This window comes from Thalassophryne amazonica, chromosome 16 (assembly GCF_902500255.1).
Source record: "Thalassophryne amazonica chromosome 16, fThaAma1.1, whole genome shotgun sequence".
Taxonomy (NCBI): Eukaryota; Metazoa; Chordata; class Actinopteri; order Batrachoidiformes; family Batrachoididae; genus Thalassophryne; species Thalassophryne amazonica.
In genome coordinates this window covers 81,097,239-81,241,417 of record NC_047118.1, presented here as the reverse complement: position 1 = coordinate 81,241,417, position 144,179 = coordinate 81,097,239, and the positions used below count along the sequence as shown (strand labels likewise).

Here is a 144,179-nt window from a genome sequence, read left to right as displayed (position 1 = left end):
TGGATCGCACAGAGTTTCAGGTTAATCGCGCATCCTGCATCGTTTAGTATACATGGAGTAACGAGCTGCGTTTAACATCAACCACCTCCTGATCGCCGATCGTATGGTCAGATGAAAATCAAACCTGTTTGATATTCTGGTGAGGGTATCCCGCTACTGAAGAGCTACAAGCATCCAACCTCTCACACTGTCCATGTGCAAACACTGCAGACCTGTCTTGTAATGTTTTTGTTTTTTCTTTTCTTTTGTGTTGTTTTTTTTAACCTTTGATGTCTCCCATAGAGACTTTTTGTAAATTAAGTTTGAAAAAAAAGCTTCTGTTTACATTTTGCTTTTGGAAACACAAGTCCAACGTGTGGTTTTTGAACATACGTGTGTGAGAACATAAATCGTGCCCTCTGAACTTTTACACCGTGCAGTTCTGCCGTACAGCTGAGCTGGAACCGAGTACAGTGATTGAAAATATCATACAGTGTCTGCCCAGCTTCAGTTTGAATACTGCCACGAACACTGCTGGCCAGTAGATGGCAGTAGAGACCTTGAAAACTTGCCAAAACAAAATTCCAGATAATCTGTGTTGCTACTTGCTACATTTAAGATGCATGGAACTTAACAAACGCAAACACAATAATGTCTATAAACCCAGAGAATATATTCACGAGAGTTTTAGGCACTAGAGTTTAATGCTGTTGACCGTGGACCCTGATCAGAGTGTCAAATCATTTTTCCTGTCGTGAACATACTGAGATTACCCTATCACCCATAATGCACCTGGACACAGCATGTCCACACTAAAACCTTAAAAATTAGCACATTACTTTAAAACTAAAACATATATCTGATATTTTCACTTTTTAAAACTTCAGATGTGACGTTAATTTAAATAACTTGTCCGAAATAAGTTTTGTTAAAATTTGAACCATAAGTTAAAAATGTATGCCTCTGGTTGACTTGGGTGATATTGGCCGCGTATCAGTATGGGGTTAAAAGAAATTAGGTTTTTTTTTTGTGACCAGTTCTCCTCCTTTCTTCTAGAAGCAGCTCCTCTGTTTGCAGAGAGTAGAGCTACACATCTGTTCACCTTTGTTTATCATGTTAACGTCTAAAAATGATCAGACAAAAATTTATCGGAAGATAATTAGTCCGATAATGGTTTTCAAAGTTATCTGAAAAGATAATCCGATAATGAAAACTTTATCTTCGATAATTATCGGTTATCGGATTATCGGAACTGTGCCCACCACTGATGGCTGGTCAACAACTTGGATTGTTGCCCACTGGAACTTGGCATGATTTTGTGAGGTGGTAGACTGGGAGAACACACAGCTCCAGTGTGAGCTCCTTCACCTGACCTGACCTTGGTGGGAAAAGGCCAAGAAAGAACATATAAAATTTTGGCATGATTCCAGGTACTATCCCAAGTGGGAGTTTAAGTATCTTGAGGTCTTGTTCACGAATGTGGGGTAAATTGGAGTGGGACATTGATAGATGGATTGTTATAGTGTCAGAAATTTTATGGACGTTGTACCGGACCATCGTGGTGAAGAAGAAGCTGAGCCAGAAGGCGAGGCTCTCAATTTACCAGTTGATTTATGCTCCTATTCTCACCTATGGTCATGAGCTTTGGGTAATGACTGAAAAAAGAAGATCGCAGGTAAAAGCAGCAGAAATGAGATTCCTCCGTCGGGTATCTGAGCTTACACTCCTGGACGGGGTGAGAAGCGGAGTAGAGCTGCTAATTCTGTAGCTTGAAAGTAGACAGTTGAGGTGGTTCCGGCATCTGGTGAGGATGCTCCCTGGTCGTCTCCCCAAGGAGGTCTTCCAGGCACATCCAACTGGGAAGAGGCCCTGGGGAGAACCCAGGACACAGTGGAGAGATTATATTTCCCATAAGGCTTGGGAACTCCTTGGGATCCCCCCGGAAGAGTTACAGGACTTGGTCGAGCATAGGGTGAGCTGCTTGCGCTGCTGCCACTGTGACCCGGACCCAGATAAGCAGCTGAAAATGAATGAATGGCTCCAGGTCACAGGACAGATCCAGGAGCTTTTGTCAACACTTGGACATGGACATCAACCTCAAATAATAAAATAAAATCAAAGTCTGTGGACATAAGGTTTTTTGGTTCTGGTTTTCCAGATTCCCAGAGCGGCACATGAACATGTTCAAATAAAATACCAGGATGTTATATTATGAAGTGAAGAAACACTTTGTGCAGTGTAGAAATGTGTTGTCAATAAATCTTTGTCTGTGTGGAACTGCCAGGCTGAAGAGTTGATGAAGAAGATTGAGAAAGAGGAGGAGAAACTCTCCTATGACAAACCAGACCAGAAGGTTTTCCACCACTGCATCGTTAACCTGGTCATTGGGTGAGTTCCAACACACTGACATTAACTAGTCCCAGCTACCCAGAATGACTTTGTCACTCAGGTGGAAGGTTCCCGGTTCAAACTCACCTCTGCCCATTCTCCATGTAATATGGGATTGTGTCAGGAAGATGCTTGTTATTGTTATTATTATTGTGGATCACGTTAATCAAACTGCAACTACAGTAGAACCAAATGGTTCTTTTGAAATTATTGATATCCAAAACCGTGTGGCACCAAAAAACTGCTTAAAATCCACTTATGAATATGCAGTCCATCAGATGACACCAGCAGGTTAGACGTTATGGTTCCGTTGGAGTCTGATAGTTTTACTACGTATAAAACACAAAGGTCTGCACCTTTCTGAACATTTGTGCTGCATGTTGCACTCGGTCTTGCAGCAAGCTGCAGCTTGTTGTTCTGAAACTGGATCCAGGTTTGAACTCCTACCATTTGCCTCAGCATATGATTTCACCAACAAAATCCTCCTCTCTGGTGTCAGTCGGTACCATAACCTGGTGGACAAAACCTGTGTCCTGTCAGTGCTTCATGGAACCACTTTGATGCCGTTATAAACACCTAGGTGTTGAGTTACTGCCACTACACAAAGCATGTTCACACTCACATCATTCAGCTGTAATTTGTGGAACACTGAGGCAGAGTGGTCTGTTAACCACCTGAGAAATCCAAGTACATTCAGTATATGTGTGTGTGTGTATATGCATATATATATATATACACACACACACACACACACACACTCGTAGATGGATGAATGGGATTTATTGTCATTGTCATTACACGAGTGCAACAACAACGAGATTACGTGCACACTCCAATTACCATGTTCATGTAATATGTCTATTTTTGGCTCAAGCCCAGTTTGGACAGGAATAGTTTTGCTCATTTTAAATTGGCAGTTAGTGAATGTAATTTTACCGCAGCACATCTGTAATATTTCTGTGTGATTTTCACAGGCTAAGAAATTCAGTATAAATGACAGAGATGGGAGTGAATACTCAATAAACATGCCTGACAGCCAGCTGTTACTCCTTAAAAACAAACAAACAAAAAAAAAACAAGAAACAGAAAGAAATTTAGAAGGCTTCTGCCATTCTTTCTTTTGTCTTGGCTCTGTGACAGATTGGACTTATTTCTGCAGTAATTTACTTTCAGTTGTCTTTGTTTCAGTCATGTTAGCTTCACATGTTTGTTTGCTCTTTTGTGTTTACTTCTCATAATGATTTTATCCTAATGATTTTATCCCACCTCTGCATGTAAAACATCTGTACTCCTGTTCGAATAGGTTTTCAAACAAAGCAGAACTTAATTACCTTCAGAAAGAGCAGCGGTTTGTGATCGCCTTTATTTGTGTGAAGGCAGGATATCTCAAAAAGTGATTGATGGATTTCTATTAACCTTTGTTCAGTATTCCTTGAGTTAGGGAAGACTTGATTAACCCTTAGGGGTCCATAAACATAAAGAAATTGACGTGGATGTGTCGGTGAATCCGTGGACCCTTGAGGGTTAAAATTTGCTGTAATTTGAAATTGGCTGACACATAAAATTTGGTGTGATGGAAGAATCTGTTTTTTATACTTTTGTTTTGTGTTTGTTTCAGAACGCTATATTGTTCCAAGGGGAACTACGACTTTGGAATCTCTCGTATCATAAAGAGCCTGGAGCCTTACAATAAGAAGGTTGGAGTTTGTTTGTTTGTTTGTTGGTTTGTTTATGATTTGTATATAAGGTTTGCAGCAAATTACCTACAACGGCTAACATGTTACTTTTGACATATCAGTCAAGATGTTTGCTTTTAGTTTATATAGAGAATACAACCCCTGGCAAAAATTATGGAATCACCGGCCTCAGAGGATGTTCATTCAGTTGTTTAATTTTGTAGAAAAAAAAGCAGATCACAGACATGACACAAAACTAAAGTCATTTCAAATGGCAACTTTCTGGCTTTAAGAAACACTATAAGAAATCAGGAAAAATAATTGTGGCAGTTAGTAACGGTTACTTTTTTAGATCAAGCAGAGGGAAAAAAATATGGATTCACTCAGTTCTGAGGAAAAAATTATGGAATCACCCTGTAAATTTTCATCCCCAAAACTAACACCTGCATCAAATCAGATCTGCTTGTTAGTCTGCATCTAAAAAGGAGTGATCACACCTTGGAGAGCTGTTGCACCAAGTGGACTGACATGAATCATGGCTCCAACACGACAGATGTCAATTGAAACAAAGGAGAGGATTATCAAACTCTTAAAAGAGGGTAAATCATCACGCAATGTTGCAAAAGATGTTGGTTGTTCACAGTCAGCTGTGTCTAAACTCTGGACCAAATACAAACAACATGGGAAGGTTGTTAAAGGCAAACATACTGGTAGACCAAGGAAGACATCAAAGCGTCAAGACAGAAAACTTAAAGCATTATGTCTCAAAAATCGAAAATGCACAAATGGGAGGAAACTGGAGTCAACGTCTGTGACCCAACTGTAAGAAACCACCTAAACGCAATGGGATTTACATACAGAAAAGCTAAACGAAAGCCATCATTAACACCTAAACAGAAAAAAACAAGGTTACAATGGGCTAAGGAAAAGCAATAGTGGACTATGGATGACTGGATCAAAATCAAATCAAATCAGTTTTATTTATATAGCGCCAAATCACAACAAACAGTTGCCCCAAGGCGCCTTATATTGTAAGGCAAGGCCATACAATAAAACCGGAAAAACCCCAACGGTCAAAACGACCCCCTGTGAGCAAGCACTTGGCAACAGTGGGAAGGAAAAACTCCCTTTTAACAAGAAGAAACCTCCAGCAGAACCAGGTTCAGGGAGGGGCGGTCTTCTGCTGGGACTGGTTGGGGCTGAGGGAGAGAACCAGGAAAAAGACATGCTGTGGAGGGGAGCAGAGATCAATCACTAATGATTAAATGCAGAGTGGTGCATACAGAGCAAAAAGAGAAAAAAACACTCAGTGCATCATGGGAACCCCCCAGCAGTCTAAGTCTATAGCAGCATAACTAAGGGATGGTTCAGGGTCACCTGATCCAGCCCTAACTATAAGCTTTAGCAAAAAGGAAAGTTTTAAGCCTAATCTTAAAAGTAGAGAGGGTGTCTGTCTCTCTGATCTGAATTGGGAGCTGGTTCCACAGGAGAGGAGCCTGAAAGCTGAAGGCTCTGCCTCCCATTCTACTCTTACAAACCCTAGGAACTACAAGTAAGCCTGCAGTCTGAGAGCGAAGCGCTCTATTGGGTTGATATGGTACTATGAGGTCCCTAAGATAAGATGGGACCTGATTATTCAAAACCTTATAAGTAAGAAGAAGAATTTTAAATTCTATTCTAGAATTAACAGGAAGCCAATGAAGAGAGGCCAATATGGGTGAGATATGCTCTCTCCTTCTAGTCCCCATTGTTATGTGTCGGACGCAGGACGGAGAACCGACCAGCGTTTGAAGGACCCAGTATAAAATAAGCAGAGCACGGTACAAAGGATAACTGAATTTAATAACATAACAGTGATGTGCAAAATACAAACAAATAAGTGCGCGGTCTGGCGTGGTGGAATGCCGGTGTGCTCCCAGCAGCACTAACGGTCCGGAGCCAGAAACAGTTCAGACCCAAGGACCCCGCCGACACCCCCCAGGTGGCCGCGACAAACCGAGTCTGTGAAAGAAGAAACCATCATGTGAGTCCACACTCCACACACAGAGAGACCACTCAAAGGTGTACACAAACAGCAAACACTTCCTGGCTTAATTACCAATCAGCTTCCCACCCTGCAGGCATGGAACACCCAGTTCACAGTCTCACTGCAGTGGAAGCTGATTAAATGACTAACATAACAGCTCAATATAGTAAGGTGTGAGGGACACCACATTTTACTGACTGTACTAATGTTAGTCACAAAACCTAAAGTACCTCAGGAAGTATGCTGACGAGCGTGAGACCTCACCCCCTCCTCTTTCCCAGACCATGGCATCAATCCTGGACGGTCTCTGCATCCATGATGATGAGATGGCTCTCAAGACGACGATCTCACCCGTCTGGTCACAAGGTCGAGTCTCTGGCAAATACACACTGTGTACTCCAGACTTAAATGCAACCATGCTCCAATCCATGTAGATGCACCACAGCTGTGAGTCCTGACGAGCTGCACATGACCAGCCTCAGGTGATCAGGGTGAGGTCCTGATAGCTCAGCCACTCAGTCCTGACGCAAGCCACCTGGAAGGAAAAACAAAAGACAGAACAGAAGACAGAAACAAAAGGTAGCCAGGCACCCCCAGCCATACAACACCCATTAGTACTCTACCTGCAGCATTTTGAATTAACTGAAGGCTTTTCAGGGAACTTTTAGGACAACCTGATAATAATGAATTACAATAGTCCAGCCTAGAGTAAATAAATGCATGAATTAGTTTTTTCAGCATCACTCTGAGACAAGACCTTTCTAATTTTAGAGATATTGCGCAAATGCAAAAAAGCAGTCCTACATATTTGTTTAATATGCGCATTGAATGACATATCCTGATCAAAAATGACTCCAAGATTTCTCACAATATTACTAGAGGTCAGGGTAATGCCATCCAGAGTAAGGATCTGGTTAGACACCATGCTTCTAAGATTTGTGGGGCCAAGTACAATAACTTCAGTTTTATCTGAGTTTAAAAGCAGGAAATTAGAGGTCATCCATGTCTTTATGTCTGTAAGACAATCCTGCAGTTTAGCTAATTGGTGTGTGTCCTCTGGCTTCATGGATAGATAAAGCTGGGTATCATCTGCGTAACAATGAAAATTTAAGCAATGCCGTCTAATAATACTGCCTAAGGGAAATATGTATAAAGTGAATAAAATTGGTCCTAGCACAGAACCTTGTGGAACTCCATAATTAACCTTAGTCTGTGAAGAAGATTCCCCATTTACATAAACAAATTGTAATCTATTAGATAATATGATTCAAACCACCGCAGCGCAGTGCCTTTAATACCTATGACATGCTCTAATCTCTGTAATAAATTTTATGGTCAACAGTATCAAAAGCAGCACTGAGGTCTAACAGAACAAGCACAGAGATGAGTCCACTGTCTGAGGCCATAAGAAGATCATTTGTAACCTTCACTATGCTGTTTCTGTACTATGATGAATTCTAAAACCTGACTGAAACTCTTCAAATAGACCATTCCTCTGCAGGTGATCAGTTAGCTGTTTTACAACTACCCTTTCAAGAATTTTTGAGAGAAAAGGAAGGTTGGAGATTGGCCTATAATTAGCTAAGATAGCTGGGTCAAGTGATGGCTTTTTAAGTAATGGTTTAATTACTGCCACCTTAAAAGCCTGTGGTACATAGCCAACTAATAAAGATAGATTGATCATATTTAGATCGAAGCATTAATTAATGGTCCTTGAGCAGCCTGGTAGGAATGGAGTCTAATAGACATGTTGATGGTTTGGAGGAAGTAACTAATGAAAATAACTCAGACAGAACAATCAGAGAGAAAGAGTCTAACCAAATACCGGCATCACTGAAAGCAGCCAAAGATAACGATACGTCTTTGGGATGGTTATGAGTAATTTTTCTCTAATAGTTAAAATTTTGTTAGCAAAGAAAGTCATGAAGTCATTACTAGTTAAAGTTAAAGGAATACTCGGCTCAATAGAGCTCTGACTCTTTGTCAGCCTGGCTACAGTGCTGAAAAGAAACCTGAGGTTGTTCTTATTTTCTTCAATTAGTGATGAGTAGTAAGATGTCCTAGCTTTACGGAAGGCTTTTTTATAGACCAACAGACTCTTTTTCCAGGCTAAGTGAAGATCTTCTAAATTAGTGAGACGCCATTTCCTCTCCAACTTACGGGTTATCTGCTTTAAGCTGCGAGTTTGTGAGTTATACCATGGAGTCAGGCACTTCTGATTTAAAGCTCTCTTTTTCAGAGGAGCTACAGCATCCAAAGTTGTCTTCAATGAGGATGTAAAACTATTGACGAGATACTCTATCTCACTTACAGAGTTTAGGTAGCTACTCTGCACTGTGTTGGTATATGGCATTAGAGAACATAAAGAAGGAATCATATCCTTAAACCTAGTTACAGCGCTTTCTGAAAGACATCTAGTGTAATGAAACTTATTCCCCACTGCTGGGTAGTCCATCAGAGTAAAAGTAAATGTTATTAAGAAATGATCAGACAGAAGGGAGTTTTCAGGGAATACTGTTAAGTCTTCAATTTCCATACCATAAGTCAGAACAAGATCTAAGATATGATTAAAGTGGTGGGTGGACGCATTTACATTTTGAGCAAAGCCAATTGAGTCTAATAATAGATTAAATGCAGCGTTGAGGCTGTCATTCTCAGCATCTGTGTGGATGTTAAAATCGCCCACTATAATTATCTTATCTGAGCTAAGCACTAAGTCAGACAAAAGGTCTGAAAATTCACAGAGAAACTCACAGTAACGACCAGGTGGACGATAGATAATAACAAATAAAACTGGTTTTTGGGACTTCCAATTTGGATGGACAAGACTAAGAGTCAAGCTTTCAAATGAATTAAAGCTCTGTCTGGGTTTTTGATTAATTAATATGTGGAAAAGTTTTAGATCTTTGAGTTCATCTCATACAAAATGGGAGCAACACCAAAAGTGTTGCGTTTATATTTTTGTTGAGTGTAGAAAACAAGGGTATATTTTTGGTTACGTTTTTTATTAATCAGCCATACAATGCTTTAGAACATTGACATAAATGTAACTAAAGAAAAGAGCATGAGATTATAATGTCATGACCTGATTGATGGTGACGTAATATGATGTCATCACGTTGAATTATCTCATAGTCGATAATTATAGGGATTTTCACTGGAATGTTGAAGAACCACAAAATACTCTTAAAAGAGGACGTTATACAATCCAGAATACATGCTCTATGCAATCATTCAAACTTGGGGACTTGAGTTCACAGTATAGCATTACAGTTCGAATCAGAATGTGCCTACATGAAACGTTATTAAGGAGATTTGCGTTTCTGTGGGTAAAACTCATGGATGAAGTCACATTCATCAAAATGATCCTCATCAGCCATCTGGAAATCAAATGTTTCATTTTTGAGTACCAATGAATCGGAATTGAACTCATTTTGCTCTCGGCTCTTCATCAGTGTCTGATACGCAAATGTCTGTTTTTTCTGAATTACAGCGGCCATTTCCAAGGCAATGGCCACATAGAATTGTAAAGAACAGACCTGACTTCTTGCAGCCACACAATCGCTCAAAACGGTGTCTGCTTGATATCATAATATAATATGTTTTAATTTTGAAGCAGTCTTGTCAATCTTGTCAAACAATGAAGATTAAATGATGAACATGTGTGAAACACTATTTTTGACATCCATGACACTCATGGCATCATATCAGGAAAAGCTCAAGGAGGATACATGGGGACTTTTAGTTTGTTGTTTAGGATGGTTAAAGGATTGTATCCAGCAATTTTCACCTTTCTCCTAATTTTTTCCAACCTTGGCCAAAAAATGACCAAATATTACTGGACGAAGAGAAAGGGGACTGATAAAAAGAAGAGGGCTGTACTATGAAGCCAGTTTATGGAGTTAGGGAGGTATGTTAAGCCTGAAGTGCATTAAGTGGTATAAATGGTAAATGGACTGCATTTATATTGCGCTTTTCCATCTGCATGAGACACTCAAAGCGCTTTACAATTATGCCTCACATTCACCCCGATGTCAGGGTGATGCCATACAAGGCGCTCACTACACACCGGGAGCAATAGGGGATTAAAGACCTTGCCCAAGGGCTCGTAGACCATCACCTCCCCTAGTTGTAATAACTATATTACAAATTCTCACAATCAGTGATAAGTGAGTAAATAAATATGCATCACATACGAGGTCTATTAGAAAAGTATCCAATCTTATTATTTTTTTCATAAACCATATGGATTTGACTCACGTGTGATTGCGTCAGACAAGCTTGAACCCTTGTGCGCATGCGTGAGTTTTTCCACGCCTGTCGGTTGCGTCATTCACCTGTGAGCACGCTTTGAGTGAGGAGTGGTCCACCCCTCTCGTCGTTTCATTGCCAGGAAATGGCGGAATGATTTGGGCTTTTTTTCCATCAGAATTTTTCAGAAACTGTTTAGAGACTGGCAGCTGGAAACCATTAGAAAAATTTATCTGGCTTTCGGTGAAAATGTTACGGGCTTGGTAGAGAATAAGGAGTGTTACTGTCGCTTTAAGGACGGCCCCCAGCGGCTGTGGGGCGCGCCGCGTTCTCCGAAGCCACAATCGACAGGATGAGCATTTATGCAGAACTGGAGCGCGCAAAAGAGCGATTTTGCATACAATAACCGACAAACACAAAGTTCAAAGTTGGATCACAGATGTCAAAAGGAAGGCAAGCATTTAGGCAGAACTGCAGCGCGCAAAAGAGCGATTTTGAAGACAATAAGAGACGACCACAAAGTTAAAAGTTGGATCACCGATATCAAAATGAAGACGAGCATTTACTCAGAACGTAAGCACGCAAAAGAGTGACTTTGCAGACAGTAACAGACGACCACAAAGTTAAAAGTTGGATCACCGATATCAAAATGAAGACAAGCATTTATGCAGAACTGGAGTGCGCAAAAGAGCGATTTTTCAGACAGTAACAGGCGAACACAAAGTTAAAAGTTGGCTCACCAATGTCAAAATGAAGACGAGCATTTACGCAGAATGCGAGCGCACAAAAGAGCGATTTTGCAGACAGTAACAGACAAACACAAAGTTAAAAGTTGGATCACCGATATCAAAATGAAGACGAGCATTATGCAGAACTGGAGTGCGCAAAAGAGCGATTTTGCCGACAGTAACAGACGAACACAATTTAAAAGTTGGATCACCGATATCAAATGAAGACGAGCATTTATGCAGAACTGGACGCGCGCAAAAGAGCGATTTTGCAGACAATAACAGACAAACACAAAGTTAAAAGTTGGATCACCAATGTCAAAATGAAGACGAGCATTTACTCAATGTGAGCATGCAAAAGAGTGACTTTGCAGACAGTAACGGACGAACACAAATTTAAAAGTGGATCACGATATCAAAATGAAGATGAGCATTTATGCGGAATGGAGCGCGCAAAAGCGTGACTTTTCAGACAATAACGGATGAACACAAAGTTAAAAGTTGGATCACCGATATCAAAATGAAGATGAGCATTTATGCAGAACTGGAGCGTGCAAAAGAGTGACTTTGCAGACAATAACGGATGAACACAAATTTTAAAAGTTGGATCACCGATATCAAAATGAAGATGAGCATTTATGCAGAACTGGAGGCGCGCAAAAGAGTGACTTTGCAGACAATAACGGACGAACACAAAGTTAAAAGTTGGATCACCGATATCAAAATGAAGACGAGCATTTATGCATAACTGGAGCGCGCAAAAGAGTGACTTTGCAGACAATAACGGACGAACACAAAGTTAAAAGTTGGATCACCGATATCAAAATGAAGACAAGCATTTATGTACATGTAATAAGAAATATACTCAAAACGTGGATTAATCTTTTTAGTCACATAGCACTACTATTATTCTGAACACTACTGTAATAAACCACATTTCAGTGCAGTCAATGCTGAAAGTTTGCATTGCAGATGAAATTCATTATCTGCCTTCAAATCCAATAATCTGTGATTGACAGCTAAAACAGTAAAACTCATCACTGCCCAAATACCTGAGCTGCCAGTCTTCATTCCCCTCACATCTGGATGCAGCAGAACTCCTGTTTCAAATCACTACTTTGTTACCTTTGGTCCTGTTTTCCGAATGTGGATGTTGTTGCAGAAGGAATATGATCAAAATATGTTGGAAAAGGTGAATTTGTTATTCAAAACACAAAGTAAACTGTGTGTATGTGTGTGTAGCTGGGAACAGACACGTGGTTCTACGCCAAGCGTTGCTTCCTGTCGCTGCTGGAGAATGTGGCCAAACAGCTGATCATGGTGACGGATGCTGTGGTGCAGGAGTGCATTCAGTTCCTGGAGCACTGTGAAGGCAAGCGGCAGACCCACACCGAAAACTGTGTAGGGACACAGCCATCATAGGTCACAGACTGAGCACGAACGCCCCCTCGACCTCACCTTCATTCCACATCTGCACACTTCACCGTCTGTTTAATGCAGTGTTTGAAATGAAAAGTAGCGAAGCTCTTAGTTTATCAACACTGAACACATTCTGTGTGTACATCAGAGGTCACTGTGAGATGAAGCCAACAGTTTAGAAAGATCCAAAACCATTAAGACAGAAAAGATTTTACATCATCAGCACAACACACACAGAAACGACAAAATATTACTGCTTTGATTTATTATTAACATGTGACGTTAACAATAATATTAAAGTGACAATGATATCGGCATGTTAGAAATGCCGTCACTTCTCAGATTTTTTTTTTTTTTTTTTTAATCAAACATGCATATGTGTGTGTGCGCACACACATTTGTTAGTCCATTAGTAACGGTGCCAATTGTGTCCTTGTCTAAAGTGTACGGTAAGGAGGTACCAGCCATCATTGAACAGCCGCTGGAGGACGACCACCTTCACATCGGGAAGAACACCGTCACCTACGAAGCACGAGTGCTCAAGGCCCTTTTCTGTGAGGTCACTGGCTGGAACATGTGACATCATCATTATCAACACACTGGTGTGACTTTGACTTTTCACACACTGCAGGAAGTTTGTGAGAATGTGTTTAATGTTGATGGGTTACAGTGAACAAAACATGAATGGAGACGGACGTTTTAGCACAACAGAAACGCACACAGCTTTTACTTTGAGGTTCAGTAATGTCAGGAGGTATTTTCCAAACATGTTCCATAATTAGCTTGTGTTCTTTTCACTTTCCAACCAGTGGATCAAGTACAAGCTAATACCTGTGTGACAAAGACTACAATGCTGAAATTTGTACTTTCTTCTTTTGAGTCCACTTTTCTTACTGTTGGATAAAAGTAGATTTGAAGTATATTTATCTGTGGCACTATGAGCTGTTATACAGGATTAAAATGTACTTTTGTTACACTGATTGGTTGTTGGTGTTGTTCAGACGGACGTCCTTCAGTCAGTTGGCCAGCTTCTTTGGGGCCTTCCAAAACTTTGTGGCTTTTATTCACAAGATAGTATACCGTGTTTTCCAGAGTATAAGTATAATAAGTATTGTATAAAATGCTTCTTTCAGAGGAAAAATAGTATACAAGTTGCACCAGAGTCACTCACTCACTCATCTTCAACCGCTTATCTGTGATTGGATAGCGGGGGCAACAGCTCCAGCAGGGGACCCCAGACTTCCTTTTCCTGGGCCATATTGACCACCTCTGACTGAGGGGATCCTGAGGCGTTCCCAGGCCAGTGTGGAGATATAATCTCTCACCTAGTCCTGGGTCTTACCCGGGGTCTCCTCCCAGGTGGACGTGCCTTGAACACCTCCCTAGAGAGGCGCCTAGGAGGCATCCTTGCCAGATGCCCGAACCACCTCAGCTGGCTCCTTTCAACGCAAAGGAGCAGCGGCTCTACTCCACGCTCCCCACGGATGACTGAGCTTCTCACCTTATCTGTAATGCCGCGTTCACACCAGGCGCAACACGAGTGACAGCAGCAACAGGTTACCATGTAATCCCTATGTAAGGACGCGTTTTGGCGCCAAGTCACGCAGCGCGACGCAGTGGACATGAATGAAGCGACGTGAGTGAAGCGATTTTGAGCGATTGGCAAGTTTGTGGCGCGATATTGCGTGGCGTCACGTTGCGTTTCCCTCCTCCCCAAGTTGAAAAATCTGAACCTTTTTTGTCTTGTCGCGCCGCGATGAGCAATCAGGGACTGAATATGTAGTGACGTGGAGATGTCTGGAGTTTGACTGAAGATGTGAACATGTCCTGTCTCTGGTAGCCAGGCTGTGAGCAGGACGTATGTCTCTTTTGTCCTTTATTTCACAATTATGACAGAGTTTTTGGAGCGAGCAGCAGGGGGAGCGGAGGTTTTTTTTTTCTTGTATGTGCATGCGCGAGCGAATCATCCGTGGAGATTATTTTACTTATTAACTACATAGATGTATAATAAAACAAATGGTGACTGGCTTCTAAACACAATTATGACAGAGTTTTTTGGGGGGAAGAGCGAGCAGCAGCCCCACAGGAGGGGGAGTGGAGTTTCTTTCTCTTTTTTTTTTTTTTTTACGTGCACGCACGAGTGAATCGTCCATGAAGATTATTTTACTTATTAACTACACAGATGTATAATAAAACAAATGGTGACTGGTTTCTAAACACAATTATGACAGAGTTTTTTGGGGAAGAGCGAGCAGCAGCCCCACAGCAGGCAGCTGAGTTTTTTTTTTTTTTTTTTATCGTTTACATGTGCGCACGTGAACGGGACAGGAGGTCCTCAAACTGGGTCCTGCAGAGGCGGAAGGTCCGCTGAAAGCGGCCGTCATCCAGACGCAGCTCCTGGGAGCTTTCCACAACAACTCGCTCCGTGTGATCAAGGTCTTTCTTGTTAACTTGACTGACAACCGCAGCAGGCGAGCGGAATGGAAGCTCCTCCTATTTGATGACGCACTGGGGCGAATTTTCACAGCAAAAGCAGAAAGACACACTGGGCGATGGTGGCGCGTCCGTCGCCACGCGACCGAAGTGAATTTGTGGCGTCTGGTCGCGCCCGGTGTGAACACGGCATAAGACACCAGCCACCCTCCTAAGGAAGCCCATTTCGGACGCTTGTACCCGCGATCCAATTCTTTCGGTCATGACCCAACACTCATGACTAGGGATGCGTATCGAGAACCGGTTCCTTTCGGGTATCGTTAAGAAATATGCTATCCACCGACATCAATAAAGCTTTGTGCTTAACGATTCTGTTATCGGTCCTTCAGAGTGGCCGTTGTTTTGGGGGGTGTTTGTCAGGAAAATGATCATTTCTCTACATTGATTCCAGACCCTGCAGCGGGTCCGTAATCAACTTTTCTGCAGCGCGGCTTTGCTTTGAACCTTGAGCCAATCGAAGCAGTGGTTCGCAGATAGCAATGCTTCAATCTATTGCTTCATTTATTCTTTCTTTCTTTCGCTTAATTCGCTAAAACACTAAAGAGCATACGTCTGTGAGTATAATTTACCTTTTCTATGTTAAACCGACCTGTATGGTCTTCTGAAACAGTGATAGATGTATTTTATAACTTAAAAAGGGGCGATGCTAACGCGTTAGCATGTCTATGGCATTTTCAATGTTAAAAGTTAGCATTAAGCAGTTGCAGCTGTCATCATGTTCGGGTGCATTTGTTTTCAAATTGTAATATTTCTTAATTTATTTTTGTTATATATTAATAATATAATGATTATTATATACAATATATACTTATTATATACAATTTTAGAGAAAGAGACATAAAGAACCTGAATAGAAACACAACAGAAAATATAAAAGCAACTAACAATGAACATACATAAATAAATAAATACATAGAGAAATAAATGTTTCCTGTGAACACCTAGTGACTCTTACACCTTCATTTCATCCCTGTCTTATTTAAGTTTAATGACAGTTTGTTTCGGTCAAACCATATTTTCAGTTTGTTAATTTCTTCAGTGCTGCGACAGACTGGCGTCTTGTCCTGGGTGTACCACGCCTCACGCCCTATGACTGCTGGGATAGGCTCCAGCCCCTCGCGACCCTTAATTGGACTAAGCGGTAGCAGATGAATGAATGAATTTCTTCAGTGATTTCCTCCAGAACTATCTGCCAAGCTAGAAAACTGCTGCATCCTTGTAAGAGCAGAATACTACTGGAATGAATTTGAATAAGGAAAGTTGTTTTTTTTTTTCTCTCACTAAATGGATGCTGCTCTCACTCCAGTTTATCGTCTGGAATAGTCCCAGATTGCATTTCAAAGCTTCTAGAATTGAAACATTTTCGTGCAGGTGGTGTTGGGGGGTAATATTGGGTTTCAGCTTTTTTTGTTTTTCCACCACTTTCATCCCTGAATATGTCAATCGTGAGTCACTTTTGTGCGGATTAAAGTTACTAACTGGGACTCCTGTCTTGTTGCGAGAAAGAAACAAGAATCGTCCTATGTTCTGTTCACACAGCTCCAAACGTTGCGCGGCTCTCTGACGAGTCAAGTTAGAACGATAGAATCCAGTCTGAATTAATAACTTCAACGTGAAACACCATTTTGTTTATTTTATTTATGTCCAGAGATCAAGGATACAGTGACCAATTTCATATTTACTTTCATTATTTACTTTAAGACTCAGTGACATACATAGAAAACCTGTAAGGCATACTTTTAGTACAAAATTCACGAGGTATCGATAAGGAATCGGATCGATAAGCAGAATCGATAATGGCATCAATATCAATAAAATCTTATCAATACCCATCCCTACTCATGACCATAGGTGAGAGTAGGAACGAAGATGGACCAGTAGATCAAGAGCTTCGTCTTTTGGCTCAGCTCCCTTTTCGTCACAGCAGTACAGTAGAGCGAATGCAATACCGCCCCTGCTGTGCCGATTCTCTGACCGATCTCACACTCCATTGTCCCCTCACTCGTGAACAAGACCCCGAGGTACTTGAACTCCTTCACTTGGGGCAAGACCACATTCCCTACCCAGAGGAGGCAACCCATCAGTTTCCTGCTGAGAAACATGGCCTCTGATTTACAGGTGCTGATCCTCATCCCAGCCGCTTCACACTCTGCTGCGAACCGATCCAGTGAGTGTTGGAGGTCACAGGCTGATGAAGCCAACAGGACCACATCATCTGCAAGAAGCAGTGATGAGGACCCTCAGCCCACCAAACTGGAAACGCTCTCCCCCCCAACTATGCCTCGATATCCTGTCCATGAATATCAATACAAGATTGGTGACAAAGCACAGCCCTGGCGGAGGCCAACACCCACCGGAAATGAGTCCGACTTACTGCTGAGCACCCAAACACAGCTCTCATTTTGTAAGTACAGAGATTGGATGGCCCTGAGAAGGGACCCCCTCATTCCATACTCCCGCAGAACCTCCCACAGTATCTCCCAGGGTACCCAATCATATACCTTCTCCAAGTCCACAAAAAACTTGTAGAATGAATGGGCATACTCCCAGGCACCCTCCAGGATCCTCATGAGAGTGAAGTGCTGGTCGGTTTGTATGGCCTTGCCTTACAATATAAAGCGCCTTGGGGCAACTGTTTGTTGTGATTTGGCGCTATATAAAAAAAAAGTTGATTGATTGATTGTTCCACGACCAGGACAGAACCTGCATTGTTCCTCTTCAATCAGAGGTTTGACTATTGGCCAAACCCTCTTTCCAGCACCCTGGAGTAGACTTTACCAGGGAGGCTGAGTAGTGTGATGGCCCTGTAATTGGCACACACTCTCTGGTCCCCCTTTTTAAATATGGGAACCACCACCCCAGTTTGCCATGCCTTCGGCACTGTCCCAGACATCAATGCAATGTTGAAGAGACGTCTCATCCAAAACACTCCCTCCACAACCAGAGCCTTTCAGCATTCTGGACTGATCAACCCCACCCGGGGCCTTGCCACTGCAGAGTTGTTTGACTACCTCAGTGACTTCCACCAGGGAAAATGATGAAAATCTTCCATCAGCTTCCATCTCTGCCCCTACTATAGAGGTCTGATGCAGGAGTTCCTCAAAGTGCTTACATCCTCAGTTGAGGTAAACAGAATCCCATCCTTACTGTAGACAGCTTGGATGGTTCCCTGTTTTCCCCCTCCTGAGGTGCCTCATGGTCTGCCAGAAGCACCTTGGTGCCGACCAAAAGTCCTTCTCCATGGTTGCTTGGAACTCCTCCCACACCCGCTGCTTGCCTCCCCCCACAGCAGAGGCTGCCGCCCTTCGGGCCTGTCGGTACCTTACAACTGCCTCCAGCGTCCTCTGAGATAACATATCCTGGAAGGACTCCTTCTTCACTCGGTCCCTGGCCACTAGTGTCCTCCACGCTGTTCGACAGTTGCCACCCTTGAGGCACCTAAGACCTTCAAGCCACAGCTCCCCACTGTAGCTTCAGCAATGGAAACTTTGAACATTGCCCATTATGGTTCAATGCCCCCAATCTCCACAGGGATGCTAGAAATGCTCCACCTGAGGTGTGAGTTTAAGATATGTTAGATAGATAAACTTTATTGATCTCACAGAGAAGAAATTCACGTTACGTCAGCTTTTAAGAAAACACACAAGGTGGGTGCAAGTAGAGGAAAATGTTCATCGAACAGAGCATGCAAGGATAAGCAATAATAATACTTGTAACAGTACAAGACATAACAAATGAGGTAGAAATAGAATATATATATATATATATATATATATATATATACCGTATTTTCCGGACTATAAGTCGCACCGGCGTATAAGTCGCACCAGCCACTTTATCCATTATAAAGAAAATAAACCATAAATAAGTCGCACCGGAGTATAAGTCGCACCCAGCCACTTTATCCCATTATAAAGAAAAATAAACCATAAATAAGGTCCACTGGACTATAAGTCCCATGGACATACAGGTATGTTAACATGAAAAGTTCAGATGATAATATTGTGACGGCTACCGTTTTCGGATGCATATTTCACTAGTCGTAACTTGTAATCTGCAGAGTATGATTTTCTTTTTGGTGGCATTTTTTCGGGCCTTCTCCGTTGTCTTGTTATGTTATCAGTAACGTTAAATTTTTTATTTTTCTATGGTAGTCAGAAGTCGCAGGAACAGTCACACAAGCCTCGAGTGCCCTCTCATGAGCTGCATTTTACCTACGGATATGTTTGTATTTTGCGGACCACACTGCGAGCTGAACCATGCAGCACCTACCTGCGCAGCTCATGACCGCTCAGCGGTGTCAGTACAGCTCCTTCCAAGTGCAGACGCTAATCCTCCGCCGTCGCTCAGTGCTCCCATGCAGCTCTCAGCGTCAACTCTGCTCACACTGATATCCAAGGGTTGAAGCTGTTTTGTTAGCCGTCCCGGATAAACACCATGTTCGTCTGCTTCAACGCTTTTCACAATCATCGACGCCAACTCCTTCCAAGTGCACACGCTAATCCTCCGCCGTCGCTCACCCAATGCTCCCACGCAGCTCTCAGCGTCAACTTAAACACTCTGCTCACATTGATATCCAAGGGTTGAAGCTGTTCTGTTCGCCATGCTGGAATAACAGCAAGCACCGTGTTCGTCAGCTTCACACGCTGTGGGTGAGGAATACGCATCCAAAGTTCTGTTCTCTGATTGGTTATCGCGACCAGCGTGAACTATAGGATGGCCGTCATACTACAGTGCCATGATGCATTGCATTTCCTTTTTCCGGTGGCCATTTTAAAACATAGATCGACTCTGTCACGTAAAATTGTTTTGTTACAGTAATTAATTGAGATCCTACCGGTATATTTTTCATTTATAAGTCGCACCGGAGTATAGGTCGCACCCCAGGCCAAAACATGTAAAAAAGTGTGACTTATAGTCCGTAAAATACGGTATATATTTACGAGGTCTGTCCGTAAAGTATAGGTCCTTTTTATTTTTTTCAAAAACTATATGGATTTCATTCATATGTTTTTACGTCAGACATGCTTGCACCCTCGTGCGCATGCGTGAGTTTTTCCATGCCTGTCGGTGACGTCATTCGCCTGTGAGCACTCCTTGTGGGAGGAGTCGTCCAGCCCCTCGTCGGAATTCCTTTTGTCTGAGAAGTTGCTGAGAGACTGGCGCTTTGTTTGATCAAAATTTTTTCTAAACCTGTGAGACACATCGAAGTGGACATGGTTCAAAAAATTAAGCTGGTTTTCAGTGAAAATTTTAACAGCTGATGAGAGATTTTGAGGTGATTCTGTCGCTTTAAGGACTTTTCACAGTGCGAGACGTCGCTCAGCGCTCTCAGGCAGCGTCATCAGCCTGTTTCAAGCTTAAAACCTCCACATTTCAGGCTCTATTGATCCAGGACGTCGTGAGAGAACAGAGAAGTTTCAGAAGAAGTCGGTTTCAGCATTTTATCCGGATATTCCACTGTTAAAGGAGATTTTTTTAATGAAAGACGTGCGGACGGGTCGCGGCGCGGCGGCACAGGAAAAACACCTCCGTGTTGATAACCATTTGTTAAAATCCAGTTGGCTTTTGATGGCTTTCAGTGGAGTGAGTATATGATAAATTGTTTATCAGCTGGAGATGTTCCAACTTGTCCTCAAGGCTTCCAACAGAGGTGTTTTTCCTGTGGCGGAGCGTCGCGGCGGCTGCGAGCCGACGCTGCAATCCCCCCGCACGTCTTTCTACCTCTGTTGGAAGCCTTAAGGACAAGTTGGAACATGTCCAGCTGTTAAACAATTTCTCATATACTCACTCCACTGAAAGCCATCAAAAGCCGCCTGGATTTACAAATGGTATCAACACGGAGGTGTTTTTCCTGTGCTGCCGCACCGCGCCGGCTGCGTCCCGACGCGCGGACCCGTCTGCACGTCTTTCATTAAAAAAATCTCCTTTAACAGTGGAATATCTGGATAAAATGCTGAAACCGACTTCTGAAACTTCTCTGTTCTCTCACGACGTCCTGGATCAATAGAGCCTGAAATGTGGAGGTTTTCAGCTTGAAACAGGCTGACGACGGCGCCTGGGAGCGCTGCACGATGTCTCGCTCCGTGGGAAGTCCTTAAAGCGACAGTATCACCTCAAAATCTCTCATCAGCCGTTAAAATTTTCACCGAAAACCAGCTTAATTTTTCGAACCGTGTCCACTTCGATGTGTCTCACAGGTTTAGAAAAAATTTTGATCAAACAAAGCGCCAGTCTCTCAGCAACTTCACAGACAAAGGAATTCCAACGAGGGGATGGACGACTCCTCCCACAAGGAGTGCTCACAGGCGAATGACGTCACCGACAGGCGTGGAAAAACTCACGCATGCGCACGAGGGTTCAAGCATGTCTGATGTAAAAACATATGAATGAAATCCATATAGTTTTTGAAAAAAATAAAAAGGACCTATACTTTATTGACAGCCCTCGTGTATATATATATATATATATATATATATATATATATATATATATATATATATATATATATATATATATATATATATATATATATATATATACGCATACCCATATGCACACACATACCTATACACATACACATATACATATGCATATATATATAAACATGATTAGGATTGAAAGGGAGATAGGAGCATCTTCTTTACTATATGTGAAATGGAGTTTAGATGTGGTAAGGTGACATTAGTGCTGGGATTTGTAAACAAGTTGTTATTGCACATGATATGTGGACATATTAATAATATTCCACGTGATTTGTGGACATATTATTGCATGTGGTTATTTCACAGTGTTATTATACAGCCTGACAGCAGCAGGGAGGAACGACCTGCGGTATCGTTCCTTCTTGCACTGAGGGTGCCTCAGTCTGTCACTGAATGAGCTGGTCAGCTCCACTACAGTCCGGTGCAAAGGGTGAGAGGAGTTGTTCATGATGGATTTGAGCTTGGTTAACACCCTCCTCTCAGCCACCTCCTCCAGAGACTCCAGAGGACAGTCCAGGACAGAGCTGGACTTCCTGACCAGCTTGTTCAGTCTCTTTCTCTGCCGCTCTGTGCTGCCCGGGGCCCAACAGATGACAGCATAGAGGAGAGCTGAGGCTACAGCAGAGTTGTAGAAGGTCTTAAGCAGAGGCCTGCTCACTCCAAAGGATCTCAAGTCTCCTCAGGAGGTGGAGGTGACTCTGACCTTTTTTGTACAGGGCGTTAGTGTTATGAGTCCAGTCCAGTTTGCTGTTGAGGTGAACACCCAGGTATTTGAGACTGTCCACAGTCTTTATGTCTTCCCCCTGGATGTTCACCGGTGGATAAGGTGGTGGTTTCCTCCTGAAGTCGATCACCATCTCCTTCGTCTTACTGGTGTTGAGATGCAAGTGGTTGCGCTCACACCAGTCCACGAAGTCTGTGATGACCGACCGGTACTCCAGGTCGTTCCCCTCAGACACGCAACCCACAATGACGGAGTCATCAGAGAACTTCTGGAGGTGGCAGCTGTCCATGTTGTAGGTGAAATCCGTGGTGTAGAGGGTGAAGAGGAAAGGCGACAGGACGGTGCCCTGGGTGGCCCCGGTGCTGCACCTTACCACCTCAGACTGACAGCCGCGCAGCCGCACGTACTGTGGGTGGTCAGTGAGGTAGTCAATGGTCCAGGCAGCGAGGTGTCCATCCACACCTGTGTCCTCCAGCTTCCCCCTCCGCAGTGCCGTTGTACAGTTGGCTCCTCTAGACGTTCACCCGCACTATCCGTTTGGGTTTACCAGTTCTGTCCAAAGTCCTCCCCCACCCTCTGATCCAAGTCACCACCACATGGTGATCATTTGACAGCTCTGCCCCTCTCTTCACCCGAGTCCAGAGTATGTGGCCTCACATCAGATGATACGATCACAAAATCAATCATTGATCTTCGGCCTAGGGTGCCATGTACACTTATGAGCATCCTTATGTTTGAACATGGTATTCGTTATGGACAGTCCATGACTAGCACAGAAGTCCAATAACATATGACCATTCAGGTTTAGATCAGGGAGGCCGTTCCCCCATCACGCCTCTCCAAGTGTCTCTGTCATTGCCCACGTGTGCATTGAAGTCCCCCAGCAGAACAATGGAGTCCCCCACTGGAGCCCCATACAGGACTCCATTCAGGGACTCCAAGAAGGTCAAATACTCCAAACTGCTGTTCGGTGCAACTCCAGAGAAGAATAAGGTCCAACCCCTATCAAGGAGAGTGGTTCCCGGAGCTGAGGCTGTCCGTGGAGGCGAGGCCCACCAGATCTAACTGGTACTGCTCCACCTCCCGCACAAGCTCTGGCTCCTTCCCCTACAGCGAGGTAACGTTCCACACCCCCCGAGCTATCCCCTGCTGCCCGGGTCTGGTCTGCAGAGGCCCTCGATTTTCACTGCCACACATGAGACAGCGCACCCGACACCAGCGGTTCCCCCTGCGGGTGGTGATCCCACAGAGTGGAGATGGAAAGTCCATGTGTCCTTTTCGGGCTGTGCCTGGCTGGGCTCCGTGGCAAGCCCAGCCACCAGGCACCCGTTGACAGGCTTTACATCCAGGCTTTGCTCCACACAGGAGCCCCGGGCTTCCTCCGGGCCGACTCACATTTCCTCTGCCTCATTCTATCATGGAGTCTTTTTGAACCATACTTCTCTCCTCTTGCCTGAGACCAATTTGCCAAGAGAGACCCTACCAGGAGCACAAAGGCTCCAGACAATACAGCTCTCAGGTTCATAGCAGCACACAAATCTCTCCACCACAATAAGGTGATGGTTCCTGAAGAGACGCACTGGAGTATAAGTCGTATTTCTCACTTCGTGCAAGAAGAAGCAAAATTGATTTAATCACCATATTATTCATTCATAAGGCACATATGCTGTTAAAGAGCACAGCTAACAAGCTAATTAATGTCATTAAAAATGCGAGTAAACTGCTTCTTTTAGCCACCGTTCATCTCACATATTGTCACTTTCCTAAAATAATGGCCTAAGTCATGTTTCCAAAACATGTGAGATGAACGTACCACGAATGTACCGTACAGTAAGTCCCTTCGGTTGCTCCCTTGTTTTCACTGGGAGTCGCCACATCAGATCCAAGGTGGATCTGCACGTTGATTTGGTACAAATTTTAGGCCAGATGCCCTTCCTGATGCAACTCCACATTACATGGAGAAATGCAGCAGGGGTGGGGTTTGAACACACACACACACAGTGTTTTAGCCATCGGAAGCTAAGAGCCAATTAATGATTTTGTTACAAGCACAAACTGCTTCTTTCAATCACCGAATAATTGATCATATTTGAGGTGAACAATTTAAAAATAATATAAACTCCTTTTTTAGTGCATTTATGAAATAAACTCACCATTAATTTTCTTGTTGTTGTTAAAAGAGCTGTCTTTGTACTTTCAAATAAGTCCAAATAAGATTTCTTACAAATAGAAAACAACAAAAAAAGTCCATCTTCAAAAGTGTGGCCTTCCAGTAAAAAAACATTACCGTATTTCTTCAGAACAAAGAAGGTTTTTTTTCCTTTGATGATCTTATTCTATTGGTTCCTCTTATTCCACGTGCCCTTCCTGGGGAGAAGCATCTTTTGTCCGTAACTTTGGGTGAAGAGAAAAAAACTTTGGGTGATAAGCGGGGCTCAGCTCACGGCATGGCTGAGGGAGCAATGAGTCGCCCCGTTGATCCCCCACCCATTGGCCGAAGGCACGGACCGGCTGGCAGCTTCACAGGTGGTTTCCCTCTGATCACAAAACAGGGACTGTTTTATTACCCGAGGCCATCAAAATATGGCCATCAGGTATTGCAAAGGCTTTGCATCTGTCCGTCTGTCTGTCTGTGCCCAGCATAAAACCCCTGGCAACAATTATGGAATCACCAGCCTCAGAGGATGTTCATTCCGGAGCACAGCGGTTCCTGTTCCGGAGCACAGCGGTGTTCTGCTGTATCTGTTAGCTGTTTGAACTGAGCTGTTTGAGTTCTTTGAATTAACAGTCTTTTTCAAGACTTTTTTACTTTTTACTTTTTTTTTTCTTTTTTTTTTACTTTTTCACCGTGCTCCAACGCCTAAAGAAGACCTCTAACGGTCGAAACATCGCGACGGAGCACTTTTATCAGCTAACTTTCATCAGCGTTGGCAAGCTAACTAGCTTGCTAACGCTTTCGTTTTTATTTTTATTTTATTTTTAGCACTGTTGTCGTGCTGCTCCACAGCCTGTCTAGTGGATTTTTATTTTATTTTAGCACTGTTGTCGTGTGTTACCTGTGCTGCTCCACAGCCTGTCCAGTGGATTTTTATTTTATTTTAGCACTGTTGTCGTGTGTTACCTGTGCTGCTCCACAGCCTGTCCAGTGGATTTTTATTTTATTTTTAGCACTGTTGTCGTGTGTTACCTGTGCTGCTCCACAGCCTGTTCAGTGGATTTTTATTTTATTTTTTAGCACTGTTGTCGTGTGTTACCTGTGCTGCTCCACAGCCTGTCCAGTGGATTTTTATTTATTTTTAGCACTGTTGTCGTGTGTTACCTGTGCTGCTCCACAGCCTGCCCAGTGGATTTTTATTTTATTTTTAGCACTGTTGTCGTGTGTTACCTGTGCTGCTCCACAGCCTGTCCAGGGATTTTATTTTATTTTTAGCACTGTTGTCGTGCGTTACCTGTGCTGCTCCACAGCCTGTCCAGTGGATTTTTATTTTATTTTTAGCACTGTTGTCGTGTGTTACCTGTGCTGCTCCACAGCCTGTTCAGTGGATTTTTATTTATTTTTAGCACTGTTGTCGTGTGTTACCTGTGCTGCTCCACAGCCTGCCCAGTGGATTTTTATTTTATTTTTTAGCACTGTTGTCGTGCGTTACCTGTGCTGCTCCACAGCCTGTTCAGTGGATTTTTATTTTATTTTTTAGCACTGTTGTCGTGTGTTACCTGTGCTGCTCCACAGCCTGTCCAGTGGATTTTTATTTTATTTTTTAGCACTGTTGTCGTGTGTTACCTGTGCTGCTCCACAGCCTGTTCTGTGGATTTTTATTTTATTTTTTAGCACTGTTGTCATGCGTTACCTGTGCTGCTCCACAGCCTGTCCAGTGGATTTTTATTTTATTTTTTAGCACTGTTGTCGTGTGTTACCTGTGCTGCTCCACAGCCTGTTCAGTGGATTTTTATTTTATTTTTTAGCACTGTTGTCGTGTGTTACCTGTGCTGCTCCACAGCCTGGCCAGTGGATTTTTATTTTATTTTAGCACCGTTGTCGTGCGTTACCTGTGCTGCTCCACAGCCTGTCCAGTGGATTTTTATTTTATTTTAGCACCGTTGTCGTGCGTTACCTGTGCTGCTCCACAGCCTGTCCAGTGGATTTTTATTTTATTTTTTACCACTGTTGTCGTGCGTTACCTGTGCTGCTCCACAGCCTGTCCAGTGGATTTTTATTTTATTTTTACCACTGTTGTCGTGCGTTACCTGTGCTGCTCCACAGCCTGTCCAGTGGATTTTTATTTTATTTTTTACCACTGTTGTCGTGCGTTACCTGTGCTGCTCCGCAGCCTGTCTAGTGGATTTTTATTTTATTTTTTACCACTGTTGTCGTGCGTTACCGGTGCTGCTCCACAGTCTGTCTCGTGGATTTTTATTTTGTTTTTTGCCACCGTTGTCATGCGTTGCCTGTGCTGCTCCACAGCCTGTCTAGTGGATTTTTATTTTGTTTTTTGCCACCGTTGTCGTGCGTTGCCTGTGCTGCTCCGCAGCCTGTCTAGTGGATTTTTATTTTATTTTTTGCCGCCGTTGTCGTGCGTTACCTGTGCTGCTCCACAGCCTGTCTAGTGGATTTTTATTTTATTTTTTACCACTGTTGTCGTGCGTTACCTGTGCTGTTCCACGGCCTGTCTAGTGGATTTTATTTTATTTTATTTTATTTATTTTTTTTTTACCACCGTTGTCGTGCGTTACCTGTGCTGCTCCGCAGCCTGTCTAGTGGATTTTTATTTTATTTTTACCACTGTTGTCGTGCGTTACCTGTGCTGCTCCACAGCCTGTCTAGTGGATTTTTATTTTATTTTTTATCACTGTTGTCGTGCGTTACCTGTGCTGCTCCACAGCCTGTCTAGTGGATTTTTATTTTGTTTTTTTGCCACCGTTGTCGTGCGTTGCCTGTGCTGCTCCGCAGCCTGTCTAGTGGATTTTATTTTATTTTTGCCGCCATTGTCGTGCGTTACCTGTGCTGCTCCACAGCCTGTCTAGTGGATTTTTATTTTATTTTTGCACCGTTGTCGTGCGTTCGCTGTTGCCGTGCGTTACTTGTGCTGCTTCATGGCCTGTCTGGTGCCTTAACTAGGGCGCTTCTTCTGCTGAATCACCTCTAAATTATTTACACATTATTCACTTTGCGTGTTTTTAGGAATCCACTAGGTTGCGTAGCTACTAGCTTTTAGCCGATTTAGCATGGCGGCTTCTCCTGTCTCTCCTGCACTTTTCTGCTCTGGTTGTGAAATGTTTAGTTGTTCCTCGGCTTCCTTTAGCAGTAACGGTACTTGTAATAAGTGCAGCTTATTCGTAGCTTTGGAGGCCAGGCTGGGCGAATTGGAGACTCGGCTCCGCACCGTGGAAAATTCTACAGCTAGCCAGGCCCCTGTAGTCGGTGCGGACCAAGGTGGCTTAGCCACCGTTAGTTCCCTCCTGGCAGATCCCGTGCAGTCGGGAAAGCAGGCCGACTGGGTGACTGTGAGGAGGAAGCGTAGCCCTAAACAGAAGCCCCGTGTACACCGTCAACCCGTGCACATCTCTAACCGTTTTTCCCCACTCGACGACACACTCGCCGAGGATCAAACTCTGGTTATTGGCGACTCTGTTTTGAGAAATGTGAAGTTAGCGACACCAGCAACCATTGTCAATTGTCTTCCGGGGGCCAGAGCAGGCGACATTGAAGGAAATTGAAATTGCTGGCTAAGGCTAAGCGTAAATTTGGTAAGATTGTAATTCACGTCGGCAGTAATGACACTCGGTTACGCCAATCGGAGGTCACTAAAATTACATTAAATCGGTGTGTAACTTGCAAAAACAATGTCGGACTCTGTTGTTTTCTCTGGGCCCCTCCCCAATCAGACCGGGAGTGACATGTTTAGCCGCATGTTCTCCTTGAATTGCTGGCTGTCTGAGTGGTGTCCAAAAAATGAGGTGGGCTTCATTGATAATTGGCAAAGCTTCTGGGGAAAACCTGGTCTTGTTAGGAGAGACGGCATCCATCCCACTTTAGATGGAGCAGCTCTCATTTCTAGAAATCTGGCCAATTTTCTTGGATCCTCCAAACTGTGACTGTCTAGCGTTGGGACCAGGAGGCAGAGCTGTGGTCTTATACACCTTTCTGCAGCTTCTCTCCCCCTGCCATCCCCTCATTACCCCATCCCCGTAGAGACGGTGCCTGCTTCCAGACCACCAATAACCAGCAAAAATCTATTTAAGCAAAAAAATTCAAAAAGAAAAAATAATATAGCACCTTCAACTGCACCACAGACTAAAACAGTTAAATGTGGTCTATTAAACATTAGGTCTCTCTCTTCTAAGTCCCTGTTGGTAAATGATATAATAATTGATCAACGTATTGATTTATTCTGCCTAACAGAAACCTGGTTACAGCAGGATGAATATGTTAGTTTAAATGAGTCAACACCCCCGAGTCACACTAACTGTCAGAATGCTCGTAGTACGGGCCGGGGCGGAGGATTAGCAGCAATCTTCCATTCCAGCTTATTAATTAATCAAAAACCTAGACAGAGCTTTAATTCATTTGAAAGCTTGTCTCTTAGTCTTTTCCATCCAAATTGGAAGTCCCAAAAACCAGTTTTATTTGTTATTATCTATCGTCCACCTGGTCGTTACTGTGAGTTTCTCTGTGAATTTTCAGACCTTTTGTCTGACTTAGTGCTTAGCTCAGATAAGATACTTATAGTGGGCGATTTTAACATCCACACAGATGCTGAGAATGACAGCCTCAACACTGCATTGAATCTATTATTAGACTCTATTGGCTTTGCTCAAAAAGTAAATGAGTCCACCCACCACTTTAATCATATCTTAGATCTTGTTTTGACTTATGGTATGGAAATAGAAGACTTAACAGTATTCCCTGAAAACTCCCTTCTGTCTGATCATTTTTAATAACATTTACATTTACCCTGATGGACTACCCTGCAGTGGGGAATAAGTTTCATTACACTAGAAGTCTTTCAGAAAGCGCTGTAACTAGGTTTAAGGATATGATTCCTTCTTTATGTTCTCTATTGTCATATACCAACACAGAGCAGAGTAGCTACCTAAACTCTGTAAGAGAGTTAGAGTATCTCGTCAATAGTTTTACATCCTCATTGAAGACAACTTTGGATGCTGTAGCTCCTCTGAAAAAGAGAGCTTTAAATCAGAAGTGTCTGACTCCGTGGTATAACTCACAAACTCGTAGCTTAAAGCAGATAACCCGTAAGTTGGAGAGGAAATGGCGTCTCACTAATTTAGAAGATCTTCACTTAGCCTGGAAAAAGAGTTTGTTGCTCTATAAAAAAGCCCTCCGTAAAGCTAGGACATCTTTCTACTCATCACTAATTGAAGAAAATAAGAACAACCTCAGGTTTCTTTCAGCACTGTAGCCAGGCTGACAAAGAGTCAGAGCTCTATTGAGCTGAGTATTCCATTAACTTTAACTAGTAATGACTTCATGACTTTCTTTGCTAACAAAATTTTGACTATTAGAGAAAAAATTACTCATAACCATCCCAAAGATGTATCGTTATCTTTGGCTGCTTTCAGTGATGCCGGTATTTGGTTAGACTCTTTCTCTCCGATTGTTCTGTCTGAGTTATTTTCATTAGTTACTTCATCCAAACCATCAACATGTTTATTAGACCCCATTCCTGCCAGGCTGCTTATGGAAGTCCTACCATTATTTAATGCTTCAATCTTAAATATGATCAACTTATCTTTGTTAGTTGGCTATGTACCACAGGCTTTTAAGGTGGCAGTAATTAAACCATTACTTAAAAAGCCATCACTTGACCCAGCTATTTTAGCTAATTATAGGCCAATCTCCAACCTTCCTTTTCTCTCAAAGATTCTTGAGAGGGTAGTTGTAAAACAGCTAACTGATCACCTGCAGAGGAATGGTCTATTTGAAGAGGTTCAGTCAGGTTTTAGAATTCATCATAGTACAGAAACAGCATTAGTGAAGGTTACAAATGATCTTCTTATGGCTTCGGACAGTGGACTTATCTCTGTGCTTGTTCTGTTGGACCTCAGTGCTGCTTTTGATACTGTTGACCATAAAATTTTATTACAGAGATTAGAGCATGTCATAGGTATTAAAGGCACTGCGCTGCGGTGGTCTGAATCATATTTGTCTAATAGATTACAGTTTGTTCATGTAAATGGGGAATCTTCTTCACAGACTAAAGTTAATTATGGAGTTCCACAAGGTTCTGTGCTAGGACCAATTTTATTCACTTTATACATGCTTCCCTTAGGCAGTATTATTAGACGGTATTGCTTAAATTTTCATTGTTACGCAGATGATACCCAGCTTTATCTATCCATGAAGCCAGAGGACACACACCAATTAGCTAAACTGCAGGATTGTCTTACAGACATAAAGACATGGATGACCTCTAATTTCCTGCTTTTAAACTCAGATAAAACTGAAGTTATTGTACTTGGCCCCACAAATCTTAGAAGCATGGTGTCTAACCAGATCTTTACTCTGGATGGCATTTCCCTGACCTCTAGTAATACTGTGAGAAATCTTGGAGTCATTTTTGATCAGGATATGTCATTCAAAGTGCATATTAAACAAATATGTAGGACTGCCTTTTTGCATTTACGCAATATCTCTAAAATCTGAAAGGTCTTGTCTCAGAGTGATGCTGAAAAACTAATTCATGCATTTATTTCCTCTAGGCTGGACTATTGTAATTCTTTATTATCAGGTTGTCCTAAAAGTTCCCTAAAAAGCCTTCAGTTAATTCAAAATGCTGCAGCTAGAGTACTGACAGGGACTAGCAGGAGAGAGCATATCTCACCCGTGTTGGCCTCTCTTCATTGGCTTCCTGTTAATTCTAGAATAGAATTTAAAATTTTTCTTCTTACTTATAAGGTTTTGAATAATCAGGTCCCATCTTATCTTAGGGACCTCGTAGTACCATATCACCCTAATAGAGCGCTTCGCTCTCAGACTGCAGGCTTACTTGTAGTTCCTAGGGTTTGTAAGAGTAGAATGGGAGGCAGAGCCTTCAGCTTTCAGGCTCCTCTCCTGTGGAACCAGCTCCCAATTCAGATCAGGGAGACAGATACCCTCTCTACTTTTAAGATTAGGCTTAAAACTTTCCTTTTCGCTAAGGCTTATAGTTAGGGCTGGATCGGGTGACCCTGGACTATCCCTTGGTTATGCTGCTTTAGACGTAGACTGTGGGGGGGTTCCCATGATGCACTGTTTCTTTCTCTTTTTGCTCTGTATGCATCACTCCGCATTTAATCATTAGTGATCGATCTCTGCCCCCTCCACAGCATGTCTTTTTCCTGGTTCTTTCCCTCAGCCCCAACCAGTCTCAGCAGAAGACTGCCCCTCCCTGAGCCTGGTTCTGCTGGAGGTTTCTTCCTGTTAAGAGGGAGTTTTTCCTTCCCACTGTTGCCAAGTGCTTGCTCACAGGGGGTCGTTTTGACCGTTGGGGTTTTTCATAATTATTGTATGGCCTTGCCTTACAATATAAAGCGCCTTGGGGCAACTGTTTGTTGTGATTTGGCGCTATATAAAAAAAAAAGTTGAGTTGAGTTGAGTTGATTCAGTTGTTTAATTTTGTAGAAAAAAAGCAGATCACAGACATGACACAAAACTAAAGTCATTTCAAATGGCAACTTTCTGGCTTTAATAAACACTATAAGAAATCAAGAAAAAAAGATTGTGGCAGTCAGTAATGGTTACTTTTTTAGACCAAGCAGAGGAAAAAAATATGGAATCACTCAATTCTGAGGAAAAAATTATGGAATCACCCTGTAAATTTTCATCCCCCAAATTAACACCTGCATCAAATCAGATCTGCTCATTGACATTGACCCTATGCCATGACATTGACCCTATGTGTCTTTTTACAAGGATGTGCATTTATTGATGATGTAATGACAGCCATCTCCCCAGTGCCTTTACCTGACATGCAGCCCCATATCATCAATGACTGTGGAAATTTACATGTTCTCTTCAGGCAGTCATCTTTATAAATCTCATTGGAAAGGCAACAAACAAAAGTTCCAGCATCATCACCTTGCCCAATGCAGATTCAAGATTCATCACTGAATATGACTTTCATCCAGTCATCCACAGTCCACAATTGCTTTTCCTTAGCCCATTGTAACGTTGTTTTTTTCTGTTTAGGTGTTAATGATGCCTTTCGTTTAGCTTTTCTGTATGTAAATCCCATTTCCTTTAGGCGGTTTCTTACAGTTCGGTCACAGACGTTGACTCCAGTTTCCTCCCATTCGTTCCTCATTTGTTTTGTTGTACATTTTTCGATTTTTGAGACATATTGCTTTAAGTTTTCTGTCTTGACGCTTTGATGTCTTCCTTGGTCTACCAGTATGTTTGCCTTTAACAACCTTCCCATGTTGTTTGTATTTGGTCCAGAGTTTAGACACAGCTGACTGTGAACAACCAACATCTTTTGCAACATTGCGTGATGATTTACTCTATTTAAGAGTTTGATAATCCTCTCCTTTGTTTCATTGACATCTCTCGTGTTGGAGCCATGATTCATGTCAGTCCACTTGGTGCAACAGCTCTCCAAGGTGTGATCACTCCTTTTTAGATGCAGACTAACAAGCAGATCTGATATGATGCAGGTGTTAGTTTTGGGGATGAAAATTTACAGGGTGATTCCATAATTTTTTCCTCAGAATTGAGTGATTCCATATTTTTTTTCCTCTGCTTGGTCTAAAAAAGTAACCGTTACTGACTGCCACAATCTATTTTTCTTGAATTCTTATAGTGTTTCTTAAAGCCAGAAAGTTGCCATTTGAAATGACTTTAGTTTTGTGTCATGTCTGTGATCTGCTTTTTTTTCTACAAAATTAAACAACTGAATGAACATCCTCCGAGGCCGGTGATTCCATAATTTTTGCCAGGAGTCGTAGGTCCAGCCCTGTTACTGTCAGGGTCTTCAGATTCACGGGAAACATTCTTGAGACACAGACCTTGGACAAGTTCAAAGATGGCTAACCTTGACCAGTTGTAAGAGGTCAAAAGGTCACATTCTTTTTCCCATTTTTATGCTATGAATCATGCAAATCAGGGTTTTTTTTTGGGGGGGGGGGGGGGGGAGTGTAACAGCCAATCAGAGGCACCATGACGTCACTGGCTGGTGTCTCTGTTGCTCCCAAACCGCTGTGTTTCTGTGTAAATATAACCTCTGTCATGTATTATGTAAAAGTTAGTGAGAAATAAACAGCTGTAAAACTGAAAACGCTGTTTTTGTAACACCTCTGGAGTAATTTACAAGACTTCTCGTGGCTGTCAGCATGCACACGCATCACATGTGGTCAAAGGTAACTTCCGGTGTTGCCGACCAAACAATCTGAGACTGACTCTCTACACCCAAAGTGATCAAAGGGAATAATGTAATTATTAACCACCAGATGACAAATTAAAACCTCTTTAAGCAGAAACAAGGCTGTTTTAAGCAGAAACGAGGCGATAATTGGTGAATCGCTACTGACGCTCTGAAATGACGTAGGCGCAGCAGCACATCTGAGTCAGACGTGCTGTTGTGGCGCTCTGATCACTCCGCCATCTTTTATTATGGAATAATGCTGAATTTATGTGGAAAGGATTGTTGTACAAAAACTTCAGATATCTATTGCTGAGACAGATGATGACTGGGGTGCAGTTTGAAGCAGAAACAAGGTGATAGTGAATCGCTGCTGACGCACCAAAATGATGCATGCGCAGTGAAAGCAGGGCAGACCGATTTTTAGGGGAGGACAAAATTGAGGGGCTTGACTGAACATGTATAAATTGTACATAAATCAAATCAAAATCAAATCAGTTTTATTTATATAGCGCCAAATCACAACAAACAGTTGCCCCAAGGCGCTTTATATTGTAAGGCAATAGCCATACAATAATTACAGAAAAACCCCAACAGTCAAAACGACCCCCTGTGAGCAAGCACTTGGCGACAGTGGGAAGGAAAAACTCCCTTTTAACAGGAAGAAACCTCCAGCAAAACCAGGCTCAGGGAGGGGCAGTCTTCTGCTGGAACTGGTTGGGGCTGAGGGGAGAGAATCAGGAAAAAGACATGCTGTGGAAGAGAGCAGAGATCAATTACGAATGATTAAATGCAGAGTGGTGCATACAGAGCAAAAAGAGAAAGAAACACTCAGTGCATCATGGGAACCCCCAGCAGTCTAAGTCTATAGCAGCATAACTAAGGGATGGTTCAGGGTCACCTGATCCAGCCCTAACTATAAGCTTTAGCAAAAAGGAAAGTTTTAAGCCTAATCTTAAAAGTAGAGAGGGTATCTGTCTCCCTGATCTGAATTGGAAGCTGGTTCCACAGGAGAGGAGCCTGAAAGCTGAAGGCTCTGCCTCCCATTCTACTCTTAAAAACCCTAGGAACTACAAGTAAGCCTGCAGTCTGAAAGCGAAGCGCTCTATTGGGGTGATATAGTACTATGAGGTCCCTAAGATAAGATGGGACCTGATTATTCAAAACCTTATAAGTAAGAAGAAGAATTTTAAATTCTGTTCTAGAATTAACAGGAAGCCAATGAAGAGATGCCAATATGGGTGAAATATGCTCTGTCCTTCTAGTCCCTGTCAGTACTCTAGCTGCAGCATTTTGAATTAACTGAAGGCTTTTCAGGGAACTTTTAGGACAACCTGATAATAATGAATTACAATAGTCTAGCCTAGAGGAAATAAATGCATGAATTAGTTTTTCAGCATCACTCTGAGACAAGACCTTTCTAATTTTAGAGATATTGCGCAAATGCAAAAAAGCTGTCCTACATATTTGCTTAATATGCGCATTGAAGGACATATCCTGATCAAAAATGACTCCAAGATTTCTCACAGTATTACTAGAGGTCAGGGTAATGCCATCCAGAGTAAGGATCTGGTTAGACACTATGTTTCTAAGATTTGTGGGGCCAAATACAATAACTTCAGTTTTATCTGAATTTAAAAGCAGGAAATTAGAGGTCATCCATGTCTTTATGTCTGTAAGACATTCCTGCAGTTTACTAATTGGTGTGTGACCTCTGGCTTCATGGATAAAGCTGGGTATCATCTGCGTAACAATGAAAATTTAAGCAATGCTTTCTAATAATATTGCCAAAGGGAAGCATGTATAAAGTGAATAAAATTGGTCCTAGCACAGAACCTTGTGGAACTCCATAATTAACCTTAGTCTGTGAAGAAGACTCCCCATTTACATGAACAAATTGTAGACAGATTAGATAAATATGATTCAAACCACCGCAGCGCAATGCCTTTAATACCTATGGCATGCTCTAATCTCTGTAATAAACGTTTATGGTCAACAGTATCAAAAGCAGCACTGAGGTCTAACAGAACAAGCACATAAGACAATAGGATCTTAATAATGAATGTAAATAACAATAAAGGTATAATTAATGATATACAGTACTGTTCAGAATAATAGTAGTGCTATGTGACTAAAAAGATTAATCCAGGTTTTGAGTATATTTCTTATTGTTACATGGGAAACAAGGTACCAGTAGATTCGGTACATTCTCACAAATCCAACAAGACCAAGCATTCATGATATGCACACTCTTAAGGCTATGAAATTGGGCTTAGTATAAAAAAAAAAATAAAAAAAAGTAGAAAGGGGTGTTCACAATAATAGTAGTGTGGCATTCAGTCAGTGAGTTCGTCAATTTTTTGGAACAAACAGGTGTGAATCAGGTGTCCCCTATTTAAGGATGAAGCCAGCACCTGTTGAACATGCTTTTCTCTTTGAAAGCCTGAGGAAAGTGGGACGTTCAAGACATTGTTCAGAAGAACAGCGTAGTTTGATTAAAAAGTTGATTGGAGAGGGTGCAAAACATTATAGGTTCATCTACAATGTGTTGGGTGGGCCGCCCGAAGAGGAGGTACTGCTGGCTCACCACCAGAGGGCGCCCTGCCTGTTGTCGGGTTTCAGGCACCAGAGGACGCAGTTGCCGGAGGAGTCCACCAGGTGCTCGGAGCTGACAGCTGTCACACATCATCCATCATCACAATCATCCATAAAAGCCTGGGAGAGACATCAGAACTCTGCCAAGTTATCAGCTTACCCTTCAGGTAAACCTACTCAGCCGCTTTGTGCCGTTCGCACATTTATTGCTACTGATTTTTGCAGTCGTAACCTTTGGTATACTTGCAGCTTGGAGCTGGGTTTGTGGAAGTTTGGAGGAGCTGTGTTGGGTGAGTTGCAACAGATTCTCACCACCCTCACTGCTCAGTTGGATTTAGTGACCGAACAGAATATAATACTCAATCGTAGGATGGAGGCTCTCACCGCGCAGGTGGAAGCACACGCACAGGGCGCGGCTGCAGCCACTCCTCCTGCCGATCTGTCACAAAGTATAGAAATTCCAGTGGTCGTTCAACGGACCCCCCCCATTCCCTGAAGCATACATTAGCCCCCCGGAACCGTACGGGGGTTGTGTCGAGACGTGCGCGGACTTCTTAATGCAGTGCTCGCTCGTTTTTTCACAACACCCCGTGATGTACGCGTCAGACCACAGCCGGGTGGCTTATGTTATAAATTTGCTTCGAGGCAAGGCCTGGGCTACGGCGCTCTGGGAGCAGGATTCACGGCTCCTAAAGACATATACTGGGTTTATTCGGGAATTCAGACAGGTGTTTGATCATCCCAACAGAGGCGAGACTGCTTCAAACGTGCTACTGTCAATCCGACGGCGCAGGAGCGCAGCTGAGTATGCAGTTGACTTCTGCGTTGCGGCAGCGAGGGCTGGCTGGAATACGGTAGCGCTCTGCGCCGCCTTTGTAAACGGGCTGTCTCCGGCCCTTAAGGAGCACCTGGTGGCCAAAGATCAGCCGCGGGATTTTGATGGGCTGATAGACCTGGTTATACGGTTGGACAATCGGTTAGACGGGAGCGAGACGAAGGGCGTGGCCGGGCGCACGCCGTCCCTCTCCCTTCCAGGTCCGAAGCAGCGCCGTCCTCACCCCGCTCCAAGGCCAGGGCACTCCGCATAACAACAGCTCCCCCTGCTGACGAAGCTATGGACACGAGCAGGGATAAAATGAGATCAGATAACAGACAAAGGAGGCTGGCCCGTGGAGAGTGTTTTTACTGTGGCTTGAGTGAGCATGTGCAGAAAGACTGCCCCAAGTGGTTAAACGCCAACGCTCGCCCTTAGAGACTGGGCTAAGGGTGAGCCATAACATTCATGCAGGCATTCCACGAAAATGCGCACAAGCCATAACATTCATGCACGCATTCCACAAAAATGCGCACGACTCCCAGTCACGATCCTCTGTGGGGATTTAACCCTTAATGCCCCAGCACTGATCGACACGGGGTCAGAGGGAAATCTACTAGACAGTAGATGGGCTAAGGAGGTAGGGCTCCCTCTGGTGGCCGTTCCTTCACCATTGAAGGTACAGGCACTAGATGGCACCCTCCTCCCAGTAATCACACACCAGACACAGCCCTTAACTCTGGTTGTCTCTGGTAATCACAGGGAGGAGATTGTGTTCTTAGTAACACCTTCTACCTCCAGGATTATTTTGGGTTTTCCCTGGATGGTGAAGCACAATCCCCGGATCGATTGGCCGTCTGGGGTAGTGGCTCAATGGAGCAAAACCTGCCACCGGGATTGTCTAAGATCCTCGGTGCCACCCGGTGAGACTGCTAAAGAGGAGGTCTGAGTCCCCCCCAATCTTACAACGGTTGAGTACCATGATCTTGCTGACGTTTTCAGCAAAGATCTGGAACTCACGCTTCCCCCGCACCGACCGTATGATTGTGCCATTGATTTGGTTCCAGGCACTGAGTATCCGTCCAGCAGGCTGTACAATCTCTTACGTCCTGAGCGCGAATCATTGGAGACCTACATCCGGGACTCTTTAGCTGCCGGGTTAATCTGAAACTCTTCCTCCCCGTTGGGTGCGGGTTTCTTTTTTGTGGGCAAGAAGGACGGCGGACTCTGTCCATGCATTGACTTTAGAGGGCTGAACGAGATTACGGTTTGCAACCGATACCCGTTACCTTTACTAGATTCAGTGTTCACGCCCCTGCATGGAGCCAAAATCTTCACCAAATTAGATCTGCGTAATGCTTATCACCTGGTTCGGATCCGGAAGGGAGACGAATGGAAGACGGCGTTCAACACCCCTTTAGGTCACTTTGAGTACCTGGTCATGCCGTTCGGCCTCACTAACGCCCCCGCGACGTTTCAAGCATTTGTTAATGACGTCTTGCGGGACTTGCACCGATTCGTCTTCGTATATCTAGATGACATCCTTATCTTCTCCCCGGATCCTGAGACCCATGTCAAGCCTGTACGTCAGGTCCTGCAGCGGTTATTGGAGAACCGGCTGTTTGTGAAGGGCGAGAAGTGCGAGTTCCACCATACTTCTTTGTCCTTCCTGGGGTTCATCATCTCCTCCAACTCCATCGCACCCGATCCGGCTAAGGTAGCAGCGGTGAGAGATTGGCCCCAACCGGCAAGCTGTAGGAAGCTGCAACAGTTCCTCGGCTTCGCGAATTCCTACAGGAGGTTCATTAAGGGCTATAGTCAGGTTGTTGGTCCCCTTACAGCCCTGACCTCCACAAAAGTCCCCTTCACCTGGTCGGATCAGTGCAAAGCCGTGTTTAGGGAGTTGAAACACCGGATTTCGACTGCACCACTTCTGGTGCAGCCCGATCCCAACTGCCAGTTTATAGTTGAAGTGGATGCCTCTGACTCAGGGATAGGAGCCGTGCTGTCCCAGAGTAGGGAGTCCAACAAGGTTCTCCACCCATGTGCCTATTTCTCCTGCAGGTTAACCCCCGCTGAACGGAACTACGACATTGGCAATTGGGAACTCCTGGTGGTGAAAGAGGCCCTTGAGGAGTGGAGACACTTGCTGGAGGGAGCTGTGGTCCCATTTATTGTTCTCACTGACCATCGGAACCTGGAATACATCCAGACCGCCAAGTGTCTGAACCCCAGGCAAGCCCGTTGGTCACTGTTTTTCGGTCGGTTCAATTGCAAGATAACCTACCGCCCCGAGACGAAAAACCAGAGGTCTGACGCACTGTCCCGGGTGCATGAAGATGAAGTTGGACCAAAGTTGTCGGATCCACCCAATACCATCCTGCCGGAGTCCACTATCGTCGCCACCCTCACGTAGGATGTCGAGGAAGTGGTCAGGGAGGCCCTGATCCGACATCCTGATCCCGGCCGTGGACCTCCAAACCGGCTGTACGTCCCACCAGACGCTCGGACTGCAGTTTTGGACTTCTGTCACGGTTCCAAGCTCTCCTGCCATCCAGGGGTGCGCAGAACCGTGGCAGTGGTCCGGCAGCGGTTCTGGTGGGCGTCAGTCGAAGCCGACACCCGGGATTACATTCGGGCCTGCACGACCGGTGCCAGGGGCAAGGCGGAACATAAACCCGAAAGAGGACTCCTCCAGCCGCTTCCCGTGCCTCATCGCCCCTGGTCCCACATCGGCCTGGACTTCGTCACGGGCCTCCCTGCGTCCCAGGGAATGACCACCATCCTGACGATGGTGGACCGGTTTTCCAAGGCGGCCCACTTCGTGGCCCTCCCGAAGCTCCCGACGGCCCAGGAGACCACAGACCTCCTGGTTCACCACGTCGTGCGTCTGCATGGTATCCCAGCGAACATTGTCTCGGATCGTGGTCCCCAGTTCTCCTCGCAAGTCTGGAGGAGGGAACTGGGGGCCACCGTGAGCATGTCGTCCGGGTACCACCCCCAGACCAACGGCCAAGCAGAGCGGGCAAACCAAGATCTGGAACAGGCCCTGAGGTGTGTTACCTCCGCACACCCGACGGCCTGGAGTCAACATCTGGCCTGGATCGAGTACGCCCACAACAGCCAGATCTCGTCAGCGACCGGCCTCTCCCCCTTCGAAGTCTGCTTGGGGTACCAGCCCCCATTGTTCCCAGCCATTGCGGGAGAGGTCGAGGTTCCCTCGGTCCAGGCCCATCTCAGGAGATGCCGTCGGGTGTGGAAGACAGCCCGCTCTGCTCTCCTGAGGGCCCGGACACAGGCGAAGAGCCATGCGGATCGCCGTCGAGCCCCGGCCCCAGCTTACCAGCTCGGGCAGGAGGTGTGGCTCTCAACCAAGAACATCCCTCTGCAAACGGACTCGCCAAAGCTTACAGACCAGTACATTGGACCCTTTCCCATCACCAAGATCATCAGTCCTGCCGCAGAGAAGCTCCAACTCCCATCTTCACTGCGGATACATCCGGTCTTCCACGTTTCAAAAATCAAACCACACCACACCTTGGACCTCTGCCCCCCCGGACCAGCGCCGCCTCCTGCCTGCATCATTGACGGCGAGCCGGCCTGGACTGTACGAAAGCTGCTGGACGTTCGTTGGAAGGGTCGGGGCTTCCAGTATCTGGTGGACTGGGAGGGTTACGGACCAGAAGAGCGCTCCTGGGTGAAGAGGAGCTTCATCTTGGATCCCGCCCTCCTGGCGGACTTCTACCAGCGACAACCCGACAAGTTTGTAGTTTGATTAAAAAGTTGATTGGAGAGGGTACAAAACATCATAGGTTCATCTACAATGTGTTGGGTGGGCCGCCCGAAGAGGAGGTACTGCTGGCTCACCACCAGAGGGCGCCCTGCCTGTTGTCAGGTTTCAGGCACCAGAGGGCGCAGTTGCCGGAGGAGTCCACCAGGTGCTCGGAGCTGACAGCTGTCACACATCATCCATCATCAGAACTCTGCCGAGTTATCAGCTTACCCTTCAGGTAAACCTACTCAGCCGCTTTGTGCCGTTCGCACATTTATTGCTACTGATTTTTGCAGTCGTAACCTTTGGTATTCTTGCAGCTTGGAGCTGGGTTTGTGGAAGTTTGGAGGAGCTGGCGTTTCCAGTCCTCACTTTCCTTATCTGAAAGTATTACTGTTGGTACTGCACGTTTTCAGTGTTCCTGTTTTCTGGGAGTGGTGGATTTTTCCCTCAGGAAGGAACTGTGATTATTGCTGACTGTTTGCTGGGTGTACACACACCCACCTTAACCTGTGTCTGTTCCTGCCAGCAGTACCGGATCTGACAGCTGGAAGCGGTGGCCACCTGGGGACTCAGGACTTGGCGGCTCCGGCGTATTTCGGGTCTCCGTTGGCGGTGGAACATCGTGGGTTCCGGCTCTTCTCTGGTTAGGCGTCTCCTACCTTCGGGCCTGCCCACGCGTCATCTGGTTACTTGATTGACAGAGTAAAAAGCATTTGAACTTTTGTGCACATTTGCAGCAATAAATTGTATTTATTGGAATCTCTATTGGCCGTTCATTTACGCCCCCTGGTGTGAGTCCGTGCATTTCACTTTCCCCAACACAATGATCTCCAATGCTTTAAAATGGACAAAAAAAAAAAACAGAGACGCGTGGAAGAAAACGGAAAACAACCATCAAAATGGATAGAAGAATAACCAGAATGGCAAAGGCTCACCCATTGATGAGCTCCAGGATGATCAAAGACAGTCTGGAGTTACCTGTAAGTGCTGTGACAGTTAGAAGACGCCTGTGTGAAGCTAATTTATTTGCAAGAATCCCCCGCAAAGTCCCTCTGTTAAATAAAAGACGTGTGCAGAAGAGGTTACAGTTTGCCAAAGAACACATCAACTGGCCTAAAGAGAAATGGAGGAATATTTTGTGGACTGATGAGAGTACAATTGTTCTTTTTGGGTCCAAGGGCCGCAGACAGTTTGTGAGACAACCCCCAAACTCTGAATTCAAGCCACAGTTCACAGTGAAGACAGTGAAGCATGGTGGTGCAAGCATCATGATATGGGCATGTTTCTCCTACTATGGTGTTGGGCCTATATATCGCATACCAGGTATCATGGATCAGTTTGGATATGTCAAAATACTTGAAGAGGTCATGTTGCCTTATGCTGAAGAGGACATGCCCTTGAAATGGGTGTTTCAACAAGACAGTGACCCCAACCACACTTGTAAAGGAGCAAAATCTTGGTTCCAAACCAACAAAATTAATGCCTCGCAGATGTGAAGAAATCATGAAAAACTGTGGTTATACAACTAAATACGAGTTTAGTGATTCACAGGATTGCTAAAAAAGCAGTTTGAACATAATAGTTTTGAGTTTGTAGCGTCAACAGCAGATGCTACTATTATTGTGAACACCCCCTTTTCCACTTTTTTTTTACTAATAGCCCAATTTCATAGCCTTAAGAGTGTGCATATCATGAATGCTTGGTCTTGTTTGATTTGTGAGAATCTACTGAATCTACTGGTACCTTGTTTCCCATGTAACAATAAGAAATATACTCAAAACCTGGATTAATCTATTTAGTCACATAGCACTACTATTATTCTGAACACTACTGTATATATATATATATATATATATATATATATATAGTTTGCACTGGGATACCAATTAGACAACTGCAACGTCATCATGATGACCATGATGTGAAGTATCTGTAGATTGCTGAAATTAATATTTTGCTGACTCAAGTGAAATACAGGCTTCAATAGGTACAATGTGATTATATGACCCAGTACTTCCAGGGATGGTTTCTCCTGACGGAGTTCTCCTAGGGACTCAGTTCTCGTTACCACCACATTTATTCTGGACCAATAGCATATGATAGTCAGCTGAATGCTAAACGGAAGCTACACCCAAATCTGTGGTCAAAATTCACAAGGTGACCACTTCTTTTGACCATGTCTATATGAGACTGTATTTTACATGGTACCAGTAGACCGCCGTCACAGGTCATAGCAGCTCCCCGCTGAGAGCACAAATGGTAGAAGATTCACTCCTGTTAAACATCCATCTGACCTAGTGCTAGATCTCCCAACGCACATTATGTGCAAATGAAGAAAGGCCCTGCCTCCCCTTGTATCATGGTGAATGTCAGTTACTAAATCATGACAAGTTGGACTCCAGAATGGAGCCACGCTTTCCTTTGGTGGCAGGAGAAAAGGACACAAAAAAGCATGATGTTTCCCAAAGTCTACAAGCCGTCAGTGACATTATGAGTTTTAGCGCAGACAAAGAGACAACCTCTGCCCTCCTCGGTCAGCAGACTGACGTACTTTGCTTACTTGCTGCTCATGGCAGTCCATCATTGTCAATGATGACATCACTCCATGACTTTTCACTTCTGTTGTGTTCTTCTATGGCTAACCAGGCCAAATCGGGCAGCAAGCACACGTCCGCACTAGACGTGAATCTCATCACTTAGAATGATTCGATATGCATCTCGATACACTACCAGCGATACGATACAGATAGCAATGCATGACGATACGATGCAATACGATTCATCTGTTCCTGATTCAATGCAATTTGATATGTATTTGATGGCAATTCAGTTCTTCACAATGTGATATGATGTGATTCAACATGATGCAAAGAAATTATACCAAAAATATAAATAGAAAATAAGAAGCTGCTATTCAGTATGGTACATCACTCTCAATGAGTAAGCCTTGGAAAAGTATTTTGAGATAGTTTTCTCACCAGAGTTTTACTGGAGGTTTAGAATCTGAGGAATATCTGAGTGGAGCAGCAGCTGTATGGTTTAGCAGCACGGCATTTGCAATTGACCTGAGTCTTGTGAAGTGTCCAGTCTTTTTTAAAACCAACTGCTCTACCATTTTGTTGTGGTAGAAATGTGCTTTCTGGCTTCCGCCCGTGTTCAAAACAAAACGCGAAGCATGGTGCATTCAATGTGCCTTGGAAAAAAATCGATGCAAGCACACAGCGAGCAATGTGATCACAGTTGCACACGTCAATTGAATCAATTCACACTGAATGAAACGATACACTCGCATCGCGCACATTTGTATCTAGATACCGATTCGTAATGCTTAATCTCCACATGCCCAGTCCGCACACATCACAGACGTATTGGCCTTGATGCTGAGTTGGTTGGTGGCATTTTTCCTTTCTCGCTTCCACATTCTGAGCATAGCTGGTAGTGAAGGTGCAAGTTCTTGACAAACACAGCTGTCTCCACCTGCACCTATTCTCAGCTAGTTCTTCAAATCTTCTTGGCTCAAAGACACAGTCCTTCATGTTTAGTCTTCAGTTGGTCTTTGTACTGCTTGTGGTGACGTCCGACAGAATGCTTGCCTTTGGAGAGTTCTCTGTACAATACCTGTCTCGGTAGACAATTAGGTGGCATGTATATTGTATGTCCAACTCATTTGAGCTTCCGCTGTAAGAGTAAAGTTTCAAGTGGTTCGATGTTAGCCCACCGTCAAATCTCTGTGCGGCATCTTGTGCCACCACTTCAGCCTAAGTATCTGTTGAAGGCAATGGGTATGGAAGTGTTTGAGGGTGTGAATGTGACATCTGTATGGGGTCCACGTTTCAGTGGTGTAGAGCAAGACTGACAAGCAGACAGCCCTGTAGACTGCAACCATGGTCTTGACTGACAGGTTTCTGTTGTGGAAGACCCTGCTTGAAAGCTTTCTGAAATAGGCAGATGCTAGCCCAATGTTAGCTAGCCCACTCAGTGTTGAACCAAGATAGGTAAAGGATTGGACATTCTTCAATCAATCAATTTTTTTTTTATATAGCGCCAAATCACAACAAACAGTTGCCCCAAGGCGCCTTATAATTTAAATGTTAGAAAAATGTTAGAATTTAATAGTTACATTTATAAACAATGTAGGTTCGAAATTGCAAGTTTTACTGTTACAGTGCTGTCAACAGTTAAATATGAGGTCAAGAAAGAGGTCTTTATTTTTCTTTTTATAAAACAAGTATTTATTTTCATTGAAGTCAAGAAAGGGTGACTGTAAAGTGAGTTTTGGCAAAACAGGTATCATTGTCATGTTGACGTGACAGAGGGTTGTTGTCGGCAGCTGGGGAAAGTAACTAAAAAAGTAACTAGTAATCTAACTTAGTTACTTTTACAATTGAGTAATCAGTAAAGTAACTAAGTTACTTTTTCAAGGAGTAATCAGTAATCAGTAATTGGATTACTTTTTCAAAGTAACTGTGGCAACACTGATGATGAATTCTAAAACCTGACTGAAACTCTTCAAATAGACCATTCCTCTGCAGATGATCAGTTAGCTGTTTTACAACTACCCTTTCAAGAATTTTTGAGAGAAAAGGAAGGTTGGAGATTGGCCTATAATTAGCTAAGATAGCTGGGTCAAGTGATGGCTTTTTAAGTAATGGTTTAATTACTGCCACCTTAAAGCCTGTGGTACATAGCCAACTAACAAAGATAGATTGATCATATTTAAGATCGAAGCATTACATAATGGTAGGGCTTCCTTGAGCAGCCTGGTAGGAATGGGGTCTAATAAACATGTTGATGGTTTGGATGAAGTAACTAATGAAAATAACTCAGACAGAACAATCAGAGAGAAAGAGTCTAACCAAATACCGGCATCACTGAAAGCAGCCAAAGATAACGATACATCTTTGGGATGGTTATGAGTAATTTTTTCTCTAATAGTTAAAATTTTGTTAGCAAAGAAAGTCATGAAGTCATTACTAGTTAAAGTTAATGGAATACTCAGCTCAATAGAGCTCTGACTCTTTGTCAGCCTGGCTACAGTGCTGAAAAGAAACCTGGGGTTGTTCTTATTTTCTTCAATTAGTGATGAGTAGAAAGATGTCCTAGCTTTACGGAGGGCTTTTTTATAGAGCAACAGTATATACTCTATCTCACTTACAGAGTTTAGGTAGCTACTCTGCACTGTGTTGTTATATGGCATTAGAGAACATAAAGAAGGAATCATATCCTTAAACCTAGTTACAGCGCTTTCTGAAAGACTTCTAGTGTAATGAAACTTATTCCCCACTGCTGGGTAGTCCATCAGAGTAAATGTAAATGTTATTAAGAAATAATCAGACAGAAGGGAGTTTTCAGGGAATACTGTTAAGTCTTCTATTTCCATACCATAAGTCAGAACAAGATCTAAGATATGATTAAAGTGGTGGGTGGACTCATTTACATTTTGAGCAAAGCCAATTGAGTCTAATAATAGATTAAATGCAGTGTTGAGGCTGTCATTCTCAGCATCTGTGTGGATGTTAAAATCGCCCACTATAATTATCTTATCTGAGCTAAGCACTAAGTCAGACAAAAGGTCTGAAAACTCACAGAGAAACTCACAGTAACGACCAGGTGGACGATAGATAATAACAAATAAAACTGGTTTTGGGGACTTCCAATTTGGATGGACAAGACTAAGAGTCAAGCTTTCAAATGAATTAAAGCTCTGTCTGGGTTTTTGATTAATTAATAAGCTGGAATGGAAGATTGCTGCTAATCCTCCGCCCTGGCCCGTGCTACGAGCATTCTGACAGTTAGTGTGACTCGAGGGTGTTGACTCATTTAAACTAACATATTCATCCTGCTGTAACCAGGTTTCTGTAAGGCAGAATAAATCAATATGTTGATCAATTATTATATCATTTACCAACAGGGACTTAGAAGAGAGAGACCTAATGTTTAATAGACCACATTTAACTGTTTTAGTCTGTGGTGCAGTTGAAGGTGCTATATTATTTTTTCTTTTTGAATTTTTATGCTTAAATAGATTTTTGCTGGTTGTTGGTGGTCTGGGAGCAGACACCGTCTCTACAGGGATGGGGTAATGAGGGGATGGCAGGGGGAGAGAAGCTGCAGAGAGGTGTGTAAGACTACAACTCTGCTTCCTGGTCCCAACCCTGGATAGTCACGGTTTGGAGGATTTAAGAAAATTGGCCAGATTTCTAGAAATGAGAGCTGCTCCATCCAAAGTGGGATGGATGCCGTCTCTCCTAACAAGACCAGGTTTTCCCCAGAAGCTTTGCCAATTATCTATGAAGCCCACCTCATTTTTTGGACACCACTCAGACAGCCAACAATTCAAGGAGAACATGCGGCTAAACATGTCACTCCCGGTCCGATTGGGGAGGGGCCCAGAGAAAACTACAGAGTCCGACATTGTTTTTGCAAAGTTACACACCGATTCAATGTTAATTTTAGTGACCTCCGATTGGCGTAACCGGGTGTCATTACTGCCGACGTGAATTACAATCTTACCAAATTTACGCTTAGCCTTAGCCAGCAGTTTCAAATTTCCTTCAATGTCGCCTGCTCTGGCCCCCGGAAGACAATTGACTATGGTTGCTGGTGTCGCTAAATTCACATTTCTCAAAACAGAGTCGCCAATAACCAGAGTTTGATCCTCGGCGGGTGTGTCGTCGAGTGGGGAAAAACGGTTAGAAATGTGAACGGGTTGGTGGTGTACACGGGGCTTCTGTTTAGAACTACGCTTCCTCCTCACAGTCACCCAGTCGGCCTGCTTTCCCGGCTGCTCGGGATCTGCCAGGGGGGAACTAAGTGAGTGTAATATTCTTGATCTGGAAGTTAGTTGAACCTGTGTCAGATGCAATGTGGCTCATAACCTCCGTCTTTCTCGTGTTGACGCTGAGCCTGGCTCATGTGTATGCACCAACCAAAACATTAAGGCTTCTCTGTGTCCCTTCTGCTGAACAGCTGGTAACAACAGCGTCATCCACATACTGGAGCTCAAGAATAGCCTACTGCTGGACTTTTGTCAGTGCTACGCAGGTTGAAGAGATTGCCGTCAAGGGGGTAGGATAAGGGGACGCAGTCTTCTGGGCTGATGTGTGTCTTTGCTACTAGCATCACTGCAGTGAGGAACAAGATGGAGATCATGGGTGCAATCACACATCCCTGCCTGACTCTAGTGCAGACTGGAAATGCATTGAATTTTTCTCCTCTTCTTAAGACCCGAACGATGCCTCCATCATGCAGACACTTCAGAACTGCTAAAAACTTTCCAGGACAACCGAAACACTTGAGCACTTCCCACAACAGAGGTCTATTCACTTTGTCAGATGCCTTGGTCAGATCAATGGAGACCATATAGAGGTCTTGGTGTTGTTCTCTACGTTTTTCCTGGATCTGCCTTTCAACGAATATCATGTCTATTGTACGTTGTACACCAGTCCTTCCAAAACCCACATTGGCTTTCTGGAAGAATGTCTTCAGCAACAGATTTGATTAGCCTTAGCAGGAGTATTCTTATAAGTACTTTTCCAGCACACAACAGAAGGGAGATACCTCAGCTATTACTGCAGTCCGTTCTATCTCCCTTCTTGTAGATGCTCACAAGATCAAAATCTTTCCATCGTTGAGGGACACATCGGACGTCCATGCAACAGTGATGAAAGAGTGAAGGCAGTGAACTTCTGGCTCACACCCTGCTCTCAGGACATCTCCAGGCACTCTGTCCAGACCTGCCACTTTATTGTGCTTGAGAGAGCTCACTGCTGCACATACATCGCTGACTGTTGGCAGGATGTCCATCTCTGTCATAGTTGGAAGCACTGGGATGTCCTCCAGAATGTTTTTGTCTACAACTGTGTGTCTATTTAAGAGTTGTTGATAGTGCTCTGCCCAGCGAACGGTCATGGTGGTTTTGTCTGTGAAGAGGGACAAAACCACCATTGTCCCTGAAGAGGGGAGAGCTGTCAGCAGACCGAGCAGGCAGGTGTTCCACATGTCTTGGTCCGTAAGCTGCCTTGAGGGCACTGTAGAAACCCTGTTGATTGAGACTGTCAACAAAGCCTTGGATCTCTTTGGCTTTGGTTTGTCCACCAGTCATTTTTCTTCTTTCTCAGTTCCGGTCGTACCCCAGAGCAAAGCTGTGTTAATGGGCATGATTAGTTGGAGTTGGGTTCCTGAGTATGGTTGCATGGGCTTTGTGCTGTTCTGCGTGGAGGATACAGATGTCACTTCTCTGTTTGTTGAACCAGTCTGTTGCATTTAGTACTGGTGCAAAGGACTCTACAGGTTGTGATAGTCAGGGTGCTGGCCACACTTTCACATGCTTCTGAGAGGTGCTTCGTGCTGAGGGAATGTCAACAAGATTGACAGTGATGCAGTTTTCAATTTCCGCCTGCAATTCAGCGTGCTTTTCTGGCCATTGAACATCTGTAGGTTGAGCCTACCAGGTCCTGAGATACAGCGGCGTTGCGTCCTTATGTGAAGTTTGAGTTGCATGCAAACCATTCGGTGGTCTGTCCAGGCTTTGGCGCCTCTCATGACCTGTGTGATTTTTACGTCTTTGCAATAGCATTGCCGTACGAGTACATAGTCCAGTACATGTCATTTCTTGGATTTGGGATGCATCCATGTGGTCTTTTACGGTAATGCCAACTCCATGAAGCCTTTTGCCAGCTTCTGGTAGACCTTTCCAAAAGAAGGTGTAACCTTTTCCTTCCTCAGTCAGGGAGCCTCCATCTGCCAGTCTAGTCTCGGCCAGAGCTGCAATGTCAATGCCGTATCTGCTCAGTTCTGATGCAACCAGGGTGGTTCGACGTTTGGGAAACTCAGATTGCCCAGAGTCCAGTAGGGTACGATTGTTCCAACTAGCAAGAGTCAAATCTAAAGTATTTGTTTTTTTCTTGTTTCGATCGCAATAACTGAAATGCCATGACAGACAGGGCGATCCGTCCATGGCTGGGGTGGAACGAGCAATGTTTAGGCCACATTTTCTAGGCCCCTCCTCTTGTGGGGTGGGCAAAACAGTTCCACAACAGCCTGCCCAGTCACTCCTGATGCTGCCTTTGGTGACTGTCCTTCCTGTTCAAGCCAGCCAACAACCACCAACTCCAGAGCCGCCTCATGTGCAGGGTTGGCGCTAAGAGCTCCCAGCGGCATTCTTCACCTGCTCCCGTCACTCTGTCCCCATCACCATGGGTCTTGGGTACAACTCACTAAGACAGGTTCAGTTACTTTGTTCAGCCAAAGTGCCAACTGATATAAAACTTGCAGAGCTGTCGGTCAGCTAGTCGATCGTAAACAGAACAATGCATCACTCGTTCCATACAAAAGACGACAAACATTCACAGACATGACTTCCAAATGTCAGATTTTATTCCTATGATAGACGTCACGATTGACAGCCTCAGAGATCAAAGTAACAGAAAACATTTGATTTTTCCAGAGCGGCTGATTGGACAGATAAACAATCACAATGTCTTTGATGGGAACATCAACAATGTGACATAAACAGTACGTAGATCACAGACTGATTATAAATAACCCTGTTGTTTGGCGACATGCCTCGTGAATGTCATTTGTGTCGTGTTGTGTCTGGATAAGAGGATTCGTTCTCTCAGAAATCAAGTGTTTCACTGATCTTAAAATCCTAATCCGTTAGTCTTTTTTAATCATAACTGTGTTCATAGAGCAGTTTGTTTGGACCAGACGGCATCAAGAGGTCCGTAAGAACGGGCCTGCACTACGAAGCGGGGTTAACTTACTCAGACGTAACCCAGGGTTAACTTCTTAAACCGGGGTTGACAAAACCTGGTGTTCTCAAGTGGTGTTAATCGGTACTACAACGCTGATTAAGATGTTGATTTGTTGAACCTGTGTTAACCTAATTGGAGTTTGTGCACATTCACATAAAAAGGGCAAGTTGCAGCGCACGTCACCATTTTTCAATGATGGCGCGGTCACCTTACTTTACCGAAGAAGAATGCATGATTATTATGCGGAGCTACGAGGAATTTAAATTAACGTTAAGGGGGAAATCGAACACATAGTCTGCCAATAAAGCAAGACAGGCTTGTTGGCAATGTATTGCTGATCGGGTAAATGCGTAAGTACAATTCAATTGTTCTCCAAATCTGTTACAGATGATTAACCTGTGGAATGTCTGATATGTGTAAAATAATGACCTTCTTTCATTAATTACGCCCAGATGCAACACGATTCAGAAGTGGGCATAGGCCTACTAATAGATGTTAGGTTAATTTAATGTTTCCTAAATAGGCTACCTATCTAAGGATTTAAAGCCATTAATGGTCATTCTGTTAACATAGTTACATATATATCACTTTGGCATGAAGGTTATCCAACAGGACAGCCCCATGTGGGGAGAAAAAGAATGTGAAATATGTAATTATAGTAATTGTATATTAGAATATTTAGAAAAATCACCCAAACCAAAGCAACCCTTATGTGGCTGAAATAAGTGAAAAGATGGTGAGCTTAGAGTGGACTACACGATAATGGGTATATGAAATAGGCCAAATAGAATGGCTATACCTGCACATTGATACTGTGAAAATATTTCCGATTGACATAATCGCCCTCGTGCTCTCCCAGGAGTGCACTGATTGGGATTTTCGTGCAATCAATGGCGCCTATTACTCTTGGGAAACCTAGGAGAAATTGGTATTGATAAGCCCCACTTTGCCTAATTAATGGACATGCATTAGACCTATTTTGATATTAGTAATTACCCGCGATTGCATAAAACCCTTCTTTGATTTGCACTGCGGATAAATGGCCAGGGAAAACGACAAATGCATCCAACAGTTTAGATAGAGCAAGTACTACCTTGCGAATCATACAACATACAGTATTCTTGCTCAGATGTTCAGCATCACCGATGGAATACATAAATTGTCCACTGGCAAAATATCTAAGCGCAAGGCACATTATCTGCTCGATTGTCAGGGCATTGCTACGACGGGTGATGTTACAGACGTCTGGCCCGATCAGCTGACAAAGATAATGAATTCCCTCGGCTGAGAATCTATATTTTTCATGGAGAATATCGTCCGGGTATGTCAGCGGATTCTGCCGGTCTTTAAAAACCCTTGCCCTGCGAAGAGAGCCTCTCACAATTTGTGCCCCAATATCAAACGGATCATCCAGGTAGGCCGGCATTGTCTTCGGAGTGATTGAAGGTGGATGGGCGGTACTTATAAAGGGAGTGGTTAAGCGAAGACCTCAAGCTAACCTAGAACATAACCTGCTCAGAGCAGGTTTGGCACGCAGCGTAAATTGCCTTGGCAGCATACCTTGATCAAAACCTATCCACCTTTCGTGGTACGGGTTAACCGGGAAGTTACGTCATCAACTTACTCCCGAAGTTACCCTGATAAGCCAGTAACCTTGCTTCGTAGTACAGGCCCCAGATCTATAGTGGGAATGAACGCTGAGGGGAAGATTTTACAACAGCGGCCGTTTGGTGATGTCCTGTTCGGTCAAATAATAGTTCAGATACCCACCCAGTGCACCTACGGCCACGGCAGTCATGTGACTGGAACATCCATCTGTGGAGATAAAACAACACAGGAGCATGAAAAGACTTACAACACATCAGATACATATTGTGTGTGTGTGTGGTTGCTGTGTTGTGTGTTGATTTTCATTCTGGTGGCTGTGTTAACAGGCTGGAGCATGTGCACGAGGGAAGTGTCCCAGATGTGTGTCTTATGTTGTGGCTGCCTCTTGAGATTCGTGCTGGTATTTAGTTACATGCGCCAAGGTTGCAATAAAATCACCTGCGTTTATTTGTCTGTCTGTCTGTTAGCAGGATTACGTCAAAACGACTGCATGGATTTTGACGAAATTTTCACCACGGATACACATTAGGCCATGGAAGACACCATTAAATTTTGGCGGTGATCTGGATCAAGTTTCACTTTATATAGTCTTTGAAGGATTATGTCAAAACTACTTCACGGATTCTCACCAAATTTTCACCACAGATACATATTAGGCCATGGAAGACTTCATTAAATTTTGGAGGTGATCCAGATCCAAATCAGGATTCTGGATCAAGATTTCTCTTTATATATGCTTTGAAGGATTCCGTCAAAACTCCTTCACAGATTCCAAAGAAATTTTCAACACAGATGCATATTATGCCATGGAAGACTCCATTAAATTTTGGAGGTGATCTGGATCCGGATTCTAGATCAAGATTTCACTTTATATAGGCTTTTAAGGATTACGTCAAAACTACTTCACAGATTCTAACCAAATTTTCACCACAGATAGGTATTAGGGCATGGAATACTCCATTAAATTTTGGAGTTGATCCAGATCCGGATTGGCGGATGTCAGAAATATCTGATTGCTCTTGGTTTCATGTGTGACGTATCAAGCAATAAAAACAGACAAATTATCTGGATGCACTCATATGGCTTTAAAAAGGTTTGTTAGTTTGCACCATGCTCAGTTATCACATTACAGAGTAACATGTCATACGTCATAGAACACAACAACGTCCTCCTTGTTTAACCATTACACTGGAGACCATACAATCAACATGGTCAAAACTATCCCATTTATTAATTTTATTAGCTCAACCAATAATTTGTATCAAATTTCAGCAATTTTAACCTTTCTGACCATTTTTGCTGTTCTTATCCCATAACATTCAGTCATAGGTGGTACAAACTATACCTTTTTAGAATCTTTACAATCAGACAAATAATCTGGTATACTTAAAAATGTTGAACTCTGAGTAACTCTTCATTAACCTCTACCTGGCTACAGCTACCCTCCTGATAAAAATAAATGGTAAATGGACTGCATTTATATAGCACTTTTCCATCTGAATCAAACGCTCAAAGCGCTTTACAAATAATGCTTCACATTCACCCCGATGTGAGGGTGCTGCCATACAAGGCGCTCACTACACACCGGGAGCAACTCTGGGATTAAAGACCTTGCCCAAGGGCCCTTAGTGATTTTCCACTCAGGCTGGGATTTGAACCCAGGAACTACATTTTTCTGTAGTCCATTGTACACTGAGGCTGGACTGTAAGTGTCGTCTAGTCCTGGTGTCTGTGCACACGATGGAGTGCTTCCAGACAATCCCTCAGTCCATCCAGTAGAGGATCCTTATACTGGTCATTCCCAAGAAGTGACAAGGACATCAGTATCTGCTCCTCCTCCAACACTGGTGGAGAGTAGAGTGTGTGTGTGTGTGTGTGTGGGGGGGGGGGGGGGTGTCACTGTGCTGGACTACGTTTATACCATTGGTGAGTACGTTGCCACCATTTATTAACCATTATTAATCATTTATTATTATTTATTTGTTTATTTTTATTTATTTATTTTTGCCTTCCAAGCCTACAGCTGGGGGAATTTCCACGGCCTCTTTTCACATAATAGCAGTCCACAGCAATCCTGAGCACTCTGTGTGCAAACTTGTCATCATTTCAGCTGCAGGAGTGGAGCTTGACATCCGTGAGAGTGCCACACTGCATTCATGTGCAAATCGGTGCACCTGCAAGGGTTGCACCAGTAGTGCTCGACATTCGAGAAAGTGCTGCTCAACATTCGAGTGACACTTGCACCCTTTGTATGCAGACTACGCGCGATTTTTTTGGCCCTACTTTTGCCACCAGTCCATGCAACATGCACTAACGTGTGGTTTGTATCAATTCAGTGAGATTCCAACTGTGAAACTGTCAGTAATTCACCAGTTTTATCACAATTTTCTATCTCCACCCACTCTCCAACAGTCTCACCCCAGTGAGATACTACCCTTACATCACAGGAAAAAAAGCATGTGGGAGAAAGACATTGTCAAGACAAATTATTTGCAAAGACTGAGCTGACTGATGCAGTGACACAACATAAACACAACTGAACATAAGTTGTGGAGGTTCAGTAACTCAGCCACCGCGCACACCCAAATCACCTGAGATACATCCTGCAGATCAAACAGAATGAGTCTTAATCCTCGAACCGAGAGAGCGCACGTGTGTGTGTGTGTCTGTTTGTCATTCAGCAACCTTCACTGAGTTCACCACAAACTGCAGGACACACAAACTAAAGGACAAACACAACAATCGTGTAGTAGTAGTCGTAGTAAATCATGTCCTTGGATTTATAAGTAGTTTTAGGTCAGCGTGTCTCCCACACACCTGGTAGGACCTTCTCTCGTCTCTTCACCCTCCTGTGGGGCTGCAGCTGCTCCAGCAGCTCATCTCCAATAATCTGAGAGACCACGTTCACTGAAACGAGGGGAAAGCACGGAAAGTTATTTACACATGGCTTTGTAATTACTTTGATCCTGGTAATAAACAATCTGTGAAGAAATAATCTTTTAAATGAAGGAAGAGGTCTGACTCATCTCTGCTGTCTGGAGTGCAGCATTGAGATGCGCTTGGGTGTCTTCTCGACTAAAGGCTGAGTCCACACATATATGAGTATTTTTAAATGTGGAGATTTTCTAACTTCATTTTGAAAAATAACTTCGTATACATCATGACTGCTCCAAACCAACAGGGAGCAGTGTAACGGTAGAGCCATACTAGCCCGTCAGAATCCTGTATTTGTGTAATAGATGAAGCTGCTATCTCAGTATGTGCAATGAATCATGGGTACGCCCAAAGGTCATTCGTGATAAATTTGACACGGAAGCGATAAGGTGCCAATGTTTTCACAGCGATGTAGAAAAGGTCAACACAAAATATGATTGATAAGTTTATTTAGGACACGATGTTGGACAGAACAGATAAAATTCATGGAAATGGATGATACGGGGATGAGTCTGAATGATTTTTGGTGATGGACAGTGGTGGATTTAAAAGCATTTTTGAAGAAATGAAGACAAGAAAATAGGAGTTGGTGGCATGAGCGTTCAAGAAATGAACATGGCAGTCTTGCCGGACTCGGAACAAGTTGTCCAACAAAACCAGTTAGATTATGAATCACTACTTAGGTCCAAAGACGGGGAAATGATACCAGACCCCATGAAGATTAACAAAAAAGTGGACGGGGGAGAAGGAGTGTGTCGGTAAACATCTACAAGATACTGTATTCTTATTTTATTTGACTCAATAACAAGCTATGTTTGTTATAAAATCTTGCTAAAGCAGTTATGATCTGCATAAACAAACATGGGCATTCATGTTTTCTGTAAACAGCGGTAACACAGCTCATTCAAATGACGTATTTACATCAATCAACAATTGCAACTTCAAGAAAATAGTTCTGATAAGCTTCTATAATGTATTACCAGTTAATTTCATGGAACAATACATGAAATTTGTTAAAAAACAATGATATAGCAGGTGGTTTCAATCCTCCTCACAAATATAAACAAACGTTGGTGTCCATCTTTCCCAGTAACGGCGATCTCTATGTGCACTAACTTGCTGCGCTTTCAGTAATTCTACAACTAGTTCACTCTAAATTTGCTTAGAATGAAAGCACAGACAAGACCTTTGGTTATTTTGATGATGATATTTTAATATGCCACAGATTTTCAGCCTTTAAAATATTGTCAATATGTACATGTTACACCAGCGCTGTTCTAGTCCCGATTGACCGGAAGAGCTAGTGGGACCTTTAGCCACACTGCGTATGCTTCTGCTGAGATCGCCACTTCATCTGTTATGTAATAATCATGTTTATGCTTGAAAGAATGTTGTGAAATGATTTCAGACACCCCTAAAGTGGCCCATTTCTTACCCTGACTTGAACCTCTCATATGCGCATGTCATGAGTTTGTTTAATACATTTTGTTTTCTTAACTTCAAAGGTATCAAATTTGTTTGAAGTGTCCACAAGTAAATGTTAGCAGTTCATAAATTTTGCCTGAAGTTACAGTTTAACTACAGTGAGGAAAATAAGTATGTGAACACCCTGCAATCTTGCAAGTTCTCCCACTTAGAAATCATGGAGGGGTCTGAAATTTTCATCTTAGGTGCATGTCCACTGTGAGAAAAATTATTAAAAAAATCATACATTGTGATTTCCGGATTTTTTATTTTGTTAGATTATGTCTGTCACAGTGAACATGCACCTAAGATGAAAATTTCAGACCCCTCCATGATTTCTAACTGGGAGAACTTGCAAAATCACAGGGTGTTCAAATACTTATTTTCCTCACTGTAAAACTCTAATGATAGGTAAGGCCCTGTCCACTGTCACTGGCCCTGTTCACATGCACATAAAAGTCCGGTTGCTATCTGATTATCGGCTGTTATCTCATTATTAAGTGCTCATGTAAACAACTAAATCTGATATGATTTAACAAATCATATCAGAAATCATATTAACACACCTGGATTTCTGTTGTTATGTATCTTTATCTAGTCTGAAAGCAATTATCTAGCCTCTAGTCTGAAAGCATTATGAACTAGTTCTTTGAATGTTGAGATTTTAATTGCCTAGTCTTTGAGCCCAATCAAAAACAAACTAAATCAGTAAAGTTTTTTTGCAGGAGTTAGCTATATTTGTAAACTATTGTGGTGTTATATTCTGTATATACTCCTACAGGATGGTACAACATGCCATATACTGCATGAGATCACAAGAGAAATTTAACAGCTGTTTCAAGTCCAAATTTAATCCAAATAATGCACCAAAATGCACCACAGGGCACTTAAATTCTTAAAATTTCCGGGGGGGGGGGGGGCAAATCCCTCCCCAGAGCCCCCCCTTTTCCACTTCGCCGCAAGTAGTTGCTCTTTTAATTTACCAAGACTTTGGATTGCTGTCTTCTTTTTTTTCCTTCATCCTAAGCATCCATGTACTATGGTGTTGGGCCTATATATCGCATACCAGGTATCATGGATCAGTTTGGATATGTCAAAATACTTGAAGAGGTCATGTTGCCTTATGCTGAAGAGGACATGTCCTTGAAATGGGTGTTTCAACAAGACAATGGCCCCAAGCACACTAGTAAACCAGCAAAATCTTGGTTCCAAACCAACAAAATTAATGCTGTGCAGATGTGGAGAAATCATGAAAAACTGTAGTTATACAACTAAATACTAGTTTAGTGATTCACAGGATTGCTAAAAAAGCAGTTTGAACATAATAGTTTTGAGTTTGTAGCGTCAACAGCAGATGCTACTATTATTGTGATCACCCCCTTTTCTACTTTTTTTTACTAGTAGCCCAATTTCATAGCCTTAAGAGTGTGCATATCATGAATGCTTGGTCTTGTTGGATTTGTGAGAATCTACTGAATCTACTGGTACCTTGTTTCCCATGTAACAATAAGAAATATACTCAAAACCTGGATTAATCTTTTTAGTCACATAGCACTACTATTATTCTGAACACTACTGTACAATGAAGGCACAGTTTTTTCTATTATTTCAATCCCACATATCCTGTTTACACATTTATTTACTGTAGAATATTGTTGACTGTATGTACGTCGTCTTAATTTTTTTTTTTTTTTTTCCATTTTTTGCTCAATGTAACACTTTGACAATATAAACTTATGTTTCCCATGTCAATAAAGCTCAGGGTTAATTTGAGGGGGAGCAAGCCGGAGTGCGCTCCGGAACCTCTGACGTTGGCTCCGCCAGATATTTATACTGGATCCGTGATCCACCACCTCTCTTGACTAACAAAATAAATAAATAAATAAATAATCACCGCCTGCTGTGCGGAATTGCGCCAAATCTGGCAACAGGTCCAGAGGCTACGCTCGCTGTTTTGATCCGGATGTTGACCGCAGCCGTAGAGCTCTGTGGCCACCGAGAGAGGACTTGGATTCTTTGCGGGTCCCGCATCTGTACCCCCGGAGGCAGTGAGTGAAGGGAGAGCCGCGCATTGTGTTCTGCGTGTGTCTGTTTATAATCTTCTCGCACAGAAGAAAAAAGAGAGTGTTTACACAGGAGAGAAAAGTGAGAAAATGTTAATGCCTGTTTGAGAAAAGTGTGTAGTGAGGGGTTTTACAGCCTTAAAACATCTATAAGTGTAAAAAATAGCGCTGACTACGCGGATTTCGTTTATCGCGGGTTATTTTTATGCTGCATTCACACCGGGCGCGATCAGATGCTACAAATTCGTGGGAGTCGCGTGGCGACGGACGCGCCTCCTTCGCCTGGTGTGTCGCTCTGCTTGGGTGGACTTTCGCTGCGAAAATTCGCCCCGGTGCGTCATCAAATAGGGGGAGCTTCCATTCCGCTCGGCGTCAAGTCATCATGACGGACCTTGATCACACGGAGCGAGTTGTTGTGAAAAGCTCCCAATACAGGGAGTATCATTATTTGCTGCAGGAGCTGCGTCTGGATGACGGCCGCTTTCAGCAGTCCTTCCGCCTCTGCAGGACCCAATTTGAGGACCAACTGTCCCGTTCACACACGCACATGTAAACAATAAAAAAAAAAAAAAGAAACTCCACTGCTTGCTGCAGCTCGCTCTTCCCCAAAAAAACTGGCATAATTGTGTTTAGAAACCAGTCACCATTTGTTTTATTATACATCTCTGTGTAGTTAATTAATAAAATATTCTCCACACAGACGATTCGCTCGCGCGCACGTAAAAAAAAAAAAAAAAGAAAGAAACTCCGCGGCTTGCTGTGAGGCTGCTCCTCGCTCTTTCCCAAAAAATTCTCATAATTGTCTTTAGAAACCAGTCACCATTTGCTTTATTATACATCTGTGTAGTTAATAAGTAAAATAATCTCCATGGACCCTCATGCACGCGCGCACGTAAAAAAAAAAAAAAAGAAACTCCGCTCCCCCTGCTGTGGTGCTGCTGCTCGCTCCAAAAACTCTGTCATGATTGTGAAATAAAGGACAAAAGAGACATAAGTCCTGCTCACAGGCTGCTACCAGAGACGGGACACATCATGTTCACATCTTCAGTCAAACTCCAGACATCACGTCACTACATATTCAGTCCGTGATTGGTTATCGTGGCGCAAAGAGACGAAAAAGTTAAGATTTTTCAACTTGGGGAGGAGGGCGACACGACGTGATGCGACGCAATATCACGCAACAAATGCGCAAAATGCTCAAAATCGTGTCCATCGCGTCGCGCTGCGCGGTTACATAGGGATTACATGGCAACCTGTGGCTGCAGTCGCTCGCGCCACGCCCGGTGTGAACGCGGAGAACGTAACTCCCACGATAAACGAGGGACCACTTTACATCATTAAACAGGAATTTGTACTCTATCCAGATTTGGTGTGACTACTAGTGTAGGCCTACAATACATGCCCAGTTTATTTTCAGTTTGGCGCACAGCGTTGTTCGCAAGTCCCCCTCCCCCCCCGCCGCCCTTCTTTTTTTTTTCTGCACCGGAGCCACCCATCCTCTGCGGTCCAGGACCTCCCACTTTACAAATTAAGCACTGATAAAGCCCCATTGAAATTGAATTGAGAGACACATAGAGAAAAGGGCAAAGAGAGAGAGAGACAGAGAGCGCTCTTTTTTCAGTCTATGCTTTTCTTCAGCAGCTGTCCTTTCTTCTTTCTCCACTAACAAAGAAATCCAATTAATGAACTGAAATCACGTAAACCTGGTTCTTCCAATAGGAGGACTGCACGTGTCAGTGGGCACGCCCAGAAGTACAACCCCTGGCAAAAATTATGGAATCACCGGCCTCAGAGGATGTTCATTTAGTTGTTTAATTTTGTAGAAAAAAAGCAGATCACAAACATGACACAAAACTGAAGTCATTTCAAATGGCAACTTTCTGGCTTTAAAAAACACTATAAGAAATCAAGAAAAAAAAACGGTTATTTTTTTAGACCAAGCAGAGGGAAAAAATATGGAATCACTCAATTCTGAGGAATAAATTATGGAATCACCCTGTAAATTTTCATCCCCAAAACTAACACCTGCATCAAATCAGATCTGCTTGTTAGTCTGCATCTAAAAAGGAGTGAACACACCTTGGAGAGCTGTTGCACCAAGTGGACTGACATGAATCATGGCTCCAACACAAGAGATGTCAATTGAATTAAAGGAGAGGATTATCAAACTCTTAAAAGAGGGTAAATCATCACGCAGTGTTGCAAAAGATGTTGATTGTTCACAGTCAGCTGTGTCTAAACTCTGGTCCAAATACAAACAACATGGGAAGGTTGTTAAAGGCAAACATACTGGTAGACCAAGGAAGACATCAAAGCGTCAAGACAGAAAACTTAAAGCAATATGTCTCAAAAATTGAAAATGCACAACAAAACAAATGAGGAACGAATGGGAGGAAACTAGAGTCAAAGTCTGTGACCGAACTGTAAGAAACCACCTAAAGGAAATGGGATTTACATACAGAAAGCTAAACGAAAGCCATCATTAACACCTAAACTGTTGTGAAAGTGTAGTGACACGGACCCACAACAGGGGGCGCAAATGAACGGCCAATAGATGAGCCAAAAAGTAACAATTTAATGTTGTGAAATGTGCACAACGAACATACAGACAATCTCAGAATATAATTACAGTCAATCCACAAAAGGTGACATGTGGGCAGGCTCGAGGATAGAAGACGTCTGTCCTGAGAGGAGCCGGAACCACACGATTTCCGCCGCCACCTGGTGAATACTGGAGCCGCCAAGTCCCGAATTCCCAGGTGATCACCGTCCCCGACTGTCGGATCTGGTACTGCTGGCGAGAACAAAGACAGTCAAGTGTGGGTGTGTGTACACCCAGTAACAACAATGGTGGGAATGCCACCTCCACCTCTCACTCAATACGTTGCAGCGATCCCTCAGAGGAAAAAGAGTGTCGTCTTGCACAGCCTCCACAAACTAAGGACCTGCAAACACTCACAATAAACAGATTCAGAAAATACCACAAAAAGGCTGAGGATATTACCTCTAATGAAGTACGATATCTCGGCGATGAGGTGGAGATGACATCTGGGTTTTATGGAGTGCGATGATGTAGAATGTGTGACAGCTGTCACTCCCGGCTGTGTCCGTGGCGGCAGCGCCCTCTCGTGCCTGAAGCCCGCACTTCAGGCAGGGCGCCCTTTGGTGGTGGGCCAGCAGTACCTCCTCTTCTGGCAGCCCACACAACATAAACAGAAAAAAACAAGGTTACAATGGGCTAAGGAAAGGCAATTGTGGACTGTGGATGACTGGATGAAAGTCATATTCAGTGATGAATCTCAAATCTGCATTGGGCAAGGTGATGATGCTGGAACTTTTGTTTGGTGCCGTTCCAATGAGATTTATAAAGATGACTGCCTGAAGAGAACATGTAAATTTCCACAGTCATTGATGATATGGGGCTGCATGTCAGGTAAAGGCACTGGGGAGATGGCTGTCATTACATCATCAATAAATGCACTTTACGTTGATATTTTGGACACTTTTCTTACCCCATCAATTGAAAGGATGTTTGGGGATGATGAAATCATTTTTCAAGATGATAATGCATCTTGCCATAGAGCAAAAACTGTGAAAACATTCCTTGCAAAAAGACACATAGGGTCAATGTCATGGCCTGCAAATAGTCCGGATCTTAATCCAATTGAAAATCTTTGGTGGAAGTTGAAGAAAATGGTCCATGACAAGGCTCCAACCTGCAAAGCTGATCTGGCAACAGCAATCAATGAAAGTTGGAGCCAGATTGATGAAGAGTACTGTTTGTCACTCATTAAGTCCATGCCTCAGAGACTGCAAGCTGTTATAAAAGCCAGAGGTGGTGCAACAAAATACTAGTGATGTGTTGGAGCGTTCTTTTGTTTTTCATGATTCCATAATTTTTTCCTCAGAATTGAGTGATTCTATATTTTTTTCCCTCTGCTTGGTCTAAAAAAGTAACCATTACTGACTGCCACAATTTTTTTTCCTGATTTCTTATAGTGTTTCTTAAAGCCAAAAAGTTGCCATTTGAAATGACTTTAGTTTTGTGTCATGTCTGTGATCTGCTTTTTTTCTATAAAATTAAACAACTGAATGAACATCCTCCGAGGCCGGTGATTCCATAATTTTTGCCAGGGGTTGTAGCCCTCACGCAATGCATCATGGGATAGTCCGTATGCGTACAGCCTGTGTCCGTGGATGTAAACAAAGAGAAATGTGATACTTTTAAGCCAGTTTTGGATCCAGGAGATGTACCTGGAGCTGTAATTAACTCACCAGGCAGAAACACCTGTGATGGTCTTCTGCCGTGCCCCGGTGTTGTCTTGTTGTCCGTACTTCACGAGGTGTGTTTACCCTGTGCCCTGAATCAGAACTCTGCTGAAACAGACCTCTGTGTGAGTCACACACCGGGAGACAGCACGAGATTGACAACTGCAAAACAGTTCACGTGTAGTATCCAGGGGCACAACAAGTACCCCCCCGGCATTCTGAGCCTTTGGTTTACTTTCTGAGCGTGTCTGCGTCTGCAGCAGGTACACATTTCCCACAATCCCCTGCATGGCCAAAATCCAATATAACCGGTATGAAGTCCCCCTATTATCAGATTACTTAAGTGAAAGATCAGATTATTACAGTTATCTCATTGTTATGCTCATGGAAATGTGGCCACTGTGAAAACACCACCTGTTCAGGTTCTTTAGCGTTTACAGATTAAAGTAATTTGTGAGGTTTAAATGGAGTAAAGTGTTGATAACACTCACTGTCCCTCCCAAAGCAGCCGACCTCCTCGTCCTGCAGCTTCAGGATGTGCTGCAGCCAATCAGCTTTGTAGAAGTCGGAGAATCCAGCCAGACCACAAATCAAAACTATCAAGAAAATAAACAACAAAGCTGAAATCAACTGATATGTTGCCATGTTGGACTGAAGTATTATTGCCTTACAATATAAAGCGCCTTGGGGCAACTGTTTGTTGTGATTTGGCGCTATATAAAAAAATTGATTGATTGATTGATTGATTGATTGAAGTGTGACACTTTGATGAGGACGTTCTGCTGGTCAATGGGACTTTTTTAAATGTTTTTCTTAATTCAGCTGATTTTTTTTTTTAGAAACAAAACATCTGGCATTTTTTAATTCTTCCAAAAGGGGAAATACTTTGAAACACTTTGAAAGTGCAATTTACAAATTCCAAATAAATCACTCAATAAAATCCTTCATTCTTCTAAAAAAGTGACTTTTGATACGAGTCCAACTCAACAATTCAAGTTTAATGAATATCAGTTCATTGGAGTCAAACACACATGACCTCTCCATAGGGTGTCCTCTGTGTGTTATGTCCTCTGCATGTCGTGTCCTCTGTGTGTTCTGTTCTGTGTGCCGTGTCCTCTGTGGGCCATGTCCTCTGTGTGTTGTGTCCTCTGTGTGTTGTGTCCTCTGTGTGCCGTGTCCTCTGTGTGTTGTGTCCTCTGTGTGTTGTGTCCTCTGTGTGCCGTGTTCTCTGTGTGCTGTGTCCTCTGTGTGCCGTGTCCTCTGTGGGCCATGTCCTCTGTGTGTTGTGTCCTCTGTGTGTTGTGTCCTCTGTGTGCCGTGTCCTCTGTGTGTTGTGTCCTCTGTGTGTTGTGTCCTCTGTGTGCCGTGTTCTCTGTGTGCTGTGTCCTCTGTGTGCCGTGTCCTCTGTGGGCCATGTCCTCTGTGTGTTGTGTCCTCTGTGTGTTGTGTCCTCTGTGGGCCATGTCCTCTGTGTGTTGTGTCCTCTGTGGGCCATGTCCTCTGTGTGTTGTGTCCTCTGTGCGTTGTGTCCTCTGTGGGCCATGTCCTCTGTGTGTTGTGTCCTCTGTATGCCGTGTCCTCTGTGTGTTGTGTCCTCTGTGTGTTGTGTCCTCTGTGGGCTGTGTCCTCTGTGTGTTGTGTCCTCTGTGGGCTGTGTCCTCTGTGTGCCGTGTCCTCTGTGTGGTGACAAGATGGCGCCTCTGCAACAGACGGGCTGCCGGTCTGTTGCTTTGTATGTTGTGGAGTACGAGAGGAGGGACTCTAAACCTCATAAAATTGTGTTTTTAAGATCTGAACTCCTAGCTTTGAAGGAAAGGAAGGCTGGAATAAGACACAACATTTCCAGGGAGTTGAGAAGAAGTTACAGAGGGACTCGTGCCAGTGTGAAGTGTAAGGCGAGAGCTATCGCTAAAAAAGAACGGAAGCGGCGCTATAAACCATCAGTCCCGTCTGTGATTATGGGAAATGTAAATGCCTTAACAAACAAAGCAGATGAACTTTCTGCGCTGGTCAGATGCCAAAGGATTTACGGGGAGTGCTGTCTGATTATGCTGACAGAGACATGGTTAACCAACAGCATACCTGATGCTAATGTGAAGCTAACCGGCTTCTCCTTGGTGCGCGCTGACGGAGACACTGTGGCGTGTGGGAAAAGTAAAGGGGGAGGCCTCATATTGTATATTAACAATAGGTGGTGTAACCCTGGACACTTTACCATAAAAAAGATACTATGCTGCAGAGACTATGAGCTGTTAGCCATTAGCATCCGGCCATACTACTTACCTCGGGAGTTTACGCACATCCTGGCTGTCTGTTTACATTCCACCGAGAGTGCACATGGAAACAGCGGTGGAGGCAGTGGTCGGTGCAGTTGCAGAGCTTCAATCGCAGCATCCAGAGGCACTGGTGGTCATCTCAGGGGACTTTAATCATGTCACCCTGGATTCCTCGCTGCCAGCAATGCATCAGTATGTGGACTGTCCCACTAGCGGCGACAATATTATTGATTTGTTGTATGTTAACGTTAAAGATGCCTATCAGGCCACGCCCCTCCCTCCTCTCGGCAAATCGGATCACATCTTGATTTCCCTACAGCCTACGTATACACCTCTTGTGAAGAGGCAACCAGTAACAACACGGGCTGTGAGGAGGTGGACACCGGAGGTGGAGGAAAAGCTCAGGGACTGTTTTGACAGCACTGACTGGTGCACGCTGTTAGAACAGTACGGAGAGGACATTGAAGGAGCTACTCAGTGTCTGTCGGATTATGTGAGTTTCGGTATGGACATTGTTGTGCCCGCCAAAACAGTGAACTCTTTTGCAAATAATAAACCCTGGATCACAGGGGAGGTGAAGGGGGTTTTGAACAAGAAAAAGAGAGCGTTCAAAACAAAGGATAAGGAGGAGATGAAAAGGGTGCAGAAGGAGGTGAAGGCCTGTTTAAAGACAGCTAAAATGAGCTACAAGAAGAAGGTTGAGGGGAAACTGCAAGAAAACATCAGAGAAGTGTGGGAAGGAATGAAAACAATAACAGGGTGCAAAAAGGTGGCTGGGTTGGTTGGGGAGAGAGTAGAGAGAGCTGATGAACTGAACGCATTTTTCAACAGGTTCAGTGATGCCCCTGTTCTCCCTGTTTCCAGTGTTGGTACTGGCCAGCCCATCACTGTGTCCTCCCCACGACCAGTTCTCACATCCCTTCCTATGGGGGGTCCAGAGGCTGCTGGAGTCCCTCCATTGAGTTATGGTAAGGGACAGACATCCCCCACTACTCCTTCCCTCATGGGGGATAACTGCCCTCCACCTTCTTCACACGCCCCCTCCCGTTCAGCTCTCCTTTATATCACAGAACATCGGGTGAGGAGGGAGCTGCAGAGGATAAACATCAGGAAAGCAGCCGGTCCAGATAATGTGTGTCCCAGGCTGCTGAGAGCTTGTGCAAACGAGCTTGGGAATCCTCTCCAGTATCTCTTTAACCTGAGCCTGCAGCTGGGACATGTCCCCTCCCTCTGGAAAACATCTTGTATTGTCCCACTACCTAAGGTCAGGCATCCCAGGGACAATAATGATTATTGCCCTGTAGCACTGACCTCTCATATAATGAAGACCTTGGAGAGGTTAGTGCTGCAGTTGCTGAAGCCACAGGTACAGCATGTCCAAGATCCTCTCCAGTTTGCATAGAGAGCAAGTGGGGGTGGAGGACGCTGTCCTCTACCTTCTTCATCGCACCCTCTCATACCTGGACGAAGGAGGCTGCACTGTGAGGGTGCTATTTTTGATTTCTCCTGCGCTTTTAATACTATTCAGCCTCACCTGCTGCAGGAGAAGCTTAGTGGAATGACTGTGGAGCCACTCCTTGTGTCCTGGATTATGGACTATTTAAATAACAGGCCGCAGTATGTCCGCATGGGACAAAACATCTCCAGTACCCTGAGCTGCAGTGTGGGAGCCCCCCAGGGGACGGTACTGTCTCCTGCTCTATTCACACTGTATACATCTGACTTCCGCCATAACACTGCAACTTGCCATATACAGAAGTTTTCAGATGATACAGCTATTGTGGCCTGCATCAGAGAGGGAGAGGAGAGACAGTATAGGCAGTTGGTGGAGGATTTTGTGGTTTGGTGCCAAAAGAATCAGCTCCAGCTGAATATTCAGAAAATTAAGAAAATGCTCCTGGACTTCAGAAAGAAGTTTCCAATCCCTCAACCGGTACGCATAGGGGGAAGTGATGTGGAGACGGTACCATCTTATAAGTACCTGGGAGTAGTGTTGGACAAGAAGCTGGACTGGACAGCCAACACAGACCTTCTTTATAAGAAGAGTCAGTCTAGGCTGTACTTTCTCCGAAAGCTGGGCTCATTTAACATCTGCTCTAAACTTCTGTACATGTTTTAGCAGTCAGTGGTGGTGAGTGCTCTCCTCTATGCTGTGGTCTGTTGGTGCAGCACCAGTAAGAAGAACATCTCCCGCCTGAATAAGATCATTAAAAAGGCTGGGTCAGTGGTGGGACTGAAGCTGGCTCCAGTGGAAGATGTGGTTGAGCAGAGGATATGTCCCAGTTCAAGGCAATTATGAACAATGCCTCACACCCTCTATACGAGGCCTTCAGAGAGAGGAGGAGTGTGTTCAGCGGCAGACTGCTGTCCCAGCGCTGCACCACAGACAGACTGAGGAAGTCCTTTGTGCCTCGTGCCATTAGATTGCACAACACTCTGATCTAGCAAGAGTCCTGTGTCTTTTTATGTTTGTATAACTTCATAGTCTGTCAGTTTTACAACTGACTGACTGTTTTTAATGTAGTGTTATTGTATTTTTGTCATCTATTTTAGTTATTTATTTGTTGTATGATTGATGTTTTATGAGCAGCAGGCCAAATGCAATTAATTAATTAATTAATTTATTTATTTATTTATTTCTATCTATCTATCTATCTATCTATCTATGTGTGCCGTGTCCTCTGTGTGTTCTGTTCTGTGTGCCGTGTCCTCTGTGTGTTCTGTTCTGTGTGCCGTGTCCTCTGTGTGTTGTGTTCTCTGTGTGCCGTGTCCCGTGTGTTGTGTCCTCTGCGTGCCGTGTTCTCTGTGTGTTGTGTCCTCTGCGTGCCGTGTCCCGTGTGTTGTGTCCTCTGCGTGCCGTGTTCTCTGTGTGTTGTGTCCTCTGCGTGCCGTGTTCTCTGTGTGTTGTGTCCTCTGCGTGCAGTGTTCTCTGTGTGTTGTGTCCTCTGCGTGCCGTGTCCCGTGTGTTGTGTCCTCTGCGTGCCGTGTTCTCTGTGTGCCGTGTCCTCTGCGTGTTGTGTCCTCTGCGTGTTGTGTCCTCTGCGTGTTGTGTCCTCTGCGTGCCGTGTTCTCTGCGTGCCGTGTCCTCTGCGTGCCGTGTCCTCTGTGTTGTCCCCTGTGTGCCGTGTCCTCTGTGTGTTCTGTTCTCTGTGTGTTGTGTCCTCTGCGTGCCGTGTTCTCTGCATGTTGTGTCCTCTGCGTGCCGTGTCCTCTGCGTGTTGTGTCCTCTGCGTGCCGTGTTCTCTGCGTGCTGTGTCCTCTGTGTGCCGTGTCCTCTGTGTTGTCCCCTGTGTGCCGTGTCCTCTGTGTGTTCTGTTCTCTGTGTGTTGTGTCCTCTGTGTGCCGTGTCCTCTGTGTTGTCCTTGTGTGTTCTGTTCTCTGTGTGCCGTGTCCTCTGTGTGTTGTGTCCTCTGTGTGCCGTGTCCTCTGTGTTGTCGTGTCCTCTGTGTGTTGTGTCCTCTGTGTGCATGTCCTCTGTGTGCCGTGTCCTCTGTGTGCCGTGTCCTCTGTGTTGTCCTCTGTGCATATCTCACCCATATTGGCCTCTCTTCATTGGCTTCCTGTTAATTCTAGAATAGAATTTAAAATTCTTCTTCTTACTTATAAGGTTTTGAATAATCAGGTCCCATCTTATCTTAGGGACCTCATAGTACCATATTACCCCATTAGAGCGCTTCGCTCTCAGACTGCAGGCTTACTTGTAGTTCCTAGGGTTTGTAAGAGTAGAATGGGAGGCAGAGCCTTCAGCTTTCAGGCTCCTCTCCTGTGGAACCAGCTCCCAATTCAGATCAGGGAGACAGACACCCTCTCTACTTTTAAGATTAGGCTTAAAACTTTCCTTTTCGCTAAGGCTTATAGTTAGGGCTGGATCGGGTGACCCTGGACCATCCCTTGGTTATGTTGCTTTAGACGTAGACTGTGGGGGGTTCCCATGATGCACTGTTTCTTTCTCTTTTTGCTCCGTATGCATCACTCTGCATTTAATCATTAGTGATTGATCTCTGCTCCCCTCCACAGCATGTCTTTTTCCTGGTTCTTTCCCTCAGCCCCAACCAGTCCCAGCAGAAGACTGCCCCTCCCTGAGCCTGGTTCTGCTGGAGGTTTCTTCCTGTTAAAAGGGAGTTTTTCCTTCCCACTGTGGCCAAGTGCTTGCTCACAGGGGGTCGTTTTGACCGTTGGGGTTTTTACATAATTATTGTATGGCCTTGCCTTACAATATAAAGCGCCTTGGGGCAACTGTTTGTTGTGATTTGGCGCTATATAAGAAAAAAGTTGATTGATTGATTGTGTTGTGTCCTCTGTGTGCCGTGTCCTCTGTGTGTTGTGTTCTCTGTGTGCTGTGTCCTCTGTGTGTTGTGTCCTCTGTGTGCCGTGTCCTCTGTGTGCCGTGTCCTCTGTGTGCCGTGTCCTCTGTGTGTTGTGTCCTCTGTGTGCCGTGTCCTCTGTGTGCCGTGTCCTCTGTGTGTTGTGTCCTCTGTGTGTTGTGTCCTCTGTGTGCCGTGTCCTCTGTGTGTTGTGTTCTCTGTGTGCCGTGTCCTCTGTGTGCCGTGTCCTCTGTGTGCCGTGTCCTCTGTGTGCCGTGTCCTCTGTGTGTTGTGTCCTCTGTGTGCCGTGTCCTCTGTGTGTTGTGTTCTCTGTGTGCCGTGTCCTCTGTGTGCCGTGTCCTCTGTGTGTTGTGTTCTCTGTGTGCCGTGTCCTCTGTGTGCCGTGTCCTCTGTGTGTTGTGTTCTCTGTGTGCCGTGTCCTCTGTGTGTTGTGTCCTCTGTGTGCCGTGTCCTCTGTGTGCCGTGTCCTCTGTGTGCCGTGTCCTCTGTGTGTTGTGTCCTCTGTGTGCCGTGTCCTCTGTGTGCCGTGTCCTCTGTGTGCCGTGTCCTGTGTGTGTTGTGTTCTCTATGTGCTGTGTCCTCTGTGTGCCGTGTCCTCTGTGTGCCGTGTCCTCTGTGTGCCGTGTCCTCTGTGTGCCGTGTCCTCTGTGTGTTGTGTTCTCTGTGTGCTGTGTCCTCTGTGTGCCGTGTCCTCTGTGTGCTGTGTCCTGTGTGCCGTGTTCTCTGTGTGCTGTGTCCTCTGTGTGCCGTGTCCTCTGTGTGCTGTGTCCTGTGTGCCGTGTCCTCTGTGTGCTGTGTCCTCTGTGTGCCGTGTCCTCTGTGTGCTGTGTCCTCTGTGTGCTGTGTCCTCTGTGTGCCGTGTCCTCTGTGTGTTGTGTCCTCTGTGTGCCGTGTCCTCTGTGGGCATGTTTAAATGTCTCACATGTCCACAGTACTTTTTTTCATGCACACGGTTTGTTTTATGCTGTTTATCACATTTGGATGTAAAGATCAATAATTTATCTTCTCATATTCGTCTTTTGATCTCAAAACCAAAAGTCTTCAGTTTACAGCAAAAGAATGAACTTTGTGGTTCCAGTACTTTTGGGGGCACTGTGGCGTTCCCTGTCCCTGTCCTCACACGCTGAGGCAGAAACGTTTGAACTGTGTGTGTGAGACACTGACTGTTTTCGGTGAAGATGTCCACCGTCTGTGCGTTCAGACCGTCTCGGATGATGTCCATGTTGGTCTTCATCATGTTGGAGCAGAAGATCTTCTGATAGCTGCGCTCCGTCATGTTGAGCCGCGACTCCCGCGTGTCACCCTTTAGCAGGTCCGAGCAGCCTTTCTGATTGGTGGAAACAAACAAACGTCTGTCAAACTGGGATTTAATTTTCAAAAGTTAGTTTTTAGTATTTTAATGTTTCCTAAAATATACCGAATATACTTTAGAAACTGTGACAGGAAACTGCTTGTTTATTCCATGTCTGTTGCCTTGGAGATAAAGTTAATTTAAAAATTATGATGCAATGCTAAAATACCCTCGGCCGTATGTGCGTAAAATTAGGAAACAGAATGTGACCTTTTGACCTCTTAATATAGGTCAAGATTAGCCATCTTTGAACTTGTCCAAGGTCTGTGTCCCAAGAATGTTCCCTGTGAATTTGAAGACCCTTACAGTCACAGGACTGGACTTATGCTGAGCACAGACAGACAGACAGACAGCCTTCACAATACACGGTGGCCACATTTCAGCCTCGGGTAAAGAGAGTTTAGCTGGACCCAAAGCAAACCACATCAAATCAAGGAAACTTTGAAACCAGCTGGAATTTACAACCAACCAACACCTCAGAGAGCAATTTTTTTGTTTATTTTTTTATTGTTGTTGTTGTTTACCTTTTTGAGAGAACATGTGTATGGCAGAAGAATTCAGTTTGTCTGACTTAAGAGCAAAAACAAATACATTTAAAGTGCTTTACATATTACAAAGGAATTTTTAAAAAAGCTCATAAAATGCCAAATAAAAATTTTAAACAGCAAATATAAGTCGGAGCATCAATAAAACTAATGATAAACAGATGAAAATACAAGGTTTACCTTGAAAGATTCAGTTAATGTCGCCTCTCGAAGGTCAACAGGCAAACTGTTCCACAGTCCAAACTTTTGTTTTTTAGGTTAAGATCAAATGTACATTTTCATGCCATACAGTTGTGGTTTTAGGACTATTTTTATTGTCTTTAATATAAAATAATAATTTCAAAATAAACATAAACAATACCCAGAATTATTTATACTGTCACGGGTCACAGGCATACATACGTGTGCTGTTTTTTTGTTTTGTTTTTTAGTTGTTATTGTCTGTGTGTGTGTGTGTGTGTGTTTAAATTCAGTGTTAATTCCTTTCGTTCTCCCTCACAGTGAACCTATTTTCTTTGGTTTATTTGTGCCATGGTGACTTAGTGGTTAGCACTCTTGCCTCACAACAAGAAGGTCATGGGTTTGATTCCATCCTGTGGCCTTTTGTGTGGAGTTTACATGTTCTCCAGCTTCCTCCCACATCCAAAGACATGCAGGTTGGATGAATTGAAGACTTAAGTGTGTGTGCAGGTGTGAATGTGTTTGTTTGTCTACATGTGGCCCTGTGACAGACTGGCATCCTGTCCATGGTGTACCCCGCCTCAGGCACTATGACTGCTGGGATAGACTCCAGCCCCCTGCAAACTCGATCTTGGATAAGCGGTTGAGTGTGTGTTTGTCCGACAGAGCACTCCTGTGGTCTCTCTGTGTTTATTTTCCCACAGCACATAGAGCAATGTACAGGTGTCTCTCTTGTCCACATCATTTGTTTTTTCCTCATGCTTCCTTGGAGATAATAGTTTAATGTTAGTGTCCTTGTGATTCGAACACTTTGTTCTAATTCATCGTCACAGAGTCACAGGTAAGCGGTTAGTGCACTTGTTTCCAGAAGGTTCCTGATTCAAGGACAGAATTACAGCAACTTTTATACACACTCCCTCTATTTTCAGAAGTAACTGGGCAAACTAAGTACAGGATTAATGTTCACACAAATTATCAAGGCTAGTGAGGGAAGACACCCAGACAACTCTGAAAGAGTTACTGGGGTGACTAGAAAAACTAATTTTGTAAATGGCTGTGATTCCTTAATGTTGAATGCAATATATTTGTTAAACCTCTGGAATGAAAGTCTGCACTACAAGAACACTTTGATTGTTTTCTTTAAACTCTGCTGTGATTTTGTACAGCAGCAAAATTACAAAAAGTGCGTCACAGTAAACGTTTATGGACCTGACTATTCATTTTTCTTTTTTTTCTTTTTTGGGCAAAAAATAACATTTTCAAAGGTTAAAATATGTTGCATAGTTGTGTTCCTGTTATAAGTCACTCAGCCACTTGGAAAAAGATTCTGTATTTTTGGCAAAGAATTTTTTAACCCCTAATCTTTACAGAGTTCATCACAAAGCAGCCTGAGATTCTGTGATTATCAAACTTGTACCTCTATCAAGGAGGTAACATTTTCACCCGTTTATCAGTAAGCAGGATAACTCAAAAGATAATAACCAAATTTCAATTAAATTTGTTGAGCAGATAGATAATGTGATTCAATTTTGATGGGTGACCTGGAATACATTCTGGAACTGAGATCCAGAAGAATGTTTGACACATAGCAACAGTGACTCAAAGTGTAAGTTTTGGAAGCAGAATCCTTCTTGAAATTGACATCACAATCTTACAAATCACTTTCTCTTAAATAGATTAGGGTTTAATATCTCTGAAATACACACACAAAAAAAGTAAAGCACGCTTCTGGAAGTGTGGTGTATTCCTGAAATTCTGATATGGTCCGAGTACATTTCAAGAAGTATATTCGTGCCAGCTGACACAATGACAGGCAGTTTACTTCCTAATACATCAGTATGTGTGCGGTGACCAGACGTCTTTCCTGAAATACTCACCATTTTGCCGATCATGAAGTAGAGCAGCTGGTGTGACAGCGAGTAGTGTGGACACCCGAAACGAGTCATAGTGTCCCTGCAGGGCTTAGTGACGATACATGGCGTTCCGTTCATCTTCCTGCTCACACACACACACACACACACACACAGAAGGTTTAAAAATAGCCTATATTATTAAAGGGTTCATATTGTGTAAAATCAGTTTGTATCTACTTTTACAGTTTGATGTTTAATGTTCAACATCTCCAAAGACCCAGAATTCACAGACGTTCCAAAGAGATATTTACCTATGACTGAATGTTCTGGAGTTATGGGGTAAAAACAGCAACAATTATGAAAAAGGTCAGTTTCATCAGGTCAGTACAGGGGTCAAAAATCAAAGTTGCTCCAATTTTAGTAAGAAGTGATGCAAATTAGTATTTGGGTTAACAGAGTTCGAAAAAGGAATAGTTTGCACCATCTCTCATGCTTATTTATCATGTTACAGGGTAACATATTGTTAGCTTCAGCCAACAAAGAGGCAGGAGAAGGATGACTCGTGACGAGGAAAATTAAGTTTATCTTCTTTTACTGAAGAATGGCAGGTGTACAGCTCTGTGGACGCTCTAACTCCGGTACAGACGACTTCTTGAGCCACACCAGAGCCAGCGAGTGACACACACATACACAATCAAAACAGACTGCCTTTTTTTTATTTTTCCCCCCAAAAAACACACGTGCCTGCATAGTTCCGGTAGCACGTAAGTTACCATAACACCCAAATTAACTAACATAACTGAACTTCTAACATAACTGATATGCCAAGCAACATGGGTATAAAACAAAACAGTAAGTGTATTAGTACTACACTACCCCCTCTTTCAAGCATGCCGAGTCCCTTCGGCTCTAACGATGTAACACACATCACGAAACAATGAGAATTAAGTCATCATGTACACTAAATTGAACTAAAACTTTTACTTTTTCTTCATTTAATTTCAACAGTCCTTTACCTGTGCATCTCTTACTTTCAGGAACAGTCCTCCACTTCAACTATCCTGGTATCGAGCTGGGGCTTGTATCACTCTTCCCTTGAGAGTTTTCATTTGACTCTGAGGTATACACCTCTTGGTGTTGGTGTCGTGCAGCTCACTGGCACCTGCGTGTGGCAACCTGCTGTTTGCCCTTTCTTGTTTGCTGTCTCGGGGGGTCCAACCAGGTACATCCAGTCCTTTGTCAGTAACTTCATCGGAAGATACTGGCTGTGGTGCGATGTAGGACTGCCCTGGTGGTGTGACTGAGTCTTGGACCTGTGTTACGATTACATGCCTCTGTCGCTTGATCCATACGGGGATCACGTCACTTGTGTAAGGCTTGAGCCGATCATGGTGCATGACTTTCCTCTCACGCTGTGTCTTGATCTCATACAGCACAGGGCCACTGCAGGCCTTGACTATAAATGGGCCCTTCCAAGGAGCTTGCAACTTGGGGCTGATACCTTTCTTTTTTGTGTTGTCCTTTATATAGACTCCAATGTTGTAGCTGTGCTGCTGGGCTCTTAAGTCATGAGTCCGCTTTTGTCGAAGTTGTGCTGCTCGGAGATACTTTTGAGCTAACTTGTGGACCTCATCAAGGCTCTTTTCCAGGTCATGCACGTATTTGGTGGGTTCCTTTTCGTTACATTTCCGCTTTGCCACACCTAACCAAGTGTCTTGTGGTTGATGGACCTCTCTTCCCAGCATTAGCATGTCAGGCATAAATCCAGTGCTCGACTATTGTGCACTGCGATATGTAGCTGTTAGAAGGGGTAGGTGTTCATCCCAGTTTTTTTGGTTTTGATCCACGTAGCAGCGAATCATCTGGAGAAGTGTACGATTAAAACGTTCCACCTGTCCATTTGAAGCAGGGTGGTATGGTGTGGTCCTGGTGATTTGAAGAGTTTGCAAATCTCCTGAAACAGTGCACTCTCAAAGTTACAGCCCTGATCTGTATGTAGCTCCAGCGGGGCTCCAAAGCGCAAGAGGAAACCACTGACCATAATTGGCAAAACTTCTGGGGAAAACCTGGTCTTGTTAGGAGAGACGGCATCCATCCCACTTTGGATGGAGCAGCTCTCATTTCCAGAAATCTGGCCAATTTTCTTAAATCCTCCAAACCGTGACTATCCAGGGTTGGGACCAGGAAGCAGAGTTGTAGTCTTACACACCTCTCTACAGCTTCTCTCCCCCTGCCATCCCCTCATTACCCCATCCCCGTAGAGACGGTGCCTGCTCCCAGACCACCAATAACCAGCAAAAATCTATTTAAGCATAAAAATTCAAAAAGAAAAAATAATATAGCACCTTCAACTGCACCACAGACTAAACAGTTAAATGTGGTCTATTAAACATTAGGTCTCTCTCTTCTAAGTCCCTGTTAGTAAATGATATAATAATTGATCAACATATTGATTTATTCTGCCTAACAGAAACCTGGTTACAGCAGGATGAATATGTTAGTTTAAATGAGTCAACACCCCCCGAGTCACACTAACTGCCAGAATGCTCGTAGCACGGGCCGAGGCGGAGGATTAGCAGCAATCTTCCATTCCAGCTTATTAATTAATCAAAAACCCAGACAGAGCTTTAATTCATTTGAAAGCTTGACTCTTAGTCTTGTCCATCCAAATTGGAAGTCCCAAAAACCAGTTTTATTTGTTGTTATCTATTGTCCACCTGGTCATTACTGTGAGTTTCTCTGTGAATTTTCAGACCTTTTGTCTGACTTAGTGCTTAGCTTAGATAAGATAATTATAGTGGGCGATTTTAACATCCACACAGATGCTGAGAATGACAGCCTCAACACTGCATTTTATCTATTATTAGACTCAACTGGCTTTGCTCAAAATGTAAATGAGTCCACCCACCACTTTAATCATATCTTAGATCTTGTTCTGACTTATGGTATGGAAATTGACGACTTAACAGTATTCCCTGAAAACTCCCTTCTGTCTGATCATTTCTTAATAACATTTACATTTACTCTGATGGACTACCCAGCAGTGGGGAATAACTTTCATTACACTAGAAGTCTTTCAGAAAGCGCTGTAACTAGGTTTAAGGATATGATTCCTTCTTTATGTTCTCTAATGCCATATACCAACACAGTGCAGAGCAGCTACCTAAACTCTGTAAGTGAGATAGAGTATCTCGTCAATAGTTTTACATCCTCATTGAAGACAACTTTGGATACTGTAGCTCCTCTGAAAAAGAGAGCTTTAAATCAGAAGTGCCTGACTCCGTGGTATAACTCACAAACTTGCAGTTTAAAGCAGATAACTCGTAAGTTGGAGAGGAAATGGCGTCTCACTAATTTAGAAGATCTTCACTTAGCCTGGAAAAAGAGTCTGTTGCTCTATAAAAAAGCCCTCCGTAAAGCTAGGACATCTTACTACTCATCACTAATTGAAGAAAATAAGAACAACCCCAGGTTTCTTTTCAGCACTGTAGCCAGGCTGACAAAGAGTCAGAGCTCTATTGAGCTGAGTATTCCTTTAACTTTAACTAGTAATGACTTCATGACTTTCTATGCTAATAAAATTTTAACTATTAGAGAAAAAATTACTCATAACCATCCCAAAGACGTATCGTTATCTTTGGCTGCTTTCAGTGATGCCGGTATTTGTCTGAGTTATTTTCATTAGTTACTTCCTCCAAACCATCAACATGTCTATTAGACCCCATTCCTACCAGGCTGCTCAAGGAAGCCCTACCATTAATTAATGCTTCGATCTTAAATATGATCAATCTATCTTTATTAGTTGGCTATGTACCACAGGCTTTTAAGGTGGCAGTAATTAAACCATTACTTAAAAAGCCATCACTTGACCCAGCTATCTTAGCTAATTATAGGCCAATCTCCAACCTTCCTTTTCTCTCAAAAATTCTTGAAAGGGTAGTTGTAAAACAGCTAACTGATCATCTGCAGAGGAATGGTCTATTTGAAGAGTTTCAGTCAGGTTTTAGAATTCATCATAGTACAGAAACAGCATTAGTGAAGGTTACAAATTATCTTGTTATGGCCTCAGACAGTGGACTCATCTCTGTGCTTGTTCTGTTAGTCCTCAGTGCTGCTTTTGATACTGTTGACCATAAAATTTTATTACAGAGATTAGAGCATGCCATAGGTATTAACGGCACTGCGCTGCGGTGGTTTGAATCATATTTATCTAATAGATTACAATTTGTTCATGTAAATGGGGAATCTTCTTCACAGACTAAGATTAATTATGGAGTTCCACAAGGTTCTGTGCTAGGACCAATTTTATTCACTTTATACATGTTTCCCTTTGGCAGTATTATTAGACGGCATTGCTTAAATTTTCATTGTTACGCAGATGATACCCAGCTTTATCTATCCATGAAGCCAGAGGACACACACCAATTAGCTAAACTGCAGGATTGTCTTACAGACATAAAGCCAATGGATGACCTCTAATTTCCTGCTTTTAAACTCAGATAAAACTGAAGTTATTGTACTTGGCCCCACAAAAATAGAAACATGGTGTCTAACCAGATCCTTACTCTGGATGGCATTACCCTGACCTCTAGTAATACTGTGAGAAATCTTGGAGTCATTTTTGATCAGGATATGTCATTCAATGCGCATATTAAACAAATATGTAGGACTGCTTTTTTGCATTTGCGCAATATCTCTAAAATTAGAAAGGTCTTGTCTCAGAGTGATGCTGAAAAACTAATTCATGCATTTATTTCCTCTAGGCTGGACTATTGTAATTCATTATTATCAAGTTGTCCGAAAAGTTCCCTGAAAAGCCTTCAGTTAATTCAAAATGCTGCAGCTAGAGTGCTGGCAGGGACTAGAAGGAGAGAGCATATCTCACCCATATTGGCCTCTCTTCATTGGCTTCCTGTTAATTCTAGAATAGATTTAAAATTCTTCTTCTTACTTATAAAGTTTGAATAATCAGGTCCCATCTTATCTTAGGGACCTCATAGTACCATATCACCCCAATAGAGCGCTTCGCTCTCAGACTGCAGGCTTACTTGTAGTTCCTAGGGTTTGTAAGAGTAGAATGGGAGGCAGAGCCTTCAGCTTTCAGGCTCCTCTCCTGTGGAACCAGCTCCCAATTCAGATCAGGGAGACAGACACCCTATCTACTTTTAAGATTTGGCTTAAAACTTTACTTTTTGCTAAAGCTTATAGTTAGGGCTGGATCAGGTGACCCTGAACCATCCCTTAGTTATGCTGCTATAGACTTAGACTGCTGGGGGGTTCCCATGATGCACTGAGTGTTTCTTTCTCTTTTGCTCTGTATGTACCACTCTGCATTTAATCATTAGTGATTGATCTCTGCTCCCCTCCACAGCATGTCTTTTTCCTGGTTCTCTCCCTCAGCCCCAACCAGTCCCAGCAGAAGACTGCCCCTCCCTGAGCCTGGTTCTGCTGGAGGTTTCTTCCTGTTAAAAGGGAGTTTTTCCTTCCCACTGTTGCCAAGTGCTTGCTCACAGGGGGGCCGTTTTGACCGTTGGGGTTTTTCCGTAATTATTGTATGGCCTTGCCTTACAATATAAGGCGCCTTGGGGCAACTGTTTGTTGTGATTTGGCGCTATATAAATAAAATTGATTTGATTTGATTTGACCAGTGTCTTAGCCGTAGTCTCTGCTCCTTGATCTGGAATTGGGAATGCCTCCACCCACCTTGTGAACTGATCCATGATGACAAGGATGTACTTATTTCCAGAGGATGACATGGGAAATGGACCAAGCACATCAATATGCAACCGGTCCATGGGTGCCCCGGCCTGGTAGGTTTGCAGCTTAGCTCTCTGTATGGGGCTGCTCGATTTCTGGGCTCTACATCAGGGACATCCTTGGGTGTACTTGTGAAGGTCACCTCCCATGCTGTACCATGATACTCTGTCGGAAGCGATGCAGGGTCTTTGCCTCTCCCAAATGTCCAGACGGTGGAGGGTCATGACAGGCTTGCATTACTTTGGTTTGCAGTGAAGCTGGAACCAGCAGCAGCAAGGATGGGCTACTTCTGTCAGCATTCTTCCAGCGGTAATGCAGAATTCCCTGATGAAGCTCTACTTGTGGCCAGCAGAGCCAGTATTTTCTTACTGCTGGGCTCTCCATTGCAACTTGTTCTCTGCTTGGAAGAATTCCAGATTCTGTCCAGACAGACAATACTGAATCTTCTTTCTGGGCTATTACCAGCTGCTGGCAATGAAGAGGTTGAAGCCAGTTCACTGTGGGCGTATAGAGGTCAGTTTCCGCTTGCTGCTGGTCTGCCATTATGTTCCCATCCTCCTGTATGGCAGTCTGCCTAACGACCAAAGGAACAACATCATCCACGTCTTCCTCAAATCTGGCCCACTGCTCATGCAGTCTTTTGCAGTGTGGACACCCATAACATGGGAGCTCTGTCACATCCTTTCCTGCTTGATAGCAATCACAGTCTGCTGAGCCTTCTGTTGTGTGCCTGGACAGGGGTCTGCATTTGCATGCTGTCGGCCAGCTCGATGTTCAGTCTCAAAGTCATACTGAATAAGCTCCTCAAGCCAGTGTGCTAGTTGGCTCTCTGGATGTTTGAAACGGAAGAGCCAAGTCAGACTGCCCTGGTCTGTTTGAAGGAGGAACTTTCTGCCAAGAAGAAGGTGACGGAACTATCTTGTGTATCTGACGATGGCCAGTAGCTCTCGCTACACAGTATCTATGTTGTGCAGGAATGAGATGTGTGCTGGCATATAACTGGAGCTGTGATAGTACTGCACCAATGCTGCGGTTGGATGCATCAGTGTCCAAGATGTAGGTGCCAGTGGAAGCCGGATTAGCAAGAACCGGGGTAGAGGTCAGTTTCTCTTTGAGTTGCAGGAAGGCTTCCTGCTGTGCTTTGCCCCACTGGAACTCTACTGTCTTCTTGAGGAGACTGTTGAGAGGGCTGGCAAGTTCAGCAAAGGCAGAAACGAAGCGACAATAGTAATTGCATAGCCCTAGAAAGGCTTGTAACTGTTGAGTGTCTGTAGGTGGCTGCCAGTCCTGCACATCTTTGATCAGTGATGGGTTGGGACTTATCCCCTCTCCACTAACCATGTGTCCCAGGAAAAGGACCTTGTCTCTCAACAGGTGACATTTCTGGGGTTTCAGCTCGAGACCATAGCTGTGGAGGCGTTCAAAGACATCAGCCAAGCGCCGCAGATTCTCCTCAACCCCTCTGCCCAGGATGATGATATCATCCAAGTAGATGAGGAGTGTCTTCCACTGAAATCCACGGAGGTCCAGTTCCATGGCTCTCTGGAACATACCAGGTGCATTGCAGAGGCCAAATGGCATCCTGGTGTACTCATAAAGGCCATAGCAGGCAATGAATGCCATTTTTTCATAGTCTTTAGGGTCCACAGCAATCTGCCAATATCCGCACTGGAGATCTAGGGTTCAGAAAACAGTGGCTTCCCCCAGGACATCGAGGCACTCATCTGTTTTGGGTAATGGGCAAGCGTCCTTCATTGTAAGACCATTTAGATGACGATAGTCAACACACCAGGGAACACCACCATCCTTCTTGCGAACAAGGACAACTGGTGAAGCCCACTCAGATGAGGAAGGCACCACTACTCCTGCTTCCAGCATTTGTTTGAGGTGCTGCTCTTCCTCATGTTGGAAACCCAGTCCATCATACTGGTTGGCGTACTGGGCTAGCAGCCCCAGTGCTGATTGTATGGGTGACAGCGGAGAGATGCCCAAGGTCTGTATCACTAGCTGCAAAGAGGGATTTGTTCTTTAGGAGGAGCTCAATCAGTGTCACTTGCTAATCTTCACTGAGGGCCTCACTTGAGGATGTATACAGAACTTGCAGATGTTCTGGTAGTTCCATTACATTTCTAGCCACTCTTCCAACCATTGGCTCAGCTCTATTGCTGTGTTCCTCTTCAAACACAGTTTTCTGCTCACCACTGTTGCAGTCAACTATGACAACAGGATCCTCCGGAAATGTTTCAACCACATTCCAACACAAACCCCACAGGGCAGGGATGCTTTGGAGCTTGAGAAATTACAGATATGGACAGAAACTCTGGGGTCCATGTAGATGGCAACACTTCCTGAAGAGATGGTGTTAGATATGTTGAGTGGCTCCAGGACTGCTGGGAGACCAGGCCGTGGATTATCAACGTTACCCCAGACAAGGCACTCACTTTCTGGTGGTAGGATAATATTGTCTTCCAGTAGTACACGTGTCACAGAGTAGTCTTCCCCGTTGTGCTCACTGACGTTGGTAGGCACTGGCTCACTGCCCACAAATACCTGGCGACCAGCAAAGATTGTCAAGTCAGCAGCTTGCATTGCATCAAGGCCCAGAAGAATGGGGTCTTGGATCTGACCAACAAAAACTTTCCAGTTGATTTTCTGACTTCCAATCTCTAAGGTGACTTCAAATTCCCCCAAGGCAGACATTCTGCTACCAACTTCAGCATTTCTGACAGAGGTTCTGGTGAGCGGTTTCCATGCTTCTATTGGGAACATGTTGTAAACCTCTTCGGAGATCACTGTAACTTCAGCACCTGAGTCAACAATGGCTTGGACAGGCAGGCCATTCACTGATACCTCAATTTGCAAGCTGGGACCTCTCTTACCAATACCATCTTCCCAGATCTTCTCCAGGCTAAGCTTTCCCAGATGAATGTGCCTGATTCTACCTGCAGGTGGATTGCCAATTTCCTGAATGATAGGAAGCAGCACCTGAGGCTGGGGAAGAATGTCTCGGACTCCCGGACCACCAGTATCGGTACTCCTCAGGGCTGTGTCCTCTCTCCTCTGCCTTTCTCCCTGTACACCAACTACTGTATCTCTGATCACCAGTCTTTCAAGCTTATCAAGTTTGCAGATGACACCACCCTTATCAGACTCATCTCTGATGGGGATGAGTCTGCCTATAGGCTGGAGGTCCAACGACTGGTGTCCTGGTGCAGCTATAACAACTTGGTGCTGAACACCGAGAAGACAGTGGAGATTATTGTGGATTTTAGGAAGAACACAGCCCCTCTCCCCATCATTACCCTGACAGACACCCCCATCACCATAGTGGACGCCTTCTGTTTCCTGGGAATCACTCTAACCCAGGACCTCAGGTAGGAGTCCACCATTACTTCTGTTGTCAAGAAGGCCCAGCAGAGGATGTACTTCCTGTGGCAGTTGAAGAAATTCAACCTGCCAACAAGGATCATGGTGCAGTTTTACACTGCCATCATCGAGTCCATCCTCACCACCTCCATCACCATATGGTACACTGGAGCCACCACCAGGGACATACAGAGACTACAGCGCATTATACGCTCTGCCAAGAAAGTGATTGGCTGCAACTTTCCATCTCTTCAGGACCTGTACACCTCCAGGACACTGGGGCGTTCAGGTCGGATCAGAGCTGATCCTTCTCACCCTGGATATAGCCTTTTTGACCTCCTCCCCTCAGGCAGGAGGCTACGGTCCCTTCGGACCAGAACCTCCCGCCATAAGAACAGTTTTTTCCCCTCTGCTGTTAGCCTCATCAACAAGAACTTTTAGAACTCTAGATTGTTGCTATCACCATTTATTTATCTTAGCTCATACATTCTGTAACATTGCTATAGTGTTAAGTTTTATTATATATTACTTGTTTTACTGCTCTTTTTTTTAATGTTAGCACCAAGTACCGCAGCAATTTCCTAATGTTGTGAACTTGTTCACACATATGGCAATAAAACTTTTCTGATTAGATAGAATTGAAAATTCTTCTTCTTACTTATAAGGTTTTGAATAATCAGGTCCCATCTTATCTTAGGGACCTCATAGTACCATATCACCCCAATAGAGCGCTTCGCTCTCAGACTGCAGGCTTACTTGTAGTTCCTAGGGTTTGTAAGAGTAGAATAGGAGGCAAAGCCTTCAGCTTTCAGGCTCCTCTCCTCTGGAACCAGCTCCCAATTCGGATCAGGGAGACAGACACCCTCTCTACTTTTAAGATTAGGCTTAAAACTTTCCTTTTTGCTAAAGCTTAAGGTTAGGGCTGGATCAGGTGACCCTGAACCATCCCTTAGTTATGCTGCTATAGACTTAGACTGCTGGGGGGTTCCCATGATGCACTGAGTGTTTCTTTCTCTTTTTGCTCTGTATGCACCACTCTGCATTTAATCATTAGTGATTGCCTCAGCCAGTGTTTGAGGATCACGATTCATTACCTCATAGGCTACTTTTTGGTTCCTCAGTCCTTTTAAAAAGGCGTCAGTGGCTAGTTGGTCTTGTAGCAATAGGTATGTGCCAGAATAAGCCAGGCTCACAAGGCACTTCCTCAGCAAACTCTGCTGGTGATTCCTTGACCTGATGCAGCTCTCCCAGCTTCCTGTGGACAGTTGTAGGGGGATCTTTCACTCCGAACCATTGTGTGAGCTGTTCTTTAAGGACAGTATAGTCCTCAAGAATGTGTTCGGGCAAGGAGCAGACACAACGAACTGCAACTCCACGAAGACATTCATGGAGTCTGTCAACTCTCTCTGCACCAGTCCATCCATATTTGCGTGCTTGGCGCTCAAAGGGCAACAAAAATGAATTCCAGTCGTCTTTGCTATCATACGTGGCTAGCTTGACTTTGGTAGCTTCATGCGCTGAAGGTTGCCCCATATCCTGTCGATTTCCACTGCTGCCATGTATGACATATCCATCAGGTTGAGCCATTCATGCTGGGATAGTAAGTAAGTAAGTAAGTAAGCTTTATTTATAAAGCGCCTTTCACAGACCAGGGTCACAAAGAGCTGCACATGGCATACAACAAAAATCTAAAAATAACATACGAAAACAATAAAATACAATATTAGGCTAAAAAGCTAACTTAAAGAAATGCGTCTTTAGTTGCCTTCTAAAAGTATCTATACAGTCCAGAGAACGATGGGCACAGGGAAGCTCATTCCAGAGGCTAGGCGCCACCGCTTTAAAAGATCTGTCCCCGCGAGTTTTAAAACGGGTCGAGGAACCATCAACAGGTTCTGATTGGATGACCTGAGGCTCCTGGGGGAAGCATAAGGCTGGATCAGGTCCCTGATGTACTCCGGTGCCTGTCCATGCAGAGCTCTAAAAGTCAATACCAGGATTTTGTAATGAATCCTGTAGGAGACAGGCAGCCAATGCAAAGTATTAAGGATAGGAGTAATATGGTCCTTTCTGCAGGTGCGGGTAAGCAGGCGCGCAGCAGAAGTTTGCACAACCTGCAGGCAGGCCAACTCCTTCTTATTCAGACAGGTGAAAAGACTGTTACAATAATCCAAACGCGATGAGACGAATGCACGAACAATCATCTCAAGCTCTTTTAAAGTCACCATCTTACGTAGCTTAGAGATGTTCCGAATTTGCAAAAAACAGTTCTTAACCAGATAATTTGTGTGCTGCTCCAGAGACATCCCTCCATCCAAAATGACACCCAGGTTACGCAGGCTGCTTTTAACCGTGCAGCTTAGGCTACCGAGATGCTGCTTAATTCCAGGTACAGCACTATCTGGTGCTACGATCAGAGTCTCAGTCTTATTGGAATTTAACTGCAGACTGTTCTCAGTGAGCCATTCCGTAATTTTGGCCAAACAATTTGTGAGAGAGCAGAGTTTCTGTGGCTCAGTTGTCTTAAAAGAGCAGTACAGCTGCAGATCATCAGCATACAAATGATAGGACACATCACTGAACTGCTGGATCAACTTGCTGAGAGGAAGGAGATACAACGAGAACAAAACAGGTCCCAAGACCGATCCCTGTGGCACACCCCACAGAAGATCTGCAGATTCCGACACTGCATTGCCCACCATCACACTAAAAGTTCTACCAGTCAGGTAAGAGGTAAACCAATCTAAAACACAACCTGACATTCCAACCAAATCCCGCAATCTGTTTATCAGAATGCCATGGTCAACGGTATCAAACGCCGAAGACAGATCAAGCAGAATCAGCACAGAACATTTGCCAGTGGTCAGCTGCCATCATCATGTCACTAGACACCTTCAACAGGGTTTCAGTAGTGTCATGGATGTCGTTAGCCTGCAAAAAACGATCTCAACTGAACACAGACCACCTTTTCCAAGACTTTGGCCAAGAAAGGGGTTTTAGATATTGGCCTAAAGTTCTTGAGTTCTGTAGAATCCAATCCAGCTTTCTTTAACTGTGGTTCCACAATGGCATGTTTAAAATAACAGGGAAACACACCACTCGACAAAGACATATTAAACATTTTAGCAATGTAGTGCCCGATGGAGTCAAATACATTCACAAACAGTTTTAAACGGAAGAACATCCAAAATACCAGAGGATGGCTTCAACTTTATTCATGATGGTTGAGATGTCCTCTACAGTAACAGGCTCAAATGAGGCCCAGCACTGAGTGGGAGGTTCCCAGTGCTGGGGACCATGGCATGGAGGCAGGTTGTCCTTTATAACTCTACCTTATCAATAAAGAAATCCAGGAACTCCTCACAACTAGTTTTAGAGATAACAGGAGTGACGGCAGCAGGTGACACAAGAGAGCTGATTGTGTCAAAAAGCACTCTAGGATTTCTTTTATTGGAGGCAATCAGGCGATTAAAATAACTCGTCCTGGCCTCCTCTATCATCTTATTTAAGGAAGATATTAAGTCTCTTAAATGTAGCCTGTGAACCTCCAGTTTTGTTGACTTCCATAAGCGTTCAATCTGGCGACATGTTCTCCTTAGAGTCATAATCCCATCATTTATCCAAGGACAGAAACTTTCACGAGGAGCTTTACTAACCTTAAGTGGTGCCACTTGATCCAAGATAGTGGCACAGTGGCTATTAAAGCTATTCATGAAACAATCAGTTTCAGTGAGATCGTTAAAAAGTAAAGGGTTGAACTTATCACAGAAAAGCGTAGCTGTTGTCGCTGTGATAATTCTCCTTTCTGCCTTAGTAGAAACAGGTCGAGGCTCAGATGGCACCATCAATCAAAGAAAACACAATGGTCACTCAGAACATCCTCCACACATACATTGGTAATTTCCAGGCCCAGTGCAAAAACCAGATCCAACGTGTGACCCTTGTTGTGAGTGGACCTGACACATACAAAAGCCTCTGTCATAGATATAAGCTCTCTTGCTGAAGTGGAAGAATCAACATCAATCTGGAAATTAAAATCACCCAAAATTAAGACCTTTTCCAATCTAATTATAGACGATAAAAGTCAGTAAAAGCCTTAAGAAAAGTCCCAGCAGGGCCAGGAGGTCGATAGATCAAAATACTATAAAATTTATGTGAGGAACCAACTTCTATCAAAAGAGGGGGCGTGGCTTGTATCCGACAGTCTGCATGCGTACTGGTCCCGGTGCACAGCAGCCAGTCCTCCCCCCGTGCGACAGGGGCGGGGCTTACCCACTGCTAAGCAATCCGCAGGACAGAGCTCATTTAAATGGATGCATTCATTTTCCCTCTGCCACGTTTTCTGTGAGGAAAAAGAAAGTCCAAGTTTTTCCTGACAATAAGCTCATTAATGGAGAACGCTTTATTTGAAATAGAGCGCGCATTCAATAATCCAATCTGACTCAACAATGAGGCGGTAGTCGAGTCCGCTGAGCACAGCGGGATAGGCTGCAGACATCTCCCACAGTCACGTGAGGCACCACTGTACCAGCGAAACCCAGGCTGCTCCCGAGATGTAAACACGGAAAACAGGGGCGGACCCGGGACCCAACCGACTCGTCCATCGGGGACCCAGTGATGTCCAGGCTGAGTCCTGCAACACAGAGGAGTGGTGGGATGCGTGAACAGGGCCGCACCGCCAGCCGTATGGCCCTGCAAGAGTGGAACTGGGCAAAGCCACCTGTAGCTTCAGTATCCACGAGCCGCACACCACACTCCTTGTCTGATCCGAACCTGGACACCCGCTCTGCAGCCTCTTCTCCTCTTTTTCGGACTACCTGGACGTCACCACAACATCAGGTATTCCCGGGAGGAGGGGGAACACACAAACGTAGGTGGGAAAGTTTGCTTGTAGCTATCCCAGTCATGAAAGAGGCATTCCATTGTCTCTTTAATTTTAAAAAGAGAGTCACGATCATAAATCTGTATTGCACTTACGCAATCGCTATCCGTCAAAGCTGATATGACAGCACACACAATCAGGAAAATAACAGAAAAATGACATGGTAACAGGCAAGCAGCAGCCGGAACACACACAGGCGCCATCTTGTCATAGGATGTTGAAGCATTCATTCATCTCTGTGCTGCACAGCTGGGTCTTGTATGTGAGCGGTGTTAGCGGGGCCTGCACTGTGAGACCTCTGTCGAATTACCTCCAGCTCTGCAGCAAATGGCATATCAGCTTAACTATTGGGTTGCTCCTGCATCCCTCGGAATGTTGATGAAGGATTAATAGCACCTGCATGCTGACCCAACACTGCAGTTTTCTCTCTTACTGTTCCCCTTGACTCTGCCGTCACATGTTCTATTACTGGTGCAAGATGTTTTTGAAACTGCTGAGTCTGATGCTCCAATAATGTCTTCAGCCATGCTGGTGGCTCAGCAGGTGCTGCTGCAGCTCCCAGCAATTCTTCAGTCTCATCCATTTTCTGTTTCTCTTATTTATTTTTTACAGTGCAATTTTTTCTTTTTTTTTACAGTGCAGCTTATTTTGTTTTATAGTGCAGCCAATTACTTTCACTTGCTTTACTCAGCTTGTAGTCATCAGTCTGATGCTTTAATCTCCTTTACTGATTCAGTCTTTCAGCAGTGCAGTAGATCTTGTAGGTCATTTTTTACAGTGCAACAGCCACTCACTTGGCAGCTTGCCTGCTTTTGCGCACACAGAGAGAGAGCACCGCTCCACTCTCTTTGTTGCTGCTGCAAACTTGGGTCTGCAGTTATTTTTTTTCCTGTCCTTTATCTTTCCTTGTACACTTCACCTTCGTCTTGCTGAAGCCACGACGAGGCCGTTTCTCGCGTCAGAATCTGCTACCGAATATCCCACTTCTGACACCAGTTGTTAGTTTCAGCCAACAAAGATGGCAGGAGAAGGATGGACTCGTGACAAGGAAAATTAAGTTTATCTTCTTTTACTGAAGAATGCAGGTGTACAGTTCTGTGGACACTCTAACTCCGGTGCAGATGACTTCTTGAGCCCACCAGAGCCAGCGAGCGACACACACATGCACGATCAAAACAGACTGCTTTTTTTTCCTTTTTTCCCCCCCAAAAAACCACAACGTGCCTACATAGCACGTAAGCTACCATAACACCCAAATTAACTAACATAACTGAACTTCTAACATAACTGATATGCCAAACAACATGGGGTATAAAACAAAACACTAAGTGTATTAGTACTACAATATGTCACATGTCACAGAATCCAATGGCGGTCAACCTTGTTTGACCGTTACTTTGGAAACAATATCCAACACAGTCAAAACTATTCCATTTACAACCCCAATTCCAATGAAGTTGGGACGTTGTGTAAAATGTAAATAAAAACAGTATACAATGATTTCCAAATCCTCTTCAACCTATATATGCCTCTACTGGCCTCTACTGGTGGTTGGCTCTCACTGCGGTATTGTATCACTTCCTGTTCCGGAGCACAGCGGTGTTTTTCTGTATCTGTTAGCTGTTTAATCTGCGCAGTTAGATTGATCTAGTTATCAAGATTACTATTTGTTTCCCAGTGTAATCTTTACGTGCCTTAACTAAAGCACTCCTATCTGCTGAATCACCTCTAAATTATTTACACATTATTCACTTTGCGTGTTTTTAGGAATCCGCTAGCTTAGCGTAGCTACTAGCTCTTAGCCGATTTAGCATGGCAGCTTCTCCTGTCTCTCCCTCACTTTTCTGCTCTGGGTGTGAAATGTTTAGTTATTCCTCGGCCTCCTTTAGCAGTAACGGTACTTGTAATAAGTGTAGCTTATTCGTAGCTTTGGAGGCCAGGCTGGGCGAATTGGAGACTCGGCTCCGCACCGTGGAAAATTCTACAGCTAGCCAGGCCCCATGTAGTCGGTGCGGGACCAAGGTAGCTTAGCCGCCGGTTAGTTACCCCTGGCAGATCCCGAGCAGCCGGGAAAGCAGGCTGACTGGGTTACTGTGAGGAGGAAGCATAGCCCTAAACAGAAGCCCCGTGTACACCGCCAACCCGTTCACATCTCTAACCGTTTTTCCCCACTCAACGACACACCCGCCGAGGATCAGACTCTGGTTATTGGCGACTCTGTTTTGTGAAATGTGAAGTTAGTGACACCAGCAACCATAGTCAATTGTCTTCCGGGGCCAGAGCAGGCGACATTGAAGGAAATTTGAAACTGCTGGCTAAGGCTAAGCGTAAATTTGGTAAGATTGTAATTGACGTCGGCAGTAATGACACCCGGTTACGCCAATCGGAGGTCACTAAAATTAACATTAAATCGGTGTGTAACTTTGCAAAAACAATGTCGGACTCTGTAGTTTTCTCTGGGCCCCTCCCCAATCAGACCGGGAGTGACATGTTTAGCCGCATGTTCTCCTTGAATTGCTGTCTGTCTGAGTGGTGTCTAAAAAATGAGGTGGGCTTCATAGATAATTGGCAAAGCTTCTGGGGAAAACCTGGTCTTGTTAGGAGAGACGGCATCCATCCCACTTTGGATGGAGCAGCTCTCATTTCTAGAAATCTGGCCAATTTTCTTAAATCCTCCAAACCGTGACTATCCAGGGTTGGGACCAGGAAGCAGAGTTGTAGTCTTACACACCTCTCTGCAGCTTCTCTCCCCCTGCCATCCCCTCATTACCCCATCCCCGTAGAGACGGTGCCTGCTCCCAGACCACCAATAACCAGCAAAAATCTATTTAAGCATTAAAAATTCAAAAGAAAAATAATATAGCACCTTCAACTGCACCACAGACTAAAACAGTTAAATGTGGTCTATTAAACATTAGGTCTCTCTCTTCTAAGTCCCTGTTGGTAAATGATATAATAATTGATCAACATATTGATTTATTCTGCCTTACAGAAACCTGGTTACAGCAGGATGAATATGTTAGTTTAAATGAGTCAACACCCCCGAGTCACACTAACTGTCAGAATGCTCGTAGCACGGGCCGGGGCGGAGGATTAGCAGCAATCTTCCATTCCAGCTTATTAATTAATCAAAAACCCAGACAGAGCTTTAATTCATTTGAAAGCTTGACTCTTAGTCTTGTCCATCCAAATTGGAAGTCCCAAAAACCAGTTTGATTTGTTATTATCTATCGTCCACCTGGTCGTTACTGTGAGTTTCTCTGTGAATTTTCAGACCTTTTGTCTGACTTAGTGCTTAGCTCAGATAAGATAATTATAGTGGGCGATTTTAACATCCACACAGATGCTGAGAATGACAGCCTCAACACTGCATTTAATCTATTATTAGACTCTATTGGCTTTGCTCAAAAAGTAAATGAGTCCACCACCACTTTAATCATATGTTAGATCTTGTTCTGACTTATGGTATGGAAATAGAAGACTTACAGTATTCCCTGAAAACTCCCTTCTGTCTGATCATTTCTTAATAACATTTACATTTACTCTGATGGACTACCCAGCAGTGGGGAATAAGTTTCATTACACTAGAAGTCTTTCAGAAAGCGCTGTAACTAGGTTTAAGGATATGATTCCTTCTTTATGTTCTCTAATGCCATATACCAACACAGTGCAGAGTAGCTACCTAAACTCTGTAAGTGAGATAGAGTATCTCGTCAATAGTTTTACATCCTCATTGAAGACAACTTTGGATGCTGTAGCTCCTCTAAAAAAGAGAGCTTTAAATCAGAAGTGCTGACTCCGTGGTATAACTCACAAACTCGTAGCTAAAGCAGATAACCGTAAGTTGGAGAGGAAATGGCGTCTCACTAATTTAGAAGATCTTCACTTAGCCTGGAAAAAGAGTCTGTTGCTCTATAAAAAAGCGCTCCGTAAAGCTAGGACATCTTTCTACTCATCACTAATTGAAGAAAATAAGAACAACCCCAGGTTTCTTTTCAGCACTGTAGCCAGGCTGACAAAGAGTCAGAGCTCTATTGAGCTGAGTATTCCCACTAACTTTAACTAGTAATGACTTCACGACTTTCTTTGCTAACAAAATTTTAACTATTAGAGAAAAAATTACTCATAACCATCCCAAAGACGTATCGTTATCTTGGCTGCTTTTCAGTGATGCCGGTATTTGGTTAGACTCTTTCTCTCTGATTGCTCTGTCTGAGTTATTTTCATTAGTTACTTCATCCAAACCATCAACATGTTTATTAGACCCCATTCCTACCAGGCTGCTCAAGGAAGTCCTACCATTATTTAATGCTTCGATCTTAAATATGATCAATGTATCTTTGTTAGTTGGCTATGTACCACAGGCTTTTAAGGTGGCAGTAATTAAACCATTACTTAAAAAGCCATCACTTGACCCAGCTATCTTAGCTAATTATAGGCCAATCTCCAACCTTCCTTTTCTCTCAAAAATTCTTGAAAGGGTAGTTGTAAAACAGCTAACTGATCATCTGCAGAGGAATGGTCTATTGAAGAGTTTCAGTCAGGTTTTAGAATTCATCATAGTACAGAAACAGCATTAGTGAAGGTTACAAATGATCTTCTTATGGCCTCGGACAGTGGACTCATCTCTTGCTTGTTCTGTTAGACCTCAGTGCTGCTTTTGATACTGTTGACCATAAATTTATTACAGCGATTAGAGCATGCCATAGGTATTAAAGGCACTGTGCTGCGGTGGTTGAATCATATTTGTCTAATAGATTACAATTTGTTCATGTAAATGGGAATCTTCTTCACAGACTAAAGTTAATTATGGAGTTCCACAAGGTTCTGTGCTAGGACCAATTTTATTCACTTTATACATGCTTCCCTTAGGCAGTATTATAGACGGTATTGCTTAAATTTTCATTGTTACGCAGATGATACCCAGCTTATCTATTCATGAAGCCAGAGGACACACACCAATTAGCTAAACTGCAGGATTGTCTTACAGACATAAAGACATGGATGACCTCTAATTTCCTGCTTTAAACTCAGATAAACTGAAGTTATTGTACTTGGCCCCACAAATCTTAGAAACATGGTGTCTAACCAGATCCTTACTCTGGATGGCATTACCCTGACCTCTAGTAATACTGTGAGAAATCTTGGAGTCATTTTTGATCAGGATATGTCATTCAAAGCGCATATTAAACAAATATGTAGGACTGCTTTTTTGCATTTACGCAATATCTCTAAAATCAGAAAGGTCTTGTCTCAGAGTGATGCTGAAAAACTAATTTCATGCATTTATTTCCTCTAGGCTGGACTATTGTAATTCATTATTATCAGGTTGTCCTAAAAGTTCCCTAAAAGCCTTCAGTTAATTCAAAATGCTGCAGCTAGAGTACTGACGGGGACTAGAAGGAGAGAGCATATCTCACCCATATTGGCCTCTCTTCATTGGCTTCCTGTTAATTCTAGAATAAGATTTTAAAATTCTTCTTCTTACTTATAAGGTTTTGAATAATCAGGTCCCATCTTATCTTAGGGACCTCGTAGTACCATATCACCCCAATAGAGCGCTTCGCTCTCAGACTGCAGGCTTACTTGTAGTTCCTAGGGTTTGTAAGAGTAGAATGGAGGCAGAGCCTTCAGCTTTCTCCTCTCCTGTGGAACCAGCTCCCAATTCAGATCAGGGAGACAGACACCCTCTCTACTTTTAAGATTAGGCTTAAACTTTCCTTTTTGCTAAGCTTATAGTTAGGGCTGGATCAGGTGACCCTGAACCATCCCTTAGTTATGCTGCTATAGACGTAGACTGCTGGGGGGTTCCCATGATGCACTGTTTCTTTCTCTTTTTGCTCTGTATGCACCACTCTGCATTTAATCATTAGTGATGATCTCTGCTCCCCTCCACAGCATGTCTTTTTCCTGGTTCTCGTCCCTCAGCCCCAACCAGTCCCAGCAGAAGACTGCCCCTCCCTGAGCCTGGTTCTGCTGGAGGTTTCTTCCTGTTAAAAGGGAGTTTTTCCTTCCCACTGTAGCCAAGTGCTTGCTCACAGGGGGTCATTTTGACCGTTGGGGTTTTTACATAATTATTGTATGGCCTTGCCTTACAATATAAAGCGCCTTGGGTCAACTGTTTGTTGTGATTTTGGCGCTATTATAAAAATTGATGATTGATGATTGATATTCAATTGAATACACCACAAAGACAAAATATTTAATGTTCAAACTGATAAACTTTATTGTGTTTGTGCAAATATTTGCTCATTTGAAATGGATTGCCTGCAACACATTTCAAAAAAGCTGGGACAGTGGTATGTTTACCGCTGTGTTACATCACCTTTCCTTCTAACAACACTCAATAAGCGTTTGGGAACTGAGGACATTAATTGTGAAGCTTTGTAGGTGGAATTCTTTCCCATTCTTGCTTGATGTACGACTTCAGTTGTTCAACAGTCCGGGGTCTCTGCTGTCGATCTTTGCGCTCATAATGCGCCACACATTTTCAATGGGCAACAGGTCTGGACTGCAGGCAGGCCAGTCTAGTACCCGCACTCTTTTACTACAAAGCCACGCTTTTGTAACACGTGCAGAATGTGGCTTGGCAGTGTCTTGCTGAAATAAGCAGGGACGTCCCTGAAAAAGACGTTGCTTGGATGGCAGCATGTGTTGCTCCAAAACCTAGATGTACCTTTCAGCATTGATGGTGCCATAACAGATGTGTAAGTTACCAGAGTTTTACCAGAGTGCCATGGGCACGAACACACCACCATACCATCACAGATGCTGGCTTTTGAACTTTGCGCTGGTAACAATCTGGATGGTCTTTTTCCTCTTTTGTCCGGACGACACGACATCCATGATTTCCAAAAACAATTTGAAATGTGGACTCATCAGACCACAGCACACTTTTCCACTTTGCGTCTGTCCATTTCAAATGAGCTCAGGCCCAGAGAAGGCAGCAGTGTTTCTGGATGTTGTTGATGTATGGCTTTCGCTTTGCATGGTACAGTTTTAACTTGCACTTGTAGATGTAGTGACGAACTGTGTTAAATGACAATGGTTTTCTGAAGTATTCCTGAGCCCATGCGGTAAGATCCTTTACACAATACTGTCGGTTTTAATGCAGTGTTTCCTGAGGGATCGAAGGTCACAGGCATTCAATGTTGGTTTTCAGCCTTGCCGCTTACGTGTAGAAAGTTCTCCAGATTCTCTGAATCTTCTGATTATATTATGGACTGTAGATGATGGAATACCTAAATTCTTGCAATTGCACGTTGAGAAATATTGTTCTTAAACTGTTGGACTATTTTTTCACAGAGTTGTTCACAAAGTGGTGATCCTCACCCCATCTTTGCTTTGAGACTTTTGGGGATGCTCCTTTTATACCCAATCATGACACTAATAAATATTCTCCTCAGTTCCCAAACGCTTATTGAGTGTTGTTAGAAGGAAAGGTGATGTAATACAGTGGTAAACATACTACTGTCCCACCTTTTTTGAAACGTGTTGCAGGCATCCATTTCAAAATGAGCAAATATTTGCACAAACAATAAAGTTTATCAGTTTGAACATTAAATATTTTGTCTTTGTGGTGTATTCAATTGAATATAGATTGAAGAGGATTTGCAAATCGTATTCTGTTTTTATTTACATTTTACACAATGTCCCAACTTCATTGGAATTGGGGTTGTATTAATCCTTTTATTTCAACCAATATTTTGTATCATTTTTTACTGAAATTCACTATTTTTGCTGTTTTTACCCCATAACGCCAGAACGTTCAGTCACAGATAGTCCAAACTATACCTTTTTGGAATCATTATGATCAGAAAAATAATGTGGTATAGTTTTCAACATTCGAGCATTTTGTAAATTTTGACCTCTGTGTAATTCTTCATTGACCCCTACCTGGCTATAGCTGCCACCCTGGGATTGCTGTCATACACTTTTGTGTAGGCCATGGTACAGTGAGACTGGATTCTACGTGTCATTTTGTTACCTTAAGTGGTACCAATTAGGTCAAAATTAATGACTGGCTCATGAACTATGAGGACTTTGGGCACCGATGCACATTTCCAGATTCTGTAGCCTGTCGCGGGTGAGAGTTTACAACTCACACTAAATGGGATTCCAGTTCATCACAAGTTACTTCCGATGCAAGGCTGGTACCCATTCACAGCTCAATGGACTGAGACAATGTAGATTAAGTGCCTTGTCAAAGGACACAGACAGGCAGCATGAGTGGGATTCAAACCCAGGTTTATATATTGGCATTTTCCATACCGTCCCACCTTTTTCTGAATTGAGGCATAAAATATGTGGTACATGACTTCTGGAGAAGCGTCATCAGTGACTTGTTACATGCCCTTAGCTACGGAAACATGCACAGAGCCTGATGCACAGAACCAGGATTGACAAATCAAACTGATCACCACCGTCTGTGAGTGCGACTTCAAGATTCATCGATCCATCTCACACAAAGAACATCTGAGGAGGTTGATCTCATTTTGCAGTTCCAGCTCTCGGGAACCAAGGTCACAATGCAGTGCATTTTGGGATTGATCACAAAATTAAAACAAACCAGAACAGAGCAAAACGCTGCCACTGTTAAGGTTTTGTTCTAATAACGAACCCAGAGTTGCAGACAGAAACCTCAAGAAGCATGTGCGATCAAATCCCCAGAGTGATTCATTGGCGGAGCCAAAAGCAAACAATTCATAACATACAAAAATAAAATACAAATGTTAATCCCAGGAGGCTGCAACAAATAACGAAAAAAAAACAGCGGAGCTTACAAAGCAATAAAAGAGCAGGAGACGGAGGATGAAGCGCAGAGGAAAAACGTACTCACGGAGTGCGTGGAGAGCCAACAATGAAGAATGAACCCACAACCAAAGACTAAGAGGTGACAACTTAAATACCAAATGACCTAAATGATTACAGGTGAGGAGAATCAGCATGAACACACGGAAATGAACAAACACGAGGTGACTGAATATAAACACGGTGCCAAACAGTGCAACTAATTACAAAGGGTGAGTGACATAAACATAAAATAAACAACCATCAAAAAATGAAGGAAAACTCATAAACACAACATAGAACTCAGGTGTTAATAAAGTGCAAAAATGGAGAAACTGTTATGTGCAGACGCAGGTTGAGGAGCGGACCAACGTCTGACCGAACCCAGCGCTAAATAACCAGAAAGCGGTTCCACAAACAAAACGATTTTATTTCCCCTCCAGTGCAATAATTAGTGTACAACATAAATATTTAGTTTGTCTGGTGGAGTGAAGGACGGCGCGCTCTCCAGCGCCCAAAAGGATTGAAGCCTCGGCGCTTCTGGACTCAGATTCACCACCAAACACCCCCCAGGTGGACACAACAGACTGACTCTGTGAAGGATGGAAAAGGTGAGGTAAGTCAACAGAGCTACAGCAAATATTTTTCAGAGGCACTCACTATCAGCAACACATTCAGGTCTGAATTTAAGCTTTATGTAAATGAGCAGCTTCTCACAACAGGTGGAGGATCATCATTCCATACGCCACGGCAGTGAGAAGCAAACTGCACAATTCTCATCAATGTTCAAATATACTGCATAACAAAATGCCAAATTACTATTAACGATCATTCAGACAATAATCACCTCTGATGTGTGCTGACAGCATGTGTCCCTCACCCGTCCTCCTTCACAGGCACGATGTGTCAAACCCTGGCGCGGTCCTCAGCGTCTCACAAACGAACGTCACAAGGTCAAGTTCCCGGCAATTCTGCTTGAACCACTCATGGCTTAAATGCAGAACGCCATCTCTTTATCTGCTTCAGCTGAAAGTCTTTAAGTTTACATGTGAGCATCATCCACAGGTGCTGCAAGTCAGTAGGCCTGCACGTGAACATCCTCCACAGGTGCAGCTAATAATGCTGATGAGGGTGAAGGACTCTTCTGCCAGCACCTTCTCCACAGACAAAAATCAGTTTGCATACCACCTGGAGAGCAAAGAAAAGAAAACAACACAAAAACATCCAGCCAAACCCCCCAACACACAACAGTACCCCCCCATCAACGGGAAGCCTCCCGGCGACCGAATAGACCAGGCCCGAGAACAACACCTCCCTCCGGGGTCCATGACAGAAAGCAGACGGCAGGACAGGGCACCGCGGCTGGAAGGCCGGCTGGCATCAACAAAAACCCCAAACAAGTCCCATATACAACCCAACATAGAAGAAAAACACAAAACCCACCCAAACCCTCCCCAGGGGACCATCCCATCCAACCCCGGGAAGAAAAGAAAACTCCCAAATGCAATAACCCAACACAGCCCCAACAACACAATACAAACATAAATTCACAAAGAAAAATAACAAACAACCCCCCCAGAACGATATGCAGAGCCCACACCCCCCCCCCCCCACCCCCCACCCCCCCCAGAAGACCTTTACCGCCAGTTCCAGGAGAGAACAACCAAAACCGGAATCTTACAGAGGTCCCCAGGTTTACACGGAGGAACAGCGCCCCCCAGAGGACCGTACCATCAACCCCAGGAGGTACCCTCCCCACAACCCAGGAACCCCAGACCCGGCCACACTTGGTTAATTGGCCCCACAATCAATTCCCCCCCCAGAGGACCGTCCCATCGACCCTGGAGGTGGAACCTGGAAGGAAACATAACAACACAAAAATCCAACCCCCGGCGGACTTCATTAAAACACCCCGGGGGCAACATAAAACAACTGTCAAACCCTGTTACCCCCCCCAGCACCCCGAAAGACCCCAGAACACTCCCAGAGCCTATCGTTAGCCCAATTTTGGCGAACGGCACAAAACTGCTAAGCTGGGGAAGGAAACAGGAAAAACTAACCCGGTCCAATCCCCGAAGCGCAGCGGAAAACCGGAAAGACGTCCGGTGCCCCAACCCGACCATACCACCAGCCTATTGGGAGGGGTGGAACTACCGAAATGGCGAACGGCAACAGATCGGCCCACCACTCCGACTGAGGTATGTTCCCACTGCACCACACCCCGGTAACACCAATGACGAACGGTCAAAGGTCCACCGGGGCTGGAGAGGAACCGGGCCCTAACCAAACCCAAAAAAACACCCCTGACAACCCCCCCAGGTGCAGAGGTCTTCTGAGAAACGCTCAGCGTGACCAACCTGCACCACCCCACAACCCAAAAGACAAAACGGTCTCAAAGCAATGTGAGGTTGGGGTTAGGGAAGCAGGGAAATAAAAAACAAAACAAAACGACCCAATCCTCAAACAGAAAATACCTAAGTCCAAATAATGAAAACAAACGATTACCTGAGTCCAGCCGAGCTCCGAACTGCCAGTCGTTCACTCCTCCGGAACCGCCTCTAAATCCCCAAACAATTTATAACCCCTTACAAAAAAAAACAAAAATAGCCCAAATAACTAAACAACCAAAGGGTTTTTTTTGTGTGTGTCCATTTTTATGCCTGTCCCAGAACACCTGGAGATACGTCATCACTATCTTTCTTGATGCTTATGTGACCGGGGCAATATGGCGGCTTCAGCTCGTCCGAGCTGCATGGGCTCATCCGCAAGAGGAGCCAGTGGTCCTGTCGGAGGAGTCTCAGTGGGGTGAAGAAGAGGCAGCCCAGATCTGTGTCGGGGAAAGCCCCGAGACGAAAAAACCCGCTCTGATGTCCGTCCTCTCTCGCGTCCACGCTCCTTTATCCGATCATCTAGACGAATAACCAAAGATATTAGTTCATCTAAATGTTTTGGTTCGTCACGGACTGCTAGCTTGTCTTTTAATGGATCGTTCAAACCATCTACAAACACTCCTCTTAAAGCTGCGGCATTCCAACCGGACTGAGCAGAAAAAATTCGAAAATCCACGGAATAATCCGCCGCACTCCGCCTCCCCTGCCTGAATCAGCAACCGCTGGGCACACGGTATTGTTTTCACCGGATGGTCAAAAACAAGCGGAACTCCCGAGAGAAATCATTAAAGGACCCTAACAATGGAAAGTTATATACTCCACAACGCAGTGACCCAAGCTAAATCAATCAATCAATCAATCAATTTTTTTATATAGCGCCAAATCACAACAACAGTTGCCCCAAGGCGCTTTATATTGTAAGGCAAGGCCATACAATAATTATGTAAAACCCCAACGGTCAAAACGACCCCCTGTGAGCAAGCACTTGGCCACAGTGGGAAGGAAAAACTCCCTTTTAACAGGAAGAAACCTCCAGCAGAACCAGGCTCAGGGGGGGGCAGTCTTCTGCTGGGACTGGTTGGGGCTGAGGGAGAGAACCAGGAAAAAGACATGCTGTGGAGGGGAGCAGAGATCGATCACTAATGATTAAATTCAGAGTGGTGCATACAGAGCAAAAAGAGAAAGAAACAGTGCATCATGGGAACCCCCCAGCAGTCTACGTCTATAGCAGCATAACTAAGGGATGGTTCAGGCGTCACCTCAGAGCAAATTTATCACATATGAGACACGACTACCATCAGAAGAGAAGGAAGCCGGTCGCTGAGCAAAAACCAGAGAACATTGCATCAAAAACGGAGCACAGGCTTCAACGTTTCCCGCATAAGGCTCCGGATGACAAATGATTGGTTCGGAAGCCGAATCTCTGGGTGACAGAGTTATCTGCACCGGTGTCGATGGTGTCACAGCTGGAGCAACAGGAAGCGGAATGGCTTGCGCTGCAAGCTCCGTAACGCGGGCATCTGTTTGTTTAATTTGGTTTGTGAGATGCTGTAATTGCTCCCAAATTTTCTCCAAGTGTTCTTGAACTCTTTCGGCAAACGGAACCGCTTCTGCCGCTGGGTCCATTTTGGAATGGCTGGGAACTACTGTTATGTGCAGACGCAGGTTGAGGAGTGGACCAACGTCTGACCGAACCCAGCGCTAAATAACCAGAAAGCGGGTCCACAAACAAAACGATTTTATTTCCCCTCCAGTGCAATAATTGTGTACAACATAAATATTTGGTTTGTCTGGCGGAGTGAAGGACGGCGCGCTCTCCAGCGCCCAAAAGGATCGAAGCCTCTGCGCTTCTGGACTCAGATTCACCGCCAAACACCCCCCAGGTGGACACGACAAACTGACTCTATGAAGGATGGAAAAGGTGAGGTAAGTCAACAGAGCTACAGCAAATATCCCTCAGAGGCACTCACTATCAGCAACACATTCAGGTCTGAATTTAAGCTTTATGTAAATGAGCAGCTTCTCACAACAGGTGGAGGATCATCAGTCCGTACGCCACGGCAGTGAGAAGCAAACTGCACAATTCTCATCAATGTTCAAATATACTGCGTAACAAAATGCCAAATTACTATTAACGATCATTCAGACAATAATCACCTCTGATGTGTGCTGACAGCATGTGTCCCTCACCCGTCCTCCTTCACAGGCACGATGTGTCAAAACCCTGGCGCGGTCCTCAGCGTCTCACAAACGAACGTCACAAGGTCGAGTTCCCGACAATTCTGCTTGAACCACTCATGGCTTAAATGCAGAACGCCATCTCATTATCTGCTTCAGCTGAAAGTCTTTAAGTTTACACGTGAGCATCATCCACAGGTGCAGCTAATAATGCTGATGAGGGTGAAGGACTCTTCTGCCAGCACCTTCTCCACAGACAAAAACCAGTTTGCATACCACCTGGAGAGCAAAGAAAAGAAAACAACACAAAAACATCCAGCCAAACCCCCCAACACACAACAGAAACTGACATAATAAATAATATTAAGTGAAATCATGAACTCCCAAACAAAGAAAGAACTCAGGAGCAAATAAAGTGTGAGGGTAAAGGACTAAACATAAATAATGTGAAAAAGAACAAAAACTTTAAGAACTAAAAATGACCAATACTCAGAGTTAAAGCAAAGTGGAACCAGACTAACAGGTGAGGATCAATGGGTGGGACAAGGGGGCCCAGACCACCCACAAGAAACAACATGAACAAGTAACTTCCCTTACCAAAAAATAGTACTTATGAGTATATAAAAAGTAAACTAGAAGTATACTTGAAACATACTTGCATATACTACTTTATGGTAAGGGTTGTACAGAAAAACACCAATACATAAACTCCAAAATAATCTTAAATGTGCACAAACGGGGAGCAAATCCCAACAGCCACAGCACATATGTGTTGTATTTTGTCTGATGCCTTGAAGTAGCCAGACAAACTTTGACCTCATGTCAAGAAATTCTGTTTAGAAAAACTTTGTTCAATTGTTTGAAATTGCAAACAATTAGCTTTGCAACCCTGAAGCTTTACCTCATCCTGATATTTCTTCTTAACTGGTTTTGTGGTGTGACAAGTGGCATTTTGACATTTCCAAACAGTTTAGAAATTTCAAGTGATTAGTTTCGTCAGACCTTTTGAAGGTCGACTTTGCTGCTCAGTACGGCTGTCAAAAAATAACAACAAAAAAATTCTTACAAACTGGTTTTGACAAAATCGGGTAGCACAACAAACTTGGCAAAACATCTTAAAGTCCAACCTTCTGCTCTTTATGAGGAATTTGGAGAGGTCAGTAAAGCTCCCATTTCAACAACAACTCAAGAATTAAACAGTGATCATAAGTAATAACCTGGTGGGTGAACGTTCATCATCTGTTAAGGTATTGGCTACAGACAGAGGAGACGTCAAATGTGTTGTGGTTGTGTTTGTTGTGTTGGTACCAGGTGCCCAGCAGTAGGGTCAGGCAGTTATCACTGAGCTGCTCGTCGTAACACTCAGTGGTCATGGTGGACGGGTAAACCAAACTAGGATCTGTGGAGCTCCACTCTTGAGGAATTCTCCAGAACTTCCACAACAGCAGGGGCTCAAACTCTGCAAGAGACAGAGGATGGAATGGATGAAACATCTGAAGGTTAAGTAAGTCCAGGCCATCTGCTCCCTTGTTTTCACTTGGGGTCACAGGATGCCCTTCTTGACCCAACTCCACATTATATGGAGAACGAGCAGGAGTGGGTTTTGAACCGAGAACCTTCTGCACTGGAACCAAGCGCACTTAGCCACATGACCACCATCCCTCTGTCTGAAGGTAAAGTACCGTAATCTCAGTTTTAGTTGTATTGCAGGTCCAGTATGGATCCACATGTTGACTTGTCACAGGTTTTACACCAGGTGCTTTTCCTGATGCAACTCCAGGTGGACATAGAGAATTGGTGGCATTGAACTGGGAACCTTCCTTTTGGTATGTCTGTGGAGATTCTCAGTCATCCAGGTTATGGTAGGTTAAGTCAGGTTAACTGGACGTCTTTAATTCTTTGAAGATGTTTCACTGATGACACTCTGCTTTACATGCCAATAAACCCAGATAATCTCACCCACACTCGGGCTAGAGGACTGTCTGATGTCATTGAAAAACTAAAAGTCTCACAATTTCATACGCTTAAACTTTGACAAGACTGAGATGATGGTCATTGGTCCTGTAAGACACAGGTATCAGTCTGACCAGTTAATGTTAACTTTGGACTTGTGTGTTATTCATCACGGTGAAAGTGAAAAAAAATCTCGGGGTGACCATTGATCCCACACTATACTTTGACCAGCACAATAGCAGTGTGACTAAGAATGATTTCTATCGCCTCTGTAAAATTAATTTTGTGGTTTGGAACCAAGATTTTGCTGGTTTACTAGTGTGCTTGGGGGTCATTGTCTTGTTGAAACACCCATTTCAAGGGCATGTCCTCTTCAGCATAAGGCAACATGACCCTCTTCAAGTATTTTGACATATCCAAACTGATCCATGATACCTGGTATGCGATATATAGGCCCAACACCATAGTAGGAGAAACATGCCCATATCATCATGCTTGCACCACCATGCTTCACTGTCTTCACTGTGAACTGTGGCTTGAATTCAGAGTTTGGGGGTCGTCTCACAAACTGTCTGCGGCCCTTGGACCCAAAAAAAAACAATTGTACTCTCATCAGTCCACAAAATATTCCTCCATTTCTCTTTAGGCCAGTTGATGTGTTCTTTGGCAAATTGTAACCTCTTCTGCACGTCTTTTATTTAACAGAGGGACATTGCAGGGGATTCTTGCAACTAAATTAGCGTCACACAGGTGTCTTCTAACTGTCACAGTACTTACAGATAACTCCAGACTGTCTTTGATCATCCTGGAGCTGATCAATGGGTGAGCCTTTGCCATTCTGGTTATTCTTCTATGCATTTTGATGGTTGTTTTCCGTTTTCTTCCACGCGTCTCTAGTCTTTTTGTCCATTTTAAAGCATTGGAGATCATTGTAGTTGAACAGCCTATAATTTTTTTGCACCTGCGTATAAGTTTTCCCCTCTCCAATCAACTTTTTAATCAAACTACGCTGTTCTTCTGAACATTGTCTTGAACGTCCCATTTTCCTCAGGCTTTCAAAGTGAAAAGCATGTTCAACAGGTGCTGGCTTCATCCTTAAATAGGGGACACCTGATTCACACCTGTTTGTTCCACAAAACTGACAAACTCACTGACTGTATGCCACACAACTATTATTGTGAACACCCCCATTTCTACTTTTTTTTTACTAATAGCCCAATTTCATACCCTTAAGAGTGTGCATATCATGAATGCTTGGTCTTGTTGGATTTGTGAGAATCTACTGAATCTACTGGTACCTTGTTTCCCATGTAACAATAAAAAATACGAGGTCTATTAGATAATAAACCAACCCTTTTATTTTTTTTTAACTATATGGATTTGAATGACGTGCGATTACACCAATCATGCGTGAACCCTCGTGCGCATGCGTGAGTTTTTTCACGCATGTCGGTGACGTCATTTCCCTGTGGGCAGGCCTTGAGTGAGATGTGGTCCCGCCCTCTCGGCTGAATTCCTTTGTTTCACACGCTGCTCGAGACGGCGCGCGTTGCTTTATCAAACTTTTTTCTGGACCTGTGAGGAATATCCGAGTGGACACTATTCGAGAAATTAAGCTGGTTTTGGTGAAAAGTTTAACGGCTGATGAGAGATTATGGGGTGTTTCTGTCGGTGTAAGGACTTCCCACAGAGCAGGACGTCCTGCAGCGCTTCCAGGCACCGTCGTCGGCCTGTTTCGACCTGAAAACAAATAAATAGATAACAATTTCTTAATAAAGCATTAGTTGTTGAACACCGTCTTTCTCTGTGGAATACAACAGAGCATTTCTGGTGTTGTCGGCAAGATCTCCATTTTCATTTGAGGATACAGTGAAATTAGATGCATCATAATGGAGACAGATATAACTGATCTAATTAAGGTGCTACAGGAGCAGTTGCAAATGCATCGTGAACAGCACAAGGAGGAGATGGAAAATCTGCGGAAGGAAGCGAATCGACAGCTCGAGCTTCAGGCAAGGCAGCATAAGGAAGAACTGGACATTCTAAAAATGGAGCTCACCAGAGGAGCCACCGCAGCCAACGCAGCACCGTCATTTGCTGGATTCGATCATACAAAAGAATTGTGGAAAGACTACTACGCAAGATTCGGTACATTCTGCGCCGCTAATTACATCACTGATGACGTCAGAGCCCAAGTCTTCCTGACCAGCCAATCTCCTGCCTTACACAAGTAGCTCTTGAACCTTGCCAAGCAAGATGAAGGTGCCCAGGAAGATCAATGAACTGACCATGGATCAAATCAAGAAGTTCATGGATGATCAGTATGAACCAACAAGGTTCACCGTGCGAGAAAGGTTCATTTCTGGAGTGACATGCAGTGAAAACCATGAGAAATGCTACACGAATTAGAGGCCCGCATTCGCCATGACACAGCTACCTGTGATTTCGCAAACATCAAAGATCCGATGGATGAAGCTCTACGTCAACACTTCATTTGCTCCGTGAACAATGAAGCAGTGCTCAAAGCCTTGTACAAGATCAAGGATAATGAGCTCACCTTCACCAAGGCTGTCGAGGTCGCTGTCGTGACAGAAGACGCAGCTAAAGTGGCCAAAGAGACTGTCTATGGGACAAAGTCCAAACCAGTCAACAAAATCAGGAAGGACTCATCCAAAGGATCATCTGGGAAGCCTCCAGACACATTCAAGAAGTCCAGTCCAGATCCACCAACAAGGCCAATGTGCTATCACTGTGGGAAGGATTACAAGGTTTCAGAGTGTCTACACAAAGGCACTAAGTGCAATTTTTGAAATATCGTCGGACATCTTGAGAGTGTCTGTTGCAAGAAGCTTTACCAGAACAAAAAGACAGCAAGCACCAAGACCATCCGACCAGTGGCAATCAACCCAGAACTTAACATCCATTTGGTTACATCCAAGTTAGAAGTGCCCGTCACTATCCAGAAGCAGCAGTTCAGTATGGAACTCAACACTGGCAGCCCAGAGAATTTCATCTCTGTGCCAGTCTGGCAGCAACTTGGAAAGCCAAAACTGACTGATGTTACATACCGCTACAAGTCAGCAACCAATCACAAGCTACCAGTGGATTGGGATGTTCACTGCAGTTACAGAAAATCCAGTAATCGGAATCAATGCAGACATCAATTATACAGTTACCAAGATGTCATTGGTAACTGTAATGGTATTGGTATTGGTAATTAGATGTCAATTCAAAAAGAAAAAATAATATAGCACCTTCAACTGCACCACAAACTAAAACAGTTAAATGTGGTCTATTAAACATTAGGTCTCTCTCTTCTAAGTCCCTGTTAGTAAATGATATAATAATTGATCAACATATTGATTTATTCTGCCTTACAGAAACCTGGTTACAGCAGGATGAATATGTTAGTTTAAATGAGTCAACACCCCCGAGTCACACTAACTGTCAGAATGCTCATAGCACGGGTCGAGGGGGAGGATTAGCAGCAATCTTCCATTCCAGCTTATTAATTAATCAAAGACCCAGACAGAGCTTTAATTCATTTGAAAGTTTGACTCTTAGTCTTGTCCATCCAAATTGGAAGTCTCAAAAACCAGTTTTATTTGTTATTATCTATCGTCCACCTGGTCGTTACTGTGAGTTTCTCTGTGAATTTTCAGACCTTTTGTCTGACTTAGTGCTTAGCTCAGATAAGATAATTATAGTGGGCGATTTTAACATCCACATAGATGCTGAGAATGACAGCCTCAACACTGCATTTAATCTATTATTAGACTCAGTTGGCTTTGCTCAAAATGTAAATGAGCCCACCCACCACCTTAGCTACACTTTAGATCTTGTTCTGACATATGGCATAGAAATTGAAGACTTAACAGTATTCCCTGAAAACCCTTTTTTGTCTGATCATTTCTTAATAACATTTACATTTACTTTAATGGACTACCCAGCAGTGGGGGATAAGTTTCATTACAGTAGAAGTCTTTCTGAAAGCGCTGTAACTAGGTTTAAGGATATGATTCCTTCTTTATGTTCTTCAATGCCATATACCAACACAGTGCAGAGTAGCTACCTAAACTCTGTGAGTGAGATAGATTATCTCGTCAATAGCTTTACATCCTCATTGAGCACAACTTTGGATGCTGTAGCTCCTCTGAAAAAGAGAGCCTTAAATCAGAAGTGCCTGACTCCGTGGTATAACCCACAAACTCGCAGCTTAAAGCAGATAACCCGTAAGCTGGAGAGGAAATGGCGTCTCTGGGAAAAGAGTCTGTTGCTCTATAAAAAAGCCCTCCGTAAAGCTAGGACATCTTACTACTCATCACTAATTGAAGAAAATAAGAACAACCCCAGGTTTCTTTTCAGCACTGTAGCCAGGCTGTGAAAGAGTCAGAGCTCTATTGAGCCGAGTATTCCTTTACCTTTAACTAGTAATGACTTCATGACTTTCTTTGCAAATAAAATTTTAACTATTAAAGAAAAAAATATTCATAACCATCCCAAAAACATATCTTTATGTTCGACTGCTTTCAGTAATGCTGGTATTTGGTTAGACTCTTTCTCTCAGATTGTTCTGTCTGAGTTATTTTCATTAGTTACTTCCTCCAAACCATCAACATGTCTATTAGACCCCATTTCTACCAGGCTGCTCAAGGAAGCCCTATCGTTAATTAATGCTTCGATCTTAAATATGATCAATCTATCTTTATTAGTTGGCTATGTACCACAGGCTTTTAAGGTGGCAGTAATTAAACCATTACTTAAAAAGCCATCACTTGACCCAGCTATCGTAGCTAATTGTAGGCCAATCTCCAACCTTCCTTTTCTCTCAAAAATTCTTGAAAGGGTAGTTGTAAAACAGCTAACTGATCATCTGCAGAGGAATGGTCTATTTGATGCGTTTCAGTCAGGTTTCAGAATTCATCATAGTACAGAAACAGCATTAGTGAAGGTTACAAATGATCTTCTTATGGCCTCAGACAGTGGACTCATCTCTGTGCTCGTCCTGTTAGACCTCAGTGCAGCTTTTGATACTGTTGACCATAAAAGTTTATTACAGAGATTAGAGCATGCCATAGGTATTAAAGGCACTGCGCTGCAGTGGTTTGAATCATATTTATCTAATAGATTACAATTTGTTCATGTAAATGGGGAGTCTTCTTCAAGGACTAAGGTTAATTATGGAGTTCCACAAGGTTCTGTGCTAGGACCGATGTTATTCACTTTATACATGCTTCCCTTAGGCAGTATTATTAGAAAGCATTGCTTAAATTTTCATTGTTACACAGATGATACCCAGCTTTATTTATCCATGAAGCCAGAGGACACACACCAATTAGTTAAACTGCAGGAATGTCTTTCAGACATAAAGACATGGATGACCTCTAATTTCCTGCTTTTAAATTCAGATAAAACTGAAGTTATTGTACTTGGCCCCAAAAATCTTAGAAACATGGTGTCTAAGCAGATCCTTACTCTGGATGGCATTACCCTGACCTCCAGTAATACTGTGAGAAATCTTGGAGTCATTTTGATCAGGATATGTCCTTCAATGCGCATATTAAGCAAATATGTAGGACTGCTTTTTTGGTTTTGCGCAATATCTCTAAAATTAGAAAGGTCTTGTCTCAGAGTGATGCTGAAAAGCTAATTCATGCATTTATTTCTTCTAGACTGGACTATTGTAATTCATTATTATCAGGTTGTCCTAAAAGTTCCCTAAAAAGCCTTCAGTTAATTCAAAATGCTGCAGCTAGAGTACTAACAGGGACTAGAAGGAGAGAGACTGCTGGGGGGGTTTCCCATGATGCACCCAGTGTTTCTTTTTATTCACCTCTTTTGCACTGTATGCACCACTCTGCTTTTAATCATTGGTGATTGATCTCTGCTCTCTTCCACAGCATGTCTTTTTCCTGATTCTCTCCCCTCAGCCCCAACCAGTCCCAGCAGAAGACTGCCCCTCCCTGAGCCTGGTTCTGCTGGAGGTTTCTTCTTGTTAAAAGGGAGTTTTCCTTCCCACTGTCACCAAGTGCTTGCTCATAGGGGGTCGTTTTGACCGTTGGGGTTTTTCTGTAATTATTGTATGGCTTTTGCCTTATAATATAAAGCGCCTTGGGGCGACTGTTTGGTGTGATTTGGTGCTATATAAATAAAATTGATTTGATTTGATTTGATGTCAGATCTCAACATTCTGGGAAAACACCCCATCTATATGCTGGGAATCAGTCTGGATTCGGCTCTGCAATCAGCCCTGGCTATTAAATCTGTCAAATTGAAGCCAGTTTGGGGAACGTTGCAAGTTCCAGAGATGTTGCAGGTCTCATCTGCTGATTCAGACACGGCACTTCAACAGGAGTGCCAGAAACTATGCAATGAATTTCCAGATCTCTTTAAACCAGAACTGGGATACCTTAAGAATTTCGAAGTGGATGTGAAATTCAAGCCCAATGCAACACCAATCTTTTGCAAACCACAAGCTGACACCCCAGAGTCAAAGAAGACATATTGATATTGATATTGCGTAAATGCAAAAAAGCAGTCCTACATATTTGTTTAATATGCGCTTTGAATGACATATCCTGATCAAAAATGACTCCAAGATTTCTCACAGTATTACTAGAGGTCAAGGTAATGCCATCCAGAGTAAGGATCTGGTTAGATTTGTGGGGCCAAGTACAATAACTTCAGTTTTATCTAAGTTTAAAAGCAGGAAATTAGAGGTCATCCATGTCTTTATGTCTGTAAGACAATCCTGCAGTTTAGCTAATTGGTGTGTGTCCTCTGGCTTCATGGATAGATAAAGCTGGGTATCATCTGCGTAACAATGAAAATTTAAGCAATACCGTCTAATAATACTGCCTAAGGGAAGCATGTATAAAGTGAATAAAATTGGTCCTAGCACAGAACCTTGTGGAACTCCATAATTAACTTTAGTCTGTGAAGAAGATTCCCCATTTACATGAACAAATTGTAATCTATTAGACAAATATGATTCAAACCACCGCAGCGCAGTGCCTTTAATACCTATGGCATGCTCTAATCTCTGTAATAAACTTTTATGGTCAACAGTATCAAAAGCAGCACTGAGGTCTAACAGAACATGGACAGAGATGAGTCCACTGTCCGAGGCCATAAGAAGATCATTTGTAACCTTCACTAATGCTGTTTCTGTACTATGATGAATTCTAAAACCTGACTGAAACTCTTCAAATAGACCATTCCTCTGCAGATGATCAGTTACCTGTTTTACAACTACCCTTTCAAGAATTTCTGAGAGAAAAGGAAGGTTGGAGATTGGCCTATAATTAGCTAGATAGCTGGGACAAGTGATGGCTTTTAAGTAATGGTTTAATTACTGCCACCTTAAAAGCCTGTGGTACATAGCCAACTAACAAAGATAGATTGATCACATTTAAGATCGAAGCATTAAATAATGGTAGGGCTTCCTTGAGCAGCCTGGTAGGAATGGGGTCTAATAAACATGTTGATGGTTTGGATGAAGTAACTAATTGAAAATAACTCAGACAGAACAATCGGAGAGAAAGAGTCTAACCAAATACCGGCATCACTGAAAGCAGCCAAAGATAACGATACGTCTTTGGGATGGTTATGAGTAATTTTTTCTCTAATAGTTAAAATTTTGTTAGCAAAGAAAGTCATGAAGTCATTACTAGTTAAAAGTTAATGGAATACTCAGCTCAATAGAGCTCTGACTCTTTGTCAGCCTGGCTACAGTGCTGAAAAGTTCTTATTTTCTTCAATTAGTGATGAGTAGAAAGATGTCCTAGCTTTACGGAGGGCTTTTTTATAGAGCAACAGACTCTTTTTCCAGGCTAAGTGAGATCTTCTAAATTAGTGAGACGCCATTTCCTCTCCAACTACGGGTTATCTGCTTTAAGCTACGAGTTTGTGAGTTATACCACGGAGTCAGGCACTTCTGATTTAAAGCTCTCTTTTTTAGAGGAGCTACAGCATCCAAAGTTGTCTTCAATGAGGATGTAAAACTATTGATACTCTATCTCACTTACAGAGTTTAGGTAGCTACTCTGCACTGTGTTGGTATATGGCATTGGAGAACATAAAGAAGGAATCATATCCTTAAACCTAGTTACAGCGCTTTCTGAAAGACTTCTAGTGTAATGAAACTTATTCCCCACTGCTGGGTAGTCCATCAGAGTAAATGTAAATGTTATTAAGAAATGATCAGACAGAAGGGAGTTTTCAGGGAATACTGTTAAGTCTTCTATTTCCATACCATAAGTCAGAACAAGATCTAAGATATGATTAAAGTAGTGGGTGGACACATTTACTTTTTGAGCAAAGCCAATAGAGTCTAATAATAGATTAAATGCAGTGTTGAGACTGCCATTCTCAGCATCTGTGTGGATGTTAAAATCGCCCACTATAATTATCTTATCTGAGCTAAGCACTAAGTCAGACAAAAGGTCTGAAAATTCACAGAGAAACTCACAGTAACGACCAGGTGGACGATAGATAATAACAAATAAAACTGGTTTTTGGGACTTCCAATTTGGATGGACAAGACTAAGAGTCAAGCTTTCAAATGAATTAAAGCTCTGTCTGGGTTTTTGATTAATTAATAAGCTGGAATGGAAGATTGCTGCTAATCCTCCCCCTCGGCCCGTGCTACGAGCATTCTGACAGTTAGTGTGACTCGGGGGTGTTGACTCATTTAAACTAACATATTCATCCTGCTGTAACCAGGTTTCTGTAAGGCAGAATAAATCAATATGTTGATCAATTATTATATCATTTACCAACAGGGACTTAGAAGAGAGAGACCTAATGTTTAATAGACCACATTTAACTGTTTTAGTCTGTGGTGCAGTTGAAGGTGCTATACTATTTTTCTTTTTGAATTTTTATGCTTAACAGATTTTGCTGATCACAAGTCCTGGAACTCCTACATCTCGGACACTTCAGAATGGAGAAGATGAAACAATTCACAAGGACTGCTGTGTACTGGCCAGGCATCGATGATGCCATTGAAGGAGCGAGCCGCCATTGCCAGTCGTGCACAGAACATCAGAACACCACAGCCCACTGTTCATCCCTGGATGCTACCAAATAAAAAAAACATGGATCCGGATCCATGTCGATCACGCCATCAACTACATGGGCTCTAACTGGTTGGTAGTCATGGACGCATACTCAAAGTATCCGTGTATTCATCCCGCCACATCAGTTGGGTCGAGAGCAACAATCGATCATCTGGAGGACTTTGCTCATTTCGGCTACCCACACACACTGGTGACTAACAATGCTACAACGTTTGCCTCAGAAGAGTTCCAGAGCCGGTGCAAGGAATGAGGAATCATGCACCTCACAGGAGCACCCTATCATCCTGCTACCAACGGATCTGCACAATGCCTAGTGCAAAGCTTCCAACAGGCACTACGCAAGTCATCTCTGCCACCAAGGAGAGCACTTCAGGAGTTCCTGCTACAGTACCGCCGTACGACAACATCCTGTGGATACACGCCAAGTGAACTTCTCAATGGTCGCCAACTCAGAGCACGGATCGACACTCTGCTGCTGTCACCTGCGCACATCACTCAAGGAAAGCAGATATGGCATGCGACCAAATTACAGGTGCAGGAATTACCCATACCCGGGGACAAGCTCACCTGAAACTACCAAGTTGGTGACCCAGTCTACGTGGAGTACTTTGGACCTCGTTGTGACCAACAGCAGACATGGGTTCCTGCCATCATCACAAACGACTGGGTACCAGATCAGTCAATGTGAAGGTCATTCCTCGAGGACCCACCTGGAGACGTCACGGGAGCAGCTACATCCCAGATACATCAGTGAGGATGATGTCAACCCACCAGAGGACGTCTCTGCTGACAGAAGCATCAACACAGAAGCGGCGATTGTGATTCCACCTCCAGATCATCCAATGGAGATGGGGTACACCTGCCTGAGCAAGCTCCACCAGCACCGAGGTTCAAGATTCCAGCACCAGAGTACCGACCACACAACCCACGCTGTTCCAAGCGGAGACCAAAGCCCAAGAAGATGATGTCACTCGAGATCATCAGCCTTCAGGGGACACCTTCAGGCTCAATGGTGAGGTGTCAGCCTAGAATGATTCATCTGTTTACAGATAAGCTCAAACATGCTTATTTCTTGATTAGTCTAGACTAATCTGTGGCCTTCTGGAGCTTTTTCCATGTTCTGTAACGTTGCACTTAGTACTGTGCTTTTTCTACAAAGTTATGGAATATTCCATAGTATTCTAAGTAAACAACTTCAGCAGTATATAAGGCAGACAGGCAGAACTCTGGCAATGTTTTTTCCCAGCACTGTAATTTGAACCTTTCTTGTAAATAGCTAAGGGTTTGTTAATAAGCATTGTTATTGAAGACCATCTTTCTCTGGGAATACAACACTTTTGTTATCATGTATTTGATACTTAATGTGTCACTCAGGAGTGTGTACATTACCATTATCAAATTGCATGCCCGTGAGGCTTCATCACGGTGTTGCTTTGCGTGGAATTCCTCTGCACGTCTGTCTCAATGTGCCGAAAAAGTGCTGGTGTCCACTTCTTTTCACAATTCCTGTGCTAGTCAGACGACGTCCCGGATAAAACACAGCGTCCAGTTTGGAAATTAACGGCACATTCCACTGTTACAGGAGTTTTTGTCATGGAAAGAGGAGGCGAGGGCTTCGCGCGTCACGGCGGTGCCGAGCATGGCTCACAGCAACGCCGTGATGAAGCCTCACGGGACATGTTCTGGCTGTCCAGGCAGCATCCACAATTTCTCGGATATCACTCGATGGAAAAAAACCACGACAGCTGTCTGAACGCCATCGCTCAAAGCCGTCCTGTGAGACCAAAGTGGAGGTGTTCCTTTGTCCTCGCTCCATGCAGCAAATCATCGTGACGCGCAAAGCCTCCGTCTCGGCTTTCCATGACAAAATCTTGTTAAAAGTGAAATCTGCCGGAAAAGTGCTGATGTCCAGCTCTTGTGATAACCAGAGAAAGTGCACATGACGGTCCCCGCTCCACAGAGCCATCTGTTTAGAAATGATCCGGTGGTTGTGGCTCTCGATGGCGGCACGGAGTGGCGGCGCGCCGAGCGTCCTTAGAAGCCGTCCTTAAAGCTGTAGTAACAGTCATTATTCTCTGTGAAGCCCATAAAATTTTCACCGAAAGCCAGATAAATTTCTCGAATGGTTTCCAGCTGTCAGTCTCTAGCAGTTTCTGAAAAATTCTGACGGAAAAAAAAGCCCAAATCATTCCGCCATTTCCAGACAATGAAAATCCGCCGAGGGGGGTGGACCACTCCTCACTCAAAGCCTGCTCACAGGCAAATGACGCAACCGACAGGCGTGGAAAAAGTCACGCATGCGCACGAGGTTCAAGCTTGTCTGACGCAATCACACGTGATTCAAATCCATATGGTTTGGTTTTTGAAAAAAAATAATAAGGTGGGGATACTTTCTAATAGACCTCGGTATTTCCTCATATTAAAGTCCCTCATTTGATCTTAATTCTCTACATGCTGACAGCTTTATTTTCACCTCTGAAGTACGCTGGGTCATTCTCCTGCAGAGCAGCAACAGCTTTGGCAGAACTTTGGTCGAGCCATTTGAGCAGAGCCACAGCAGAGGTTCTCTGGGCCCAGCTGATGGGATCAGTGTGAGGCCACGTCCGAACCGCTTCCTTCAGCTCAGCTACGACACACAACAAACACACAGACAGACAAAAAGACATCAATTTGCCAGACAAAGAAAGTAAAGTTTTACACAAGGAATTATTTGTGTGAATGAACTTTTCACCTAATTTTCTGTTCATACGTAACACAGACGACACTAACGGCATGATAATCAGGCAACAATTGACCTGAGGTGCAATCATAAAGTTTCTATCTGAGCATCATACAGGCAACACACACAATTGCAGCACTTTAACAAATGCAATTCCTATTTACTGCTGTCCCCATTAGGGGTCGCCATAGCAGATCAGTCGTTTCCATCTCAGCCCTAATAATTAAATTATTTTTTAATTAAACTTTATTAATGCCCACCTAAAATAAACTGACTCCCAGTATAATGTAAAGACCAAAAAACAATGAGTTTTCACTATGTTTTTCTTATCATCTGTTACTTTGTGCTCTTATTGTGAAAGACTATTGTCCAAGAAAAAGGAAATGTTCTGTGACAATACAGTTGGCTTTGTAAGGACAGCAACTAATGGATTATTTAACTGCAGAGTCACCTGGATTTAAGCCCCTACCACCCGCCTCATTTGGCTCGTCAGTATCTCACAAATAAAAAGTGAAATTTCCTATTGGTGGGAAATACAGGCTTAGAAGGGGTTAAACATGTAAATAAACAATGGACGCATTTAAACAAACAACTTTTTTAATCTTCCATGACAGCCAGTGTTTTCTTTTTTATATAATGCTGAGAAAAAAATGTTTCAGTCAAGTAAATTATTGTCCGTGTGGTTAATATTGAAAACCAACCATGCACATAACTTTTTTTTTTTGGCTGAGACAGACAGCAGCTGACAAGGAACACATTTAATAATGATGAAAGAAAAGGGGAAAAAACAGACAGGTGATTTATTGCTTATTTGTGAGGAAATCAGGACATTTTATTGAAATAGGTGTCAGACAAACATAATATTTGGCCTAGTTCGTGCAAACCCCCATGCGCACTTCAAGCAGAATTTCGTGTGGCGCCCCAGGGTGCTCAGACGCAGGAATACAGTATATTAATTGTTACTTTAAAAATCAATCCTCATCAATGAATACATGATGTATTCCCCTCCCTCAGTGACCGTGGTGACCGACCTGAGTTGTGGTGAACTTGCTTTTTTAAATCAAAAACTGAGAGGTCCTTAACATCCGTGTTCACCCCTGTTTATTATTTTTTTCACTAAAGCTGCTTTCTGATGTGGAGAGAAACTGTGAGTAAACCAGACACTGTATGAACCAAAGGGGAAGTGTGACTTTACAATCAGAAAATACAGGAAACACCTCAATAGTTCAGCTATTTCAAAAGCACTGCATCCTTCTAAAAGCCATTTTACAATGTTTGACTTTTCAGTGTGTGTTAAATGTCTTTTTGAGCCATTTTGTCTGAGACAAAGAAGCTGTCTAATAATTATACACACCATGATACGGGGTGTTAACACTTATATCCACACCCTCCCCTACTGCACAAATACACATCACCTGAGAATTTTAAATCCAAAAAGAGCAATCGAGGATCCACCAAACCAGATCTGGATCACCTCCAGATTTCAGTGGAGTCTTCCATGTCCTAATATGTATCTGTGGTGCAAATTTGGTGAGAATCCATGAAGTAGTTTTGATGTAATCCTGCTAAAAGTAATCCTTCAAAGCCTATATAAAGTGTAACTTCTTCCAGAATCTGGATCTGGATCACCTCCAAACTTTAATGCTTTCTTCCATGGCCTAATATCTATTTGTGGTGAAAGTTTTGTCAAACTCCATGTAGTAGTTTTGACGCAATCCTGCTAACAGACAGACAGACAAATAAATAAACTAGAAGCACTCAGAGAGTGCAAACCTCCGCCAAGGCCATAGGGTCACTGACCCTAAAGAGATTCCCTCCTTGGCACAGTGATCTATTCAACAATTCAGCATTACAACCAAAACTATGATACATACACTTTTCTTTCCTGTATATTTGACATCCTTGACCATGAAAACATACCACTAGAACTTGGAATCACTTTTATGTCTTTATTAGTTCAAAAGTTATTGTATAAAAACGATTTTTCGGTAATGGCGGTTTTCTTCTGGATCTAGCTCCATAACATTTGAAGCTACATCAAATCTGATGACACCTTACTGAATCAGTACAGATTCAGCTACAATTTGGTGTTAGTTGTGCATCTCTAGCTTCATTTGTCACCTCACACTGACACATTTTCTATTTTCCCTATATTTTTGCATATTCTGGATCACCAGATCCGGAATCCGGATCCGATCATCACCAAACTTTGTTGTTTGATAGAACATTTGATTATGTTACACCCTAATTTTTTTCAAGCCTTTCTGCCTTGTTTTTGTGGAGTTAGAAACTAGAATGTCAAAATTACCCCCACCCCGCAATGGTGAAGAATCCTTTAAAAACTTCCTGGATCCTGATCGTGATCCAGATCACCACTAAAATTTAATCACTTGTTCCTCTTGTCATTTCCAACCACTCCACAAAATTTCATCAAAATCCGTTCAAAACTTTTTGAGTTATCCTGCTGACAAACAGACAAACGCGACCAAATTGGGTAGAGCGCATGCCTCTGCCACACCACATATCAATATCAAAGGATGTGGATTCACAAAAGGGCAAAGTAATACATTATGCTATATTCTAGAGTTTAATCTGGATCATCACCAAATATTAATCGATTGATCCTGGACATATTTCCCATCATTCCACCAAATTTGGTTCACATGTGTTCAAACCTTTTTGAGTTATCCTGTTAAGAGACAAACAGACAGACAAACGCCGGTGAAAACATAACCTCCTGATTATTTTATTGCGTCCTATGCATTGAAATTCTGATCAGGTCAGAATACTCACTTGCCTAATAATTGTGCAAGCAGTGTACTATGTGAGTATGATTTTTTTTTTATAGATTACAGCTCTGCATTTTACACAATCATCCCCAGCATGTTGGTCACAAAACTCCTCGGTCTGGGTTTAAATTATTCCCTTTGTATGTGGTTCAAGGACTTCCTATCCAATTGCCCACATACACAGACTCCGCTCCTGCCTCTTCCCAAGCCTGACCCTCAGCACTGGTGCACCTCAAGGCTGGGTGCTGAGTCCCCTCCTGCATTCTCTTTATACATATAACTGCATCCCCACACACACCCCCAGTGAAATGAATGTAGCACTACATTTCTTTCAGCTCATCTTTGAATCTGAATTACATCAATTCTGGTCTTTAAAAATTGATTTTCATCTTAAAAAAATAAATAGCAAATAAATTGTGAAGATCAATTTTTGTTCCCCATCCTCACTGACCATGATGACTGTCAACTAACTGGGTTTTTACTAAACCTGCTTTCTGAAGGGGCCCTGGGCATCATAACATTGGTTTGGAGTTGTTTAATTGTTTGAAAAGAAAATGTAAGAATGGTCTGAAATCTTGGCCCTTGGAGCACTGTTTTTCACTCAAGCAATTCTGCAGGAGTATCGGGTCCAAAGGTTCTGTTTAGGTTCAGCTTGTTATTTCAGCTGTGCGAGTGTTGAGTCAGTTTTCTGAAACACTCTGGGACCGGACTTTATAGAGACGCTGCATGTGACTGTCTCACATTTAAAGATGTTTCCCACAGTTCACTGATGTAAATATTCTGTTTGGAAGATCAAAAGTATTTGAAAGCAGGCTGCAGACTCAGAAAGGAACTGAATCTGAATCTGAGTCAACAAACGGAGCTGCAGCCAACAAAGAACACAGTGTGAGACAGAAGACATGAAGCAGTTAAAACGATCATCTGCGCATTAACTGTGTGGTTTAATCCTGATATACTCTGATTACCAAATAAATTCTCCCTTTAAAAAGCCACATATCCTCCATGCTCATGATATTCATCTTTAATTATGTTAATTCTGATGAAGATAAGAGTTTTTCAGTTGTTCTGTTTCTGCTGTGTAGGTGACACCAAAAAATGTGCACAAATATCAATATAAATTATGAAATGTTGATATTTTAAAAAATCCTGAACAATAAAAGTCAATGATAAGTTTGCAGGTGAAGGATAAACAACAGCTGTCTGAAGCCTGCGCTCTATTTCAGCCCTCAGCCGTGGCCATATTGTTGCTATGTCATCAACAGAACGGGACCTGCCGATTCAAGCCCAAATCAAGTGTAAACACGGTGGAGGTCGAGCTGTTTTTGGATTTTTTTTTTTTCTCATGTGGAGCTTTTGGTTTTTGTTTTTTAAGTTCAGTCTGGAGGTGTTTCTAAAGAAGCTGTGGAGGACACAGCTTTATGGTTTTGAGCCTTATTTAGATGACAATGAAGGAGACAAAACCTTGGAGGAAAACCTTCAGTCTGACAACAGTGACAATATTAGCAGAGATCAGAACAAAGAATGGTTGTTATAAATTAATAAATACTGTAGGCGATTTCGGCATGCAGGTGGAGATACTTTTTTGCCAGCTCTTTGGTCTAATCAACTGACTAAAAAAAAATTTGTTTTACTATCTTTGACATCAGCAAAAAGTGATGGTGTGGATTTTTTATGTATGATTTTTTTTTCTGAGAAAAAGGTACATTCAAATCTGAAAAAAATGTCACAAGGGACTAAAAATATCAGCTATTTCAAAATAAATATTGTTTCCTTCTTGAATAGTGTAACACATTATTATTAAATCATAAAATTCACACAAGGAGAAAATAATATAGTCTTACCTGTCCGTTTCAGTGAGATCATCTTCATTTTAATGAAAACTTGTGAAAATAATTTAATTTAATTCATTGTCCTGGCTGAAGAAAAGTCAATGAATCTTCGAGTCCCTGCTGCACTGATCCGCGACCAGCACGGTCAGTTACAGGTGTAATCTGTTCATTTCATCTGCGGCTGATGGTTCGAGTCTCTGCTGTACTGATCCGCGACCGGCACGGTCAGCTACAGGTGTAATCCATTCATTGGACCTGCAATTGATGGTTCAAGTCTATGCTGTGAATGGATCCTCTTGTTCCACCACGAGCCGCTTTGTGCTGCAAGTTAAAAGACTCGCAATCCCTCATCTGCTCCTAACATCTCAGTCTGCACGTGATGAAATTCCCATGATGCACAAAACAATGAAATAATGTGAAAATAGTCAGTTTTCCCTTCATGCGGAGTGGAGAATTTGCACAACACTGTGCGTGCATGCGCGCTCGTCAATATAAGTGTTTCAATCAAAAGAATTCTGCCGGTAAGAATAACTGTTCTGACACCGAAAACACGGTGCAGCTCCAACCCAAACCACGGGGCTGTCAGTAGCCTGTAGAAATCCATAAATTAATCCAGAGATGAGGTTTGGTCAAAAGATGATCGATAGTGACTGACGGCACTCAGTGGGTGCAACGCCTTCTCTCGTATATGGATGGGGGCACTGTTTAAAATGAGTAAGACATTGTCTGTTGATATTATTAACTAGAAGAGACAAAAACATGTACAAAATTAACACTTGAAAAAAATGTTAATATACATTTAATAAAAAGGGACTGTTTGGCTGTGGGTGCCACCCTCCCAAATCACTCTCTTTTTTTAAGTTAAACCTCTTTTTAAAGAGAAAGCTGCACTCTGCAAATTTGAAAAAAATTTAAAAATAAAATAAACAACCACAACTAGAGATTTCTGATGTCCACCAATTCGGATCAGGATCACCTCCAAAATTCAGTGGTGTCTTCCATGGCCTAATATCTGTGGTGCAAATTTGGTGAGAATTTGTGAAGTAGTTTTGACATAATCCTTCAAAGCATAATATAATTTCAGCAAGACAATGCCAAGCCACATTCTGCGCGTGTTACAACAGCGTGGCTTCATAGTAAAAGAGTTCGGGTACTAGACTGGCCTGCCTGTAGTCCAGACCTGTCGCCCATTGAAAATGTGTGGTGCATTATGAAGTGCAAAATACGACAATGGAGACCCCGGACTGTTGAACAACTGAAGTCGTACATCAAGCAAGAATGGGAAAGAATTCCACCTACAAAGCTTCAACAATTAGTGTCCTCAGTTCCCAAATGCTTATTGAGTGTTGTTAGAAGGAAAGGTGATGTAACACAGTGGTAAACATACCACTGTCCCAGCTTTTTTGAAACGTGTTGCAGGTATCCATTTAAAAAAGTGAGCAAATATTTGCACAAAAACAATAAAGTTTATCAGTTTGAACATTAAATATCTTGTCTTTGTGGTGTATTCAACTGAATATAGGTTGAAGAGGATTTTAAAATCACTGTATTGTTTTAATTTACATTTTTTTTATTTACATTTTACACAATGTCCCAACTTCATTGGAACTGGGTTGTAAATTTGTCTCATTAATACCTGTGAATGCACAGAGGGTGATCTACAAATAGTTCTTGATTTGCACACAAACTTTTTGACCCACAAACACAAATTTCCAATTTGTAACTTGTGTTATAACATGTCCCAACTTGTCCTTTGGGAAAAGTTGGGACATGCCCACCTCTCCACAATTTCTCTTATACTCACTCGACTGGTAAGCACTGAAAGCCGAGATAGGCATGTCCCAACTTGTCCTTTAACACTCCGAAACGGAGGTGTTCCTTTGTCTCGTTTCATCAGCGAATCGGTCGTGACGCGCGAAGCCTCCACAAGGCTTTCCATGACAAAATCTCTTGTTAAAAGTGAAATCTGCCAGAAAATGGCTGATGTTCAGCTCTTGTGATAACCAGAGAAATTGCACACGACGGTCCCAGCTCCACACAGCCATCCGTTTAGAAATGATCTGGTGGTTTCTGCCTCTCGATGGCGGCTCGGAGCGCGGCGCGCCGTGCGCCATTGTGGGCCATCCTTAAAGCTGTAGTAACACTCCTTGTTCTCTGAGAAGCCCGTAAAATTTTCATCGAAAGCCAGATAAATTTTTAGAATGGTTTCCAGCTGCCTGTCTCTAACAGTTTCTGAAAAAATTCTGATGGAAAAAAAGCCCAAATCATTCCGCCATTTCTGTTATATGGCTGGGGGGGCCTGGCTGCCGGTTTGTTTCTGTTTTTTGGTTTTCCTCCCAGGTGGCGTGCGTTTGGGACTGAGTGGCTGTGTTGCTGAGGCTGTCAGGACCTCACCCTGATCACCTGCGACTCGTCAGGACTCACAGCTGTGGTGCATCTGGATGGATTGGAACATGTTGGCATTTAAGACTGGAGTGCACAGTGTGTATTTGCCAGAGACTCGACCTTGTGACCAGACGGGTGAGATCGTCGTCTCGGGAGCCATCTCATCAGCAGCGGATGCTGAGAACGTCCAGGTTTGATGCACAGTCTGTGAAAGAGGAGGGGGTGAGGTCTCACGCTCGTCAGCACACTTCCTGAGGTACGTTAGATTTTGTGACTAACAGTTATACAGTCAGTAAATGTGGTGTCCCTCACACCTTATTGTATTGAGCTGTTTGTTAGTCATGTATCAGCTTCCACTGCAGTGGAGTTTTGTGAACTGGATGTTCCATGCCTGCAGGTTGGGAAGCTGATCAGTAATCAAGCCAGGAAGTGTTTGCTGTTTGTACACCTTTAAGTGTTCTGTATGTAGAGTGTGGTCTCACATAATGGTTCCTTCTTTCACAGACTCGGTTGTTGCGGCCACCTGGGGGGTGTCGGCGGGGTCCTTGGGTCCGAAACAGCTTCTGGCTCCGGACCGTTAGCGCTGCTGGGAGCGCACCACGCCAGGCCGCACCTTTTTGTTATTATATTATCACTGTTATGTATTAAATTCAGTTAGCCTTTGTACCGTGCTCTGCTTATTTCATACTGGGTCCTTCAAACGCTGGTCGGTTCTCCGAGCTGCGTCCGACACATAACAATTTCCTCACAATGAAACAACGAAGAGAGGGGTGCACCAGTGCTCACTCAAAGCCTGCCCACAGGCGAATGACGCAACCGACAGGCGTGGAAAAACTCACGCATGCGCACGAAGGTTCAAGCTTGGCTGACGTAAAAACATATGAATCAAATCCATATAGTTTTTGCATAAAATAAAAAGGTCAGATACTTTTCTCACAGACCTCGTATTTGTAAATATGTCATTTTTTTCATTTGCAAAAACAAGGGTTTGAGAGTAGAGTCCCTTAATTGAGACCAGAGAGACAGTAGCAACATGACGAGTTGAAAAAAACAGTTACGTGACTTGTGGTGCCATCTTGGGGCCTAAATAGCATTCGATGTCAATCTATCTGCATGTAAATCCAGCTATTTAATTTATTTATTCACTGAAAATGTTGGGTTGCTGTGCGTTTGGATGCGCAAATACAAGTAGACACAACAATGGCTTCAGGATGTACAGATTATCTTGAGATCTGAACAGAAAAAAACTTTGGGAAAATAAAGTCAGCTGTTTGGGATGGAAGAGACTTACTTCAGCGTCAAAGTTTTGAGAGGTAAATTTACTGTTCAATCCCATGTACAGTGAAACTCACCTAAACTGTCATCGTATAAACCGGATGTTTTGTGTGGTTTTCCATGTGATAAACACCATATACGAGGTCTACTAGAAAAGTATCCAACCTTATTTAAAAAAAAAAAAACATATGGATTTGAATCACATGTGCTTGCGTGAGCCAACCTTGAACCTTCGTGCGCATGCGTGATTTTTTTCACGCCTGTCGGTTGCGTCATTCGCCTGTGAGCAGGCTTTGAGTGAGGAGTGGTCCACCCCTCTCGGCGGATTTTCATTGTCAGGGAAATGGCTGAGAGACTGCTGCTTTGCTTGATCAAATTTTTTTTAGAAACTGTGAGGCACATCCATGTGGACACCATTTGAGAAATTCAGGTGGTTTTTGGTGAAAATTTTATGGGCTTCAAAGACATTAAGGGATGTTACTGTCCCTTTAAGGACGGCCCACAGCAGCTGTGGGGCTTGCCGCGCTCCAGCTGCCATCGACAGGCTGAGCGACCATTTCATTTCGGAAACGGATCGCTCTGTGGATCCATGACCATCGTGTGCAATTTCTCTGGTTATCACAAGAGCTGGACATCAGCCATTTTCCTGCAGATTTCACTTTTAACAAGAGAATGTGTCATGGAAAGCCGAGCGGACGCTTCGCGCGTCACGATGGATTTGCTGCTGGACCGACACAAAACCACCTCCATTTTGGTCTCACAGGATGGCTTTGAGATGGCGTTCAGACAGCTGTCGGTGGTTTTTCAGTCAAGTGATTATCCAAGAAATTGTGGACGAGCCTGGACATGCCAGAACATGTTCTGTGACGCTTCATCACGGCCCGCGACGCGCAAAGCAATTCTCAATTTGCCGAAAAAGTGCTGATGTCCACGCCTTTTCACAATTCCTGTGCTAGTCCAGACGATGTCCCGGATAAAAAACAGCGTCCAGTTTGGAAATGAATGGCACATTCCACTTTTCCACTTTAACGGATTTTCAGTCATGGAATAAAATGTCCTGTTCGATCGCAATGTATTTCCATTAAAAACCCTGAATAGTTTGGAAGTAACAGAGGTACGAAATTAAACTTCAGTGCTGACACTCGATTCGATTTCTCTGATTAAAAGCTGACTATTTATTTTTTCAAACTGTGCTCAGATTGGAGAGAACAGGCAGCTCCACACAGGGGTTTACAGAAAACCAACTCACACTGACCAATATCTGCTCTTTGGCTCAAGCCACCCCCTTGAACACAAGCTCGGGGTGATCAGGACGCTTCAACACAGAGCCCTACGGGTGCCCACAACTACAGAGGGAAGGGCTAAAGAACAACAACATGTCTGGAAAGCCCTCACACTATGTGGGTACCCACGATGGTCCCTGGACAAAGTGCAGAAGTCCCAGAGAACAAAGAGACCAGATAGACAGGACACGGAGACAAGAAGAAGAGGAGTGTCTCTCCCTTATTTAGCAGGAGTAGGGGAAAAACTACAGAGTATCTTCAGACAGCACAAAATCCCAGTTTACTTTAAACCGGTTAACACCTTGAGACAGAAATTAGTTCACCCTAAGGACATGATCCCTAGTTACAAACAGAGCAATGTAGTGTATTCTATCACATGTCAGAAAAACTGTAACGAACACTACATAGGTGAGACTAAGCAACCTTTACACAAAAGGCTATACCAGCACCGCAGAGAGGGCGCCAGTGGACCTCAGTCTACAGTTCATCTCCACCTTAAAGACACTAACCACACGTTTGAGGACAAGGAAGTTAAAATATTAGCCAGAGAGAAGAAATGGTTTGAGAGAGGGGTCAAGGAGGCATTCTTTGTGAAACGTTTGAAACCCAGCCTTAACCGGGGAGGGGGTCTGAGACACACTTTATCCCCTGTTTACAATGGGGTACTCAGGTCAAAGCAGTTTCAGTCTTTTGTCATGGTAATGAGTCTTTCACGTCATCAGGAGAGTCATCAAGGGAGCAATCAGGAAAGGCATCCATCCCATCATTAGGAGGGACAGCTGCCCTGTCATTAGGAGAGTGCTAACTAGAGTACAATAGTTACTAATTAGAGCTATTGTTTAGTCACTAGCCTAAAGCAGTCTGCCTCTCAGTAGGAGGGGTCTGGTTAGGTTTAAAACTCCAGCTTTTGCTGGCTTCTGTTTATCTCTACAAGAGTCAGAGAGAAGTCAGACTTCCAGAGCAAAAATTTTAGCTGAGGAAGCTTCTGCAATTTGAAGCGAAACGTCCTCGCGTCAAGCAACCCAGTCCAGTCGAAGATTCAAGCTTCTCTACAACCAAATTCATGATACATCACAAAATAATTCCATGATACAAACTAGTATTACAAACTAATAGATTAAATCAATCACTTTCCGTGAGCCTGGGTTGGTCGTCCGGTCTTTAAGCCCTTTTATCACTGCCCTCTACAGACTGTACTAACACACTGTACAACAGCATGGAATGCCAACTGTTCAGCACCAGATAGGAGAACTCTCCAGAGCAAAAATTAACTGGAAGAGCTCCCAGCACTCTGTAAGACACAAACCACCATGATCATCATCTTTTCGCCACATTGCCTTCTAAGTGGTACTCATCAATTTTTATTTACTCACTAGATGGGAGACCAGGCTGATCCGCTCATTCACTGGCTGTTTGCCAGAGCACCGCCATCTTAGTTAGTATCTCACAACCAGACATAAATGAGAATCGTGGGGCATGATCAATATGTTCACAGAGGTTTCACGTTAAAATCTGCATTTTCCGTACTATTACATACTGTTACAGTCACACATTTGTATAGCCAATATTTGTCAAAACAATACAGAAGAATACCAAACTATATATATAAGAGAGACTTGACGAATTTGTTTAGTCCCAGTCCAGATATTGTTGAAGCAGATAGAAAATAATACCATCAGTTTATCAAACACACAATGTCTGCCACGACACAAGATACGTAAAACAAATACAATAACAACATCTATAAATCCAGAGAATATATTCCCAAGAGTTTTAGGCACAATATATAAGGGTTTAATGTTGTTGTCTGTGGAGCTTGATCAGATTGTCTCAAATGCATTTCTCCTGTCGTGAGTGCCATGATGCACTGTGGAGACAGCATGTCCACACTAAAACCTTCAAAATTAGTGCATTACTTTAAAACTAAAACTTATAGCTGACACTGTCACTTTATAAAACTTCAGATGTGACGTTAATTTAAATAACTTGTCCGAAATTAGTTTGGTTAAAATTTTAACCATAAGTTAAAACTGTATGCCTTGGATGACTTGGGTGATATTGCCAGCAAGTAAGTATGGGGTCAGAAGAAATGTTTTTTTCTCTCTTGCTTTCTTTCTCTTCTGTGACCAGTTCTTCTTTGTCTGCAGAGGATAGTGTGGTTTCTCCTGAAACTAGTTCTCCTCTGTCTGCAGAGGAATAAAGCGTTAACATCAACGATAAACCATTTACAGGTAGGTACTCCAGTCTTCAATATTAACTTACAAATGTTTTAACTGTTAAGCTTTATTCACTACGCCTGCAAATATTTTTTAATCGGAAGATAATTGGTCCATGTTGGTTTTAACAAGTTATCCTGGAAAAGCTAATCTGATAATGTAAACATCAGCTTCAATGATTACTGAATTAGCGGAACTGTGCCCACCACTGCCATTAATTCCTACTCACGGAGACAAATCGCCAGTGAGAGGACATGCCCACGTCCAGGTTAACTCCTCAAGGATGGATGGCCAGTGAGGGACATATCCACTGTCCATTCCTCATGCACGTAACGCATGCACGTGCGGTTGCTGGCAGCCACTCCAGGCCTTTCCCCTCCTTCTTTCTCTCATTATTGTGGCACGTTACTAAGTCCATTAACTCCTGGAAATAGTCTTCTGACTTTTTCCAATGTATCACATCCATTGTGTCAGTCTGTAGCAGTCTCCCCTCGCACGCTCTCCCTCTCTCTCTCTCTGTCTCTCTCTCTCCTTCACTCCCTGTGTGGAACGTGAGTGCCGTTCATGTACCGTTTTGAGAACGGAGTGCATTTCCACACTGTCAAAAAACAATAAGCATAAGTGGACAAAAAAAATGGCGGCGAGGGCTACATACATGGCAGTACACAACTGAAGGCAAGACTGGGAACGCAACCACAAGCAATCACACAGACACTACGCCAAAAGCAGTGCATTTTCCAGCATACTCCATACGCATCACAACGCAACTGTAGGTAAGCCCAGTGTGAAAGGGGCTTTAAACACTTCACATTCAAGTTCAAAGATGGTTTCTATCCCAACTTTCCAGTGCTCACAATCTTTAATATTTACATTGTGGGTAGTCATAAACGTTGAGCCGGCCCAGCAGACTGAGATTCTGAACAGGGCACCGCGTCCTCATCTGAACCCTGCGTAATATTGCAGGATTTGATCACTTATGGGGACAGCTGGTCCCGTTGTGCAATATATACACAGCGTAACTTCACATGGAAAAATGGTGTACTGTTTTGTTTTCGGCTGCAATCACTGAAGCAGTCGCAAAAAGTGTTTTTTCGGTTCCCATTGGAGAAGGGAAGACGAGGTGAGTGGGTGATGTCGTGTCAGTACGTGTTAGCCTACACAGCGAACCAGAGTAGCTCCGTTCTCTCACCTGCAAAACCGCCTCAGCATGTTTGAGCTGCAGCTCATAAACAAACCACATCACATGTCCACTTTCCACCACATCGTCACTTTTTCTTTGCGTTTTCCCTTTGACTGTGTGTAGTTTGCTCGAAAACTCAGAGAAAATGCCATGTTTTTCCCCGGAAGCAGAGAAATTACATCACATGCATCATATTTTACCCCTTTAGCACACGCCCTCAAACGAGACTGCGCTGCCCATTTGCCTTATTTCCATTATGCGTGAGATAAGATTATTACCTACAGCAATCCCAGACATGTCCAGCAGGTGGCAGACAGGTACAAAGTTACCTTTTGGATTTCTGTGGTTCATCAAGTTCACCAAATTCTAATCACTTTATCCTCATTAGGAGCACTTTTAATTTGAAGACATACAAGTGACAATCATTCACTGTTTTTTGAAGTACACTGATAAGGATTTGGTTCTGTTTAATCATTGCAGCAGGTTTTTCCTGCTAAAGCTGAGCATGCATTAAAGTCTGTGTGGGTTCAGAGTGGCCTGACTGTGTTGTGGTGCTCCCACCCTGCAGCATGCATGCATTAAACTCTGCGTGGGTTCAGTGCACTGAACTATACACTACTGTATAGTTCACTGGTTCAGTGTGAGGGGCCTGGCTGTGTTGTGGTGCTCCCACCCTGCAGCATGATGAATCCCACCACTCCGTCCAGGTTGATGTGCGCGTGCTGCCGCTCCAGGAAGGAGGCGCCTCTGGACAGACTGCTGAGGAGGTCATCGATCACCTCCGCCCGCGACACCGACGCCAGCAGGGCCAGCGGAGCCAGCACCGCCGCCACCTCCAGCCTCCGGGTCCGCATCTTCCCCTCGGATGTCCCGTTAGCTCCGTGCGCATGTGTGACACACGGCGCGTGCGGACGGAGCGCCGGATGGAGGGGCGACATGACGTCACAGGAACCAGGCACACCAAAGAAAAAATAAAGGAGTCATTAAAAAATAACAGCAATAATAAACGAGACACAGAAACGCGTCCATAAAAGAAATAATATGTCAGCATTAAAAATAAATCATGTAAAAAAAAAACAAAACAGCAGATTACATAGGCTCCTTTTTATATAAATCCAAATGTGAACAAAACAGATACACATCAATTAAAAAAACAAAAATCACTAAATCCATCTTTAATGAGAGCGCGCGTTCATGGAGCGAACAGCTGCGCCAGCGTGGTTTGAGCTAAAATATAATAAAAAATGATTTTCAATGTTAAAATCAAATATTCACTAAATCCGCAATACGGATCAGATGCAAATGGGCACTTTCACACCAAAGGTTGCCTTAAAAGTCCCAAAAGCACTGAAAAATGAACTTTAATATAATGCAAAAGTCTTGTTATTTCACAGAGTGTATATTGGGAAACATTTGTGCCAAGTATCAAGGCTGGAAGTCACTTGGAAGTACAAAACTAATTAGTTCTAACATTGCAGGAAGGTAAAATTGACATTTTCTGAAAAATTCACATTACTAGTCATAGTTCACCCTATAAATGGCTTGGGTCCCATACAATGCACCAATATATCAGGGACCTGTTTATGGAACACAAAGAGACCAAATTATCAGACACTGGATGATATATTTTTGAAAATTTTGTATCTGGAGGAATATTTCTGTATATTTTAAGGGTCACCTCACACTTCAACTGAGTGCAAATGAGAAATAGGCCCATGTTCACTGCTAAAATGCCTTTTTCAGGAAGATGCACCAAAATGGTAGTTCACCAGAAAGTTTCAGCTTCCAGTTGCCTCTACTTTTTTGTCACGGCTTAGATCAAATTGTATCACATAATTTGGTTTTCTGTTCAGGAGAGGACAGCATGTTTAACATCACTTTGCATCCAACAAATGACTGCAATCATGTAATTAACATGATTACATCTGAGCAACAAATCTGAATGATGTCTTCTGTTTGAAAATAAAACACTTTTTCACAGTTGCATGAACTGTAATAATAAAAAAAGGCTGAACAATTCTTTATATCACATTACATGACAAATTTAATTGAGAAAGAATTATAATTCACACACCAATGACCTGGAGCCACAGCTTTACTTATTGATTTAAAAGGAGAGCAAGTAAAAATAGTCCAATCACTCAGAGAAACTACAATGGAGTGAGTTTTTGGGTATAAGAACGTTAGTTCAGGAGTTGGACATTTTGTTTAACACAGCATTTTCTCAACAATCCATTGGTAAGAATGACCAAGGTATATTAGATTCAAATGATTTGACATAACTCACCCACAAATCAAGTTGTTTTATTGTCCTAAATACCTTTTAACTGATCAATAGGTAAAAAGTGGCTTGCTAAGTTACCTACAAATGGTTGCGTATTCACACACTACTCAAAACCTTTGTTCACCAAACAAGAAAATCTGATTTTCTTTAACACAAGTAACCAAACAAACTTGCTCTTAATCTTACGTAACACTCATTTTAACATGCCAACGACTCTGTCCTTCTACAGGTTGTTGTGTGGGCCGCCAGAAGAGTATGTACTGCTGGCCCACCACCAAAGGGCGCCCTGCCTGAAGTGCGGGCTTCAGGCACGAGAGGGCGCTGCCGCCACGGACACAGCCGGGAGTGACAGCTGTCACTCATTAATTCCTGACAGCTTGTCACACATTCTACATGATCGCACTCCATAAAACCCAGACGTCATCTCCACCTCATCGCCGAGATATCGTACTTCATTAGAGGTAATATCCTCAGCCTTTTTGTGGTATTTTCTGAATCTGTTTATTGTGAGTGTTTGCAGGTCCTTAGTTTGTGGAGGCTGTGCAAGACGGCACTCTTTTTCCTCTGAGGGATCGCTGCAACATATTGAGTGAGAGGTGGAGGTGGCATTCCCACCGTCGTTGTTACTGGGTGTGCACACACCCACACTTGACTGTCTTTGTTCTTCACCAGCAGTACCAGATCCGACATTCGGGGACGGTGATCACCTGGGAATTCGGGACTTGGCGGCTCCAGTATTCACCAGGTTCTGTGGCGGCGGAAATCGTGTGGTTCCGGCTCTTCTCAGGACAGACGTCTTCTATCCTCGAGCCTGCCCACACGTCACCTTTTGTGGATTGACTGTAATTATATTCTGAGATTGTCTGTATGTTCGTTGTGCACATTTCACAACATTAAATTGTTACTTTTTGGCTCATCTATTGGCCGTTCATTTGCGCCCCCTGTTGTGGGTCCGTGTCACTACACTTTCACAACAGGATATCTCGGCCAGCGTCATGGACTCCGAGGGGCGTCACCCGGCTGTTGAACGACCAATGGGAGAGCATGGATCGCAGGCGTCTGCAGGAGGCGTGATTGGTGAGCTGCAGCACATTCTCGCCACCTTCACAGCTCGGTTGGATCAAATGACCGAGCAAAACATCCTCCTGAACCGCAGGGTGGAGGCTCTCTCCGCACAGATGGCGGCGAGCGCTCAGGGCGCTGCTGCAGCTCCTCCTCCTGCCGACCCTGTGCAGGATATGAACGTTCCAGTGGTGGTTCAACAACCCCTCCCACCATCCCTTGAGCGCCTTGGGGCAACTGTTTGTTGTGATTTGGCGCTATATAAGAAAAAAGTTGATTGATTGATTGATTGATCCCCTGAAGCATACATAAGCCCTCCTGAGCCGTACGGAGGTTGTGTGGAGACGTGCGCGGACTTTCTCATGCAGTGTTCGCTCGTCTTCGCACAACGTCCCGTCATGTACGCGTCAGATGCTAGTAAAATAGCTTATGTGATTGCTCTGCTTCGGGGTAAGGCACGCGCCTGGGCTACGGCGCTCTGGGAACAGAACTCACGGTTGTTATCAGCATACACTGGGTTTGTGGGGGAGTTCAGAACAGTGTTTGATCACCCTAACAGAGGAGAGACCGCTTCAACCGTGCTGCTGTCAATGAGACAGGGACGCGAGAGCGCAGCCGCTTATGCAGTCAACTTCCGCATTGCGGCTGCGAGGTCCGGCTGGAATAACGTTGCGCTCCGCGCCGCCTTCATAAACGGACTGTCGTTGGTCCTGAAGGAGCAGCTGGTAGCTAAGGAGGAACCGCGGGATTTAGATGGGTTTATCGATCTCGTTATACGGTTAGACAATCGGTTGGAGGAACGCCGTCGGGAGCGAGGCGAAGGACGTGACCGGATACGCGCCGCCCCTCTCCCTTCCGGGTTCGAAAAGGGGCCGCCCTCCCCACGCTCCACAGCCGCAGCGCTCTGTGGGGCAACAGCTCCCCCTGCTGACGTTGTTAGGGAAACGCACAAGGCCAAAATGAGGAGGGTGATCCGCGGGGAGTGTTTTCTCTGCAGCTCAAAGGAGCACACACAGAAAAACTGCCCCAAACGGCCACAACATCAACCGCCCTCAGAGACTGGGCTAAGGGGGGGTCAAAACATTCACGTGAGACACACACAGATTGCCACACGACTCCCAGTTACAATCCTGAGCGGGGATTTAACCCTTCAAGCCCCAGCACTGGTGGACACGGGGTCAGAAGGGAATCTGCTAGACAGCAGATGGGCAAGGGAGGTAGGGCTCCCTCTGGTGGCGCTTCCCAGTGCAGGTGCGGGCACTAGATGGCACCCTCCTCCCTTTAATCACACACAAGACACAACCAGTAACTGGTGGTGTCTGGAAACCATCGGGAGGAGATTGAGTTTTTTGTAACTCCTTCTACCTCCCGCGTGATTTTGGGCTTCCCATGGATGTTGAAGCACAATCCCCGGATTGATTGGCCGTCTGGGGTGGTGGTTCAGTGGAGCGAAACCTGCCATCGGGTGTGTTTAGGATCCTCGGTTCCTCCCGGTTTACAGGCTAAGGAGGAGGTCAAAGTCCCTCCCAATCTGACGGCAGTGCCGGTTGAGTACCACGATCTTGCTGACGTCTTCAGCAAGGATCTGGCACTCACCCTTCCCCCGCACCATCCGTACGATTGTGCCATTGATTTGGTTCCAGGCGCTGAGTTCCCGTCCAGCAGGCTGTACAACCTCTCACGACCTGAGCGCGAATCAATGGAGACCTATATCCGGGACTCATTAGCTGCCGGGCTGATCCGGAACTCCACCTCCCCGATGGGGGCAGGTTTCTTTTTTGTGGGCAAGAAAGATGGCGGACTCCATCCATGCATTGATTACAGGGGGCTGAATGAGATTACGGTTCGCAACCGATACCCTTTGCCATTGTTGGATTCCGTGTTCACCCCCCTGCATGGAGCCAAAATCTTTACTAAGCTGGATCTTAGAAATGCGTATCACCTGGTTCGGATCCGGAAGGGAGACGAATGGAAGACGGCATTTAACACCCCGTTAGGTCACTTTGAGTACCTGGTCATGCCGTTCGGCCTCACCAACGTTCCAAGCCTTGGTTAACGATGTCTTGCGGGACTTCCTGCACCGATTCGTCTTCGTATATCTGGACGATATTCTCATCTTTTCTCCGGATCCTGAGACCCATGTCCATCAGGTCCTGCAGCGGTTATTAGAGAACCGACTGTTTGTGAAGGGCGAGAAGTGCAAGTTTCATCGCACGTCTTTGTCCTTCCTGGGGTTTATCATCTCCTCTAACTCCGTCGCCCCTGATCCGGCCAAGGTTGCGGCGGTGAGAGATTAGCCCCAACCAACAAGCCGTAGGAAGCTGCAACAGTTCCTCGGCTTCGCTAATTTCTATAGGAGGTTCATTAAGGGCTACAGTCAGGTAGTTAGCCCCCTGACAGCCCTGACCTCTCCAAAAGTTCCCTTCACCTGGTCGGATCGGTGCAAAGCCGCGTTCAAGGAGTTGAAACGACGGTTCTCTACTGCGCCAGTTTTGGTGCAGCCCGACCCTAGCCGCCAGTTCGTGGTTGAAGTGGACGCCTCTGACTCAGGGATAGGAGCCGTGCTATCCCAGAGCGGAGAGACCGATAAGGTTCTTCACCCGTGTGCCTACTTTTCTCGCAGGTTGACCCCAGCTGAACGGAACTATGACGTCGGCAATCGAGAACTCCTTGCAGTGAAAGAGGCTCTTGAGGAGTGGAGACACCTGTTGGAGGGAGCATCTGTGCCATTCACGGTTTTCACTGACCATCGGAACCTGGAGTATATCAGGACCGCCAAGCGGCTGAACCCCAGGCAAGCTCGCTGGTCACTGTTCTTCGGACGTTTTGACTTCCGGATCACCTATTGTCCCGGGACCAGGAACCAGAGATTGGATGCCTTGTCCCGGGTACACGAAGACGAAGTCAAAACGGTGCTGTCGGATCCACCGGTGCCCATCATCCCGGAGTCCACTATCATGGCCACCCTCACCTGGGACGTGGAGAAGACCGTCCGGGAGGCCCTGGCACGGAGCCCGGACCCCGGAACCGGTCCGAAGAACCGTCTATACGTCCCACCAGAGGCCAGAGCTGCAGTCTTGGACTTCTGTCACGGTTCCAAGCTCTCCTGTCATCCAGGGGTGCGAAGGACCGTGGCAGTTGTCCGGCAGCGCTTCTGGCGGGCGTCTATGGAGGCCGACGTCTGGGAGTACATCCAGGCCTGCACCACCTGTGCCAGGGGCAAGGCTGACCACAGGAGGTCCCAAGGGCTTCTCCAGCCACTTCCTGTGCCTCATCGCCCCTGGTCCCATATCGGCCTGGATTTTCGTCACAGGCCTCCCGCCGTCCCAGGGCAACACCACCATCTTCACGATACATCTTCACATCATCGCACTCCATAAAACCCAGACGTCATCTCCACCTCATCGCCGAGATATCGTACTTCATTAGAGGTAATATCCTCAGCCTTTTTGTGGTATTTTCTGAATCTGTTTATTGTGAGTGTTTGCAGGTCCTTAGTTTGTGGAGGCTGTGCAAGACGGCACTCTTTTTCCTCTGAGGGATCGCTGCAACGTATTGAGTGAGAGGTGGAGGTGGCATTCCCACCGTCGTTGTTACTGGGTGTACACACACCCACACTTGACTGTCTTTGTTCTCGCCAGCAGTACCAGATCCGACATTCGGGGACGGTGATCACCTGGGAATTCGGGACTTGGCGGCTCCAGTATTCACCAGGTTCTGTGGCGGCGGAAATCGTGTGGTTCCGGCTCTTCTCAGGACAGACGTCTTCTATCCTCGAGCCTGCCCACACGTCACCTTTTGTGGATTGACTGTAATTATATTCTGAGATTGTCTGTATGTTCGTTGTGCACATTTCACAACATTAAATTGTTACTTTTTGGCTCATCTATTGGCCGTTCATTTGCGCCCCCTGTTGTGGGTCCGTGTCCCTACACTTTCACAACACAGGTGGTGTGGTTGGAGCATCATGATGTTGCCTTTCGTTGCACTTCTTTTTCTGTGCAGATTTTTTCTGGCTTGATTCTTTGCTGCGTGATTCCGACATCTTTTTCTTGACATATGCTTTCTTTTCTTCCATACTTAAGTCTTTGAATTGTTTTTTGGGGGGTGCCTCTTCTTCAGTGTCAGGTTGTCTTTTTTTCTTAGCTCTTTGTTGTCTCTTATTTTCGGCCTATTTATCTCGCTGATCACATTTCTCAACCTCTGTCAAATCCTTGATTGGAACGTATTGTTTCGATTTTCTCTCTCGATCTTTGTCCAGCAGTTGCTGATATTTCACAGGATTGTTCACTTTAAGACTGTGCATGTAATCAGTTGTCCTGGCACCTGTCGTTTCCTCAGGGATTTGCTCATCTGCTGGTCTTCTGCGCAGACACCAGGGGAATTTCACTGTTATTTTACTGTTTTCATTCATATTGTGCTGGTAATAATGTCAGTGTTCATGAGATTTGAATGAGGTTCATTTGAAATGTGCTGTCCCGAGGAGTCCGTGACGAAAAGGCCTGAAAATCAAATGTTCAGAATCTAAAAAAACATTCTCTATCAATAGGACAAAATAAATGCAGATTTTACCATTGCACCACTCCTTCAGACTAAAATAGGCTCAAACATGTCAAAGCCATGACCTGCAATGCAGAAATCTAGGCCTAGGGGACGTTGTGCAGTATGGGTGGAATACACAGGATTATTCACCTTGTTTCATTTGAAGGGTAACAATATAACCCCCCCGCCCCCACAACACACACAAGGTGATATGACCTTAAATCACCTGCCTAAACAATACATTTGGTGAAAATGTGTAAATAATGAATAGAACTTACCTTAAAATGACATATTCTTGGACTGTTAAAAATTGATGTCCCCTCCTGAACACTGACCTACCCAACCTTGCAGCAGCACCAGCTCTAGGCTAATGATAGCCTGGGTGCAAAGGTTTGCTGAAATTGTGAACTGGACATGTTCCCCTTTTTCTAATCCAACCAAATCAGCTGCCACTGAAAAATGATACAATGTATCAAATTTGACCTGTCTGCCTGTTGTGTTGTTTATCTCTTCAATTGCACTCAGTTAACCCTTGAAGTCAGGCTATTTATAATTTTTAAACAGGGCACATGTCATAATTGACTTTTCAAGTCAATTAGTTGTGTCCTATTCTTATGTGAGATGTCTAAATCAATGGTATTAGACACTCTGTTCAGGAGAGGACATTTACTTTAACAACATTAAAGTGAATATCTCTCAACTATGCCTTTGAATGAGACAATATCTAGTAGGACTGATTTAGTTAGGTCCCAAACATTCCAGAAAAATTGCTGTTGTCACAAACTGAGCTATATTCTCAATGTTATCCATTGTTCAGGAGAGGACAGGTTTTTAACATGGATTCTATGTCAAGATTTGTGATACAGCGAAAAATGTCATGCCAGTGTGTAAAAGGTTTTAATTGGTTGTGAATCTTTAAATGGTTACTAAAGCCATTTTTAACTATGTTTTCTAAATAATAATGTGCTATATACAATAAGTTACTGAAGCATGTTCAGGAGAGGACATTCAATAATTTTAACACGAAACAACACAATTCAGTTAAATTGGCATAAAAACTGAATGAATTGACCGATTTCCATGAAATTTGAAACGGGTATTGCCAGGATGACTACACATATCAAGGAAACATCTGCACTACCATTTCTAAAACAGAAACCATTTGACACTGAATGCAACATTTTGAAATTTATTTTGGGACTCCAAATTCTGTGAAAAAGACATTAAAATTTAGCAATTTTTCTGAAATACTGATGCTATGAAAACGATTTTTGGCATGCAGGTTCATCCTACCCTCATGCATATTCAGTGCGAAAAAGAGCAAGATCTGTTGACTCCTGTGCCTTCTATGGCCCTTGGAACCTTCAACTAGAAAAAGGCAACCTTTGGTGTGAAAGTGCCCAAATCAAACTAAGTCTATTCATTGCCTCATTGTCACAAATGAGAGTGATTGAGGCACTTTTTGATTGAGATATAATGTAAAATGTACACCAAATGGTCTTTTCAATATTAAATTTAAATGTCCATGAAATCCACAATCTGGATCAGATCTGGATCAAACTTTGTCTAAATAAATATTACAAATTATTTCCAGCTGTTTTTCCATATCCTGCCACTAAATCCCTGCTGCAACTTATATCACACGTTTGCTACTAATAACAATAATAATAATTATAGAAAAAATATTTATAGAGAGCTTCCTAGGAATCAACACAGATAAACTCCAATAAAAACGAATAAGTAAAGCTTAGTTCAATGGTTAAAACGCTACTGGGTTGTGTTTGTAAAATAGGTAGCTGACATTTTTCAAGGCTGGTAATGAATTTAAAGTAAAGTTTCTATAATGAGTTGGAATGGCGAGTGAGTCTAGAATGTTTTTACAAGACCTCAACAGTTTTTAGAAGATGAAATCAACCCTTTTATTTCCTGTTGATTACATAATTTTAATGTTAATTTACTTTCTTAATGTATTTATATATTGTTTAGGTTCTTGTTATCATATACACATTATTATTATTATCATTATTATCATTATCATTACTATCAGTATTATTATTATTATTATTATTTTATTTCAACTTCTATTTTGTTATTTAATTTTTAAATGGACCACAATGTTTTTACTTTCTTGTGCCATCCATGTATTTTTAATGTATTTACAATTATATTATGGACTTACATTGAACTTACTAAATAAAATCATTCCCTTTTAATATAAAGATGATTTACCCCCCAAGCTGGAATGGCATATGAGTCCAGAATGCAGTTGACAATGTCCATTGTTCAGTGTTGTTAAGTAATATCCGTAGTTTCTCTAAAAATATTAGTTTTATCAACGTTCCATTTTGGCACCATTCTTCCTTGACCCAAAATACATAAGCCTACCAAACAGCAAATGTCAGCTCTCCCCAGTTTGTCCGTTATCGAAGTTAAACACACACATGCACAGCTTTTTGTCTTTTCTGCATTCTGCCACAAGCAGGTACTACTATTTTTACACACCCACAAACAGAGACAGTTGCAGAAGACATCAAACGCACTACACTTCTCACTGATGGTACTGGCAACATGACACTTAACTAAACTGACTAAACCAGTTGAACTACAAAAATACAATAAATCAATAACACTAACAATACTGTTAAACAAACATGAACCACAATAACAACATTTAAAACCCCAAATCCCCAAACTCCCATAGTGCATTGCAGTACAATGTCCATTGTTCACTGCTGTTAGCTAATATCGCTAATTTCTCCACAAATATTAGTCCTATCAACTTTCCGTTTTTCCAGTGTTCATCTTTGACCCAAAATGCATAAGCATACCAAATGGTAAATGTCAGCTCTCCCCAGTTTGTCCGTGATCGAAGCCATATTCACACAGGCACGCACACACACACAGAGGCCACTTGACCATTGTAATATAGATTCTTTTATTCTGTTCCCCTTGTTTTCACTCAAGGTTGCCACAGTAGATCCACTTTGGATCTGCATGTTGATTTGGCACAAATTCTACACTGGATGCCCTTCCTGATGGACCTCCACATTATGCAGCAGGGGTGAGGTTTGAACCGGGAACCTTTTGCATTAAAACCAACTGCACTAACCACTCCAAGACTGTGAGACAGTCTGTGTGACTGTCTCACCCGAAAAGATGCCAGAGCCACCTCAACTGACTCCTTTCTACGTGGAGGAGCAGTGGCTCGACTCCGAGCTCCTCCCAAGTGACCGAGCACCTCACCCTATCTCTAAGGGAGTGCCCAGCCACCCTGCGGAGGAAACTCATCTCGGCCGCTTGTACTCGCGATCTCGTTCTTTCGGTCATGAGCCAAATCTCATGACCATAGGTGAGGATCGGAACGTAGATCGATCGGTAAATCGAGAGCTTTGTGTCTAGCAACTTCCTAATTTTAAACTCTGATAAGACTGAAATGATGGTTCTTGGTCCAGTGAGACATCAGCATCAATTTGACCAGGTAACGTTAGCCTAGGCTCGTGTATCATACATCACACTGACAAAGTGAGGAACCTTGGGGTAATTTTTGATCCTATGTTGTCCTTTGACCTCCACATTAGAGATATTATGAGGACTGCTTTCTTCCACCTGCAAAATATAGCGAAGATTCGTCCCATTCTGTCTATGGCTGATGCTGAGACCCTGATTCATGCATTTGTCTCTTCTAGATTGGACTACTGCAATGTACTGTTTTCTGGTTTACTGCAGTCCAGCATTAGGGGTCTCCAATTGGTTCAAAATGCTGCTGCCAGACTTTTGACAGAAAGTAGAAAGTTTGACCATATTACACCCATTTTGGCATCTCTTCACTGGCTTCCTGTCAATGTGGGACCAGATTTTAAGGTTCTGATACTCACCTATAAAATTGTTCACGGACTGGCACTTCCCTACTTAGCTGACCTAATTAACCCTATGTACCAGGCTGAGCTTTGCGTTCTCAGGGTGCAGGACGACTTTGTGTCCCTAGGGTGAATAAAAAGTCTGCGGGTCACAGAGCTTTCTCTTATTGTGTCCCTGTTCTGTGGAATGATCTCCCTGTGTCAATAAAACAGTCAGATTCTATAAAGACTTTCAAGTCCAGACTTAAGGCGCACTTATTTTATGGCTAGCATACTGGCATAGTATGTTACTATGCTTTCTATCATGGAGCTGGCTACGGCCTCCATTTCATCTAAATTCTGGGTCTTTTTCGTGAATCTTAGGGCTAGTGGCCGGCGATCACCTTAGTATTTTGTTTTTCCTGTTGCTTAATGCTGACAAATTATAATATATTTGTTGTCTTTCCGATGCCTGATTCTGTTTTTTTTTCCTCTCTGTTTGAGGTGCAGCTCCATCCAGAGATGGGTGTCATGTCTGTTTCTGCACCCCTCCTGTCCTTTGCACGGCAACATTTCCTGTATATTCGTTTTGTGAATTGCTTTGTAAATTATGTCTGTATGACCCAAGCAGAGAGTCACCCCTTTGAGTCTGGTCTGCTTGAGGTTTCTTCCTCAGAGGAACTTTTTCCTTACCACTGTTCAATCAATCAATCAATTTTATTTATATAGCGCCAAATCACAACAAACAGTTGCCCCAAGGCGCTTTATATTGTAAGGCAAGGCCATACAATAATTACGTAAAAACCCCAATGGTCAAAACGACCCCCTGTGAGCAAGCACTTGGCAACAGTGGGAAGGAAAAACTCCCTTTTAACAGGAAGAAACCTCCAGCAGAACCAGGCTCAGGGAGGGGCAGTCTTCTGCTGGGACTGGTTGGGGCTGAGGGAGAGAACCAGGAAAAAGACATGCTGTGGAGGGGAGCAGAAATCGATCACTAATGATTAAATGCAGAGTGGTGCATACAGAGCAAAAAGAGAAAGAAACACTCAGTGCATCATGGGAACCCCCCAGCAGTCTACGTCTATAGCAGCATAACTAAGGGATGGTTCAGGGTCACCTGATCCAGCCCTAACTATAAGCTTTAGCAAAAAGGAAAGTTTTAAGCCTAATCTTAAAAGTAGAGAGGGTGTCTGTCTCCCTGATCTGAATTGGGAGCTGGTTCCACAGGAGAGGAGCCTGAAAGCTGAAGGCTCTGCCTCCCATTCTACTCTTACAAACCCTATGAACTACAAGTAAGCCTGCAGTCTGAGAGCGAAGCGCTCTATTGGGGTGATATGGTACTATGAGGTCCCTAAGATAAGATCAATCAATCAATCAACTTTTTTCTTGTATAGCGCCAAATCACAACAAACAGTTGCCCCAAGGCGCTCCACATTGCAAGGCAAGGCCATACAATAATTATGAAACACAGTCTACGTCTAAAGCAACATAACCAAGGGATGGTCCAGGGTCACCCGATCCAGCCCTAACTATAAGCCTTAGCGAAAAGGAAAGTTTTAAGCCTAATCTTAAAAGTAGAGAGGGTATCTGTCTCCCTGATCTGAATTGGGAGCTGGTTCCACAGGAGAGGAGCCTGAAAGCTGAAGGCTCTGCCTCCCATTCTACTCTTACAAACCCTAGGAACTACAAGTAAGCCCGCAGTCTGAGAGCGAAGCGCTCTAATGGGGTAATATGGTACTACGAGGTCCCTAAGATAAGATGGGACCTGATTATTCAAAACCTTATAAGTAAGAAGAAGAATTTTAAATTCTATTCTAGCATTAACAGGAAGCCAATGAAGGGAGGCCAACACGGGTGAGCTATGCTCTCTCCTGCTAGTCCCCGTCAGTACTCTAGCTGCAGCATTCTGAACCAACTGAAGGCTTTTTAGGGAACTTTTAGGACAACCTGATAATAATGAATTACAATAGTCCAGCCTAGAGGAAACAAATGCATGAATTAGTTTTTCAGCATCACTCTGAGACAAGACCTTTCTGATTTTAGAGATATTGCGTAAATGCAAAAAGGCAGTCCTACATATTTGTTTAATATGCGCTTTGAATGACATATCCTGATCAAAAATGACTCCAAGATTTCTCACAGTATTACTAGAGGTCAGGGTAATGCCATCCAGAGTAAGGATCTGGTTAGACACCATGTTTCTAAGATTTGTGGGGCCAAGTACAATAACTTCAGTTTTATCTGAGTTTAAAAGCAGGAAATTAGAGGTCATCCATGTCTTTATGTCTGTAAGACAATCCTGCAGTTTAGCTAATTGGTGTGTGTCCTCTGGCTTCATGGATAGATAAAGCTGGGTATCATCTGCGTAACAATGAAAATTTAAACAATGCCGTCTAATAATACTGCCTAAGGGAAGCATGTATAAAGTGAATAAAATTGGTCCTAGCACAGAACCTTGTGGAACTCCATAATTAACCTTAGTCTGTGAAGAAGATTTCCCATTTACATGAACAAATTGTAATCTATTAGATAAATATGATTCAAACCACCGCAGCACAGTGCCTTTAATACCTATGGCATGCTCTAATCTCTGTAATAAAATTTTATGGTCAACAGTATCAAAAGCAGCACTGAGGTCTAACAGAACAAGCACAGAGATGAGTCCACTGTCTGAGGCCATAAGAAGATCATTTGTAACCTTCACTAATGCTGTTTCTGTACTATGATGAATTCTAAAACCTGACTGAAACTCTTCAAATAGACCATTCCTCTGCAGATGATCAGTTAGCTGTTTTACAACTACCCTTTCAAGAATTTTTGAGAGAAAGGGAAGGTTGGAGATTGGCCTATAATTAGCTAAGATAGCTGAGTCAAGTGATGGCTTTTTAAGTAATGGTTTAATTACTGCCACCTTAAAAGCCTGTGGTACATAACCAACTAATAAAGATAGATTGATCATATTTAAGATCCAAGCATTAAATAATGGTAGGGCTTCCTTGAGCAGCCTGGTAGGAATGGGGTCTAATAGACATGTTGATGGTTTGGATGAAGTAACTAATGAAAATAACTCAGACAGAACAATCTGATAGAAAGAGTCTAACCAAATACTGGCATCACTGAAAGCAGCCAAAGATAACGATGTGTCTTTGGGATGGTTATGAGTAATTTTTTCTCTAATAGTTAAAATTTTATTAGCAAAGAAAGTCATGAAGTCATTACTAGTTAAAGTTAAAGGAATACTCAGCTCAATAGAGCTCTGACTCTGTCAGCCTGGCTACAGTGCTGAAAAGAAACCTGGGGTTGTTTGTATTTTCTTCAATTAGTGATGAGTAGTAAGATGTCCTAGCTTTACGGAGGGCTTTTTTATAGAGCAACAGCCTCTTTTTCCAGGCTAAGTGAAGATCTTCTAAATTAGTGAGACGCCATTTCCTCTCCAACTTACGGGTTATCTGCTTTAAGCTGCTAACTGTTGCCTGTGTTCTTGCTCTGGGGGTTAGTAAGGTTAGACCTTACTTGTGTGAAGCACCTTGAGGCAACTTTGTTGTGATTTGGCGCTATATAAATGAAAAGAAATTGAAACTGACAAATGATGTAGTATAGTTTTCAATATGACTGGAGCATTTTTAAATTTTGACCCCTGTGCAACTCTTCATTTGACCCCAACCTGGCTGCCTATTGAAAATTTAGGTGGCTAGCATACTTTCACAAAATAGTAATGTCTAAGGAGTATAAATTTGGTGCTTGTTTCACCATTTGAAAGAGTCCTCTGTAAATATTTTGTTATCTGCTTCACTATATTAAAGTATAGCAATTATACACTTCTGACATTTTGAAAAATATTCAGTGACCAATATAACCACCCTCCTTTTCAATAACTGTCATGAGTCTGTCATCTTCTTTATATGTTGATGATCAATCTTTCTTGCATCCGGGTGGACTGAGACAATACAGATAAAGTGTTTTGTCCAAGCGCACAGACAGGTAGCATGAGCAGGAAACAAACCCAGGTCTTGCTGGTAACCCCAACTCTAATCCCAGAACTACTGCACCTGACTTACTCAAGATTTTCATGTGTTAAGGATTGTGTCTGTCAAATGTGCAAAACAGAACATATTCTCCACTTAAACTGTATGACTTCATGAATATGTCATTTGGGGGTGTCCACCTGAGTGCACAAAACTGTGGGAGGGGAACATGTAAACAGGTGAGGTTGGCACATGCAACACAATTTATTAGGAACCAAAGGAAAGTTAGCAGCTAACTCAGCCACAGGGGGTGTGCAGCCAGTACATTCTGAGTGCTGGTCCCAAGCCCGGATAAATAAGTAAGGTTGTGTGAGGAAGGGCATCCGGCGTAAAACAAGCCAAAATAAAGTTGCAGAGTACAAACAGAATTTCCATACCACATTGGTTGAGGCCCGGAATAATAATGACTGCCATTGGTATCGTTGTCCAACAGGGTGCCGGCGGAAATTGGGCTTCTGTTGGGCAAAGAAGAAGAAGAGGAAGAGGAGGAGGAGAAAGCATCCACAAACAGCAGGAGAAGAGGAAAACAAGAAGGGTGAAAGTGAGAGTCAGGACTTTGATTGTTGGCAGTATGACTGGTAAAGGAGAGAGCTGGCTGATATGATGGTGAGGAGAAAGGTAGACTTACTGTGTGCGCAAGAGACCAAGTGGAAGGGAAGTAAGAGCAGGAGCATAGGTGGGGGGTTCAAGTTGTTGTATCATGGTGAGGATGGGAAGAGTATGTTAAGAGTGTTAGTGAGTGTCTGACAGGGTGATGAGTGTGAAGTTGGAAATTGACGGGATGATGATGAATATCATCAGTGCATATGTTCCACAGGTAGGTTGAAAGATAAATGACAAAAAAGATTTCTGGACTGAGTTAGATGAGGTGGTGGAGATTGTACCCAAGCATGACAGAGTGGTGATGGAGCGGACTTCAATGGGCATGTTGGCAAAGGGAACAGAGATGATGATGAAGTAATGGGTAGATATGGTATCAAGGACAGGAATGTGGAGGGACAGATGGTAGTTGATTTTGCAAAAAG

The 144,179-nt window shown here is 43.6% G+C and overlaps 2 protein-coding genes across 2 annotated transcripts in view; one reads left to right on the top strand and one right to left on the bottom strand.

Annotated features, from left to right (window-relative positions):
- Positions 1-13,445, top strand: part of flr (fleer) — a 100,882-nt gene extending 87,437 nt beyond the window's left edge. Inside the window, exons 16-19 of the mRNA XM_034190802.1 lie at positions 2,264-2,367; positions 3,986-4,064; positions 12,291-12,420; positions 12,911-13,445. Coding sequence (XP_034046693.1) covers positions 2,264-2,367; positions 3,986-4,064; positions 12,291-12,420; positions 12,911-13,047 — 450 coding nt within the window. The 3' untranslated portion in view covers positions 13,048-13,445. The remainder of the gene's footprint in view (positions 1-2,263; positions 2,368-3,985; positions 4,065-12,290; positions 12,421-12,910) is intronic.
- A 38,702-nt stretch (positions 13,446-52,147) lies between these two features.
- c16h16orf89 (chromosome 16 C16orf89 homolog) lies at positions 52,148-128,305 on the bottom strand. Its single transcript, XM_034190880.1, has 8 exons — positions 128,079-128,305; positions 114,203-114,355; positions 102,005-102,155; positions 73,358-73,475; positions 70,569-70,731; positions 63,295-63,399; positions 54,891-54,980; positions 52,148-52,280 (listed from the first exon to the last, which is right to left on the bottom strand). The coding sequence occupies exons 1-8, from the start codon at positions 128,257-128,259 to the stop codon at positions 52,177-52,179; spliced, it is 1,065 nt and encodes a 354-aa protein (XP_034046771.1). The 5' UTR covers positions 128,260-128,305; the 3' UTR covers positions 52,148-52,176.
- Positions 128,306-144,179: the final 15,874 nt, after the last annotated feature.

What these genes read in the sequence shown, in the direction of transcription:
- c16h16orf89 (XM_034190880.1), bottom strand. Translation starts at nt 128,259, where the DNA reads ATGCGGACCCGGAGGCTGGAGGTGGCGGCGGTGCTGGCTCCGCTGGCC. An exon ending in ACTTCATGATCGGCAAAATG is followed by an intron (nt 70,732 to 73,357) that starts GTGAGTATTTCA and finishes TCCACCAATCAG; the next exon opens with AAAGGCTGCTCGGACCTGCT. An exon ending in GGACATCTTCACCGAAAACA is followed by an intron (nt 63,400 to 70,568) that starts GTCAGTGTCTCA and finishes TTTTCTTGATAG; the next exon opens with TTTTGATTTGTGGTCTGGCT.